Below are 118,066 nucleotides of genomic sequence, written 5' to 3'. Positions count from 1 at the left end.
TGAAACGGCTGATAAATATCAGTACTCAAAACAGTCCAGCCCTTGGGCCCCTCAACATCCTTGCACCTCTGTTCCCATCCACACTCTTCCAAAAATACTCCCTGTTGACCTGGTGCTGTTCCGCACGCAGCCAAAAATGTGCACACACCTACCTACAGCCTTGTATGGCTTGGCTCTGTTCTGGGTGTGACCAGAACTTCCTCAAGGAAGTTCACCTTTCTGAGCGTCAGATCCATCCTCCGTAAGACAGAGAGCATGTAACTTCCGTCCTCACGAAACCATGCTGGACATCAAACGAGCGGATGATCGTAAAGCGCTGTGCACCGTTTCTGGTACCCAGGAGAATCAATACAGAACCCGGAAAAATGGTGTTTTTATGTTAGGGGCCAATGGTTGTGAAATCTGTCTCCAGCTACACAGGCTTGACTCTTGGATTGGATTTGGTGTATTTCTCAGGGACTTTCCAGAGGACTTTCCAAGGACTGTTCAAAGTATTTCCGCTCTCTTTGGCAAACGATTCACTGAATACTGCTCCGCTTGCTACACCAGATTCAGAGAAATAATGAAAGCCATCATTGGTCTTACACATGCTGGTGTGGCCTATAAGGGGAAGCGCTGTAGAAATGGGTCTCTGCTACTGATTCGCTGGGTAGCTTTGCACAGATCCTTCCTCTTTGGGGACCACAATTTCCTCCGGGTAAAATGGAGGCTCTCACCGTTTCCTCATGAGGCTCTTGGGAGAATCCCAACGAGATAATGATTGAAAGAGCTGAGCTCGGTGCCCGGCATAGAGTAGGTCCTCAGCAAATGCCAGTTGTCCCTATGATTCTGAGATCCCCAGGACCGGGTGCCGGGACACCTCACCCGGAGACGGTCTCGCTTGGGGGAAGAGAGTTGCCTACTTCAGAATTCATTCATTTTCAATACATATTTGTCTGTTCCTTCCATAAGAATAGCAAACACTTGGCACACATTTGCACGCTTCGCCCCTTCCCTACCCATGGTAGACGTCATTAACTAATCATCGAACTTCCTGCAGAACTTAGAAGCAGCCTCGGAACGCCCCTCAACACAGAGCCCAAGCAGCCACTACCAATCAATATGAGTTGGCATTAAGACAATGCTTGTTTGTTATTTACGGTCCCTGATGTATAAGGAAGATTAACACTGCAAACAGCACAGGCTCTGGAGGCAGAAGGCTTGGGTTTGACTCCTGCGTGAAAATCCCCTGTAGACCGTTATTAGAGTGAGTAGGGACTGAGGCACCGTATCAGCCATGGAGTGTCCCACTTAGACATCCCTTCAAGAAGGATCCTCTAGCGGGAAGTTCCATGAGTCGTGGATTCTCCTAGGATACAGGCTTCTGGGGTAGCGTCCGGCTAAGCACAGGGTGCTCAAGGGGTCACCATGTCTGCCTGATGTGGGCTCTCTTACGAACAATCTTTGTGCCAGAGGTCCCCACCGGGCTGGCTGAGACTTTCTCAGCGCTGTCCCACAGTCTGAAATTCTTTCTCCGCCGTCCTTCTCTCGTCCCCTCTTCCTTTCGCAGATGCCAGGACTGTGGCACGGTCTGCAGGCTCTCCCGGGCTCTTCCTGCCCCCAGCTCCCCTTCATCCTCAGAGGCATCACCCCCAACAAATTGCTTGCCCTTCTAACTCTGTCTCTGACATCTGTTGCAGACGATGCGGTTCACACAGCGCTGAGCCGCCCGAGTCTGGGTTACGAGGGAGTGTGCTCCTCTCCGGGATGCTGGGACTAAGGGGAGGCACAGAGATTACTGTTAGGGCCGGAAGCAAAGACCCAGAACAGGGAAGCTGACGAGTAGAGAAACAACCTATGGCCCGCCCTCGGTGAAATTGGCCCTGCCCATATCTTGGTTGTAAATGACAGAAGTTCAACTCAGTCTAATTTTTAAAAAAAGGGAATTTAGGGTCTTCAGAGTGAGAATGGGTGCCAGATATTTGCCATCATTCTTCTGGTAGTTTCTCTCCTGTCCAATGGAAGATGGCCGATGGGAACTCCAGGCCTGCAGGATCTCAACTCAGCACCCCTGGCACCAGCCCCGCCCCCCGCCACATCTATATACTAATCCTAAAGAAGAGACCCTGATTGGCCTTGTCTGGGCCCCATGGCTATTCCTAAGCCAATCACCATGGTCAGGGGAGCGAGGATATTCTGCTTCATTGGAATAGATTCTATGCCCACCCCTGCGTGAGAGCACACGATGGTACCTCTGTTAGGACTGCACGGTGTGGGGAGACGTTCCTCAAAGAAATGAGAAGGAGGGGGATGGAAACACAGGTTAAGCCAACAAAAGCTTGGGGCATCATTGCCCAGTTCGTAAACAGTGGGAAGAGAAAAGACGGAAAAGACTTGGTGTTATCCCTCAAGGACCTTCTCTTCTTGGAGGTGAAAGTGTGATGTTTAAATGAGCTTCCTGATACCAGGTCTTAGACTGTTGCTAACATCGCTTCCTGGTAGGGGAGCCCATGATATATATCCAGGGCCCTGAGTTCAAGTCCCTGCCCGCCCACTAACTCACTCCCTGGGGGTTCATGGGGGGTTACTTAAATCATCCAAATCTCAGTTTTCTCAGCTGTGCACGGAGCCGAGAATCTCTGCTTTGCTTCCGTCCCCTGTCTGCTGTGAGGCGGTAGTCATGAGCACTGGCCGTGTCCTACAAGAGGCGGAGATGCATTTATTGATCACCCCCTGTATGCCAGGGACAGTGTGCTGAGTGCTGGGAGTAGCAGGGTGGACGTGGCAGAAGGGCCCTGCCTTTGTGTAGTTCACAGGGCAGTAGGGGATTGCGTCATAACGAAGCATCATACAGATTGTGGTATGGAAGGGCACATATCAAAGGGACCCAATAGATTCCAAGGGTCTTGGAGGGCTCCTCTGAAAACTTAAGCTGAGATCTGAAGACAGAAAAGAATGAACTAGTGAAAGAAGTCAGAGAAGAGCATTACGGTCAGAAGGAACAGCATGTGCAAAAGCCCTGGGGCAGGAGAACGGTTGGAGGCACAAAAGAGGCACAGTGGGAGGGACAGGAACACAAGAAGAGGTGGGGGAGGTTTTTCTCCTTAGGGCCCCCGAAAAGCCATGGGAGGGAACAAAGGAGAGAGTAATGTGATCAGGTTTTTTTCCCCAAAAGATTCCTCTAGCTGCTCAGGGGTGGGGGGTGGGGCAGAGGCTGCCAGGACACCCACCAGCAAGGGGTTGACACGAAGAGCTGGAGAAAGGCAGAGCTCTAAGGACGGTGGAAACCAAGAGCCAAGACCCCAGGGCAGGGACCACCGAGGGCCACCCCACTCCTCCAGCCCATCCTTTGGCCCCCACCCCTCTGGACTTGCACCCCAGCCCCCCAGGTCTCTCTTTGCCTCCCAGTCCAGCCCTTTTCTTATTATTGTAGGACAGACTCCATCCATGACTCATCCAGGACTTGGATTTCTTGTTCCAGCCCCCTCCCCCTCCCCAGCTACTTAGAGCTCCTTGAGCCCCTCACCATCTAGGAAGGCAGCCAAGAGCCCCTCCAGCTGGGGGGGGACGTCTGGGGAGGAAGGAGCTGGGGCTTTGCCAGCTCAGGCGCCACCCACGCTTTCCTGCCTCTGATTTTGTTCATCTTCCCTCCTGCGGGGGGATTCCCCGTCTGCATCTGCATCGCACCCCCCCCCAGGACCACCTCCTTTGGGAAGCTCTTCCTCACGCGCTACCCCTGATCGCGCCCCCTCTGCTCAACAACCCCGTCCCTCCACGAAGCCCTCAGGAGCCCTCTTCAAGGTGAGGGAGGCAGGGGAGTACAAAGATGGCACTGGGGACACAAATATGGTGACAGGCTTCAGGAGGAAACCAGCGACGCCCCCAGGAGAAGGGCCAGAGGAGGCTGGGAAGAAAGAGGAGAAGGCCTTCCGGGCCAAGGACACAGTTTGTGTTTGTGAGTCGTTTCTGTAATGTGCGAAAGGGGCCCCCATGCATTTTTTAATGAAGGAATGTCTTTTTTTTTTTTAATGTTTTTATTTATTTTTGAGACAGAGAGAGACAGAGCATGAGCAGGGCAGGGGCAGAGAGAAAGGGAGACACAGCATCCGAAGCAGGCTCCAGGCTCCGAGCGGTCGGCACAGAGCCCGACGCGGGGCTCGAACCCACGGACCGTGAGATCATGACCTGAGCCGAAGTCGGACGCTCAACCGACCGAGCCACCCAGGCGCCCCTTAATGAAGGAAGGTTTGAGGAGAACATGGAGAAGTTCAGGAGGGCCGCATCCGTTGGCAAAGGTGGCGATGTATGGGCCAAACCAGGCAAACACGGGGTTCAAAACAAAAACACCCAGAGCGGAACTAGTTGTCAACATCTAACAACAGGGAGGCTTTACCTAACCTGGGCAGCAGCCTCTCCCTTCGCGCACTTCAGGTGCCTGGTATCCTCCTGGCTCACTTCACTCACTGACACTTCCTCAGTCACTTTCTGGGCCCTGTAGACATTCGAGTTTGCGCCCCTGATCTGGACGAGATGCTTCCCAAGGCCCTGAACCACGCAAGCTGCTAACCGCACCAGGCACACAGCAGGTGATTGGTAAATGCTGGCCCGCTGGATGGAGAGGGTGATTCTCAACCGTGTCCACAAATATCTTAGCACTCCTGCCTTCCCCAGGTGGGGCCCCCTTCAGTGTGGGCTGGATTTAGACACCCACCTGGCAAGAATCAGAACCATGGAGGAAGTGATGGCACGGGACTGGCGGGAGTAGGTCGTAAGAGACAGGCGGCTTCCGTGTTGTTGGGATGCTCGAGTGACTCTGCAGAAACACCCACATGGCGGGGAACCGAAGCCTCCGGCCGGTGGTCGGTACCAACCTGCTGGCCGTGGGAACGGGCCACACGTGGACCCTCCAACCCAGGATGGGTCGGGGGGGGGGATAGATAGAATGAATGGATAAAGAGTGTGTGAGGTAGGGACAGAGAGTCTACTGGGAAAGCAAGAGGGGGGTCAGATCCTGGAAAGCCAAAAGAAATTTGTAATCTGGGACTGCCACAGTCATATCTAAGTTTTAGGTGGGCCATTCAAGCAGAAAGGTAGGGGACGATGGAATTGACGAGCCTTGGGGCTGAGAGCCAAGCAAGTGGCTGTGTCAGTCATTCCGGGGAGACGGGCTGCCTCGTGTCTCCAGACCCAGCTTCCCCCAGCAGCAGCCTGACTCTATCCTTTGCACCCCGTGTTTCTGGCCCTGCCATTCCCCAGCCCCGACTGGCCCTCTGGGCTGTGGAGGAGGTCAAGACTTGAGCACTTCTCGGAGAGCAAGTCACCCTCCTCACTGAGTCTTCTTTGTGTGGAGGAAGCACTTACCCCCTTGGCTCAATCTTCTGTGGGGACCCCGTTGGCCCCCGGCATGATGGGGAGCCACAGCCACCAGCCCCTCATGGGTTAGGTCAACGTTGAGATCCAGTCCATTGGGATTATTTGAAATAGCTCAGCATATGTCCCAGGGAAACATATCTACAAATGAGCCTGACACATAGGAAAAGCTTTAATACTCATCCACCCGCGCTGAAATGCCATTTCTTGTCTATCAAGTTGGCAAAGGCTCAAAAGCTTGACAACACATGCTGGCGGGGCTTTGAGCAAACAGGCACCTTCACACATCACTGGTAGGAACGCTCACTGGTAGAAGGGAATTTGATGATACCTCGCAGAATGACAAACGCTGTACCCTACGACCCAGGATTTTTATTTCCAGAACTTCTCCTGAAGATACAATCCCACAAATACCAAGTAACAACAACAACAAAAGACCTCATGCACAAATTTATTCACAGAGGCATTATCTGCAATAGCAAAATATTGGAATAGCCATATCCATGTATAGGAAACGGGGTGAATGAACTATGATACCAAGCAAGGAATATCACACAGTCATGTAAGCAGGCAGGAAGGTCTCTATGAACCTATATGGTGATTTACAGCACACATGGTTAAGCAAAAACAAAGACAAAAGCAAAGTATAAAAGACTGTATATGGTGTGTTATTTTCCATGTAAGAAAAAGTTTTTCAAAACCATGTATTTGTGCTATGTGTGTGCTTACTTAGTTAACTATGCAAAAATGTATCCAGGAAGGATAAATCAGAAACGTATTGAAAACCGTTACTCATGGGGCGCCTGGGTGGCTCAGTCGGTTAAGCATCCGACTTCAGCTCAGGTCACGATCTCGCGGTCCGTGAGTTCGAGCCCCGCGTCGGGCTCTGGGCTGATGGCTCAGAGCCTGAAGCCTGCTTCCGATTCTGTGTCTCCCTCTCTCTCTGCCCCTCCCCCGTTCATGCTCTGTCTCTCTCTGTCTCAAAAATAAATAAACATTAAAAAAAATTTTTAAATAAAAAAAAAACCGTTACTCATAAGGAGCTGGTGGTAACACCGTGGAGAAGAAAGAGGTGGCAGTAAGATTTTTCTGAATATATTTGTATAATACAATCTTGACGTTTTGACTATGTAAACACTTTACATTTTCAAAAATTAAATAAAGGTATGAAAACCCAAACTCTAAACTTGAAAACAAAGAGAAAACATGAGCTTCACCATATGTCGAGTAAATAGTATAGCCACACAAAGAAAAGAATTCATTCAAGTAACTTTTGGCCAAGTAACTGAGTCCTGACCCCTTAGTGGGATAGACTTTATGGATAAAGAGAACAACAAAGAAATCCGAAACTTTAGGGGCGCCTGGGTGGCTCAGTCTATTTAAACATCCAACTCTTGACCTTGGCTCAGATCATGATCTCATGGTTCATGAGTTAGAGACCTGCGTAGGGCTCTGCACGGTCAGCATGGAGCCTTCTTGGGATTCTGTCTCTCCTTCTCTCTGCCCTTCCCCAACCTCAAAATAAATGGATAAACTTAAAAAAAAAAGTAAAAAGAAATCCTGAACTTTAATATGTAGAAGTTGGCAGAGTATCAGTGTTATGATTCTGAAGCTACTGTGTGTGTTGAAGAAATGAGCAAATATGTTGACCTGGGAACCCAAGCCCTCATTATGGGAAAAGGAAATTAAAACTATGGAATGGAGGAAAGATCTGTGGCTCTGAGTTTTAACTGGAGACGTCAGTATGAGATCATGCTTTTTTTAACGTTTATTTATTTGTGTGAGAGAGAGAGAGAACGTGAGTAGGGGAGGGGCAGAGAGAGAGAGACAGAGACAGAGACAGAGACAGAATCCAAAGCAGGCTCCAGGTTCTGAGCTGTCAGCACAGAGCCCGATGCTGGTCTGAAACTCACAAGCTGCGAGATCATGACCTGAGCCAAAGTCAGACACTTAACCGACTGAGCCACCCAGGCGCCCCTATCTCATGGTTTAAAAGACACGCACAGGGATTAAGAATCTGACTCTTGGGGCGCCTGGGTGGCACAGTCGGTTAAGCGTCTGACTTCAGCCAGGTCACGATCTCACGGTCCGTGAGTTCGAGCCCCGCATCAGGCTCTGGGCTGATGGCTCAGAGCCTGGAGCCTGTTTCCGATTCTGTGTCTCCCTCTCTCTCTGCCCCTCCCCCGTTCATGCTCTGTCTCTCTCTGTCCCAAAAATAAATAAACGTTGAAAAAAAAATTAAAAAAAAAAAAAGAATCTGACTCTTGATTTCAGCTCGGGTCATGATCTCATGGTCGTGAGATAGAGCCCCACCTGAAGCTCTGTGCTGGGCATAGAATCTGCTTAAGATTCTCTCTTTCTCCCTCTACCATTTGTGCTCTCTCTCTCTCTCCCTCTCTCAAACAAACAAACAAACAAAAAACATACCATTAACCCCTCCCCCACACACACACACTCCCTAGTTCTGCCCACTGACAGGACTAGGGAATTGCAAATACCCTCATAGCAATTAGCACACCCAGTGCCCAGATCTTGGTTCCTAAATACCAATCCTCACTAAATAAAACCCACATCTTTAAAGAAGAGACCGATCCCAGGATAGAACAGGGAAAGTACAAGGTGAACCTGGGAGATCTCACATCGGAAAGCAAGGAAGCACTCAAGAATGGTGAGGCCAAGTGAAAGGGTCCAACTTAAAGGGCTTCCACTAACCAAAGTTCGGACCATTTGACCATCAAAAGAAGAATGATGTGGTTTCTCCCTGTTGGAGTGAGAGCTTACAGATAAGCAGGGATGGTGTGATCTTACAGACAAGCAGCTAGTAGGTTAGAGCCAGAGATGGTACGAACTCATGCTTAGTTTAATATAGATAAAGATGAAGGGAGATTGATAGATACGTATAGAAAATTACAGATATGTGTGTATACAGAACTCAGTATATACACATATATTTGCTTGCTCTATTAACTGAAGGAGCTCACAAGCTAATGATACCCCAGCAGCAACAAGCACACGTAACACCCACATCCTGGTTTCTAATATCATTCTCCAATAAAAGAAACCAGAGGGGGAAATCGCTGATTCTAGGACTGAGGTAGGAAATACACAGTGAGCCTGGAAAAAGTAAGGAAGTGCTAAAAAAAACAGACAAAACCCACAATGATGGAAGTATGGCACAAAGACCCAGGAACCCACTGGAAGGGCTCCTAATGACCAAAGCTGGGACGATCTGAGCAAGAAAAAAAACTAGAAGCATTACATGGATATCAATAAATGGGAGAGAATAGACAAATCTCCCATGCACAAGAATTCCAAAGAATTTATGCAGATACTTAGCCCTTGAGGAGATGGAGAAGAACTCCCCAGTCTTAAAGTGAACCATACTTGACTTCCTTCCAAAGAGCATGTATGGAAAGGAGGGAACAACAGCTTTACAGAGTATAAACCTGACCAGGGGATCAAGGTCAACATCAACACTGATGAGTCATGTTGATAGTTGATACTCCTGATATGCTGTAAGAACGGGGTAATTAAGTTACAGACTGTCTCAGACACCCTCCATTCTGACCCTACCTGCCTTGCAAAGAGGCCCAGAGACGGCAACAGTCTTCTCCAAGGCCACACAGCATGCCCATGGCAGCGTAAGGTTAAGAATATACCATTCTGACCCCTAGCCCAGGGATCTACCCCAAAATCTGAGTGTTGGGAATGGCAGGGACCAGACAGGCCACTTTAAAGCATCACCAGAGCTGGCACAGAGAAGGCAGGGGGGGCTCAGAGGGTTAGTGGACTGTCCCCACATCACCTTGGAGTGTCAGAGCTGCCAAAAAGGAGGAAGTGGGGCTCCCCAAGCCACAACTGCCTCCAAGGCCACACCTTAGCCTGATTTAACCCCATCCCTGGGAGTCCCAGCAGTGCTGTCTCCTCCCCCAAAGTGCTAGTTCCCTCTGAGTCCTTTCTCATGGCGGTGGCCCCTTCCCTCTGTGGCCCCACTCCAGGGATCTGGGGCCGCCCAAGGACGCCCTGGGCCTCTTCCTGGGGTGAAGGGGTCTGGACAGTGTGAAAAAACTGGGCAGATGGTGCTGTGGGGACGGCAACGGGGAGGGGGCAGGGTCATCCTGCCCGAGAACTTAGCTCGTCATGAAAGAGCTAAATTGTCTTGTGCAGCTGTGCTGGTCTTTCTCCCCCTTTCAGTCTCACAGGCCTGATAGGAGAGGGGACAGCCGCCTTCTTTGTGCCTGCACCCTCGTACCTCCACCCCCAGCCCTCCAGGGGCCATCAGGCGCCACCGTCCCCTTCTGGTTTCTTGTCAAAGCGGCATCTCAGGTCTGCAGGGCAAGACGGGGTCTGGAAAGCCATGGTGTCTAAGCTGTTGCCACATCAGAGTGGCCCTTGAGGGGCGCTTCACGCAGATATCCCCCCTTCACTAGGATCAGAACCCCCAGGGCTAGGACCAGAAACTGTATTTTTAATAAACACAGCTGGTTGGTGAGACATTTGGTTACACGGATGAGAAAAACTAGGGTCCAGACAGGGACACAGACTTGCTCAGGGTTACAGAGCAAGTTTTATGGCTAGATCCAGGCTCATTCATTCATTCATTCATTTACTGTATGCCAGACCCTATTCAGGCACTGAGTTTGGGCACACTGAACAAAACAGACAAAATGTTCACCCTCGCGGACCTTACTTCCCGGTACGAGAGGCAAACCCACAGGGCTGGAGTGGTTGCTATCGCTGGGGGCAGAGGAGGCCCAGGATGGCATCAGGTTCCTGGTGGGATGCCACTCGTGATGGAGGTGTACCCGGATGAGCCAGACTGACGAGAAGGTGCATTTGGATCAGAACTCTGGGCTCGAGCCTCGTGGGGGATGTCCCTGACCAGGAGGATGACGAACTGGGGCTCCCGGGAGATCTGAGCTGGAGAGGGGGTTGGGGAGCTGGCAGCACGACGAGGGGTGGGGGAGACCCTTGACCCCCTGGTGGTTTGAGTTGGCTCATGATTGTTGAGTGGGAAGGGAAGGGGGCCCAGGATGGAGCCTCAGGAAGCCCCGGGGCTTAAGGGGTGGAATAAAAGCCCCCAAGAAGCCAGATCAGGGGTTGTCTGGGCCCCCAGGAGAGTGAGGAGAGAGCTGGATGAAGGCACGGATGCTCCAGGCGGAGAGAGAGGCAGGCAGTGTTCAGGCTGCTCAAAGACCCATTCAATCGAGGGCTAAAATACGTGGTGGGAACTTGGCCGGGTGTTGAGCCGAACGATAGTGCTCTCGGTGCACTGACCGTGGAGCTGTCTCCAAGGTCATGTTCCTTATATGTTGCTGGGTAGCAAATGGTTCCTCAACTCGGCAGCTTAAAGCAACAAGGAACGTTGACTGTTGCCCAGTTTTCTGTGGATGAGGCACTCAGGAATGGCGTAGTCGCACTGTCGCGGCTCAGAGTCTCTCATGAGGCCGTTGGCCAGGGCTGCGGTCACCCGAAGGCTTGACTGGGGCTGGCAGACCCGCTTCCGAGGCCGCTGGTCCTCACGGCTGTTGGCTGGTGCTGGCTGTTGGCAGGAGGCCTCAGTTCCTCATCCCGCGGGCGCTGCCTGAGCGGCCTCACAACATGGCGGCTGGCTTTCCCCAGAGCCAGTGACCTGAGAGTGTGGAAACCACCGTGTCTTATGGCCTAACCTTGGAAGTCACACCTTGTTATTTCCTCCATGTCACAGTCCTATTCGGTGTGGGAGGGCACTCTACATGGAGGCAGGGGTCCCCGGGGGCCACCGTGGAGGCCAGCCTCCACAACGAAGACAGTAAGAACACCATATGTTTGGTGCACCGTGGTTTGTGGAAGTCTTTAGAAGGTCACCCATCTACCTAAGCACACGGTGCCTGTTTCAGTGAACACCTCTGAGAGGAGATGCTCTTTGTGTCTTGTCCCTTTGAATCTTACAGGTTCCTCCCCGTCTAAGAAATATATTAAAAAATAATAATAATTACCAGGTGACCAACAGGAGTGTCCATTGAGTTCAGAAAAAGGCCTTTCATTCCCTCCCACAACAAATATCTTTACTGAGTTCCCGCTGCGTGCCAGGCATTGTCATTGGCACCACAAACACTGGAGTGAGCAGAGCGAGGTCCCTGCTGTCACCATCTAGATCAGTCTGTAGGGCTGCCATAACCAAGTGCTATAGACCGGATAGTTTAAACGACAAAAACTTACTCTCTCCCCGTTCTGGAAGCTAAGAGTCTGAAATCAAGGTGGCGGCAGGGAGGAAACGAAATGGTTTGTTCTAGATCTCTCTCGTTGGCTTGTGATTGGCCACCTTCATGTTCACGCGACGTGTTCCTGTGAATACACGGGCTCAAATTTCCACTTTTATGAGGACACCAGTCATAGTGGATGAGGGCCCCCTGTAACGACCTCATTTTGACTTCATCCCCTCTGTAAAGACCATATCTCGAAAGAAGGACACATTCTGTGGTCCTGGAAGTCAGGACCACAGCATAGGAATCCAGCAGCAGGGCTGGGGGGGGGGGGGGAGGACACACAATTCAACAGGGTGAGGGAGACAGACAAGAAACACAACACCTCTGGGGGATGAGGGGTGTCACGGAAAGAGAGAAAGCAGGGCGCAGGGCTGAGTTGGCCAAGGGAAAGGTGTTGCTCTCATCTATGGGATGGGAGTTTCCAGCGGCTGAGTGGAGAGGGTGGCCTTCGGGCAAGAAGCAGAAGTCAGGCCCCCCGGAGACAAATGGGGCTTTGAGGAGGTTTGGCCAAGGAGAGGAGGAGGAAGGGGTGGCAAGAGGGAGGCATGGGATCAAAGAGAAGGTTTATCTGATTTTCTGATGGAGAATTTTGTGAGCTGAGAAGACAAAAAAATTCAGAAAAGGCAAGAGCCTCTTCTGGGAGCTGAGAAGAAGGGAGGGAGGCAGAGGGGGGAGAGGCAGGTGTGTGTGCCTGAGCATCGGAAGAGAGAGAAAGGAGGAGAAGGAGGCCACTTGTTGAGGGTGGAAGTACCAGAGGTGGGAGGCTGGGGGGAGCAGACAGCCCCAGGGTTTGACTGCAGGACACAGGAAGTTGGGGGTGGGGGGGCGTTGTATGCTCAGTTCCCAGGCTTCCCTCCCAACCCCACCAACCCCCGCAGCCTCTGGCTCCCCCCGCCCCCGTTTCCTCCCTGTGTCCCCCAGGACCCTGTGACGACCGGCTGTGGGACTCTCCCTCCCCACCCGATGTCCACTCTGATCAATGGATGCTGTGTTCTCCCTGGCTCGCCTCCACGCGTCCCCCCGTCACAGGGACTCACAGGGACCATGGTCAAGGCAGTCTCCATCTGGCCGAAGGGAAGTTCTGCCTCCACATCTCTGACAGTTTTTGAGACTCTTAAGAAGCTGTGTTTTGTCTTTTCACATCCATTGGACTCTGCCCCACCTTCTGGAAACCCTCCGTTGACCCCACGGCTCACAGAACAGAATCCAAGTTCTTCAGAGGAGTTAGTCTCCAAGTCTCTGCATGGCTTGACTTCTGCAGTACTTGAACAGGAATCTTTTTATTTTGAAATAATTTTAGGCTTGCAGAACAGTTGCAAAGACGGTATAAAGAATTCCGATTTATCCTTCACCTCAATTCTCCTAATGATAACGTCTTGCACAATCATAGCACGTTTGTCAAAACTAAGAAGTTAATGTTGGTACAACAATGTGTTGCTTTTACAGGAAATAAAAATGATTATGGATTTTTTTTCATTTTTATTGTGGAACGTACCACAGAAAGAAAGGCGTGTGTGTGCAGTTTGGAGAATAATGACAAAGGTTCCTTCTTTTATGAAATTTCTGTTCACGTTTTTTTGTTCATTTTCTATTGTGTTATTTATTAGTCTCTTTGATTCATAGATGTTGTTTATATATTATGGATGCTACTCTTTGTCTAGTAATGAAAGTTGCAAACATCTTACTACAGATCGTGAACTGGTCTTTTTATTCTTTTAATGGGGTTTTTGATGAATGGAAGTTTTCAACTTGAAGGTGGCCAAACTTACCAAATATTTCCTTTATGGTTTAAATTTTTGGGATAATATGTTTAAAAGCTTTCCTCAAGGACCTATCTGTAAAGAGGCTGTCCTATATTTCATTCTAAAGCTGTAAGTTTCACCGTTTACATTCAAATCCTTAATCCATCTGGTATAGATTTTTAGTGTATGGCGTGAGTTAGGGGATCACTTCCATTTTCTTCCATCTGAATAGCCAATTATTCCGACACTGTTTATTTGACAGGCCATCTTTTCTTCCCAGATTGGCAACGCAGGTTGGGCTGAATATCAGCTGCTCGTCTATGCAAGAGAAAGAAAAATATTAAAGAAAAAGTGAAATGAAATAAACTGGCCTGTGACTCTTAATGTCGGCAAGTCCACATCTAGGAATTTATCCTAAGGAAATAACTGCCAATGTGAAACAATACTTAGTTGTAGGATGTTGTTTGTAAGAACCGAAAAATAAAAACCATCTACTTGTCTGTCCAACAAGAGGGGATTGTTTAAATACATTTTTGTGTATCCATACAACGGTATGTTGTGCAGTAACCCAAAAAGGTGTGGTGGGTTTTAACGCGGTAACAGGGACGTACTGAAAACAGCAGGTGGTAGGACCACATATATAGTATAATCCTCTTTGTGTACTCCAGAAGATGTCTATACATGCATTACAAAGAAGAAAGGATTTACAGTAAGCTGTTAGTTGTTCCTCTGTATTATTTGAATTGTTATAACAATATGAAAAAAACACAAATAAAGGGCCCCTGGGTGGCTCAGTCGGTTAAGCGTCCGACTTTGGCTCAGGTCATGATCTCATGGTTCGTGGGTTTGAGCCCTGCATCGGGCTCTGTGCTGACAGCTCAGAGACTAAAGCCCGCCTCAGATTCTGTGTCTCCCTCTCTCTCTTACCCTCCCTTGCCTGTGCTCTGTCTCTCTTTCTCTGAAAAACAAACATTTTTAAAAATTTAAAAATTAAAAAAAAACACCACAAATAAATGCAATTCGTTTTTTTACATATTCCCCCCAAAAATGTGGTGTGTGTTTAGGCTCACACCATAGGATCTGGCAATCCCAACCTAAGGAATTTCCAAAAGAGAAAAAAAGCATAAGTTTACACCAAAGCCTGCGCATGAATGTGTACAGCAGTTCTAATCATAACCACCCAAAGCCGGAAACAACCCAGATTCCTTCACCTGGGGAATGGATAAACAAACTGTGGTATATCCATACAGTGGATTATTACTCAGCTCTAAAAAGAAACACTGCTGATAGATTGTAGCTCCATGGTTAACCTCAGTGCACTATGTGAAGGGACGGAAGCCAGACTCAAAGGCTGCATACTCTGTGATCCCTTTTACATGACTTTCCGGAACAGGCAAATTTCTGGGAAAAGAAAACACCAGGGGTTGCCGGGGGGGGGGCTGGGGAGTTGGGCGGGGCTGACTACACAGGGGTACAGGGAACTTGTCGGGGAGGAAGGCGATTGGTGTTGATTATGGTGGTGATCACACGGCCGTGAGTCGGCTCAAAACTGAGACCTAAACGCTAGAAAGGGTGGCTCTTCCTGTAGGCGAATGACGCCTCAATAACAAAATGCAAACTGTAAGACGTGCCGCATGTTGTAAATGAAATGAGCCAGCAATGTGAGAGCTAAAAAAACACCTGCTGTGCGAGAACAATTCAATGAGATGGAATTAACATCCACAGTATCGTCAGATGAATATCCATTCCGTGTGTGTGTGTGTGTGTGTGTGTGTGCACATATGCACACACTGGTAGAAAGTCAAACTGCCAGATAAGCATCGTAAACGGTGTCCAGGAGTCTCTCTGAGCGCAGGGGTTACAGCTCATCTTTATTTTCTTTTGCTCCTGTGTTTGCTCATTTTCCCACGATGAGCACACTTTGTCCTGGCTCTTTGGAGCCGCTGGAGTCCAGGGCTGGCTTGGGGACGCTGGGAGGAGACGGCCACTCTGCAGCTGGGAAAACAGCAGCCCCCGAATGAACCCTGAGTCTCGTCCTGTCAATGTTTATTTTTCCTCCCTGGGCAGACAAGGCCGGGGACTGGAAGGAGGGACAGAAATTCAGACTCAGAAGTCTCGTTCAGGGCAGCCTGCCCCTCAGAGCCAGCTCACCCCTCCCTCGCTCCCCAGGCTCTTGTAGATAACTGTTAAGGTCAAGAGGGTGGCCTCTGGCGCCCGCCAGATCAACTCCCACTTCGTTACTTAGCGCTGTGTGTCCCTGGGCCAGTTACCTAACTTCTCTGTGCCTCCATATCTTCCCCGGTAACACGGGGATAAAGATGGTGCAGACATCGTCAGGATGTTGTGTGTGCATATGTGCGGGTGTGCACGTACAAATAGCTTAGAAGGATACCTGGCTCATTTAAGTGTCAGTAATGTTTAGAAGGATTGTTGCATCGGGCGCCTGGGTGGCTCAGTCGGTCAAGCTTCCGACTTCGGCTCAGGTCATGATCTCACAGTTTGTGGGTTCGAGTCCCACGTCGGGCTCTGTGCTGACAGCTCAGAGCCTGGAGACTGCTTCAGATTCTGTGTCTTCCTCTCTCTCTCTGCCCCTCCCTCGCTCACACACTCTCTCTCTCTCTCTCTCTCTCTCTCTCTAAAATAAATAATAAACATTAAAAATTTTTTAAAATAAAGGGATTGTTGTGGGAAATCTAGCCGATAGATGTATGAGCCTACTGGCCCCATCCCAGGGCATGTGGCGGTCTCAGGGTCGCAGACCCGACACCCTCCGGATGAATTTAAAACGGGTCAAGTTCTTCACGGTGATTTAGAGCATACTGAAGGGAATACGCACAGTCTACAGAAACACTTTCTAATCTTTCCGTCTCTTCAGCCAGCCGCTTCCCTCGCCTCCATCTCTCCCACGTCTCTCGGGGTCCTCCTGCTCCAAACTCCCTTGGTTCAGCCAACAGGCATGTACTGAGCACCTACTGGGTGCCAGGAGCCATACTTAGGATAAATCAGGAAACAGGTAAGAATCTTCGCTGTTCACATGGAGATTCCAGATCTGTCCCCAGAGGGGACCCTAGAACCTAGAACCTTGGTCCTTCCCCACCCTCTTCATCCAGAACTCCAGAAAACCCTGCAGCCCCCTCCTCAGGTGGCAGGGGACAGAAGAAGCTGAGTCCGCAAAGCCAGACTCTTTTTAGCAGGCAGGGCTTGAGCAGAGACTGAGTATCTCCCCAGCCATCAACAACGGTGTCCCATTACGCGTGCAGAGCGCCAGCTCTGGCCCAGCAAGGGTGGCCCCAGTTTAGAGCAGTCACCTCATCCCCAGTTGGACTGGCAGCAACTTGCGGGCAGAGCCCCAAAGTTGTTCACCTTTTGAGGAATGCATACCACAGGACAAGGGACACAGTAGGCTCTTGATGGCCGGCAGGGCTCTCTAGGGCGCCCCCTGGACTGATCTCTCTTGGAGCCCGTGGACGGCCCACGTCAGAACCCACTGATGTGCTGGGAGACGTGTGGTGGCGGGGGAAGGGAGGCGCTCACTGGCCCAGCCAGGGTTTCCTCTGGGCGACGTCACAGAGCTCTGTCTCCGTCAACACCCGCCTAGCTACCTCTCCGGCCACTGAGCCCTCAGTGCGTCAACGTCATGGGGCAGGAAGAGGGCGCGGTGGGAGGAGGCCAGGATGTGGACTTCTCCTCAGCCCCACCCCCTAGTCGCTCTGAGACCTGCCAACCTTCCGGACACTCAGTGTCTTTATCTGTCCAACGTGAATGCTAACCCCTTCCTTGGTGGAGAGAGTTAAATGAGATGTGGCATATGGTGCCATTTTGTGAAGGCTCGTCTGCCTTTTCTCTCCAAAAAGAAACCACCTTCGGACTCTCAGGCACCTGGGAACCGACCCGAGGACACTGCCTGTGGCGGTGCTTGTCCCTGTGGCCGCCTCAGTTCCTTAGAGCCACACGTGTGTGCCCTTGTACACAGCACAGACGCGGGTGTTGTTCCTAACTGCAAGCAACAGAGAGCAACTGTGGCTAATCGGAGCAGAAAAGGAATTGCGCCAAGGATAAGAGTTTGACTTGTGGAATCACAGGAAGTTCTCCAGGCCTCTACCGCGAAGGCAGAGTGAACTTCTTTTTTTTTTTTAATTTTTTTTTTCAACGTTTATTTATTTTTGGGACAGAGAGAGACAGAGCATGAACGGGGGTGGGGCAGAGAGAGAGGGAGACACAGAATCAGAAACAGGCTCCAGGCTCTGAGCCACCAGCCCAGAGCCCGACGCGGGGCTCGAACTCACGGACCGCGAGATCGTGACCTGGCTAAAGTCGGACGCTTAACCGACTGCGCCACCCAGGCGCCCCAAATTTCTTAAAAATTAATTGAGCGGCTCAGGCGGCCACTGTGTGCGTTTGCGTCGAGTTCATGTCCCATAAATGTTACCCGATAACGAAAGCACATCTCTGTTCCAAGTCCTTCCATGGTCCCAACTGTCACCAAGGAAGCCTTGGCCTCTAGGCTGTGGGTGCTCGCAGTGGGCACGGGGATAGAGGCTCTGACTTCTTTCCAAGGGTCTGCAAACCCACGTGGCCATGAAGCATTGTCTGGGGGGCTGGCACACGTCCTCAAGTCAGGGGGAAGAAACACTCACCCCACCTGCCTCTCTGATCTCTGGCCCTTCCCCGACCCCTAGGAATTTGGAATTACTGCTCCGATCAGTCGGATTTAGGACGCCGCTAGGCCTTGGTGTCTTAGCTTCTGTGGCTGGAGGCCCAGGGTCCCTTTCTCTGTTCTTCAAACTGTGCGACTGGTTAGTAATTGAAAACTCTCTCCCTCTCTCCCCCACCAGCCAAGCCAGCCATCCTTGGGATTCCTCCCCCCACGCAGCACAGAGGCCAGCCCAAGGCCGGGACAAGAAGGGCTGGGCAGGGGGAAGAGGCCCGTCCCACTGCCTTCTGGCTCCTGCCCAGCCCAGCCACTGGCCACTGGCCCAGATGACAATGAATCAATACTTTGTTTCTGAACAGGACGGTCTCTGGGTTCAGCTCCCAGGTGTAGTGAGGGCCGGGCAGGGTGGGGGGGTGGAGGGGGCAGGGAACAGACAGGGCAACTTTTGGGCATTCAGAGGTCCCTTCGCCAAACCATCAAATATCATCAAAACACGCCCCCGGCTCCTCATGTCAAATGCCTGCAAAGGGGAGGCCAGAAAAATGCAAATTCATTTAAAAGAGTTGCTAAATTTGCGGTGGTTTTCGTCGGCCCACCAGCTGCAAATCCAGCTACGGGTCGTGGGCCGACGACCTTCGTACTTGAAAAACTTGGGTGGTCCCTGGTCCCCAAGAACAAGACCACGGCCTGGCCCCACGGCCCTCCCCCAGCACCTTCCCCCTTGCAGTCCACACTGCGGCCCCTGGGGATCTTCACCCCCCGTGCCTCGGCTCAAGCTGTTCCCTCCACCTGGTCTGCCACCCCACGACCTGGCAGGACGTCCTCTGTCCCCTCATTCAGAAGCCCTCGACATCCCTTTGCCACCTCTCAGCTGTGTGGCCCTGGGCAAGCTGGTTCACTGTTCTGAGCCTCAAGCTTCTCATCTGTGAAATGGAGCCAAGGAGACCTACTTTCAGGGATGGGGGAGGATTAAAAGGGAACGTTAGCCAAAGGCTTGGCTTCATTCCTGGCACGGTTTAAGCCCTCCAAAGATGGAGGCTGCTCTTATGGACGGGGACCCTGGAGTCCAGAGAGGCAGGGCCACGTAGAGGCAAAGCCAAAGCCAGGCCCTTGTCCGTCACTGGCTTCCTCTCATCCCCGCCTGTCTGTGTCCCCGGCCCCGTGCTCTTATCACCCTAGGTAGGGCCAGGCAGGGATCATTTGCTCTTTCCCAGTGACAGTTCTCCTTGGGACCACCACCCTCGGCCCCCCCGGGGCTGGCCGAGCCCAGGCGCCGATTTCCGCATGTGGCCGAGGGGACTTGGCCTTGGCTGTTGGAGGCCCTTGGCCATTTGGCAACCGCATGTTGCCTTACTTCCTGTGACCCTCCCTCGGGCTGGAAGAGGCCCAGCCTGCCAGAGCCCGTGTCGTAACAGAGGTGAAGCTGTTCGGAGAGAAAGAATTGAGAGCCACGCTCTGTCCCTGCCGTCCCCTGGGAGGGCGACTCTTGCTCTTTGCAGAAACTAACCTCTGTGCACGGCCAGCGCCTTCAGTCTCAGAGGCCGGCTTTCCGCCAGCACCACACTCGGGTGGGCTGGCACTCCCGGGCCAAGGTCGCCTCCTTCTGGAAGCCTTGGGGGATCGTCAGGTCAGGCTACGCTTGAGCTTCTCAGGCTCCAAACACGCATCGTCTGGAATTCACGCTCTGGGTTCTGACCCTCCTTTCGTTTGTTCACCATTAAATATATCTTGTGATCTACTCTGGGCTTTGCAGCAATTACAACCACAACAACAACAGCGGCAACAAGAATAATAATAATAGGGGCGCCTGGGTGGCGCAGTCGGTTAAGCGTCCGACTTCAGCCAGGTCACGATCTCGCGGTCCGGGAGTTCGAGCCCCGCATCAGGCTCTGGGCTGATGGCTCGGAGCCTGGAGCCTGTTCCCGATTCTGTGTCTCCCTCTCTCTCTGCCCCTCCCCCGTTCATGCTCTGTCTCTCTCTGTCCCCCCCCAAAAAAATAAATAAACGTTGAAAAAAAAAAAGAATAATAATAATAATACCATAAGGAAGATCTGCCCACACCTCCCCGACCAGGGAACCCCAAAGGGCCCGTTTATGAGACAGAGGCTCAGAAGGAGGCACTTCCTTAGTATAACAAGGTCGGGGAGACACCCTCTCAAGGGGTCATCCACACAGTGCAGCGTCTGATTGCCTTGTACATAGTGCACGTTGAGGTCAGACCTCCACGAAGGACTCTTGCTTGAGGATAAAGTGGGGACCACGGGGGAACGCGGGGTTCAACAAGGTTAGGCTACCAGCCGAAACTCACACAGCGGGCAGGCGGCGAGCTGGGATGTGGGCCCAGGTCTGTAAGGTTCCCAGCCCACACTCTCCACTGCTGTGTGGCACCCGGCCACTGCTCACAGCACCAGGCGGCTCCCAGAGGCGATGCGAGCCACGGACTCCTCTCTCTTGCACACGTCAAGCCCAGACCCAAGGCTCAGAGGACGGAGAGCTCAGTCTGTAGCGCCCCTGCCATGTTTTCCTGGCGGTTTCAGGACGCTCCAGCCAGCCAGTGACTGAACTAAGACTATGTACCGAGCACCTTCTCCGCGCAGACTGATTCACACATGAGCTCAGCCCTCAGAACACATCACACGACTGGCGCTGTCTCCCCATCTTTCAATAAGGAACCTGAATTTCGGAAGGGATTCTGTGATCAGGGTCGCACAGAGAGTGGGGTAGCCTGGTGGGCACGACGGACCCACCAGCTCTAAACCCGATGCGCTTGCCTCTGGGAAAAGTCAGCTTCCCAAGGACCACAGAGTAGAAAGATGGACAAAACCTGAATTAACTATCTGGGATCCACCCCACCTTGGAATTCCTGTAGGGATGCTGTATTTTCCTTATGCTTGCAGCAATGGGGAGTCGGGACAGGAGGAGAGAGTTTGAGAGAACGGTGGGCAAATTCTAATCCTTACATATAGCTACACGTGTATTAAAATTCACAGATCGGAAACAAACTATAGGAGGTAAGTATGGCATAATGTGAAGATTTTATAACCCTGGGTAGTCTATTCCTATCTACATGTTTGGAATATTTTACAATAATGATAAGACCCAACAAAGAGGAGGAAGAGGAGCAGAGGAAGAGGAGACACTGGAAGAAGCTTGCTTAGCTGCAATGGCTGGAGCCGCTGCAGCCATCTTGTAGCCATGAAAGAAGCCAGGGTGAAGGTAGATCTGAGACGCCAGAGCAGAGACGTGGAGAGATGGCAAATGTCTGCTAGCTGCTGAATCAGCGTAAACCTGCCCTGTCTCTTTGGAGTCCTCTGAGATAATGTGCCTATTGTGGAAGCCAATGTCAACTGGGGATTTCTGTGACTCGGTAGAGAGTCAGATGTGAAGCAGTGAGGCACCTCCATGGCCAGTGGCAGCACTGAAAAGGATTTGGCTGGGTGTGGAAGTGAAGGGGGGGGTGGCTTGTGCAGAAACTCGCCAGTTGGCTTTAAGATTTCGTTTTGGTGGCAATGTAAGTCACGGTCACATGAATTCCATCATAACGCTCCTTTCCTGTCTGACACCCTCACAGATGCAACATCTGCCTGGGCCCAGGGGACTCGGGAATTTGGGGGCAGTGAGAGCTGCAAGTGTTCAAATCTGTATGAGATCATTTTTTTTTCAAAATCGAAGTTTTTGACAAATCATCAGTCTAGGTGTCTCGGCTGCTGCTCAGCGCTCTCTTCCTTGTACAGACACAGGCATCTGACTCTGGGGGGCCAAGAAGGTAGAGCCAGGGTGAGGGCCCAGGGTGACGAGTCCTCCTGGCAATGGCTCCAAGTAAGCGGAAGAAGTCTTCTCTCCATGAAAGGCGGTGTGACCTTGCCAGGGACACGATCGCTCAGTTTCCTCATCTCCCAAATGGAGAATAATCACCCCTCCCTCTCATCCCTCCCTCGAGGGCTGTTTTTAGGCTTGGAGATAATATATGCAAAGCGTCTGGCACATAGTAGATGCCAGGGGTGGCCACCGTTTTTTATTCTTAAGCAAGCCAGAAGGATTCTTGTTGTGGATGGGGGCAGGAAGGGAGAGCCTTCTAGCACCAGGCAAAGAGAAGGAGAAACAAAACAAAACAAAAACAAAAAACCTCGGGTCTCACATCCTCCCGGCTCGGCGGGCGTCATTAGACTTTCATAAAATTAGAGGAGACGAGGAGGAGACGAGGAGACGGGGCACCAGGGGGCTGATGGGGACCCAGCAGGAGAGAAGCTGGCCTCCCCCTCAGCAGCCCCGCCCCTCCTCTCATCACCATGGAGACTGAACCGGCTGCCCGGTGGGGTTCCCGCCCACCCAGGGCCTGAGGCTGCGGCAAAGGGAGGGGCAGGGGCGAAGAAGAAGGAGACCTGTCTGGAAAGCTGGGGTGGGGGTGTGGGGAGTGGCTACACCTCCCCCACCTCCCCACCCCCCTGCAGGCGCTCAAGGACTCAGGCTGATGTGGGATGTGCCTGACAACCTGCATTTGAGTCCCAGCTCTGCCAGCAGCTAGCTGTGTGACTGGGGGAAGAACACTTCCCCTGTCCAAGCCTCAGGTTCCACATCTGTCAAAGGAAGGGGGAAAAAGGAGCAAAAAAAAGCTTGGTGCAGAACACCGTGGGGTGTGGAAGCAATGACATATGGTGGGCATAGAAGCATGTGGGGCGTGGAAGCAATGACATATGGTGCGCGCAGTGCTGGGGCGGGGCGGGGGGACATTCACTACGTACCGTTCATTGGAAAAAGGGAACTTTACAAAACTGACCAGTGTGGGCGCGCCTGGGTGGCTCAGTCGGTCGAGTGTCCGGCTTCGGCTCAGGTCATGATCTCGCGGTCTGTGGGTTCGAGCCCCACGTCGGGCTCTGTGCTGACAGCTCAGAGCCTGGAGCCTGCTTGGGATTCTGTCTCCCTCTCTCTCTGTGTCTCCCCCGCTCATGCTCTCTCTCTTTAAAAAATAAATAAGCATTAGAAAAAAATTTTTTAAAAAAACTGACCAGTGTCATCCCATTTTTCTTTGTTCAAAAAACACGGAAGGGGTACTCTAAAACTCACTTCTGCTTGGTGTCTCCAGAATTGGGGATTGCATGCGATTTTTCTTCTCCTAGTTCTTTCTCAAATTTTGGCCAATGAACATGGATTACTTTTAAAGTCAGAGAGACATTAATAGCTACCATTTCTGTGCTTATTATGCGGGGGCATTGTGCCCACTGCTTTGCATGATTTAAAGCCCTCTCTGTCTTCGCAACCATCCCAGAAGTGAGGGTACTCTGATTACCCCCACTTTACCGAAGAGGAAATTGAGTTTCAGAGGGGTTAAGGGGCTTGACCAAGGTCAAACCACCAGAGAGTGACAGGGCTCAGATTTAAAACCACAGCTAAGCTACTGGACTCCAAAGTTCGAGCATTTCATTATCCCCTGCTGCTTCTTAGGACAAGAAAATACCAAAGAGTCTGTTTTTGAAAACTGTTTTACTATGGGAAATATCAAGGATATCAAAAGTGGAAAGAAAAATGTAACTTCCAGTTATGACGTGAATAAATGCTGGGTAGCTAATGTACAACATGGTAAAGTACAGTTAAGAATACTATATTGGGTACTTGGAATTCGCTAGACCAAGAGATTTTAAGTGTCTCCCCTCACCGGCCCCACACACACACTATCAAGAAAGGATAGCTGTATAAGGTGATGCCTGTGTTAATCAGCTTGGCTGTGGGAGTTATTCTACAATGTATACATATATCAAATCATCACGCTGTATACTTTAAATGGATACAGTTTTAGGGGCCTGGGTGGCTCAGTCGGTTGTGCGTCCACCTGCAGCTCGGGTCATGATCTCACGGTTCACAGGTTCGAGCCCCGCCTCGGGCTCTGTGCCGACAGCTCGGAGCCTGGAGCCTGCTTGGGATTCTGTGTCTCCCTCTGTCTCTGCCCCTCCCCCGCTCATGCTGTCTCTCAAAAATAAGCATTAAAAAACAGGCATACAATTTTATGTGACCATTATGCCTCAAAAGGATGGGGGGGGGGGGAAGGAAAATATAATGAATCCTGATGTTCCTACCCCACAGCTTCAAGAAGGTTTGTAGGTGGAGGGATTTGGGTGGGGGCTCAGAGAAGGGGGTGAGGATACTTAGGGAGGGGATGACGCCCAGAGCCAAAAGTCTCATCCTGTTACACACAAGCGTGGGCACACACACACACACACAGACACACACACAGTGCCCCCCTCCCCCGCTCCCTCCCCCCCCCCAGCTCTCAGGCTCCACTTTGGCCACCTCTGGGGCTGTGGCTTCCCCCTCTCCCTCCCCTGCCTGGGTTCCTTCCTCCTTTCTACATTTTACTGGTTTGCATTCCCCACCCCACCCCCCCACCCCCCCGCCAGATTCTTTATAGATGCCTGGCTCCCCTCCAAGGCCTCGAGGCTTTGGCGGCTCTGGAGGACAGAACATGGCCAGGGAACCTGACAAGGCACTGACACGAGCGACCCTGGTGGTGCTGGCCACCCTGGGCACAGCTGTGATCGCGACCACGAACCCCGGCGTTGTGGCCAGGATCACCCAGAAAGGCCTGGACTACGGTAATCAGACGCCTTCCTTCCCTCCTCTCCTGCCCCTAAGGAGCACTTATCGAGCACCTCCTGTGTGCAGTCCTTTAACTCCAGTGCATGGCCTGCTCACAGCTCCTCAAAGGAGGCCCTCTGACCCCTGTCATGTATATGAAGAAACCGAGGCAAGGTGAGTGGCCCAAGGTCACAGAGCTGCAAGGTGGCAGGCAGGGTTGGGATTGGAGTGCCGATCTGGAGGACTCCACGTCCAGTGCTCAGGCCCCTGAGGGTCCTCATGGTCTCCTCCCTCTCTCTACCCAACTGCCAGCTCAGGCTTCTAGGCCCTTCTCTTCCCCCCAAAGCTGATTCTCGGTCTTGAGATTGAGTTTTGCCTTGAGATTCCTGGCTCCGTCTTCAGCGTGGGCAGAGCCCAGGCCCTGTGAGGAGGCTAAGTGACAGGGATGGGGGAGGAGGGCCCTTCTTCACGGTCTCCCGCCAGGGCAGGGGCTTGGCAGCCACACTGCGCACATTACCCATCTGGATGCACCAGAGAAGGTCCCCCCAGGCCACTCATCCGGGTCCAGACAGAGGAAAGAGTGGCATAAAACAGCCCCTGCCGCTCCACTCTGTGCCAGTCATTTCGTCTTTATTTCAACCCTGGGTAGGACATACCCGTCACCAGCAACATCCACAGATGAGCAAACCGAAGCTTGGAGGAGGCACTAGGGAAGTGCGCGCCTAGATCTCGCCTCCGGTCTTGGCTCATGCCCCCCACCTTCTCCGCGCGGGGCTGCTCGACGCTGCCCCCCAGTGGCGGAGAGATGAACTGTGGAACAGTGCGGGAGACCCAGGCGCGCAGAGGTCAGACCAAGGAGAAGGCAGACCCTCGTGGGCTGGCGTGCCGCTGAGGGAATGGGGACAGAACTCAGGGGGACCTGGCACCCCACCCCCGAATTCCTTCCCCAACCCAGGCAGGACATCTCTGAATCCCAGGTGCAGGCAGAAGGCTCCACGTGAGCTCAGAGACAAGAGTGTGGGTGGCCTTGAAGGCTTCCTGGGAGCAGAGGCCTGGGCTCAGCCTTTAAACCCAGAAGTCTTCGTGTTCTGTCACAGCAGACTCAGTTTCCCCATGTGGCAACCAGAGTGGGCGTCCTGAAATACGGCAAATCTGCTCGCGTCCCTGCCTTCAGAAGATGTCCTGATCCTTTAGCATGGCATTTGAGATCCTTTAAGACCTGGCCCAGTGCACGGGCTCCGGGACCGGAAGGGCCGGGATTCAAATCCTGACCCATCACTTGTCAGCTGTGTGGCCACTTTCCCAAATTTCCTCCTCCTCACCTGTGACTTGGGGGTGGTGACAGGACCTCCTCCCCGGGGGTTTTCAGATTCAATAGCTTAATACGTGTACAGAGCTCAGAACAGGGCCTGGCACAGAATAAGAGTAAATGTGGGAGGAGACATCATTTCCACTGGCTGCTGGAAAACACAAAGCCTGGGATCCCTCTTCTTACCACTTCCTCCTTCTCAAGTAACATGTCTGCCTTTCGACGGGTCCTTGGACGCCGTTAGCCACCTAACTGATGGCAGGATTCCTGACTTCGGGCGTTCGTTCATTTATTCACCCAATATTAAGTGCCTTCTCATAGTAAGTGCCGATCACTATGGTAAATGGAGGGGCCACATTCATCAACAAAATGGATGTGGCCGCCGCAAGCCTGGAAGGGTTCCTGTCTAGCAGTTGGGAGAGGTGGTAACCACAGCGTCACATGCATAGATGTACAATTACAAACAGTCATGCCCATGGCATCACGAGAATGATAACAAGGATTGCTTTCGTCTCCTGGGTCAGAGAAGGTTCCCGGAGGAAGTGAGGATCGAGCGGACCAGAAGTTAACCAGGTGAAGGTGGGAGGGAAGGGTTTCCTAGGCAGCAGAAATGGCACATGCAAAGGTCCTGTGGAGAGAGGCCAAAGGTTAGAGAGATGGAGTGTTTGCGAGGGCACAGCACAGAGCGAGGTGCAGCGTAGGTGTTCCGTGAATACTCATAGAATGCATGACTGGGTGTTTGGGGTGGTATTTTATTTTATTAAAAAATTTTTTTAACGTTTATTATTTTTGAGAGAGAGCGAATGACAGCACGTAAGCAGGGGAGAGGCAGAGAGAGAGGGAGACCGAATCCAAAGCAAGGCTCCAGGCTGTGAGCACAGAGCCCCACACCGGACTCGAACCCATGAACCATGAGATCACGACCTGACTGAGCCACCCCGGTGCCCCTTGGGGTGATATTTTAGACCAGGGATTGGCAAACGACAGTCCTCGGGCCAAATTTGGCTGGCCACATGTTTTTGCATGGCCCGTGAACAAACAATGGCTTTTACATTTTACATTTTTAAGTGATTGAAAAAAAGTCAAAGAATAATATGTGGAAGTTATCTGGAATTCAAATCTCAGTGTCCGTAAATGAAGTTTTAAAGTTTTATTGGAACACAGCCACACCCATTCGCTTACTTATCGTCTGTGGCTGCTTCCGTGCAATCGCAGCAGAGCTGAGTGGTTGTGACAGAGACCGCGTGAGCCACAAACCCAAAAATATTTACTATCTGACCTTTACAGGAAACCCTAGCTGACCCCTGATATGGACAGGGACAGGCTGTGCCTCTGACTGTCACCCCTTTTCTCGCCCCTCAGCCTGCCAGCAAGGAGTGGCCGTGCTGCAGAAGGAGTTGGAGAAGATCACCATCCCCACCTTCTCAGGAAGCTTCAAGATCAAGCATCTTGGGAAAGGGCATTATAGCTTCCACAGGTGAGGCCTGTCGAACTCAGCCCTCCGTGTACAGAACTTGTAGTGTCCCGGGGCCACCAAGACCTAGAATCACAGAGCCACAAACTCCTAAACTCAGAGAGGTTAAGACTCCCAGTCTAGCGTTGACCCCACCCCAAGGGGATATAGTCCCCCAAGCTGAGTGTAGAGGAGGCCACAGAAGGGGCTCACCATGACTCCCAAGGCAGGGGGAATGTGTCACGAACCCCAAAACTCTGTGCCAGGCCCATATAGCAAGCAGGATTTGGAGGAGGGGGTTCAAGAGCAGAAACCTTAATCTAAAATGGCTCAAACCAGAATTCACTGGCTCACGTGTCTGAGAAGTCTCTGGCGTAGTCTGGCCTCAGGTTCAGCTTGAGGTAGCCCCAAATGACATTGGCCCCTGTTTTCTCCTTGCCCCTTCTCAGCATCGCTTCTCTTGAGGAGGTCCAATTCTCAGGTGGGGTGTCCCCTCAGAGATGCAAGATGGCGACCGGCATCTCCTCAGCACTAAACGCTAAGATTCTCACTCTGATCGTACCACCTTAGGTTACGTACACGTCCCTGAACCAATCACCGTGGCCAGGGGATACCCTACACTAACTAGCTCACGCCCAAGTCAAAAGCTCCACCCCGTGAACATGGAAAGTCAACTTCCTTTGCAGTGACATGGAGTAGCTGTGTGGAGCCCCCAAAGGAAAAAGGAAGTTCTGTTACCACAAGAAGGGAGTGTGGGTGCCGGGCAGAAAACCCATAAATGCCCACTACAGAATTTTATACACCTATTCACTCAACAGATATTTTTGAGCACCTACTATGTGTCTGACACAACAGGCTTGGCTACAACAGTGAACCAAGAGAAACACATTCCACCCTTTCATAGAACTTGCAGTCAGGCGAGATTACATCTGTCATCCTCGTTGAAGGTCACACTTCCTGCAAGATGGAGGTTATTGTGCCCAGAAAACTGAGCCTCAGGATGATCAAGTGGCATACTCAGGGTCACACAACAGTACACTGAGGAACGGGATTCAAATGCAGATTTGTCTGATGTTAAAGCCTAGCCACTCTGCCCAATGCCCACAGAGTTTCCAAGGTGGCTCTCGTAGTTTCCGGGTTCTTCTGCAGTGGATGTGGTGAAGGGCTGGAGGTGGGATGAGTCTGCACTAACCATTAACTGAGTTCTTGTGTGGACCCCCAGGAGGCTAACTGAGCATTTCTTCTTCACAGCATGGCTATCCGTGGATTCCAGCTTCCCGTTTCCCAGATAAAACTAGCTCCCAGTGAGGGCCTCGATCTCTCCATCGCAAACGCCAATGTCAAGATCAGTGGAAAATGGAAGGCACGAAAGAATTTCATGTGCGTTTCCAACCTTGGTGTTGACTGAGTGTGTGGGTGAGCTTTAGGTGATACTTGGAAGGGGTGAGGGCCAGGACCTCAGGAACGCTCAATTTTTTCCTTACCTATCACCACTTGTGCCCACAGGGCTCCTGGGGGGGATTTTTCATGTGTGAAAATTCAACATAGCCCCTGGTTAATAGCTGAGCATTTGTCCGTGTCACAACGCAAGACATTGACAAGATTGAGTTTGGTACGTGAAGCGTAGGATGGAAGGCTAAGCGGGACCTATAATTTAACCCTTTATCAGTTAGCTATGGCTGTGTAACAAAACACCCCAACTCAGCTGCTGAAAACAATAGTCATATATTATCACTATGTATCTGTGTGTTAGCTGGGGTTCTGCTGATCTGGGTTGGGCTCAGCTGAGGCAGCCCTGCTCCACACGTATCTCTTCGTCCTCCTCCTTCGACCTGTGGGCTACTCAGAGCGTGTCCTCGGTGGTGGCAGACATGCGAAAAGGGCAACCAGAAACATTCTAAGGTCTAGAATTAGCCCGTGGTCACTTCTACTCACTTCTGCTCACTTACGCCATTGGCCAAAGTCACGTGGCCAAGCCCAAAGGCAAGAGCCTGGAAATGCATGCACCTCCCCCCCCAAGATAGGCAAAGGAATGGAAAATTGGGGCAAATCATCCAAACCACAACTCTGAATCGAAACACTGGGTTCTCACCACGGTGAGCCTGCCCTCTAGGGGTGGCGGCTCAGAACGACCAATCACTTCAGCGACTTTGTGGCGATTCCAGGGGGATCACGGAGGAGAAGACACTTTGGGGAGAGGGACGTGAGTCTGCCTTCCTGTCCCTTCCCCACAGTAAACATCGCTTAGTTCTTCGCGTGGGCTCTTTCGCATCTATCATTTCACTCGCTGATGGCACAAAAGGTAACCGTACTTCATTACGTTAAAGGAGAGTTGGCAAAACACACTCACGTCCACCTTCTTACCCCAAACTCGTTCCATCCCTGAAGGAGGAGCTATTGACCCCATTTCATGAATGAGGACATTAATTAGTGAAAGTCTCCAAACATGCAGATTCTTAGGGGCAAAGCCGGTGATCAACGGCCGGTCAAGGGTCTGGGCGAGGAAACTAGAAATCAGAGCAGTTGAGAAACATACCCAAAGCCACTCAGCAAGGGCAGAGGCAAGGGGAGAGAGCAGCGTTCTGCCGGGCAGACACGGATCCACGCGTCCCTCCGTGCTGTGTGACCTCGGGCAGGCGGCCTCCCCTCTCTGAATTCCATCTCAAGCAGCAAAACCTACCTTCCGGCCCAGGCTTGAAGTTTGAATGGCACTGGGGAAGAAACCGCTTGCTCTCACTCTTTGATCTGTGTTTCCCTTCAGCAAAACCAGCGGCAACTTTGACCTGAGCGTGGAGGGCGTCTCCATCTCGGCCGTTCTGAAGCTGGGCTTTGATCCCGCCTCCGGCCACTGCACCGTCTCCTGTTCCAGATGCAACAACCACATCAACAGTGTCCGTGTGCACATCTCAGGCAGCAGCCTGGGGTATGGTCTCCTAGGGCCGTGGGCGGGAGGAGAGACCTTAAGAAGCACTGCCCTGCATTCAGGGAACATCCCAAGTGCACCTCTTGCCGGGCCTTGTTCAGAGGCCTCCGTTGTAGGGGAGGGGCAGGGTCCGCAGAGACCGCCCCCGCCTCCAGGAGTCACTTGGTCACCCGACATTCATTCAACAGACTTTCCTGAGCCCTGACTATGCCCCGGGCTCTAGCTAACCCCTTGACGTGCATTGAACCGCACAAGCCTCACCACAGATCTGTAGGCGTTGATTCACCCATTCAACAAATGTCCACTGAGAATCTGCTGTGCACTAGGAGACAGCAGTGGCCGATAAAGACTTAGCAATAGCGAACATCAGCGGGACGTCAGCTAGCATTGCCGTGAGCCAAGCGTGCTTTTCAGCTTGTGAATTCTCAGTCGAGCCGCACGGTGAAGTTAGTCCGTTATGGCCCCCGTTTTCAGAAGGGAAAACCAAGGCAGAGAGGGGGTAGAAAAGAGCCTGAGTTTTCATACCTCGTGGGTGTTGAAGAGGGATTCAGCCCACGGCTATCCGGCCCCAGACTCCGAGCCACTCAGCCCCTGTTCCCTTGAAGCTTCCGACCCACTGGAGGAGATAGACATTAATCAAATCATTGCGTTAATGAATGATTCACAAAGGATCCCAAAAGAATGTAAGAATTAAGAAAAAGGGGTACAAAGTGCTATGAGCACATAGAACGGAAGGATCTGACCCAGTCTGGCTGCTTCTTCCTTGATGAAATGACATTTGAATTGAAATGAAAAGAATAAGTAGGAGTTAATTAGGCAGATGTGGGGGACAGGGGGTGTTTTCAGTAGCAGGAACAGCATGTGCAAAGGCCTTGTGGTGGGAGGCGGCATAGAACACAGGAGGATACTGCAGAGCAGTGTGGCTGGAGTGTCAAGGGGGAGAGCAGCAGCGACGAAAGAGGCTGAGACGGGGTGGGGCCCCAGCCGTGCACCAGCTGAGGAAACAAACTCATGAACAAGTCACTGCACCCCGAGGGCCAAGTATCTAATGGGGGTGTGCCCAGTTAAAGCCCGGGCACGAGGGTGCCTAGGTTACTTGAAGGAGGGAGGAAGGTGTCCCAGATGAGGCAGCCTCCAACGCAGCCCAGGGACACCTCGGAAGCCTCATGCCTGTCCCCACATGTCAATCTCCAGGTGGCTGATCAACCTCTTCCACGAAAAAATGGAATCTTCGCTCCGAAACAGGATGACCGGCGAGGTAAGACGGGCTCAGAGTGGGCGGGGCCCTCCGTGCAGGCGTCGCTGGATCCTTCTGCTCTGGGACCAGGGGACTGGAAGCCGTCCTCATAGCTCTTGGAGACCTCCGGCTCGGCTCTAAAAGCCAGTCGTGAGGAGTCCGGCAAAAGACTAAAGCGAGGGTCACAGCACACACCCACAGAGCGTGCACTCGCCCCACGCCCTGCCTGGACCTCCTCTGCTCTTCCCCCTGCCTTCCTCCCGCAGGCAAACGTCCTTCTCCCAGCTCTCTGGCCTCCTCCCCCATCCCTGCCATTCCCCAATCCCCCCTCTTGGTGCTCCCCACCCGGAAACCACACGATTGATGAAGCTGCTAGGCTAGCGTGCCAGCAAAGTATCCCCTGGGGCTGGAACAGAAAAGGGCCACTGGCTAGCGTTCCCCAACCCTCCCTCGCCCTAAACCCACCCAGGCCAGCTTCTTCGGCTGAGAAAAGGGGCCATTCATCGGGCTGATTTTTCCATGAATAAACCATTAGCTGCCAGGAATGCCCTGCGCCTGTCTCCCAGGCCAAGTGAGCCGAGGAAAGCGGGGAGCCATTGAAGATTTCAGGCAAGGGGGCGACCCGGCCAGATCTGTGCTTTGGAAGAGTTTCTGTGGCTGCCGTGAGAATGACTGGAGGAGCCAAAAGATGGGGCAGGGGACCTCAGGGAGCCCTGGGAAGCTGTACAGTCTTCTAGAGGGCCGCCACTGGGTTCTCGGTCAAAGGCACTGACAGTGGGGACAGGGAGACATCAGTCAGATCAGATCATTGGTCTGGCGGCATTCTGTCAAAGTTGTAAACCAGAACCAAACAAAAGCAGTGCGCGGTTGTCAAAATGCGTACCGCAGCGGATTATAAAATGGGTTTTAGCGGCAGAATCCGGCCCCCGGGTCTAACTCGCTTTGCAACTTCGAGCAAATTTCAGATCCTCGGTTGGACCATCTGTAAAATGGGGACCTCAGTACCTCCTTGCACCCAGCTGCTCAGGCAATGCAGGCGGTGCGCTCACCCACCAGCCTGACTAACCGGTGGTTCAACTGTCCTTGTAATTAAGTCCTAGCACAAGGGCAATGGCAGCATTTAACATTGGAACTATTAAAACAGAGTATTTCTTGGGGACACCTTCAGAGTGGCCCTCAGGAGCAGCCAAGTTAAAAAGTAATGATGCACCTGTTGTTGGACAACAAGGGTGAGGAGGAGGAGGGGGAGGAGGAGGAGGGGGAGGGGGAGGGGAGGGGAGGGGGAGGATGCCTGCATACACAGAGTGCTTGCAGTGAAATTGGCCCTATGTCTCGAGCTCTCTACAAGGATCCCAGCATTTAATCCGCACAAAATCCTTATGCTAGGGGGTGTCATGGTTTTCTCCATTTTACTGATGGGTAAACTGAGGCTCAGAGGGGGAAGTGATGGGACTGGGGTTCAAACCCAGGCTATCCCCCCCTTCCGAGGCGGAGCTCTTGATCATAGCAAGATACTCTTTAGAAGACAGTACTGGCTTGAATGGACAGACGGATGGATGGATGGATGGATGGATGGATGGATAAACGAGGTACCGGGGTGTCCATGATCGTTGCAAGGGCTGGAAATGACGAGGAGTGAGCTGGGCAGTTAACTCCCGGGAATACAGAGGGAAGGGTGGGCATCTGAGGGAAGGAAGAGCCCCCATCTACGCAAAGTGTGTGGGGGGCGGAGAGCAGGGGACGACACAAGCAGCCGCTGGAAGCTGGGCTCTAGGCTGTGATGCGATTTGCTGTGGTTTGGAGCCATCTGGTGGCCCTCGTCGGGGAGTGGCACCGGAGGGCAGCAGCCCAGGGGCAGGCAGCCCCAGCTCCCAGATGTGCCACCCCCCCACCCCCTTCCCCAGACCACTCGCGGCAGAGGTACCGGCCCCTCAGAGGACGATATTCTAGGCGCGTGCAGAGTCTTGCGTGTGTGATAGAAACACACTCAGGGCAACCAGTTTTCTCCCTCTGCCACTTTCCTCCCTCCTACCCTCCCCCCTTCCTTCGAAGAAACATTCAAAGAAAGCAAAACGTGCCCGGTTCCTCATTCCCGAAAGACACTTTCCGCCACGGGAAACCCTCACTGGCCACTTCTTTGGTTCTCTCCAGATCTGCAAGGTGGTGACCAGTTCCGTGTCCTCCAAGCTGCAACGGTATTTAGAGACGATGCCAGGTGAGCGCTGGGCGAGGTCAAGGAGACGGGGAGAGAAGGGGGAGGGGCACGGGAGAACAAGGAGAGTGTGATGGAGCCACCAGGTTTCCCAGACAGGCTTGGGTCTGGGTGGAAACGGGTAGAACGGACGACTTTCAACCGGCAGCTCGCATCGGACCCCAAATGGGCCAGGCCCTGGTGGCAGGTGCGAGAACCGCCCACGCCCATTCATTCCCCCACCGGTGCCGGGGCCAAATAACAAACAGTCCCAGCTCTCTGTGGTCGGGCCCTCATAGCTGCCCTGAGATCTGACGCCGGTCATTTCGCCTCTCTGGGCCCCGGTTTTCACATCTTTAAAATGGGGACAATTCTCCATACCTCCCAGTAACTGAAGAGCTGCAGGTTGGGGGGCAGGCTCCCACTGGCTGAGTGCTTCCCATGTCCACGCACCCAGAGGAACTGTCTCCTCTCAGCCTCCCAACGCCTCACGGAGGTCGGTGTAGTCTCCCAACTTTACCGCGAGGAAACTGAGGCTCAGAAAGGAACTGTGACTTGCCCGAGGTCGCAAAGCCAGAAAGAAGCAGAGAAGCAGGATCCTAATTGGGGTTTTCTTACTCCAGAGCCTGTACCCCAACCTGGTAGCCAGGCTCCCTCCCGGTGGAGCAGTCATGGCAGCCCATGGTGGGAGCCCATTCAAGATGCATTCCTTCCCCAGGCACGGCCCCAGACCCTCCAGGGATGGGCCCTACCTGGGCATGTTCAGTGCAATGACACTGTCCACGGTTTGGCCTCAGCAGGCAGGAAAATGACTTTGGTTTGAGTCCCAGGTCCATCCCTCTCCAGCTGTGCCATCTTGGAGGAGTGACATCTCCGAGCCCCGTGTCTTCCCCTCTGATGTGGGAAGGAAGGGCTTAAGGAGGGACCGGCATTTATTTAATTCTCATTCATGACTGCTGGGAACCACACACACTGTTCAGACCTGAACCAACCTGGGCTCAGCCTGGGATATTATCACTGCTAGTAATGGTCCCTTTGGCTTTTGAGCCCCTCCCATGTCCAGGGCATCTGTGGGGTCACCAGTACTGCCCCGTTCTACACGTGACAAAAAGTGGCTTAGAGTAATGAAAGCAACTTGTCCAAGGTCAGATAGAGTTCAATTCAAGCACAGGTCTCTCTGCTTCTTGACCCTGTGTTTTAGCTACATCTCGGGGCTATGGAAGCAGGGGAAGAGATAATGTCTGTTTGTGTAGGGTGGGGGTTCATTTTCCCTTAAAGGGAGCCCAGGGAGGGCTCCGTGGAGGAGGTGGGAATGGAACCCGCACTGCAGTTCTTTGCCGTTCAACTCTGGCAGATGCCAACACTGCATCTCAGGCCCTAAAGATGCTGCCAGGGGAGGCAGCTCATGGCTCATCTTCTTCCCGTCTAGTGACAACTCGAATAGATCATGTCGCTGGGATCAATTACTCACTGGTGGCACCTCCAACAGCCACGACTGACAGCCTGGATGGGCAGCTGAAGGTGAGACTTACACTGGGGAACTTATACCCTCATGCCTTTGCCACAGGCCCTCCTGGGGCTCCCCAACATCCCGATCTCAGCATCTTCTCCCTGCTCTGGTCACACTGGCTGGCCTCCTGCTATTCCTGAACCATTCTATGCTTGCTCGCTCCCCGGGGCCTTTACACCTGCTCCCTCTCTGCCCAGAATGCTCTCACCCAGATATTCACATAAACTCTCCCTTCTTTTTAAGTCTTTACTTAAATATCCCTCCCACTAAAGCCCACTCCCACTGAAATAGCTCCTTCTTCCCCCCCATATCCTGATTTATTTTTCTCAACATCACATATTATTAACAACCCCCCAACACACACACACACACACACACACACACACACACAGAGTCACATGTCTATCTCCCTCACTATGATGAAAGAGGAGGGGCTATAGCTGCTTTGTTCCTGACTGTAGGTGCACACCCAGAACCATGCTTGGTATCTATTAGCTGCTCAGTAAATATTCTGCTTGGACAGACAAATGGATGGATGGATGGATGGATGGATGGATGGATGGATGGTGGATAGATGGAGTATCATTTCATGCTACTTTCCCCCCACTCACCACCCTCCAACCAGGCACATGGGCTTTGCACTTTTTCAACACACCAAGCTAGTTCCCACCTCAGAGCCTTTGTCTTACCCATCCCCTCTGCCTGAACTGCCTTCCCTCGCATGCCCCCCTCTACCCACTGGCTTCTTCTACTCCAAGTGAGTGTGTGCTTAGATGTCACTCCCAGAGCAGCCTTCCCTGACCACCCCAGCTGGAGTGGGTCCCACCCTTGAATTCCCTCTGGATGTACTTCATTCAGTCCCTCCACAATTGGTGATTGGCTTGTTTACTGTTTACTTGTTTGTCCTAAAATACATTTGATATAAAAAAGAAAATTTAGAAACGACAGAGAAGCAGAGCAGAGAAATAAATAAATAGGAAGGAAAGGAGGAAGGAAGGGAGGAGAGGGAGAGAGATTACCCAAATATTACAACTCAGAGGCTAAAATTAACAACTCAGGAAACAACAGATGTTGGCGAGGATGGGGAGAAATGGGAACCCTCTTGCACTGTTGGTGGGAATGCAAACTGGTGCAGCCACTCTGGAAAACAGTGTGGAGGTTCCTCAAAAAATTATAAATAGACCTACCCTACAACCCAGCAATAGCACTCCTAGGAATTCTTCCAAAGGACACAGGAGTGCTGATCCGAAGGGGCACATGTACCCCAATATTTATAGCAGTGCTCTTAACAATAACCAAATTATGGAAAGAGCCCAAATGTCCACCAACTGATGAATGGATAAAGAAGATGTGGTTTATATATGCAATGGAATACTCCTTGGCAATGAGAAAGAATGAAATCCTGCCATTTGCAACAACATGGATGGAACTGGAGGGTATTATGCTGAGTGAAATAAGTCAGTCAGAGAAAGAGTTACAGAGAGGGAGGGAGGCAAACCATAAATAAGAGACTCTTAAATACAGACAATAAACTGAGGGTTGATGGGGGGAGGCAGGGAGAGAGGGGAAAACGGGTGATGGGCATTGAGGAGAAGGGCACTTGTTGGGATGAGCACTGGGTGTTGTATGTAAGTGATGAATCATGGGAATCTGCCCCCGAAACCAAGAGCACACTGTATACACTAACCAGAACTGCTGTGAACATCCTTGTATCTGGGTCTCTGCCCATCCTTGGCTGTCTCCTAGAAGTGGCATTGCTGGACCAAATAGTATACTTTAAAAAAACAATCTAAGTGGTACAATGGAATAAAGGTTGAGAATAACCTGTTTATTGACCCCCCCCAGGCTCCTGCCCAGAGGTCATGGCTGTGAGGCTCAGGGTGTGTTATATGTGAATCTCCGGGCTCCCTGGTTCTAAACATTCACATAAATGCAAGCCCATCCGGTTTTGCTGGTAATCTGTTTGCATGAATGGATACATATCATCTTTTCACTTGCTCTTCTCGCTTAAAAATCTTCATTAGAGTTGGCACATGGGTCCACTTATTTATTTATTTTGAGAAAGAGAGAAAGTGAGCGCATGCATGTGAGCAGGGGAGGGGCAGAGAGAGAGAGAGAGAGAGAGAAAGAATCCCAAGCAGGCTCAACACTGTCAGTGCAAAGCCTGATGTGGGGCTCAAACTCACAAACCGTGAGATCATGACCTGAGCCGAAATCAAGAGTCGGATGCTTAACCTACTGAGCTACCCAGGCGCCCCTCACTTATTTATTATTTTGAAGAGTTGCATGGTATTCTGTGAGATAGGTGAGAGGGTGGTTAATTTTTTATGATGAAATGATTCAAAGGTCCAGAGATTACACACTGACGTACCTACCACCGAGCTTTAAGAAATGTTACCATTAAGGGGCGCCTGGGTGGCTCAGTCGGTTGAGCGTCCGACTTCGGCTCAGGTCATGACCTCACAGTTCATGAGTTCAGGCCCCACGTCGGCCTCTGTGCTGACAGCTCGGAGCCTGGAGCCTGCTTCGGATTCCGTGTCTCCCTCTCCCTCTGCACGTCCTCTGTTCACACTCTGTCTCTCTCAAAAATGAATACACATTAAAAAAGAGAGAGAGAGAAAGAAAAAAGGAAAAAAAAAGAAATGTTACCATTTTGCTGTATTTGCCTCTGATTTTTTTCTTTGAAACACTCGAAAAATAAACGCTGAGGCTTCCTTCGGCACCTGTACCCCGCAGGGAACCCACACGGATAAGACGCCCGTGTGTATCCTTTTTACCTGTGGTGTTTACACTTTTACTGCTTATCTATGTGTCGATAATTCTTAAATAGTACATTTTATATGCCTTTAAATTTTACATAAATGGTTTTCTACCATATGTATCCATCTACAACTTACTCTTTTATAACTCAGCATTGGGTTTTTTTAGCTAAATAAATGATCTGCTTTGGCAACGTGTGGCCAAGTCGCTCTTCAGAAACTTATAAACATATATTCCCCCACAGCATCTGAACACTCTCCCCCAAACCTGGATGGTGTGAGCTTGAAATATGCATACACTTAAAACAGTTTACCTCTCCCTTTAACATTTTGCTAATTTGACAGATGAAAGCCAACAAACAGAACCTCGCTGTTCTTCTGATAGAATTTCTGTGCTTGTTGGCAAGGTTGAAGCTGGGCCGACGGAGTGGCCGGGAGGTTGGGAGTGTCGCCCGAGCGGCCTCAGGCAAGCCTCTTCGGCTCCCGGGGCCTCAGTGTGCTTTCCTGCAAAATGGGCATAATCACATCCCCCTCGCAGGACTGGCAGGAAGAGCCCCTAGAAACTAGCACCGAGGAGGCGTAGGACATTCTTGTTAGTTTCTGCCATGGCTTCCTCCTCTGTGAGTGCGTGACTGGCACCCCCAGCCCATTTTCTCCTGGAATGAAGACGTTGAATTATAATTCCTGAAGGAAGCCCGGGCTCACCCTGTCGCCTCCGCTCCCAGGGGGAGTTTTTCAGGTGGGGCCACCCCAGTCCCCCTCCCTTTGCCCCTCCGCCACTGGCCTTTCCCAGCGACCACGACCGCATGGTGTACCTGGGCATCTCCAACTACTTCTTCAACACAGCGGGATTCGTGTACCAACAGGCCGGGGTCCTGAACCTGACCGTCACGGACAACGTGGTAAGGCCAGGCTGGGGGTGGATGCGGGAAGAGCACGGGGCTCGGAGCACAGCAGGCCGTCTGGACTTGAACTTGTGTTTACACGGGGGAGATCACAGTCCAGCCTCTAGGGGCAGCCAGACCTGAGTTGGAATGTCAGCCCCCTCTTTTCTAGCTGGGTGATCTTAGAGCAGTAGGTCAACCTCTCAAAGCACTCAGCACGGGCTTAGCACGTAGGAAGTCCTGGACGAGGATAAAAGTTACAGCCAACACCGCCCTTGCCCTCGCCCTTGCCCTGATCCAGTCTTAGCCTCAAACCACCATTATCATCAACCTCGGTGTCTCTATCGATATATTCAAAGCTGAGTCCTGCTCTGGGCCTCAGTTCACTCATCTGTAAAATGAGGAAATAACCATCGTGTCCAGAGTCCAGGTGCAACCAGGTCACCAACCATGTGTCCCCTGGGAAGATAAACAAAGACCTCCCGAATGCGAACTCTTCCGGGTGAGAGAGTCAGCCACCAACACCCGCATTTAGCAGAGACTCAAACACACGCAGAGGAGGGGGAACTTGATGGCTTTATACCTTTACAAGTGTGCTCCTAAGAGAGTTTTGGCACGGGGAAGCTGGAGGTGAGCTAAGAGAGGCTGGGCATCCCGTGTGATTGGTTTGGAGAGCCTATCCGAGTTTTTCAGGGAAAAAAAAGGCGGGGGAAGCTGGCAGTCCTGGCTGTTCCAGGCTGATTGCTGAAGAAGTTGGGGGTCCCCATTCTATTGTCACGTGTAGACTGGCTGTTGTGCATTTGTGGATTCAGTCTTTCACCCCTCCTACGGACCCCCCCCCCCAATCTGTAACATAATCCCGCAAGATCTTTTTCCCTTCCTTTCTTGCTACAGATACCAAAGGAATCCAAATTCCGACTGACAACCGATGTTTTTGGAATCCTCATACCCCAGGTAAGAAAGAGTCTGTTCCCTTTTTGTCCACTCATGAGGCATCCTGGGGGTACCGGGGAGTACTAAGCTCTGCCGAATGGCCTGATGAGAGCCCCCCTCTCCAGATCTAGAGACAACCCAGCCTGGGAGTGGAAGTAGCCTTGTGTAGTCCGTCCTCAATGCAGAGAAAGGCTCCGAGCACCCAGGTGACCAGGCGCGAGGGTAGACACTGGGGGCTTTTCCATGCAACAAATATTTATTGGGGGCTCACCGTGTGCCCAGGGCCCTGTTCTTGGCGTCTAGCAAAGCAGACCATCTCCCTGCCCTCCTGGAGCTCCAGTCCAGTGAAGAGAGAAAATTCTTATTCAGGTACCCAAAACAAATAAGAAAATGCATGCCAAGATAAATGAAGCCAACAGATTGATGAGGTCACTTTAGACGAGGACCTCTGTCTCAGTCTGCTCAGGCTGCTATAACAAAGTGCCACGGACTGGTGGCTGACACAACAGAAATAAATTTCTCATGGTTCTGGAGGCCAAGAAGTCTAAGATCAAGGTACACACACATTTGGGTTTGGGGGAGAGCCTCTTTTGGGCTAATAGATGGCTGCCTTCTTGGGGCACCTGGGTGGCTCAGTCGGTTGAGCGTCCGACTTCAGCTCAGGTCATGATCTCACAGTTCGTGAGTTCGAGCCCCGCGTCGGGCTCGATGCCGACAGCTCAGAGCCTGGAGCCTGCTTCCGGTTCTGTGTCTCCCTCTCCCTCTGCCCCTCCCCTGCTTGAGCTCTGTCTCTCTCTAAAATAAATAGACATTAAAATTTTTTTTTAATAGATGGCTGCCTCCTTGCTGTGTCCTCACATGGCCTTTCCTCTGAGCAAGCAAGCTCTGGTGTCTCTTCTTACGAGGACACTAATCCTGTTGGATTAGGGCCCCACCCTTATGACCTCGTTGAATCTTAATTTCTTCCTTAGGGCTTCATCTCCAGCTACAGCCATACAGGGGGTTAGGGCTTCAATGCATGAGTTTCGGGGGACACAAACATTCCATCCATAACAGCCTCTCCAGTGGTGGCCCTTCCAGAAATTTCTATACAGGAGGTACTGGTGTGGGGAAGTGTGACTGGTAGGGGGACCAGGGGACTCTCCTTGAAGCTTTATGGCCTAACCGTGAATTGCCTGGGGGAGGGTTGGAAGCTAGGAGAGACGGGGGCAGTGTCACAAAGCCCTCCTCAGTTCCCCCAGGAAGCCACCACTGCTCTGTGACATTTGAGCTGACCCCTGAAGGAAGGGAAAGAGCCAAACTGGGAAGGAACGGGGGTGGGGGGGAATGAGCATTCAGCAGGGGAACTTGGACAGGAACAGAGTGGGTCATATATTTGAGGAACAGAAAGGAGTCCCATATGGCTGGAGCTGGGGAGCACGGAGTGGAGCCCGTGGGGTGAGGTCGTGGACACCAAGTGCAGAGAGTGCAATCTTTCCAACAGCAATGGGAAGGGGTACCTGAGGGGCTCAGTCGGCTGTGCATCCAACCCTTGATTTCGGCTCAGGTCATGATCTCATGAGTCGTGGGATCGAGACCCATGATGGGCCATGCACGGAGCGTGGAGCCTGTTTGGGATTCTCTCTCTCTCTCTCTCTCTCTCTCTCTCTCTCTCTCTCTCTCCTCTCTCTCTCAAAAATAAATAAATAAATGAACAAATAAATAAACTTTTTTTTATTAAAAACAATGAGAATACATTGGAGGCGTTTATGCAGGGCCAACACAAGATAGGATTTAGAAACAGTCTAATAAAATCGTCACTTTGTTGGTTGTCCCCACTGGGGACTGCAGGTGGCCAAGATGTTCCCCAACATGAAGGTGCAGCTCGTCTTCTGGGCCTCCTCCCCGCCACACCTCACCGTGCACCCCGAAGGCCTTGTCCTCACCCCTACCCTGGATGCCCAGGCCTTTGCTGTCCTCCCGAACTCCTCCTTGGCCCCCCTGTTCGTGCTTCGCCTGGTAAGCGGTTCGCAGGTGTGGGCAGACGAGGGCAGCGCCCTGGGAGTTGGGGGACCAGGGTGCACCTGCCCAGGTTCAGACGCTCCAGGGTCTGAGACCAGAGCCACGGTACTAACTGTTTCTGGCTTCTGCGGGCATTCATACATTCAACTCTTCATTCTGTCGCTGCCTTGAAATACGTGTACTGTTTCAGGTTCATTCGCTCATATCTTTGGTCATTCAGTTATGCGCTTGTGTATTTGCTCATTCATTCAAGTATTCATTAGATTGCTGACTTGAAATGCGCTAGACCTGTTCTGGTGCATACATGCATTAATCCGTTATTCATTTATTCATTTACTTAAACCTTTGTTCAATTAAACATTCATGTGTATATTTGTTCATCCATTCATCTTTTATTTGTTGACGCACCTCTCTGTCGATGCCTTCATCTGCGTGTGTAAGCCCTTGCTCATTCAAGTTTGGGTTCTATTGCTGGTGTGCGGGTTCATCCTCTCTCTGTCTCCCCATGAGCATTCGGTGGCACCCGCTGTGACCATGGAGGCGAAGGCCAGACCTTCTCCCCACCGGGGGGGTGCTCACAGGCCTCAGGCAGGTCTGCTGTCTCTCAAGTCGAGACCCATTTCCCTATTTTGCCAATCAAATGGGCTCCCGGGGCGGGGGTCGTCCCGGGTCTTCCAGACAGTGGGCAGGAAAGCTAAGGCGGGGAGCTCAGTTTTCTGGCTTCGTCCATATTTGTTGAATGAATGAATGAATGAATGAATGAATGAATGAATATCTTGACATTAGGGCTGGCTTGGACTCCAGCCCCAAGGTCTGTCTCACCTAGCCTGTGAGAACGGCCTGGGAGCTCTGGAATGCAATCCAAGAGCGGCGGGAGAAAGTGGTAAGTGGTTGACAACCCAGGACTCACCGACAGGCACGGAGCAAAAGGAAGAGCCCCTCCCCCTCGGGTTCTGCGTGGGCTCGGGGACCTCACTCTTCGGCTTGCTGCTTTGCAGAGCATGAACATTTCTGTGACGGTCGGAGCCACGCCTGACAGGCTTGTGGGACAGCTCAGTTTGAACAGGTAAGTGTGGGGACGACAGGAGTGGCTGCCCATCCGTTCTCGGGGCCCGTGGGCCAGCAGTGGCCCCACAACACCCCGAGCACGGTGTCGTTGCTTTCTTGTTCATCGGTGGAAATTAAGCCTCAAATGGTGCACAGCGGGCCCCATGGCCCCGTTTTACAGACAGTGAAACTGGTGTGCAGAGGGGAAGGGCCCCGCCCAAGGTCGTACACGTAGGTGACCGGTCATCTTGGTTTGCCCGCAGCCCCCCCGCCGTTAGCACTGAAAGTCCTGCACCCTGGACGGCCCCTCCGTCCTGGGCAGACGCGTGGCTGGGCGATGCCAGCTGGTGCCTCCAACCCGCGCTGAGCCACGGCAGCGCCCAGCCACCCGCATCCCTGATCCGCCTTAGCGCTCGGAAAACCCACAGCGATTTCCTCCTACCCCATCCTTGGGACTTTGTCAGCCGCCTCGTGTTGGAAGAACCCCAACAGAGGCGGCTGTGGCTCAGCGCGGGCTCTGGTGTTGAGGCCGCCCGCCCTCAAAGCGCAGCTCACCTTGCAAACACTGAACTCACCAAGGTCCTGTTGCCCTGGCTGCAGAAGAGGCCCAGTGATTTAGAAGAAACAAATAAGTAAGCCCAATAATTGTTCCTGGCCAGCGGCGCTGTAGGTGAGAATGAAATCAGGTATTCAAACGCGTCGAGGTATTGAGGACACAAGAAATCTAAGTGCTCAGTAAGCAAGACGGAGAGAGGCACACGCGGAAAAGAGAAAGACAGCGATGGGGAGAGACAGAGAAAGTCAGAAACAGAGACACATGGAGAGACTCTCAGAGATACACACAAAGTGGGGGGGGGGGAGAGACAGAGAGGGACAGACAGACAGATGATGGAGGGGCATGATAAGAGAGAGACCGAGAGAGAGAGAGAGACAGAAGGGGGGAGAGAGAGAGAAGGACACACACACACACAGCAGAGAGGGAGATCCTCAGAGAGCAGATGTGATGGCCCCAACCGCTAGACCTGCTGTCTGCCTCTTAATCACGCTCGCGCTGCTCGGATTGAGTCTTGACCTACATTCCTGCCCATTTCCGCCCTCTCTCCAGCACAGAGCTGTCCTTCTTAACCTTGAGACTGGCTCCTGAGGTTTACACGCGGCTTATTTCTCCGGGCGTCATTCTGACAGGTGTTACTGCCTCAGATACATGTGGATTTAATTTTCCTTGAACGCCCACGGGGCCTCCCAAGTAGGGGAGCCGGAGAGGATACAGCTGGGTGAGGGCTGAACAGACTCTCAAACACGCGGGGCTGGGGTGCGAGAGTCCACAGGGCGGGAGTCCCGGGGCTCCCACCTCTCGCCGAACGAGGGCGAGTTTGCAAGCTCCCCTTCTAGGGTATTCGAGACAAGAGCTCAGGCATCAGAGAGATTGGATTGAAATCCCACTTTGCTGATTGTTAGTTGTGAGACCTTGTAAGTTGCCTAGTGGCTCCGTCAGTTTCCTTATCTGTGACCTGCGAGTGTGATGGCCCTTGCCTCCTGGGGGCTCTATGATTTCCCATGGAGGATAGCACACAACATAGTGAGGGATGGAGGTTCAACAAGGAGCCACGTGGTCCCCCCCCCTCTTTGATCACTGTTAAAATGTCATAAAGACTGTAAAGAGGGGACAGTTTGTTGGTAATTGAGAAGTCTAAGGATTTCAGGCAAGGGTGGATCCCAGTGCTCACATGATATCCTGAGGATTCTGACTCTCTCCATTTCTTGGTTCTGCTCTCCCCTACGCGTGATCCATTTCACAGCAGGCTGTCACCAAGGGGCCACAAAAATGGCCACCGGGAGCGCTCCTTTCCCGGAGGAAAGAAAACACCTCCTCCCCAATATTTCCAGAAGTCCTAGGGCCAACTCTTGTTGCACCAGCATGGGTCACAGGTCCCTCCTTCCAACAATCACGATGGCAGGGAAGGTGGACTCTGCCCTTTCGCCAGACTACCCCAGAGCTCAGGGCTAACAACGTAGGATACCCTAAGTACCCTAAAGAAACAATCAGGGGGCTGTGACCGGAGGAAGGGGAATGAATACTGGGTGGGACAACCAGACGGCATCCACCAGAGAGGGCCCCTTCTCCCCAGCAACTGGGCTCTAACACAGCTCAGGCAAGTGGTGGTCTCAGTTTCTTCCTCCCCTTCTCACAGGCTGCTCCTAGAACTGAAGCATTCAGACATCGGCCCCTTCTCGGTGAGTCTGAGGCCCTTGGTGTCTCCTTCCGTCCCCCTGATTTGGAGAGAACTGTCCTCAGGGCCACTAAGGCTCATGAACTGTCCTCAGAGCCACCAGGGCTCATGGCATCCGGTGTGGAGGCCACCTGTCCGTTTGCATAGAATTTGCATGTGACGTCACGGCAGGTGGAGCTTTGTGGGCCCGCAGACCTAAGCTCCAATCACTGCTCCACACTTCCCCTCTCCGAACTTCCAACCTTCCCCCAAACCCAGGATAATCCTTCCTAATTGCGCGAAGAACAAAATGAGGGTGGGGTAGCAAGTCGCCGCGAGGGCTGAAGGCTAAACCATGTGATCAGGGAAAGCCTCTCTGAGGAGGTGATATCTGGGCTGAAAGACCCGGCCAGGTAAAGAGCTACTACAGGCAGAGGGAACAGCGGGAGCCAAGGCCCTGTGGTGAGAACAAGTTCCACATGTTTGGGGAATGGAGGGAAGCCTGCTAGGCTGGAGTGGAGCAAGTTGGGCATGGGGGTATAGGAGGAGATGCGGCTTGAGAGGCAGGTGGGGCTGGCTCATCCTGGGCCTTCTGGCCTGGAGTAGATTGTGTTCAAAGGGCAGTGAGAAGTCGGTGAACTGTTCCACACAGGGGGCGGCCTGCTCTGGTTTGTAGCTTTATAAAAGATGCCCCTGGCTGGGGTGGGGGAGGAATGGATTTGGGAGGACAAGAGCTAGCCCGGGTGGATCAGCAGGGTATCGGAGTGCATTTGCGGGTGAAGAAGGAGAAAAATGGTGGATTGGAGCCACGCTTTGGAAGTGGTGTTCGAGGCCGCGTGGTGAGAACTTTGATGTGGGTGGAGGGGGTGGTGAAGAATGAGTCCTAGTTTTTCGGCTTGAGCAGCTGGGTGAAGGGCGGAGTCATGTAGAGGTGGAGAAGGGCAGGTGGGAGGGGAGACAGTAGGTATCTCGCCAGCCTGCTAGATGATTCCACTACCTGCAATCACTGACCATCATTAAGCAGACTCACCCCTGCCCACCCCCCTCACTCCCTCTAGGGCACGGGAGTTGCCCAAGTAAATAGCAGCTTAGCACCCTTCACCAGCCACCTTGAATGAGCGTCACCCTTGTGACTTCCAGTTGCCCTTGTGACTTCCGTTGGAAGCCACGGCATGCTGATTCTGTCCTACACACGGCCCAATCTCCCAGGGGGCGTCCTGTTGAACCCCTGGAGAGCATTTTCTTGGATCCCTGAAATGCCCCCCAAGAGCCCCACCAAGTGGGTACCTTGGAAGCCACCTGGCTCTGACGTCAGACCATCCCAACATCCCTCCCCATTGGATGGAAATCCAGCCAGCCATTTCCACCCAAAAGGACTACAACGAACAGAAGGACCCAAAGTGTCCTCATTGTATTTTCGCAGACTTACTGGTGCCAGGGTTTTGTGGGCCTGCTTCTTCCCAATATTTCCAGAATATTGGGAATATTCCAGATATACGGTGGCTTGGCTCAGTCGGTAACCAACGTCTGCTTCTGCATGAGATCAAAATTTAAAGTGCTCAGATTCATGGGAAGAAGGGCACCACATTTCATGAGCCCAGGGATTTACAGCCTGGAGAAGGAAACTCAGTTGCTCCCCAAACAAAAATGTACATATTTACAAGCTGTAAATGTCACCGGGCAATCATCTTGAGGTGCTACATTGCCTTTGAATATTGTTTTACTATCGCAAAAGCAAAACATGTACGTTATAGAATAATCGGAACCTACAGGCGTGCAAACCAAAGAGAATAAAAGCCATTTCTATTCTTACCACTTAATCATTTGGAGTATATCCGACCTGACCTTTTGCTATGCATAGCCAACAACACAACAGAATTGTGTGGTTTCCATAGCCTGCTTTTCCTCACTCAAAAATATGACATGAATATCTCTGTGTGGACAATTAAATTTCTACGGTACTATTTTTAACAGTTGCATAGTATTTCCTAGAATCAAAGCCCCCCCGGACCCCCTAGGAAATTCCCTCATTTGTTAGACATTTCGAGCCCGATGCGGGGCTCGAACTCACGGACTGTGAGATCATGACCTGAGCCGACGTCGGATGCTCAACCGGCGGAGCCACCCGGGCGGGCACACACATTTTTAAGGCTTTTGCTGAACATTGCCAAACAGAGCCTCAGAAGGGTTGAACCAGTTTGCCCCGTAGCTGGCAGTGTCTGAGATGATGCATTTTCTTACACAACGGTTTTCATGGTTAAATACTCTCTGATGACCTTCCTTTCCTCGGCCTGGTACCTTCCATCTAGAACACGCTTCACATCTGGAACCTTTGGGTGCAAAAGAGATCACTTGGGTGACCTGATTGGGCTGCGGAATCTGCCCGGCATCACCTGGGTCCAGCTCGGAGGTTGCCCTGTCGGGGAGGGAGGCTGATGCCCGGGCGCCCTGACATGGCTTCCGTCCTTCTGATTTGCAGGTTGAAGTGCTGCAGGCTCTCATGAACTATGTTGTACCCATTGCTGTGATTCCCAAGGTTAACGGTAAGGCGCTTTGGAGTCATGGTTGACTTTCAGTCCTAGGGGAGGCGGAGGGAGTTAAGTCCTACAGCCGCCTAACACCTGGCCCCAGTTATGGAGGCTGGAGGGTGGTCACTCAAATGAACCTCACGTGGCATCTGACCCAGAAAAGGGGATGGAAAAAAAGGGGACCCCACGGGCTGAGCTCCTATCATGTGCTCATCCACCACTTCACCCAGTCTTTAAGACCGCCCCATGACATGCAGATTAGTAATCTCTCCAATTTTTGTGGGAAGAAATGGGAGATCCGAGAAGTCACAGGGGGCTGGTTGCAGGTCCCGGGGGAGGGTGAGAGATGAAGCTGGGATCTGATCCCAGCTCTGAAGCCAGAGCCCTCAGCCCCCGCCCACCTCTGGGAGAAGGGCCAGGGAAGAAGGGCTAACCTCGGCTAACGGCTTCCGCTCATCGCCCTGATAAAAGCCTAACCTTTGCAGAGCCAGGGACAAGAGAGCACATAACTCTCTTAGAGGACCACATACCACAGGACTAGAATAGTTAGAAATTGTCAATTAAGACAAAAGTTATGATATAGGCTACGACATCTCCCACCTTGGCAAATGTAGCTTCCTAATGATCTGGGAGGCCAGGTTTGAGTTTAGAAGTCTCCAGAGGCTCACATCAGAATACGGTGGTATGGGGGGGAGGGGTCCCGGGCTACCACCCGTCTCTAGTTTCATCCTAAACATCCAGGGGCTTCGTGTGCACCCGGGTAGATACCCCCAGTCGCATGCCATGGGCTGTCTACCTCTCCCCCCTCCCACCCCCAGCAAGCAGCCGCCCCTGACCTTGTACACCAGCATTGCCATCAGCCTCGGGAGGGGGGTCTTGGGGAAGAGGTCTGCACACATCCTGAATGTGGGCTGGGGGCTGACGGGGCGAGAAGGCAAGGCTCCGGGTCCCTGCGCGTGGTGAAGAGCGTCTCTGGGGCAGCCTACTTGTCCAGCCTACAAGTAGTGCCAGTCCCTACCCAGAGCCGGGCACGCTGGTTCAGGGAGGCCGCCCCCTCCCCTCCCCCCTGCTGACCTCCTCCTCCACGGCAGAGCGGCTGCAAGAAGGCTTCCCTCTCCCGATGCCCAACAACGTCCAGCTCTTCAATCTGGTGCTTCAGTCTCACCAGGTAGGTCCGAAGGGCTCCTTCCGCCAAATGTCCCTCAACACCAGCAACCTGTTGCCACAAAGCTTCCCGCAGGCCAGCCCTGCAGCAAGCACCCTCTGCCCTTACAACGCCCCGCGAGGTGGGGGACTGTTCACCCGCAGGGAAGAGGAAGGCTCAGAAAAGCCACGTGGCTGTTCAATGGAGTCCAAATTCAAAGCCAGGTCCCCCCTCCCCGCCCCCGCTTTGAACCACTGGCTTGGACGCATTCCCACACTGTGTTCGGTAAAAACGGAGCTCACTTGGTGGCCACAGGGCCTCTTTTATAAGTGGATGTATTTAAATACTTGGCAAGTGGGTATCGCATGACTCCCTCGGCGGCCTGGCAACATTCTAGGCCTGGGGGAGAGGAGGGGGGGGGGGTGGGGTGGTAAAAAGTGAGGTACCAAGAGGGGACTTAGTCCCAGAATGGAGACCTCCTTTTGTCTGTCCCCCAGCCAGACCCACGACAGCATCTGAGACTACTTGGGGATGCTTTCTTCTCCTCAAAGGCTCCCTCTCCCAATTTCCCAGCTGCCTCTCACGGGGTCAGTGCCGGCTTCTTTCTTGGCTCCTTCTTCCCTTTCCTTCCCCTTCCTTCCTCCCTCCCCCTCCCTCCCCTTCTTCCCTTCACCTTCCCTCCCCCTCCCTCTTCCCCTCCTCCGCCCCCTGCCCTCACCCTACCAGCAGGAGTTCTCCAGAGTTCCCGCCCAGGCCTCTGCCCTCCCCCACTCTTGGCTTTCCCTGCCCACTTGCCCCAAGCCAGCAGCCGCCTTTGTGCCACCCAGTGACCCAGCTGCACTTCTAGATTCTTCCATGCTCCCAACTTGTGCATTCGCTGGTGTGCCTGGAGTCTCGGCCCTGGGGCCCCTTAACCCAGCATGTCCACTGGGTAATGACACCGCCACCCCACTATAGCGTTCCTTAACTTGCTCAGTGGCTTTTCCTGTTAACCTCGTGGCCTTCGTGGGGCCTGGCCACGTCGCCCAGATTCCCCGCCCTCCCTCACCCCCAGTCCCCAGGTCTTCAGGCAGGCTACCAATGGGGCTGAGACGACAGAACAGTAGCCAAGAAAGCAGAGGCCGCACATCCCCCCATGTTCCCCACGTTTTACCAAGTTCATCCTTAAAAAAAAAAAACCGACTCCATGGTACCATGTAATTTCTTCATTTCTGAAAATGCTGAGCGAAGGGCAGGAAGGAGCAAAGAAAAGTGGTTTTGCAGCCTTGATGGGAAGGAGGCTCCCTTGAGCTGCCATGAGGCAGGGATGACAAATGAAGGCCTCCGCCGCAGCCCGCGGTCCCCCACCCGTGTCTGGGAGGGGACAGCTGCCAGGGCGGCTGCTGATAGGATCACGGCGCTGACATGCAGACCCCGGCGGCGACATCCCGAGTGCCCGCCCCCCCCACCCCACTCCTGCCTTTCTGTCAGCAGACAGGCCCCGCTCTGCCCTCCTTCGCGTCGGGCAGGCTGCTCCCAAGGTTTCCTTCAGAAACCCCAGCAGCCCCGCGCTCACCAACCAGGGCGCACGTCCCGCTGATGGCAGCGTTCTCCTCTCTCCCTAGAATTTCCTGCTCTTCGGTGCAGATGTTCGCTACGGCTGAAGTGGCCGTGGGCGCCAGGAGGGGAGAGGTTGTCCGCACCACCTCCTGACGTGCCCGTGGGGCAGAGGCTGCCTTTCTCCAACCCTTGCACCAGAGGCCCTTGCAAATTTCTCGGAACTCAGATTCGGAAATGACCTCCATACAGGAACTGTGCTCCTTGAGAAAGCGTGGGATGTGTATTTCAGGGATTATGAGCGTCCTGCGAGGTCTGAGTCCCCCCCCTCCCCGCCCCCCCAAAAGCACTGCTTTCTCTGTGGAATTCTGTGTGATGGTGTTGTTTCTTGTTTCATGTCCGTTCTTTTGTTCACCGTCTGTACCCAGGATGCTCTGCGGTGCTGACAGCACAGCCCCCACACGCCCTTCTCAGTAGGAAGTCTCCTCCCTTTTTGGGGACACCCCTCATGCCACACTTCCCACGAGTACTTAGAGTTTACTCAGTCCAAAGGGAGCGCATCTTGCCTCCTAAGTAAGGTCAGGCCGAGTGGATCCACCTGCTGGGCTGTTGTTTCCGCCACTGCCACACGGTGCCGCTGTTGAACAGCTATCCTGTGCAGCCTGTCGTCTTGACTACAACCTCCGGAGCCTGTTGCTCCTGTCACCACCACACGGTGTCGCTGTTGAACGGCTATCCTGCACAGCCTGTTTCCCTTCCCCACCCTTTGGCTCTGATGTGGCTCTCTTTTCCCAAGCTCTCCTGCTCAGCCGTTGACCCCAAAGCAGAACACGGGGCCAGGGCACAGATGCCATTAGAGGTGTTAGTCACATCCTTAGCTGCAATAGCTCTCCCCCATGACGTTCAGGGCTGGCACAGGCACCAGACCCCTAGCCCAGACTACCCTCGGGCCCTTGGTGAGTTTCCTTGGGGGCTCTGGGCCATTTCCCCTCGTGGCATACCAGCGGTGGCCATCTCCGGTCATTAGCCGGGTCCTGCTAGCATTGACCGAGCAGTCCTGGAGGGCTCTTGCACTGTTGACATCTGGTCTGAGACCAGAAAGATGAGTTCGAAGCAGGCGGTGGGGTATGGGATGACATAAGCAGATTTAGTTTTAAAAATGTTTGCTTGTGACTCCTGAAAACATTTGGAGGGGCAAGAGTGGAAGGAGGTGGGCACAAATTAGGAGTCAGACTTCATCCAGACTGTTTTGTAAAAATGGAGAGGAGCATTTGTAGTGAGGAGAAGCGGACAGAAGACTTTAAACATTTTCTGTTTTTAAAGAAAAATGCATATGCTCTGCTAACATCATTGATTTGCTGTTAAATGGAGGTGGGGATTCTGGGGCCGCACAGGGGCAGGGAGGGACACTGATCAAGCACAGCACACCAATGATTTCATTTAATCCTCAAGGCACTTTCCATCCGCCAAGGTGGGAATCACTCAATCCTTTTAGACTGAGTCACCCTCCCTGAATCACACAGCCGGCAAGTGGCAGAGCTGGGATTCCCCACCATCTGCCCTCGGAGCCCACACTCTGTCAAAATCTTGTCTGTTGGGGGCTTGGCGTATTTAAAGCAGGACTGCTGTGTTCAGTCGCATACGTTGCGTACTATAAAAAGGCACCAGGCTGAGAGAACAAAATCCTGCCTCTAATTTGTCCACCAAGAGGGTCCACATTTTTTTCTCTTTCCCATGGAGGCAGACTACAAACAGAAAAGCAGCCTGTGAGGCTGGAAGAAAGACCATGAGTGGGAGTAGCAGCAGGACAAAACTGGTGGCCTTCAGACTACTAGGGACTCTGGCTTGCCTTCCAAGAAAGTAAGGGGGGGTGGTCATTGGAGAGTTTGAGCAGGAAAGCAACAGAATCCAATTCACATTTGCAGAAGAGCCACCTGGCTTTGGTGGGGGGACAGTGCTGTTGAAGATGGGGAGCCCTGCCTCCCCCACCCTCACATCCTCCCCCACCACCTCTCTGAGGATAGTTGCCCCCCCCCACACACACACACACTGACCCTCTACTTTCTGACCTTCGGGCAGCCCCTGCCCCACTCTCTACAGAAAAAAAAAAAAAAAGGCTGGAAAAAAAAAAAAAGAGGTTAGGGTGGAAGAGAGCCAAAGCCTAAGAGACTCTTAAAAACTGAGAACAAACTGAGGGTTGATGGGGGGTGAGAGGGAGGGGAGGGTGGGTGACGGGTGTTGAGGAGGGCACCTGTTGGGATGAGCACTGGGTGTTGTATGGAAACCAATTTGACAATAAACTTCATATATTAAAAAAAAAAAAGCCATTATTTCTTGGACCTAAAGATCGGTGAATGGAACACACCGAGCCCCACGGATGGCTCTCGAATGGGGGAAACAGCCAGTTGTCTGAGGCGTGATTTGAAGGGTATTCCCCACCAAGCTCCAAATGATCTGCCGCGCTGTCCCCAAAACCACTGTTTGATCAACGTCTCCCTGCAGGCTCAGCATTGCCCGCTCCCAATGATTGCTAAAGTGTAGGGTTTCTTTGGGGGGTGTTGGAAACATTCTAAAGTTAGCTAGCGGTGCGGGTTGCACAACTGTTTGAACACGCTACAAGCCGCTGAACCGTCCCCTTGAATGGTGAATGTCACGGTGAAATATGTGTCAATAAAGCCGCCAAAAAAAAAAAAAAAATCGCCACTCCAGACTGCCTGAAAGCTCACCATTCAAGCAGCTTCCCTTCTGGGTTAAGCATTGCCTTTGGGGGTTCCTTTTGGAAATGGTGAGTTGTTAAATATGAAGGGAGGGTACCCTACCAGGGGAGAGAATGGGAAGCGGTCCCAGGGAGATGAACCACTATGTTCACCATTTGCCACATCCCATTGGTGGCCACGGGTGGCCCTGCCTTGAGCCAATGTCCTCAAACTTTAATCCTCATGGCCACATCCAAAGGTAGACGGCCGGGTGCAGGACGGAGGGCGTGCGAGGTTTAGACAGTCTACGTGGCCCTCTCGAGGTCACTGAGCTCAGAGCCTGGTTTCAAACATCAACCCAGCCCCTCGTGGGTTTCACAGCTTTCCAAATGTTACTTAACCTCTCTGATCCTTCTCTGAAAAGTAACAATGAAACGTTGCCCTCCTCTTTGGCGGGAGACGGTTGGGAGAAATCGGTGATACAATTAGTAAGTTCACGGCATGGAGGTTTACAGCATGAGCTATGATCCCGGACATGGTGGTTTCAAGTCCCAGTTCCGCCACTTCCCGCTGTGTGACCTCGGGCAATTAGCTGGCTATGAGGACACAGGAGTCCCTACCTCACCGAGTTGTTATGAGAATCAAACATAAGTGTGGCACGGGACCTGAGGAATAGAAACCAAAGCAAACTGAGGGGAGCCAGAGTGGCTCAGGCAGTTAAGTATCCGACTTCAGTTCGGGTCATGATCTCGCGGTCTGTGAGTTCGAGCCCCACGTCGGGCTCCGTGCTGACAGCTCAGAACCTGGAGCCTGCTTCCGATTCTGTGTCCCCCTTTCTCTCTGCCCCTCCCCTGCTCTCTCTCTCTCCCAAAAATAAACATTAAAAACATTTTTTTTAAGAAATCGAAATAAGCTGTAAAGATTAATAAACCCGGGAATTCTCCCTGTACTGTAAGGACTGTATCTGACGTGCCACAGTTGAATTCCTAATGCCTGCCCGACAGTTGGTGCTCAAGACTTATTACTAATTTTTTTTTCATGATCTAGGATTTGAATCCAGCTCCTTGTGACTCAAAGCCACCGTGTTATGATTTTCAAAGTATGATCTGGGCCTGCCTGCCTCGACAGACTTAACCCCAAGCATCAGAACCATCAGCTGGCCAGAAATCTGGGGGGCAGTGACGAACTCACGGTATGGCCAGTCCTTCTCCCTCTCTAGGCCTCAGTTTCCCCATCTGTAAAAGCCAGGGCCCTCTGGAAGTCCAGGAAAGGAATCCACTAAGGTGGGTTCTGGCAAATACTAAAGAACCTTTCCCTGCTGAGAAATTTTCATTTTAACAGAAGCTCCTTAGGGTCCCCAAATCTATCAAGACCCAGTGAAACGAGGCTACGGCTGGGATTTTTAGATGCCGCCACGGTTGCAGAGGCAAAGGGAGGGCGGAGGGAGAGATGGGAGGGTCCTCAGGCCCCTTAGAGTCCCCCTGGGGTGAGGGGCTACGAATCCACACGCTGCTGCTCCAGAGGGCCTCCCGGCAGCGCGAGTAGGCGACACAATTTTCAAATCACACTGGCTCATCACCGACCGTACTATTCTCTTCTATAAATCTGAACGCCCAGATCTGCAGATGATGGGGCTGGGGAGGAGGCCGCCATAAATAGCAAACTCTCCACTCCAAAGTACCCCGCAGAGATCCAGAACCACGGGCCTTTATAACATCGGTCTCTTCCAGCTAGAGCTGACGTTCTCAGGAGTGTGGGCCCTGTCACAGACAGCTCTGCATGAAATAGGAACGAACAGAGTTATGGAATCGCCGAGCCCGGAGGGAAATTGGAGCTGGTTTTAGTCCCTTGTTCTCAAAGCACAGTCTAAGGTGGGACCACCAGGGAGCTTGTTAGAAATGCGGAGTCTCAGGGGTGCCCGGCCGCCTCAGTCTATAGAGCATGCAGCTCTTGATCTGGGAGGTCGCGAGTTCGAGCCCCACGTTGCATGTAGAGATTACTTAAAAAAAAATTTTTAAATGAATAAAAAATAAAGACAGAAGAAGAAATGCAGAGTCTCAGGCCCTAGAGGAAACTGAGGAAGCAGAATTGCATTTTACGAGATCCCTGGTATATATATATATATATATACAACTTTTTAATCCATTCATCTGTTGGAGGATTAGATCGTTTCTGTGTCATGGCCGTTGTAAATAATGCTGCAGTGAACATGAGGGCGTAGACATCTCTTTGAGATCCTATTTTCATCTCCTTTGAATATACACCCCAAAGTGGGATCGCTGTACATAGGGTAGTTCTATTTTTAATTTTTTGATTTCCCACAGTTGGAAAAAGTTACCTGTCGCAATTTGCATTCTTACCAACAGTGCACAGGGGTTCCTTTATCTCCACATCCAAAAGTTGTACACACACATACACACACACACACACACACACACACACACACACCCCACAATGGAATATTATTCATCCATGAGAGAGAAGGAGGTCCTGCCATTCGCAACAACATGATGGAACTAGATGGCATTGTGCTAGGTGTAATTGGACAGAGAAAGACAAATACTATATGATGTTACTGATATGTGGAATCTAAAAAAGTCAAACTCAGGTCATGATCTCACAGTCTGTGGGTTCGAGCCCTGCATTGCACTCTGGGCTGACAGCTCAGAGCCTGGAGCCTGCTTCCGATTCTGGGTCTCCCTCTCTCTGTGCCCCTCCCCCACTTGCTCTCTGTCTTTCTCTCTCTCCCTCTCCCTCTGCCTCTCCCCACACACTCTCTCTCAAAATAAATAAATGAACATTAAAAAAAAATAAAAATAAAAAAGCCAAACTCCTCAAAGCAGAGAGCAGAGAGGCTGGGGGTGGAGGAATTGGGGAGATGTCAATTAAGGAGACACATTTGGAACTACTAGATAAGTCCTCTTAAAGGACTTCACAAACTTCAAAGTTGCTAAAAGACAAGATCTTAATTGTTCCCATCGCAAAAAAGAAATGATAATTACGTCACCTTGTAGAGGTGGCGCTTAACTCTACGGGGGTCATCATGTTGCAAAATATAAACGTATCAGATGGACACATGGCACACCTTAGATTCATATAAAGATAAATTTAAAATTAAATAAACAAGATTCCTGGGTGATTTGAGAAATGCTGTCCTGGTCCAACACCCTCCTCTGCATTGGCTGCGGAGGAAAGCGAGGATCAGAGAGGGGCACGGTTTGTCCCAGGTCACACAGCCTGTCGGGAGCAGAGCCTAGACGAGGACCCAGGCTTCCTCGCTGCTAGTCCTTCCCATGTTCCTATGGCTCTATGTCTCCAGCACATGCTGCTCCCTCCTCCTGGACTGCCCTCTGCTCTCTCCTCTGCAAAACCTCAGTGTGACCGGCAGGACGCGGCAGGATGCTACCTTTCTAAGAAGCCTTCCTCGGTGGCCCGCAGAGACTCCCTTGGGGGCAGAGCACGGGTCACTGTGTATTTTTAGTGCGGTCTTTTGCAGCCGAGTCTCCCCACAAAAGGCCCGTACAGACTTTGGAAAAGAATTCAAAGCTTTCCACAAGAGAAAGGCATTTGCTACAGATCAATAAATGCGGGAGAAATGCTCAGGGTGGTAATGGTGCCCATCGGGGCCCAGGCAGGAAAAAAGAGTCCGACTCAGATGGTTCTCGGGATTTGAATTAAGGGGCTATTTATAGAGGTAAGGGACAGGCTTAAGGACACCGGCAAAAGATGCTGAGGCCCCCAGGAACTAGCATCCCTGGATCCTGGCTTAAAGCAGCAAAGAAAGGGGTCCGGTGTCCAAGCCCAGGGAGGGCTAGAGCCACTTTCAGGTGGAAGGGACACAGCCACTGTCAGACTGAGATCCAAAGCAAAGAGCGAGCGGACAAGTGCCCTGTTCCCTCTCTCTTCCAGACCTCTGACTTCCTGCCATACCGCCCTTTGGCTGAGCCCAGCTACAAATGAGGAAACTGAGTCACAGAGTGCCCAAGGTCACGCAGGGGGCAAGTCAGGATTCAACCCAGGCCATCTGGAGCCAGAGTCCACACCCCTAACCATTATGCTGCTTCCTGCTTCCTGTTCGTTCCCTCTTTCAACAATGACCCGCTATGTGCGGCACTGCGGTTTCCAAATGCTGGGTTTTCCAAACTCTTTCAACCTGTCCTTACGAGAAGGGAGGGTGCTCTCACTGCTGTGGGACTTAGCAGTGGCAGGAGCTCAGTGGCACCCATCACGGTCACGGAAGCGGATGGACAGCCTGGTAGAAGAAAGGCCCGGGGCATCTGAGCAGTGTTGGAATCACGCTGGCCGCAGGAGCCTCTGATGGGTTCTGGGTCACCAGCAGGGACCTTGAGCGGGGGGTGGGAACCCATGGGGGTGGAGGCCTGGCCCGGGACCGTGGGGCATGTGGCTGGCTGGGCAGGTCTAAGGTCCAAGGGTCACTGCTGTGGGAATTCCCACTTTTGCAGACGGCCCCCAGCCCGGGACATCCTCAGACTCCTGCCATAGAAGGAGTGACACCTATGTCCCCAGGAGGTCCCCACTCTCCAGACTGTCCCCCCCTACTCCACATGGGAGTCACCCGTTCTGTCCCCGTCCTTTTATAGAGGCAAACTGATGCACCAGGAGGACACGGACTTCAGGCTTGCCGTGGGTCACGCCAGGCAGGAGCTGAGCCACGTCAGAACCCGGGTTCCCAGCTCCCGGCCCAGGACCCCTCCCCACCACCACAGGCTGAGTCCCGGAAGCAGGGCCCCCTGGCACGTCGGGGAGCCCTTGCTGGCAGGCTGCTTGCTTCTTGGCTCTCTGCTCAGCCTGAACTGGCTCTTCCGGAGCCTGGCCCTCTCTCATCCTTGGGGGCTCGGCTCAACGCGTCACCTCAGAGAAGCCTTCCTTGACCATCGTATTGGAATGGCGCCCACAGATCTGGGTTCGAACCCCCGGCGGCTGACTGTGGCCAAAATCACCTCACCTCTCTGAGACTCGGATCTTTCCACTGAAGTAAGACTGAGACACCCGCGTTAGAGGGCCGACAGGTGCACACGACCCGCGCAGTGTCCCGCACAAGGCACACTGCCCCGCCCTGCCCCAGGCTGCAGGGCTCAGGGATTCGGAAGCCTCGGCCCTGCCCTCAGGAGCACCCAGGCTGGGGCACAGGGGACAGAGGAGCCGAGAGGCCTGGGCTGGGGGCTTCCCCTGTGCTCATGGCGGGAAATTCTGATCCGAACCCCGATGCCAGTGCCGTTTATGACCCATTAGGAAGAAACTGTTCCTCCCACCACGTTCGATCTGTTGAGGCGGTCGCAGAGACCCGCCCAGGGTCAAGGGGAGGATATAGAGACTCCACGTTTTGATGGCGTGTATAAAAGAATTTGTGGACATATTTTTAAAGGACCACAATTACCAAGAAGCAGAGAGTGGTTAATGCTATGAGGGAGGAGGTGCAGATATTCTGGGACCTCAGAGGAGGACCTCTCTCTAATCCAGGGAAACGTGGGGGTGATCAGGGAAGGCTTCCTGGAAGTGGAAGCAGAACAAAACTCACAAATATAGGATCCGTGGGGTGGGGGCCGGGGGAGGATCCTTACGTATCAAGCACAATCCCTACTATAAATTTTGTTCTCCAAAATGAAATGTTACGATCTTTACTTACTGCGGATGCAATGTATCCCCAAGACAATAAAAATTTTGAATACCCACAAACAAAAAGATTTTCAAAAGACGCAAAACCCTGCCCACCCAAACAGAGACAATGCCTCAAAAGTCCTTGCTAAACATTTTCCAGACCGGCAAACGTGGGAACAGAACCTCACTCTGTCGTGTCATTGGAAACTGTCCCTCCTGAGCATCTTTCTGCATCAAGAAATAAATATACGGAACCAAGAAATACATTTATGACACATTCAAGGGAGGCATTACTTTCAATGTATGATAACTAGTTTGGCCAACCCCCTTTTGTTGGACACTCCGGATTGGGTCCACTGCTCCCTTGTCTGTCTCATGCCGCACAGCAATGAGCATTTTGTTGCAGTGACGTATTTCACGCTGGCTTTGATTATGTACTTACGTTCCGGAGGTGGCACTGCGGGTTACCGGGAATGCGAGTGTTTAGAGACTTGCCAAGTTGCCTTCCAGAAAATTTTACCGCCAGCAAGGTTTGAGAAAGCCCATTTTTCCATGGGGGCGTGGGGGAAAGATTTCTTCATACTCAACCCTGTTTGTTTAAAACGAGAGGAAAGAATTTGGGTGGTGCCCCACCTGGCTCGGACTCCCAGCTCCGCTACCTGTCAGGTGTGTGACCTTGAGGGACGGACGTGGCCTCTCTGAGCCTCGGTTTCCTAGTCTGTAACATCGGGCCTTCCTAGCAATGCATGTGGGGTCTTTCTGTGGGAAGGGTGGACGGAGATTGTCACCCAGGGTCAGGCCAACCCAACCTCTGACCCGGGACAGCAGCAACCACCTTCTAAGCATGACCCATGACCCCAGCAATGTTGCAAGCCAGTTCCAGTCTCTGTACCTCCCATTCCCGTTGCCCCGAACCGGATCCCAGGAACCCGCCCCCACTCGGGAGCCACCCCTGCCCCAGCCCTCCTGCTATATGGGAGCCGGACCCAGCCTGGGCCACTCCACTGGGAATCCAGGATGAGGGCCTTGGCCGGGGCCCTGCCCTCTCTACTGCTGAGGCTGCTGCTTACATCCTCCCCTGAGGCCCTGGGTGCCAACCCCGGCCTGGTCGCCAGGATCACTGACAAGGGACTAGAGTACGGTAAGAAGCTGTGGCTGTTGGCTGGACTGGGGACCCGCTGGGCACCAGGCTGCTCTGGGAACGGTGGAGGACACCAACGGGGTGCTCTCCCTCGGGGCAGCGAGCCGAGGTCAGGCCTTGTCACCCACCTGCTGTGCCACTCGGGCACGTTATTTGTCTGAGCCAGGGGTCTCCCCACTAGCTAACAGGGATAAGGATTTAGAGCAAGCGGTTGATTTGGGGGAGGATGCCAGGAAACAGCACAGGAGAGTGGGAACATGGGATGAGAAAGGGAAGGTAGCCAGGGGACAGGAGAGGTGACTGGGACAAGTCCCCTGGAAAGTTCTTGGTAGAGCTTGGAAACCTCTGTCTTAAATCCAGAAGTCAGAATGGCGGTTGCCTCCAGAGAAAGACAGTGATCCGGAGGGGACGGGAGGGAGCCCGCCGGGTGCTGGGAATGTGCTCTGGGTGGTGGTTACACGCGTGTACGAACATTTAAGAATTACCCGGCAATGCCTTGTATCAATGTCATAGCTCACTCTTAAAAGAATGAGAAGGGGCGCCTGGGTGGCACAGTCGGTTAAGCGTCCGACTTCAGCCAGGTCACGATCTCGCGGTCCCTGAGTTCGAGCCCCGCGTCGGGCTCTGGGCTGATGGCTCAGAGCCTGGAGCCTGTTTCTGATTCTGTGTCTCCCTCTCTCTCTGCCCCTCCCCCGTTCATGCTCTGTCTCTCTCTGTCCCAAAAATAAATAAAAACATTGAAAAAAAAATTAAAAAAAAAAAAAAAAAAGAATGAGAAGTAGGACTGCTTTGCTGAAGCCAAGCGTCAAAACTAACCCATCCAAGGGCCAGGGTGCTGAGGTATTTATACACCAGTCCCCACAGTCACCGCACGGCTGTCCTCACATCCATGGAGCCTCAATTGCCTTTTCTGTTAAATGGGGTGATAATGTTCCCTCAGGCAGGGCTGTTGGGAGACGAGAAAAGGAAATCAGGGAAGGCTTCTTGGAGGAGGTTGGGGGGGGCACAAAAGGTGAGTGGGAATTAACCAGGGACGAGGGGGAGCGTTCTGGCAGAAGGCCTGGCACACGTACTCACTAGAGACAGGACTGCAGCTGGGAAAAGGGAAGACCACTGGTCCTCTGTGCACACATGCCGTCCTTGAGGACAGAACCCTGAGTCCCTCGTGTACCCGAACAAAGGGGCCTGGTAAATGCTGTGTGTTTTGAAACCCTAAGTCAGGCAAAATTTGCCTTTGGTTCCTTTCCGCTGTGTGAATGTATCGTGTTTACTTAAGCCAATCGTCTAGAGTTGGACATTTTGGTCCTTTCCATATTTTTAGAACATAAACCCTGCTTTGCTGCTCCGGGGCCTTTCCTGAGCACCTGCTATGTGCACCACGCCCCAAGCTAGGAGTGCTTGTTATCTGCCCCCGGCCCCTCTTTGCTCTGCAAGGATCTCCTGTAATCCTCAGGCCAGCTCCGCGAAGAGAGTTCTGTTACCATTGCCGTGGAGAAAGTGAAGGCTGAAGGCTTGCTCAAGGTCAGCCAGCTAGAAAGACGTCAATGCCGGGATTCCGTCCCTAAGTCTTTACATCTAGCACAGGCTAGATGCCGGGAAGGACGGGACAGAGGACCACCCACCCACACCCACAGCACTCCTCCCCTGGTGGGGTTGCTGACAAAGACAGTTTCCTCACCCATCAGCTGGGCACCCACATAACAGCACCACATGAAACGGGTGATGCTCCTGTTTCCTGAAGTCACGTGGTACGCAACAGGGGCTCAAGATTCCGTAACTGTCATTAATACTTACAAGGAAGTCGGCCTGTCTCCCTAGAGCAGGTGGGAGCCACTGAAGGGATTAGAGGGGAGGCAGGCAGGCAGGCCAGGCTGATCTCATAGCTTTTTCCTGTCCACAGTGGCCCACGAGGGATTGGTGACCCTGCGGGAGGAACTGCTCAGAATCACGCTGCCTGACTTCACCGGGGACTTCAAGATCAAGCCCTTCGGCCGTGGGCACTACGAGTTCCATAGGTGGGACCTTCCTTCTGCAGGGGCCCTGAGAGGGTGGGGGGGGGGGGTCAGCAGGGGAAGGAGAACCCCAGGACCTCCCTGGGGCAGCAGTGGGAGAGTTCACTGCAGCATTCAGAGGGAGGTCCTGGGGAGGAGTTGGGTTCCCCCATTCATTCATTCATCCAATAAATATCAAAGAAGACCCACCAGCTGTGTGACCTGAGCCTCAGTTCCCTTATCTGTAAAATGGAGATGACACTGTGATAATCTAGGCTCCAGTCTGGCCCCTGGATGTAGTCTGGAAGGGAAGATAGACCTTAAACTTTAAAGACATTAGCCCAGCTCTTAGAGCTGAGGGTTGTACCTCCGGGGGAGTCAAGGAAGGCTTCCCAGAGGAGCCGGCATTGGAGCTGAGCCTTCAGATGATCGTTAGACATGAGCAGCTGATGCCAAAAAAGGGCATGAAATGCTTGCTGAGGCACAGCCAATGGAGGGGGGCAATCCAGTCACAGCTCATCACCCCCTCCCTGCCCGCTACCACTGATGGCTTCATTCTTTTTCTTTTATTCAGTCCATCAGCAAACATTTATTGAGCACCTACTATGTGCCAGGCAAATAAAATGAAACGACCATTGTTTTCCCACTGACGGTCCCACGATATGTGTCGTCTTGGTTTGCTTCTCCCAGCACTCTGTGTCTTTTCTTGAGGCTGGCCCCAGGCTTCCCTGGATCTGATCCCTCAACCCGGATCTGTCAAGGGAGCTGCAAAACGCCAAGGGGTGTGCCTGTAGGCCCAATTCCAGATCCTACCCAGGACCACGAGATTCATGGGCTCTGATCCCAGCTGCGTGACTTTGGGCAAGTGCGGCCCTTTCAAGAGGTTCTATTTCCCCCTCTGTAACAAGGGAACAAGGACAGTGCTGTCCCCTTTGAGAGGCCTAAGTGACATAATGGATGGAACGCGCTTAGCATGGCCGCACAGTCAGGGGGAGCCACACGCCTGCCCGAAGCAGGCTCTGCCCGCCAAGTCCCCGTGGGGTGGGGGTAGGAGGTGGTGGAGATAGGAGCAAGAGCCCTGCTGAGGAGGGACCCAAGCTGGGGCTGACATGGCACTCCGTGCCTCTCTCTCCTCAGCCTGCAGATCCACAGCTGTGAGCTGCCTGGCTCCACTCTGACACCCCTTCCCGGCCAGGGCCTGAGTTTCACCATCTCTGACTCCTTCATCAGAGTCCAGAGCGAATGGAAGGTGCGCAAATCTTTCGTGTAAGTAGACTCTGCTCCCAGGCTCTTGGGACCTTGGCCTTGGTCTTTCTCCCATCCTTCTTGGGCCCAAGGTATTCCCGGCTCATCAGAAAGGCCACTGGGTAGATGAAAGGAGTCCACAGGGACCTGAGCCCTGGCTCTTGGTTAAGACTTAAGCTTTCCTGGTGGGATGATGGGCGAGCTGAATGAGAGAATGCTATTTCTTTTCGGTTTGCTTTCCCCAGGAGCAGACCCCAAGGCAAGAATTCAAGTGCAAGTACTTTACCTGGGAAATGACCGAAGGAAGCGGTCCGGTCCGTGGGGGTGGAGAAGGGAGGCAGGGAGGGAAGGAAGTCAGCCTGGCAGCTGATGGAGTTCAGCCCTCCTGGGGACTTCTGGAAGCCATGCAGGCAGAGCAAACCTCTGAGTTACCCCAACTCAGCCATTACGACCCCTTCTTCCTTATTTGCTGTTGGTCAAGGGCAGCTCCCAGGGGCACAAATCTCTGGCTCTTTGAACTGTTCTCCGACCTCCAAGGTCCTTGGATGGAAGGTAGATGAGTCTACTTGGGCTGCTGTAATGAAATAGCACAGACTAGGTGCTTAAACAACCCTTCCGGAGGCCGGAAGTCCAAGATCAAGGTGTCAGCAGGCCTACTTTCTCCCGGGGCCTCTCTCCTTAGCTTGCAGACGGTGACCCTCTGGCTGTGTCCTCACATGGTGGTCCCTCTGTGTGCAGGCACCCCGGGTGTCCCTCTGTGTCCTCTTTTCAGTGTGTGCTTTTCCTATGAGCGCACCAGTCACATCGGATTCGGGCCCACCCTAATGGCCTCATTTTTTTTTTTAAGTTTATTTTTTTAAGTAATCTCTACACCCAACATGGGGCTGGAACTCACAACCCTTAGATCAAGAGCTGCACGCTCCACGGACTGAATCAGTCAAGCATCCCCCTAATGGCTTCATTTTAATATCATCACCTCTTCAAAGGCTCTGTCTCAAATGTAGTCACATTCCGAGGTCCTGGGATTCAAGCCTTCAACATTTGAATTTGGGGTGGGGACACACAATTCAGCCCATAACAGGAAGGTTGACCAGTCTCTTCCGGATGACCTGACTGTATTGATACTTTAGACCTGCGCTGTCCGATATGGTAGCTTCTAGCCGCGTGTCTTTCCAGAGTACCTGAAAAACAGCCAAGGGCACCTGGGTAGTTCTGTCGGTTGGGCGTCTGACTCTTGGTTTTGGCTCAGGTCATGATCTCACAGTTTCGTGAGTTCGAGCCCCGCACCGGGCTCTGCGCTGGCCAGGAGGCTGCTGGGGATTCTCTGTCTCCCTCTCTCTCCGCCCCACCCCCACTCGCACTGTCTCTGTCTCTCAAAATAAATAAGTAAACTTTTAAAAAAGAAGAAGAAGAAAAGAAAAGCGACTGGTACCAATTGAGATCTGCTGTAAGTGTGAAACACCAGATTTGAGGATTCGGTACAAGAAAGAACGTAAGAAATCCCATGAATGATTCTTATGTTGTTATATGTTGAAATGGTAATATATGCTGTTAAAATTAATTTTACCTCTTTCATTTTGCCTTTTTAAATGTGGCTACTAGAGGGGCGCCTGGGTGGCACAGTCGGTTAAGCGTCCGACTTCAGCCAGGTCACGATCTCGCGGTCCGTGAGTTCGAGCCCCGCGTCAGGCTGTGGGCTGATGGCTCGGAGCCTGGAGCCTGTTTCCGATTCTGTGTCTCCCTCTCTCTCTGCCCCTCCCCCGTTCACGCTCTGTCTCTCTCTGTCCCAAAAATAAATAAACGTTGAAATAAATGTGGCTACTAGAAATGTTTTAATTACCTACGGGACTCACATTATATTTCTACTGGACAGCGGGGCTTTAGAAAGATGCTCAGTAGACAAGTCACATTTATTCACTTCCATGAAAGGAACCGAGCCGTGCTCTTCTGTCCTGGCTTTGTTCAGTTAAAGATCTCAAAGATCTTTCTGTATGAGCATATGAAAATCTACCTCATTCTTTTTTTTTTTTTTTACCTTTTTTAATGTAATATTTTTTGAGGTGAAATTCACATAGCGTACAAGTAACCATTTTAAAGTGAACAATCCAGTGACATTTGATACATTCCCAATGTTGTGCCACCACCACCTCCATCTAGTTCCAGAACGTTTTCATCCCCCCAGGAGATGAACTCCAGACCCATTAAGCAGTCACGGCCCATTGCCTCCTCCCCCGGCCCCAGGCAACCACCAATCTGCACTAGATCTCTATGGTTTGCCTACTGGGGACATTTCATACAATTGGAATGATATCAACATGGGACATTTTGTATCTGGCATATATTATCATCATGTTTTTGAGGTTTGTCCATAACATAGCATGCGTCAGTGCTTTATTCCTTTTTTAAAATGTTTTTAATGTTTTTTTTACTTTTGAGAGAGAGATAGCACACGAGGTGGAGGGGCAGAGAGAGAGGGAGACACAGAACCCGAAGCAGGCTCCAGGCTCCGAGCTGTCAGCACAGAGCCCGACACGGGGCTCCAACCCACGGACCGCGAGATCATGATCTGAGCCGAAGTTGGACGCTCAACCGACTGAGCCCCCCAGGCATCCCAGTGCTTTCTTCCTTTTTATTGATGAGTACTATTTCATTGTATAGAGAGACCACATTAGCCCTCATTCTTTTTAAAGGCCGCATGGCATAGATGCCCACATCTTGTTGAACCTGTGCCCCACCAGTTGACATTTAGATTGTTCATCACCTCCTGCTATTACCCATGATGCTTCTGTGAGCTGCCCCACGCATATAACTTGGCAGGAAGAGCCACAGAGTAAAGTTCTAGAAACAAAATCTCTAGGCCAAAGATTGCATGTGTTAGGATGGATCCCACCAGTCTCCCAACCAGATATGCTCTCCCAACCACGGTGTCTGGGACTTCTGTTTACCCGTTAACTTCACAAGCTTCAAAAACGTTCACCAGGGGCGCCTGGGTGGCGCAGTCGGTTAAGCATCCGACTTCAACCAGGTCACGATCTCACGGTCCGTGAGTTCGAGCCCCGCGTCGGGCTCTGGGCTGACGGCTCAGAGCCTGGAGCCTGTTTCCGATTCTGTGTCTCCCTCTCTCTCTGCCCCTCCCCCATTCATGCTCTGTCTCTCTCTGTCCCAAAAATAAATAAACGTTGAAAAAAAAATTAAAAAAAAAAAAAACGTTCACCAATCTGATAGGTAAAAACTGGCATCATTTTATTTTCATTTTTAATAACTTTTCATATGCTTATTCGCAATTGAACTTCCTGTTTGATATCTTTGATCCCTTTTTTCTTCTCTTGGGTTGTTTTGTCCTTTCCTTATTAATTTGTACAAGCCTGTTCTTTGCGTATTAAGGAAATTAGCTCACATGTTACGGAAATTAGCTCTTCGGCTGGCTCACCATGCGATTTTTTTTTTTTTTTTTTTACTTTGAATACGGAAGGTTTTTTTGTTCACTGAAGTTTTAATTTTCTATGCTGGCCAGTTTATTAGCCATCTCCTTTATGGCTTTTGAGACTTGGATCCTACCTAGAAAGGCTTTTGCCCACTCCTTCCCATAAATAACTAGACCCAGTCTTTCTTCCTGATCATTTGTGGTCTTATTTGTAATAAATCTTTACTTTGTAAAAATTTTTGTAATTAAAGTTTTGATCCAGCTCCGTTTATTTTGGGGTAAAAATTGTGCTTCCTATTTTCCCCCCAGATGGTGGCTGATCTTAGTCTAGGAATCAATGACTGCTTCTCTCACTTCCTCCAGGAAACTACACGGCTCCCTTGATGTGGAGGTCAAGGGCATTACCATTTCAGTCAACCTTCTCTTGGGCAGAGAGCTCTCTGGGAGGCCCACTGTCAGTGCCACCAGCTGCAGCAGCCACATTCAACATGTGGAGGTGGACGTGTCGGGAGACTTGGGGTAGGTCACCATCGGGACCCTGGCCAACTTGATCCCTGGGTGCAGCCCGAGATCCACCCAGCCCGAAGCCTGGCTTCTGATAAGCATAAGTGTCCAGGCGTCATGCACAGGCACATCACAGGCACTTAGAAGTCATTCCTTGGAGGACCCTGCTGAGATGAACAGAGGTAGTTTCAAGCCAGGAATGCTGGTGGGGACCACCATCAAGGGAGTGAAATCTGATTACTGGAAGAACACAAGGGCCTTTGGCCAAAGGAGAGGGTGCGGACAATAAACAAGTGCTTGAGTACATCTCTTTGAGTCTCAGTTTCCTTGTTTAGAAATATATGGATTCTCAAGCCTCTCCTCCAAATCTACTGAACTTGATCGGGGTGCAGCAGGGGGCTGGGAGACCAGATGCGCTGAATCAGTGAACGTACTGGGAGCTGGGGACTCTGGATTTCCATCCTGTCCAGAATTCTGTCACACAGCAGGGCACCAAGACGGGTTGAGAGGGCTCCGTTGGAGACTGGCCTGGTCCCTCTGCTGCCTCACTGCCCCTGCATTCGGCAGAACACAGCTGACCATCCTTTGTGCTCCTCTCCCCAGGTGGCTGTTGAATCTCTTCGACAACCAGATTGAGTCCAAGTTACGCAAAGCGTTGGAAAACAAGGTAGGAATGTCCACGCGGCTGGTATCCCGCCGTGCCATGCAAGGGTGAGGTGTAATTCCTCACCGACTTCTGGTCCTAGATGGTCAGGAGGGCTGGCCCAGACATACTTAGGCCCAAGGCCCAGAAAGGACAAATCACTTGGAGCCAGTGTGCAGTCAGGCTGGGGCAAAATGTGGGTCTCTGGACTCCAAGTGGGTGTGGTCAGGCAGAGAATGGTAAGAAGTTCAGCCAATGGTAAAACAGCAGGGACCGAACAGAGACTCCTCCCCTTCTCTCTGCTTGACCTTGCTCAGGGCGTGCTCCCCCCACCCTCACTGCCCTGCACTCCATAAGGCCAAAAAGGAAATTAACACTTAGGTGCCTGCAGACAGCAGGCAGGAAACTTGGGGAACGTGAGAACCGGGTGTTCATGAGCCCCTGCCTTGGACGGGAAGGCAGCCACAGAGTGTCGGTTTTTCCCATTAAAAAAAAAAAAAAAAATTACGTGAAATCTCCAAATTTTGAAACCTCTGGCTAAAACAAAGAGGTTTCACGTTAAACACTCATTTCATCCCCAAAATTCCTGAGGTATTATGAATGTGGAGCTGTGTCTGTAGCAACGATTGTGCTTGAGAAGGGAGAAAGTAATGAAGGAGGAAAGAGGAAAACACAGACACACACACACACACACACACACACACACACTCACACTCCACCTGGTCCAACGTCTGGTCTTGTTTCATAAGTTTATTTATTTATTTTGAAAGAAGGAGAGCACAGGAGGGGCAGAGAGAGAGAGGGACAGAGAGAATCCTAGGCAGGTTCTGCATTGTCAGTGCGGAGCCCGATGCGACGCTCGAACCCACGAACTATGAGATCATGCCCTGAGCCGAAATCCAGAGTTGGCCACTTAACCAACTGAGCCATCCCGGTGCCCCTGGTCTTGTTTTGAGTGCCCCCTGGTGGTTGAAGCGGGAATAGCAGACAGACCCCACAGATGGGAATGGCAAACTGGATTCTGTTCCTTTCCTTTTTCTGGAGTCCTGGGGTGTAGGTGAGCTGGGGACATACGCTAACCTCCTTGTGCACCCCATTTCCAGCATGCCATGGCTTTCTGAATAGGACACAGTATTCTTCCGCAGTGTGGGTGCAAATAATGACTAGTAATATTATATAATATAGTGATACATTACGAGTAGCGTTGATATAATAATTGTCATGGTAATTTATTAATTATTGTTTTGATCAGTTAATATAATGTGAACCGAATATATCACTGTATAATTATTCTTTTTTTAAATTTTTTTAAACATTTATTCATTTTTGAGAGAGGGAAAGACAGAGACAGAGCATGAGTGGGGGAGGGGCAGAGACAGAGGGAGACACAGAATCCGAAGCAGGCTCCAGGCTCCAAGCTGTCAGCACAGAGCCCGACGCGGGGCTCGAACTCACAAACTGTGAGATCGTGACCTGAGCTGAAGACGCTTAACTGACTGAGCCACACAGGCGCCCCTAATTATTCTTATTTATAGCAATGGCAGCTATTTATTGAGCCTGTGGTTTGGCCAGAAGTAGTGTGCTAAGCACTGAACCATTGATATGCCATTGAGTCCCAACCACAACCTTTGAAGAAGGTGCTGTTTTCTACATTTGATCGAAGAGGCTCTGAGAGGTAGAATAACTTGCCCGATGGTCACCTTGCTAGTGAGGAGCTAGGTGGGGTTTCGAACTTCCTAGAACATGGAGCATCTTGTACCAAAGGCCTCACAGGGGCTGGGTGTCTCGTGAAAGATGGAGATCTCACCTGACCCCTGACCTTTATGGGTCTTCAGAAATCTCCTTCTTCCAAGGAAAACTAAGAGCCTGATACAGGACCTTTCAAATTCCTCACTCAGGAAGGGATATGGTATCTGACCAACAGGGTTAAGAATAAGCACTTACTGGGGCGCCTGCGTGGCTCAGTCGGTTAAGCGGCCGACTTCGGCTCAGGTCATGATCTCGAGGTCCGTGAGTTCGAGCCCCGCGTCGGGCTCTGTGCTGACAGCTCAGAGCCTGGAGCCTGTTTCAGATTCTGTGTCTCCCTCTCTCTGACCCTCCCCCATTCATGCTCTGTCTCTCTCTGTCTCAAAATTAAATAAATGCTAAAAAAAAATTTAACAACAACAACAAAAAAGAATAAGCACTTTCTACATGTTTGCTCTCTGAGCCGTATATATGCACTGTCTCATTCCCTGGTCCCCCCAAAATCCCTGGGAAACAGGGATTGGCCTTGTCACTGGATCCTGTGTGTGAGGACTCGAAAGCAGGGAAAGATTCTTCAAAGGTCACACAGCCAGCGGGGGGACCGAACAGGATTTGAACCCAGGTTTGCTCAGCTCACGTACTACACCCTTACCCCGCCTCCCTGGGAGGCCCTACTACAGGTCTGGGCGTGAGGGCCCAAGGGCCTTCGCTCCCCCCATCGTGCAGGTCCCCTCCAGGGGGTGGGGCATCCGGGGGGCCTTTAGGAAGGTCCGATGGGCCTTTGGAGGAAAAACAAGAAGGGGACAGGCTCCAGTGAGGCCAGCAGCGTTTCCTTGTTCCCGTGAAATCAACCATGACTATTGTTCACCACACCTTTCTTTGCTTTTTGGCAGCAACCTGATGCCAAGCTCCTCTCCCCAAACTGAGCCAGCTACAAAAAAGGAGGCTACGATCTCACCTCTTGCCTGCCCTGCCCCCAGCATAGTTCCTTCCCCACAACCTTGTGCCTGATTTATGTCTGCTCACCCTTTAGCCTGCCCTTAAAATGTCACCCCTTGAAAGAAGGCACCTGCAACCCGCACACAAGGCCAGGGCCCCACCCCATGCTCTCGGAGCCCACCCCGCCATGTTCCTCTCCTTCCTCTATGCGTGGATCCTTCTTTTTTTTTTTTTTAATTTTTTTTAACGTTTATTTATCTTTGAGACAGAGAGAGACAGAGCATGAACGGGGGGAGGGTCAGAGAGAGGGAGACACAGAATCCGAAACAGGCTCCGGGCTCCGAGCTGTCGGCACAGAGCTCGCTTCGGATCCTCTGTCCTCCTCTCTCTCTGCCTCTCCCCCGCTCACGTTTTCTCCCTCTCAAAACACTGAGTAAAACATTAAAACAAACAAACAAAACGAAAATAGTCTCTTGACTGATTGACAATGGACTTCGTCTTTCTTGCATAAAACATTGATCTGCCCCAAGTTCCGGCTCAGATTTCTCTAACCACAATGAGAATTGGAAGACCTTTGCAAAGCAATCCCAGTGCAGAATCCTTCTAGATTTTTATGACTTTTTTTTCCTCCTAAGCTTTTTCCTGTTCACACCAAGAACGTCTCTTGGTTCTCTCAGCATTTTCTTTTTTTTTTTTTTTTTTAACATTTTTTTTTTTAATGTTTATTTATTTTTGAGACAGAGAGAGACAAAGCATGAACGGGGGAGGGGCAGAGAGAGAGGGAGACACAGAATGGGAAACAGGCTCCAGGCTCCGAGCCATCAGCCCAGAGCCTGACGCGGGGCTTGAACTCACGGACCGCGAGATCGTGACCTGGCTGAAGTCGGACGCTTAACCGACTGCGCCACCCAGGCGCCCCACTCTCAGCATTTTCTTTAAGCAGCTCACCTTTCCCAGGCATTTCTCTTTGGGTTTCTCAGCCACATTTCGTGGGTTTACATAATAAATAATTTGAGCGATTACAAGAGCACGTATGGCAAACTGGTTTGGGAACATACATTCCCGACGGTCTAGTTCTGCTATTCAATTCTAAATTCTGGGAGGCCAACACCTCCCAAAGGAAAGTATCTTTCGCGGTAGTATTTCAGGAAGTGCCTCCGGCCGCCGTCCCCTCACCAGGCTGGGTCACGGACCACCCAGCTCAGATGTCCAACCCCGGGAACAACTTTGAAAGATCCAGTTGGGCCCTATTGAGGTCCACATGGGACCTACATGTTTTTGATCGTTTCTGTTTTCTGACGCACGGCACGTGGTAAGCACTGATACGTTTTTGTAGAATCGTTGGTCAATGAGCAAATACGTGAAAGGCCGTGACTAAAGCGATTAACACGATGGCAGACCAAAGCCGGGGGACCCGCTCAGGCCTCTCCTCTCGTGTTTTTCAGATTTGCGAAAGGATCCAGAAATCGGTGGCCTCTGACCTACAGCCGTATCTCCAAACTCTGCCAGGTAGGGCCATCCCACCCGTCCCTGGGATACTCGCGCATATACATACCTCATAAAACATTAAAGGGGACAGAAACGTGGAAAGTAATCATTCTAAGTCCCCTTTTCTCCCCCAGTTTTCTCCCAAGAGGTAACCTCTGTTTAGGTTTTGTATATGCAAATTTTCTTTTGTATATGCAAATATAAATATACACATGCAGGGGCGCCTGGGTGGCTCCGTTGGTTGAGTGTCTGACTCTTGATTTCGGCTTAGGTCATGATCTCAGGGCCATGGGATTGAGCTCCGCATCCGGCTCTGTGCTGAGGGCGGAGCCTGCTTGGGATTCTCTCCTTCTGCCCCTCCCCCCGTGCGCGCGCGCTCGGGCGTGTGTGTGTGTGTGTGTGTGTGTGTGTGTGTGTGTAACCCTGGAACCCATTCGGGCCCCAGGCTGAGCATACTACCCTCTTCATGGCTAATCCACCAGTGGGACAATAGAACCATGTCATCTCCTTCTTGGAAAAGCAGCTCTTTGCTGTGGGGCTGGGCTGGGTAGAAGGTCTGGGGGCAGAGGGGCAGGGAGCCATGAAGAAAGTTACAAGGATGTGGGTCAATCAGATCCCCCCTCACCTGGCTCCTGATTCCGCCCCTCTCCTGGTTCACAGTCACAACAGAGATCGACAGTTTCGCTGGCATTGATTACAGTTTAACGGAAGCCCCTCGGGCAACAGCCCAAATGCTGGAGGTGATGTTTAAGGTGAGAGGCCCAGAGGAGGGGCTGGGGTGGGCTGCGCCCCAGGGTGGCATGCCCTCAGGGCCGGCCCTCACGCGGGGCCTCCTGTCTCTCCGGCTTCAGATCTGGCCCCATCTCCCCAGCGGTGCCCACTGTGTTGAGGGCAGGGCGATATGGAGTGATGGGGAGGGTTTCAAGAGCCAGAGTTCCAACAGGCATCTTACAACCCTTAGACCTTGAAACCCACGCTCTTCCCTTCCTTCATCTTGACCACCACGCAGGTGAGGTCAATCAGAACCCGGCTAGGTGGTGTAGACGGTGGTGTAGAGGGTACTATGGGTTAATATGCCAAAGCTGGGGAGCTTGTCATTAAGGGATTCTGGACCCTTAGGAAAACGCCTTTCGTGGTAGAGTTTCAGGCAGTGACTCTCGCCAGTGCCCCCGCATCAGTCTATGCGAGCGATTGCCTAGCTCAGCTGTCCAGCTCTGAGATGGACTTTGAAAAGTTCAAATGCATCCTATTTCTCTTTCCAGGGTGAAATTTTTAACCGCGATCACTATTCCCCAGTCACCTTCCTTGCTCCTGTCATGAGTCTTCCTGAGGAGCACAACCGAATGGTCTACTTTGCCATCTCTGATTATGTCTTCAACACAGCCAGTCGGGTTTATCACGAGGCAGGGCACCTGAACTTCTCCATCACAGATGACATGGTGAGAGTGGTGGCAGAATAGCACTCACGAGTGACAGTGTAACCTGTCCTTCTTCCTTCTTTCCTTTCTACCCCATTTACATCAGTGAAATGGGAAGCTGTCGTGAAAAAAGATTAAGACAAGGAAATATACAAATTGGCACAATTTCCCTTTTCTCTTTGGCCGCCAGAAAGCTCAAGTCAAAATTCTCTCTCCCTTAGAACTGTGAAAGACTGTGGCTTCCTTGTCTGTGTTTTACTTTTGCCCAGTCTAGACCTGTTGTTCTAATTCATATTTTCTCTCATGCTTGGTTGAGGAGGTTTAAAAAAAAAACTGAAAAAAATTTAGTAAATGAGGCAGGATAATAAATACCCCGATAAATGCATATAATTACATGGAATAGGAAATTAAGACCAAGTTACAAGTAAAGTACAATTAAAGAAAACACTGTGCCCCTAAGTTGATTTTTTTTTAATAAAAAATCTCTCTGGGAGCTTCCTTGTAGCCAAAGTGAAAAAGGTCCGTGATCTAGTGATTCATGGTAGAAAGAAAGGCAAAGTCTTCCTAGAACTTACCTCTAAAACACTTGTCTTAAATGGGACTTTTTGTCAGGAATCTCAAATTTTACCATGGATGACATCTTTAATAATTCTCAAGTTTCTTTAGTATTTCTGGGTCTCAGAAAATTATTTCTTTTTGTAAAGCTGAGGCCTCATGAACAGCGTCGGGATGATGAGGGAAGCACAGAGTGCGGCCGGCTTGGAAGGTCCAGCCGGCTCTGATGGTAGATGGGGGCCATGTGGCAGGTGGAGGGAGTGGCTTTTTGTCTTTTCATTGATTTCTCACACATGCACACAGGTCTTTTACTTCTGTTATCACATTTGAGTAACCCACCCTGCCTGTGGTGCAGTCCCTTTTTTTTAGTGGATCGGATCAGAATAGCTGTGTTTTTTTTTTTTTCAACGTTTATTTATTTTTGGGACAGAGAGAGACAGAGCATGAACGGGGGAGGGGCAGAGAGAGAGGGAGACACAGAACCGGAAACAGGCTCCAGGCTCTGAGCCATCAGCCCAGAGCCCGACGCGGGGCTCGAACTCACGGACCGCGAGATTGCGAGATTGTGACCTGAGCTGAAGTCGGACACTTAACCGACTGCGCCACCCAGGTGCCCCAGAATAGCTGTGTTTTATAATAGTTATGCTGGGCCTTGGGCTAGGTGCGTTGTTCACACTGTCCCATTTAGCCCTCACGATGACCTGATAAGCAGGGACTACTATTATCCCCATGCTACAGATGAGGAAGTTGAGGCTCAGAGAGGTGAAGGGAATGGCCTGAGACCACACAGTAGCAAAGCCGGGAACCATACCTATTACATCTTTGTGACTGCAGATCGCACCCTCACTCAGGACACCGCATGTCGCCTGTGTCCCAAGGAGAGCGGCCGGGACCCCGGCGACTGTTGCCATAGTAACACAGGCAGTCAAGAAACTACCGTCTTGAACATCTCCCCCCTCCGCCACACCTCCTTATTCTGACACCTTCAGCTCCAGCGGGAGGACCCTAAAACCGTGTCTCTTTGCTGCAGGTTCCTTCTGGCTCTACTATCCGGCTGACCACCAAGTCCTTCCGCCCCTTCGCGCCCCGGGTAAGCCTTCTCTCAGCCCTGGGCAGGTGCAGGCCAGGCTCACTAGCCTCCGGGGGTTTCTCTTTAAAACCTCGGTGCTACTCTCAGCTGACCAAGGCCAGCAGTGAAGCCCCCAGCGGGGGCGGTGCTTCGTTCTGGAGGCTTGGGGGCTTCTCTCCAAAGCCCAAACGACAGACGCCGGAGCCCCATGTCTCGTGGGGCCACAGGTGGCCCGGTCTTTTACCGATGGTATCTGAGAATCCCAAAGAATGCCAACACGTCCTGCCAAATGCACCCTGATTAATAACATCATTAATAATAACATCATTATTAATGACATTAATAATTACAGCGGGCACGTGAGGGACCAGGCACCCTAACAGTAAATAAGAAATTTGTTTATAACCACACTAAATTCTCATAGCTCCACATTCAAAACACATAAAAGGTTCTAGAGTGGAAAATTTTCCCATCTGCTCCTGGCCCCGAACCCCCCCGTGCCCACCCCCAGTATATATCTTTCTGGGGATGTTCCGTGTGGATCCAAACAAACGCCGTGAGTCTTTTCCATTTTTGTACACAAACAGAAACGTACCACACACGTGATTTTGTACCTTCCTTTTTCGCCTTACTGGCCTGGGAGATCATTCCGTCGAGGTAGATAAGGAGCTTCCTCACTCCTGTTTCCACTGGGTATCCAGCCTGCCATCCGGTGGACTTCTGTAGCTTAGCCCGTCTCCCCTGAGGGACCCGGGGGTTGTTTGCACTCATGGTTACATCAGTGCTGCAGGGACTCTCCTCGCAACTCTGTCATCATGGGGCTAAACCTCACTGTGCGCGGCGTCTCATCTAACCCGACAGCAATCCACCTGTCCTCTCCCCCACCTTCCCAGCCCCCCGCAAGACACAGCTCAGACAGTCAGGAGTGTTGAACAGGCCTTGGAGAAGCCTTGCAGGTGGCTGAGGGGGTTATAATGGGAAAGTTTTTAAACTTAAGGTCCTGCAGTGCCTGGGTCTCATCCTTCCCTAAGGTGCCCCCCATAGGCTCCTTCTCTCTCTTGAGCTCCAGAACCACTTATCCGGCTACCAAGTTGTCAGATTTGGAGAGCCCTCGGTGGCTCCAACATCCTTTTAGCCCTGGAAAGAGTAGCAAACTCTTCCCCTCCCACTTCCTGCTTACATCAGCCTCGACGTGGCAGATGCAACTCAGCCCAGCTTCTCAGTAAAGCCTTTTACCTCCCCAACCTTCTAAATATCTCCCTTTTACTGTAGGATGCAGGTTTTATATTTGCATAACAAAAAAGGCTCACAGGGACTGTTGTTCTTTCCCCTAAAAAGGAACAAGTCTTGCCCCCCAATTAAATTCCAGTTAAACAGAAAACCGTGAGCACTGGTGAAACTGTGCCATCTAGTCTGGTCATATTTCAAAAACGGAGGGCGGGGGGTGGGGGGGTTCTGGTCTCCGCGTGCACAGTTTCCCCGAGTGCAGGGAGGGCCCGAGACGCAATAGGTCTCTCACCTCATGCCCCAGGAGGGATGGGGCATGAGAAAATTGGCCCGACCTTTCTGGAGGACAGTTTGACAATACCTGTCAAGAGCTTGAAAAATATCCCTGCCCTTTGACTCAGCAATTCCACTTCTAGGAGCGTCTTCCACCCACCTCCCCAAAATAGCCAAAGGTACACACAGGGGTGATCCTTATCATGGCGAAACCTTGGAAACCATGCTTTTCACTGTGGTTAGATCAGTTACAGACCCACGCACAATGGACCCAGTGCAGCCACAAGATACATGATGCAGACTCCAGATGTCTGATGACAGGAAAGATCTCCAGGTGACCCATTAAGAGAAAGAAGAACAGAGCATTATTTTGTGAAAATAAAATCAATCAAAAAGCATTCTCAGCTTTATCTGACTCCCTTTGGGGCGCCCTTGGCAAACTTGCATATTTCCTTCTCTTGGCATAATCTCCTCATTCTGTCCCCCCAGTTAGCCAGAATGTACCCCAACATGAACTTGGAGCTCCAGGGAACAATGGCCTCAGCCCCATTCCTGAACCTCAGCCCTGGGAATCTGTCCTTGACCCCCCAGATGGAGATTGAAGGCTTTGTGCTCCTGCCCAGCTCCGTCAGGGAGCCTGTGTTCAGGCTTGGTGTGGTAAGGTTCAAAGCCTTTGCAAATGCTGTTCCCTTTTTCTGCATGCTCTTCCCCCTACTCACCACCTGGTTAATTCCTTCAGATCTCAAATATCGCTTCCTCAGAGAGACCTTTCTTGATTACCCCTTACCCTTGACCCACCTTAGGCCCCCTCTCATTTTCTTTCCTTAAAGCACCCTATTATTATAATTGCATAGCAATTATAAAGATACTTATATAGTTGTTGGCAGGTTTATTTGTTTAATGTATGTGTCTCCCACTAAGTGAGACTGGGCTATCGTTAGAAGGAAGGTGGAGGGGGTCTTTGACCTGTTTACTCTGCATCTATATCTGACCCCTGAAGATGACATTTCCCAGGCGCCCTTGAACCCTGGTTTCAGGCGAGGTCAACCAATGGAATGTACCATCAAGAGGCTACACGTGGGAGGAAGGAAGAAGCCAGAATATTTCTTCCTCTTTCGATTCTGGACAGAGACTCGGGCATTGACTATTTCTCCTCGGTGGTGGCTTTCATAACCCCAATTCCTCCTTCGGTTCTTCTAGTCCTGGGGTAGAAGTAGCTTTCTGCCTTTGCTAGTCTCTGAGTCACCCCTCTAACTTTTTTTTTTTTTTGGCTTCTTGTCAATTGCATCACTTGCATAACCAATTCCCTATATTAAAGTCCCTCTGAGTTAAATATTGAAGAGTGGTCTCTCCTTTCTCCTGTCCAAGAGAGAAGGGATTCTGAATCCTTTTGGGTTCCTGCCCACCGGACAGAGAACTTTGCTCTCTTGTTTTAGATCTGAAACTCAACCACACAGATTTCTGGAAGGGTAATTGCTTCTAGATGCTGTATCTGCAGTTTGATGTTATTGTTACAATTATCAAATTTGTTGTTTCATGGATTGTACATTTAATATGTTGTACATATTGTAAACTAAAACAAAATTTTATCATTATTATTTTTTATTATTGTCACCACTAGGGCTGATTCTTAGCCCTGAGATAGCTAAAAGCGATCCCTTTAGAGATATCCAGGGACAGGCACCCTACACCTTCTCGCGGTAGTCTGTTCACAGTTTAAACGCGTTCATAGTCAGCAATTTCAAGTAAAAAATGTTCAAGTCCAAGTTCAAACATTTATCGAGTACCTGGGATGAGCCTTCTAGGAGCCTACAGTCTAGTGGACAAGTTCCCGCTTTAACTTGCTCAGCTGTTTGTTTAAAGGAAACAGTTGGTACTAATAGTGTCCTTCCCGTAGGGGACAACCTTTCTCATATAAAAACCTGTTTTCTTCTACTGGAATTCCCAGACTACCAATGTGTCTGCCATGTTGACCTTCAACACCAGCAAGATCACTGGGGCCCTGAAGCCAGGAAAGTAAGTCAGCTTCCTGCCCACATGGGGACACTCAACTAGGCTTCGTCCATCTGGACCCTCTAGCTGATTCTCTGTAGCTGGGGATGGGGCTGTGAGCAGAGCCTCCGCTCAACGTTGGGGCCCATGACTGGGGAAGGAAACTTAAATTTTACATGAGCTGTTGCCCCACGGGTCCTGCCTCCATAAACTTCCTTCCCACCTAATCCCCATTACTTCCACATTTCTAAAGAATTTTTGAAAAAAATTTTTTTAAAAAATGGGGCGCCTGGGTGGCTCAGTCGGTTGAGCGCCCAGCTTCGACTCAGGTCATGATCTGTGGTTTGTGCGTTTGAGCCCCACATCCGACTCTGTGCTGACAGCTCAGAGCCGGGAGCCTGCTTCAGATTCTGTGTGTATCTCTCTCCGCCCCTCCCCTGCTCACACTCCATCTCTCTCTCTCTCTCTCAAAACTGAATAAACGTTAAAAAAGTAATAGTAAATAAAGAATTAACTAATACTGCTTTTGTTTAGCCTGTGAATTTTAAACATCAGCTCTGTTGACTTTCTAATATCAGATAAAGATTGAGTTCCTCTACACGACCCATCTCCCCTCTGCAAGCCTTCACAATAAGGGGTTATCACAATAAGGGGGTTTTGTTATTTAATCGTCTTTTTCAGTCCCATCCTTACCCCATCCTTGGCTCTGTGTCTTCTCAAGCCAGTGCCTCCTTTCTGGGGACCCCCACATCACTTGAGTGGAAATTCCCACGGGCATAATGACCACGTCTCTGAGTCTTCTCGGATTTGTTACAGGGTGCAAGTGGAACTGAAAGAATCTAAAGTCGGAGTATTCAATGTAAGTTCTTACTGTTTTTATTGATGAAATGTTTAAGGTATTAGTTAATTTCATGCATTTACTAAGCAATGCTATGGCACCCATCAGTAGAAAATAGAAGAATTAGGGGCGCCTGGGTGGCTCAGTCAGTTGAGCGTCCGACTTCGGGTCAGGTCACGATCTCACGGTCCATGAGTTCGAGCCCCGCATCGGGCTCTGTGCTGACCGCTCAGAGCCTGGAGCCTGTTTCCGATTCTGTGTCTCCCTCTCTCTCTGCCCCTCCCCCGTTCATGCTCTGTCTCTCTCTGTCTCAAAAATAAATAAATAAATAAATAAATAAATAAATAAATAAATAAATTTTTTAAATATAAAAAAAATAAAATAGAAACATTAGAAGAGCTGCTTTCTGCCCTAGAAAAGGGTAGAAGTTCTCGAAGACTTGAAACATAGGGCCAAGGAGCAGTTACATCCCAATACAAGATATCGGGTGCTAGCTCTCATTGGATTAATCTGAATCACGTGGCCGTTCTTTAGACACTCACTGTGGTGAAAAACTGGACAAGGCCGATTGACCAAACATGGGTTTCATCTGGACTCCTGGGGCCAGGATGTGGGGTCTCAAACCGTACGGACTGAGCCTGGAAAGGAGGGGTCCCCGGGGGGGAATAGGAGCTCCGTTATTAAAACCAGAGGAATGGATTGTGGGGCAGGCTAACCCAAGAGGTGATTCCACAAGGAGGAACAAACAGTGAAATGGATGGCCCCATATTGGAGGAAGAAAGACCGTGGGAACATCAGTATGGGAAGAAGTAATTAGGGAAAAGTCTCTGACAAGAGGGAAGACAGGATGACTGCAGTTCCTCCTCAGGCCAAGCAGGAGATGGATAGACTTTAACTTGCAAACACCATCCCGCCTTCACTGGCCCCTCTGGCCAGCCACCCCCTGCCTTCTGCTGCCCAGACCTTCCCTTCCGAACTTACCAAGTAGAAACAAGCACATAAACCCTGGGGAGAGATGCTATCCCCAAGGACCCCAAACGATGACCTCTTTCCGTAACAAAGGAGGAAGGGACACGCTAATATTGCTTCTGTGCGTGGCATGAAAAAGTGTTCCATGAGGTGGGGCGCCTGGGTGATTCAGTCGGTGAAGCGACCAACTCTGGCTCAGGTCATGATCTCGCGGTTCGTGGGTTGGAGCCCCGCGTCGGGCTCTGTGCTGACAGCTCAGAGCCCGGAGCCTGCTTCTCGTTCTGTCTCCCTCGCTCTCTGCCTCTCCCCCGCTCATGCTCTGTTTCTCTCTCTCCCTCTCCCTCTCTCTCAAAAATAAATAAACATTAAAAAAATTAAAAATGTTCCATGAGGCGAACCGTCAAATGTAAAGATTCACAAAAAGTCATCTGGCCAGAACAGAGGATGTAGAAAGCAAGAATGGTAGAATCAGATAAATTCAGGTTCAAATGTGGCCCCTGCCGCTCAGTTTCTGAAAGTCACTTTCATTCTGTGGGTCTCGGTTTTCCTGTCTGTGAAATGGGGGCAGTAATATCAACTCCAAAGGGTTATTGTGAAGATTGAATCAGATGTATACGTCCTGCTCTGAGCCCTATACCGGGCGCATGGTGAATGTTAAAAGTTGGGTTTCATAACTTTCGTCTTGAAATTTTTTCCAAAAAAAAAAAATTCATTCAGGAAACCATTCTGTGAAGGAAAAATTAAATTGTAAAAAAAAAAAGAAAAGAAAAGAAACAGAAAGAAAATTAATACTAAAGATAAGGCTAAGCCAAACCCTGATATTCTTTCTCAGGAAGGACAGTTGGGTGTGTAATCTTTCAAATGTTTCTATCCCTCTGCACGCACGTAAATGTGCATCTCAAGATAGTTTTATCTCATAAAATAGTAGCATGATGTAGCCATCTATCTGAAATTTGCTTTTTTTCCGTCTTTTTTGCCATGGCAGCACGTAGAGAATTAGCTGAGCCCAGGCAAAATGGCGCGTGTGGTCACGGTTGTCTCTCTCCTGTTCTCCACCAGGTGGAGCTGTTGGAGGCGCTGCTTAACTACCACATTCTCCACACCCTCTACCCTCAGGTCAACGGTAAGAATCACTATGGATTTTTCCAAATCAAGGACAATACTCTTTGGGGGGAAAGGAGCTGGACTTGGAGATGGGGAACAGGGCTCTCCTGCAGGTTGAGTGACCTTGGACTAGTCATTTCTCCTCTGAGCTTCAGCGGCCCGTCTGTGAGATGGGCATACTAGAGGTGGCCTCATCTCCCTCCAAGGCTCTAGCGAAATTTGGACACTGAGGCAGCTCTTTGGAGCACAGGAAACCTCCTCCTGAGAGAGAAGGAGGGGCCCACAGAAGTGCCCCCTACACCCCGAAATGGCAGGCAAAAGACAGAGGACCAAGTTAATACAGAGGGCACGAGGCGGCCCATCTCTGAATTTCCCAGTCAATTGCCAACTCCCTAATCAGAAAATAAAGCATAAAGCCCTAAACACTGTTTCCACAAGGACCTGCTTCATTTGGCTGCCACAGAGGGCAGGACAGGGGCGGAGGGCAGAGAGCAGGTGCCCGCTAGCTTCTTCGCATGAGCGTGTGCTGCCCCATCCCGGCCACTCCTCCCATACGGCACCGTGGCTGGTATTTCAGGCTCCTATAGCAGCCTGCCTGGGTTGACATTCCAGCTCTGCCAGTTTCTGACCTCGCACAGGTTCCTTGGCCACTCTGCGCCTCAATTTCCTTATCGGTGAAATGGAAATAATAGTCTTATCTACCTCATAATCTTTGGTGATAATTAAATGGGAATATACCGTGTATAGAGTCGGCAGAGAGGAACTTACCTTACAATTGTTGTTTATTAACAAATCTCTCTCAATGTTATGCCTCAACCTCCAGAGAAGTTGGCAGAAGGCTTCCCCCTCCCTCTGCTGAAGCGCATTCAGCTCTATGACCCTGTTCTCGAGATCCACAAGGTCAGTGGGCTCAGGTGGGCTTTTGAGGTTTTGGGGCAGGGGGGTGATTAGTTTTCCAAGTTCAGGGGCCATAGCTCAGTGGGTCGGAGCCAGCCCAGACTTCCAGCTCAGAAGGCCTGGATTGGGGAGGGATGCCCCGGCATGGCTAGATGCCGTGCAGTGATTGACGTGTCCTTCAGAGGTGGTACCCCTACCGGGGCAAGAGGCATTTGACACGGTCTGTTGCCCCCACTGCCTCCCACCCCCTCCCACCATGGGGGAACTTCAAGACCGGCTCATTTTGAAAACACTGCCATGGCAACAGCCCAGGTTATGAAAGCCATTTGTAAGCTTTGAACATTTCTTCTAAATTCTTAAGCGGAGGAACGTTATTATTAATATAGGTTTGATGTGCTCCCCCTCATAGACCATCACCCCATACCCCCCCCCACAGTTACTCGCGGACCGCGAGATCATGACCTGAGCCGAAGTCGGCCGCTTAACCGACTGAGCCACCCAGGCACCCCTCTAGGTATTTCAAAAATGCGTTCATTTGTTTGTTTGGGACAGTTGCACTCCTGGTGCCCAGACCCTTTTTCTTTCTTTGCTGTTTCTCTTTTTTGTTGTTGTTGTTGCAAACTAGTCCTCGGCGCTCCCATGTTAAATACCGTTCTATCCATCAGAGACCATAACCTACTGAACGATTTCGATACCAAGGAACACGTCTTGATTGTTCACTCTCCTCTTCACTATGCTGTCCAAGCATGTTCTGGTCTGTCTGTGCCCACGGTTCAGGCTATCTTTCTAGAATAGCATCTGCAAGGTGGGACGACTGGGTCGGCAGCCCTGTGAGCAGCAAAGGAGATGCCAGATCGCATCTGGTCCATCGTCAATATCCAGCACATAACAGTCACTGAAGAGAGTGAAGGGCAGCAGAGTGGTCAGGGACACTGAGACACTGACCAACTGCTATATTTGGGAAAACCAATATCCAAAGTCCTTTTGGGCCCAGAGATGCTCAACATTCAACTCCTGCTGAGTGATTACAAGGAGTCAGACAGCTCGTTATTTAAGTCAAAACTGACAATTCACACAGCTGGCCTCAGGATGGCACATGGGAAATCATCAGAAGATTTATTCTACACTATCATGCTCATTAGAATTTTGAGGTCATTTGTTTGACCTCCAAAGGCACGGGATGGGTCACTGTGGGAGAGAATTGGACTTCGCCTGGAGTTCAGAGTTCCCGCCCCTTCGGGTGATGGAAAGTTACCAGGAGGTAGGAGAGTAAATCCCAGCCGCGCACAATTTTGTGTTATTCGCGAAGGAGGGAAAATTTAGATGACACAAAGGACATTTATGAGGCCTGCCAGGAAGCAGCAGCTTGGGAAATGACAGATAAATTGCCACCTTAGAGAAGGTGGCTGGCAAAAGCTGTGCTTTATGGAGACCTTGGGGATGGAGGTACGTTCGCGATTTATGCACTGACCTGTTTCTGCCAGAGCTTGTGTTTCCCCAGACGTGGGCCTCCCTTTAAGCGGAGATACATCTTTCCGGAGTAGAGGAGGCTTTTACCATCTTTTCCTGTCTTGTCTCTCCCAGGACTTCCTGTTCCTAGGTGCCAATGTCCAGTACATGAGAGTTTGAGGGCAAGGAGAGAGACGGGGGCTTGGAGGCCACAGCTAAATCGGCAAGTTGCTTTTCCAGATGTGCAGCATATTCCCGGAGATTCTGAGAAGACGAAGATTTTTCCGTTCTCAGATCTGGGGGAGAGGTCTGCCTGGCCCCGGCCCCCACACCGCTCCTCTTCAGCAGGTGCACCCACACCTTCTCTGACTCTGGACTTCACTTTCCCCCCAAGATTGGACCATCTTCCCCCACTGGCCTATACTATCTTTAAGGGCAGACACCATCAGGTCCCTGTGCCTGGCATGTAGTAGGTCCTCAATAAATATTTATTGAATGGTTCAATGAAGGAACCACTTGGTACTCTCGCTGAACCTCCCTACCACCCACCATCTTTTGACTGAGGGGTCTTGGGATGGTCAGCCCCATCCATGTTCTCCAAGGCTCAACGCTGACCGCATTCCCCTTTCTCACTGGCTGCTACTATGGGAAGTTCAATGAGGAAAAAGGGGCCACTCAGCCCTGGACCTGGTAGTGACGCCCGGTCTGTAAGGCATTTTGTCCATCACCGTGCTTGGGCAGCTCATGGGCGCACCTCAATATGTGCTCCCGTCCTCACTCCCTGCCTGCTGCAGCCGAGGGAGCCGCTGGGTCTCCCAGAGCAAACCCTCAGCCTCCCGCTGTTCTCCCCACTGAAATGGGTGTAAATTAGGAAGAAATGGATCCCTCTAGGTTTTCGGTCCGACCCCAATAAAAAGCTCATCCAACTGTTGTTTACGAGCCCCCAGCCTGGAGGAAGAGGCCATGATTTCTAATCACTGAACAACCAGCCCTTGATCAGACTTACTAAAGAGTCATTTCCAAGTTATGTAGTTGGGCCCCCGGGGACTGGGAATCAGAAGGCTCGTTTGATATTTTTTTTTTTATTGGGTTAATGAGCAGATGGATGGAGCTGCCGGCTAAGAGATAATTCACGGGGAATAGACCCATTTACCCTGTGTGTGACAGAGCTGCCTTCCGAGATGGGACAACGCTCTGTCACCCAGCTGCTGACAGGGTGGGCCATGGTCTCACGCGCCCCCTCCTCTTTCCTTTGGTTCACTTGTCTGCCTGCATCACCCATCCCTATGCTGCACAGGTGACAGACCTGGGCTTCGTCTATTCCTAGCCACGTGGCCTCGGTCAGGTCCCTTCCCCCTGCCTCGGGATCCTCATCTATAAAATAAGGATTGGGGCGCCTGGGTGGCTCAGTCGGCTGAGCGTCCGACTTCAGCTCAGGTCCGGATCTCGCAGTCCGTGAGTTCGAGCCCCACGCCGGGCTCTGTGCTGACAGCTCGGAGCCTGGAGCCTGTTTCAGATTCTGCGTCTCCCTCTCTCTCTGCCCCTTCCCCGCTCATGCTCTGTCTCTCTCGAGAAAGTCTCTGAAAAATGAATAAATGTTAAAAAATTTTTTTAATAATAAATAAATCAATAAATCAAATAAGGATAATAATAACAGTAGCCACTTCCTGGGGCGGTTATAATGGTCATATTAGGTAACCCACGTAAAAGGATTTATTTAGCTGTAGTGGGGATTCGACGTTTCTTGGCTGGAAACGTGATTACCGATCATCTCCTCCTCACAGGCTCAACTGACCCAGTTCCAGTCCCCACTTGCAAGAGTGTTGCCCCGGGTTCTGTGGAAGCCTGACTTGCTTTGGGCCCCCGGGCAAAGCCTGTCTGACTCCGTTTCCCCACCCATTGACTGCGTCTGGGAATCCCTCCTTGCCGGGTGATGAGGGACTCCATGAGTTCACGTCAAGCCCTGGGGGGTGTGGGGGTCATACTAGGTCCTGGTAAATGGCCAGTGTGACTATCCGCCATCTTGCTTTGGGCTCCTCAGAAGCAGACCCTGACACAAGCACGTGAGTATGAGTAGTTTCTTTGGAAGAAGTTCCAGGAGGAGAGAAAATGGGATGGGGAAGGGAAAGCAGCCTAGAAAGGGTATGTGATCAAACCAACGGTGACCACAGCGTAATCCCACCGGGGAAACTCTGGAAGCCAGCACAGAACACTCCTCAGAGTATACACCCAAGGGCCAAGGGAGCGTGAATATTTATACACCATCTCCCGTCACTCGCTGGTTGAGGGGAGCTCCTGGTGGACATTAGTCCCCTAGTTCTTCTAGTCTTGGCAGAGAAGGTTCTGGCAGCCGTAGGAACCTCTCAGGCAAAGAAATACAAGTGCCGGCAAGCAGAAAGGGGGTCGGTGTCCACGGCTGTGGGAAGATGGGTTGGGGCACTGATATGGTCCTACAATGGGGTAGGAGCTCACCAGCTTTAAAATCCTGGACATGCTAGAAAACGGTTTGCTACCATGCCTGGAAAAGTTGTGGGTTGTTCTCCTATGCACGTGTTTAAGACACTCAGCCTAGTTTGCAAGCAAGCCTGCATTCTGAACATTCTAGAACATTCCAGCACATCCCAGGGGACGGCTCCAAGAAAAGACTCAGGGAAACCCAGGCAAGTCCTTGATGAATGTGGGGCAACCGTTTTGCTCTGAGACAGGGGAAGAACACTTACTTGTAAAAGAACAAGATATTTGTGATTCCCAAAACAGGGAAAGGCTGTTCTTGCCCAGTGAGACTGAACACATTCATTTTGTAACAGGGTGTCATCGCACCTTGCTGGGATAGGTGCAGGGCAAACCACAGCTGGCCCGTAGTGGGTTCCAACACCCTGAAATCTGACTGTGGACATATAACTGTTCAACTCAGACCTGCATAGACGAGCTGGCTTCGGGACAGGACATTCTGCTATTAACGATCAAAACTCTGAGCTGTCAAAGAACCATCCCGAGACCACAGTCTCATTGCACCATGGACCTCATCCGCACACCTAAGATGCACCCTGGAGACTCTCCTCTTGGCTACGAGCTCTTGCTTCTCCTCTGCTCTCCCCTGACTTCCCCACCACCCCTCCTTACAGCTACGCAGAGTTCCGTGCTTGTGAATGTACAAGACAACTTCCTCTTTCTTTTCTATTTTTAAGTTTATGTCTTTATTGTGAGAGAGACAGAGACAGCACAAGGGAGGGAGGAGCACAGAGAGAGGGAGAGAGAGATCCCAAGCAGGCTCCGTGCCACCGGCGGGGGAGCCTGACGTGGGGCTCGAACCCATGAACCGCGAGATCACGACCCGAGCTGAAATCAAGAATCGGCCGTTTAACCAACGGAGACACTCAGGTGCTCCACGACTTCCTCTTTCTGAAAGACGCATAGGATTTCCTGGCGGGGATCTACCACAACGTCTTTAACCAATCCCCTACTGATGGGTTCTTAGTTTGTTTTGAATACTTCGCTTTTATCAGTAAGGAGTCCGTCCACCTCCTCATTGTAACCAAATTCTGGCATTTTTGCCAAAAACGTGCATGTGCTTTCTGAGGCCGGACCATGGGCAATTAGAAAGCCTTTCCCTGACAGGCCTCAGGGAGGAAGGCTGGCCTCCCCGCACCAGACCTGGTGAACAGCCCACGTGTGGCAGCCCGTCCCGCTCTCAACATAACCTGCGTTCCTACCCCAGCCGCCTGCGGTCCTAAGTGTCTTCATCTAAGACCTTCATCAGAGGGCTTCCCTAGATGTCCTTCTTCTTCCTTTGCACCCCTGCCACACAGGGAGAGAAGGGGGATGCCTGGCAGACAAGATTCCCCCCACCCCCGAGGCCACTAAAAACTCAGTACTCAGGACTCAGGACTTTCTACCTCCAGCCCATCCCCCTGGCCCTCTCTCCCCTGGCCCAGGGTCCATAAAACTGGCAGAGGCTTCAGTGTGGGTCTTCCTCTCCAGCGAGACAGTCCCCACGTCTACACTGACCCCTCTGCATTCCAACCCACGGTGGAAAGGGAACAGGGGGGTGGCGGTGCTTTCTCTGGTGTGAGCCTCTTGCTTCGACGATCAGAGTGAACGACTGAAGACTTCACCGTCACTTTCATGTGGGCTCGTTGTCGCTTTAATCCACTACCCAGGCACACGGCAGGCCAGCTCCCTCTCCAGCTCCGCCGAGCTCTTGACAATAAATAGGGCTTCGGTGAAGAGCTCGGGCCATCCATCACTTCTCTTCACACATCCACTCATGTATATGTGCAGGTACATCGGTGAAATCAATATCCAGAAATGGGATCCGATAATTGGAAGAGACTCTTCCATGATTCGGCGATTGAGTATTTGCTCGTGGTCTCTCCTCTCACACACTCTCCCCTTCTCCTGAGGTGGGGCCTGAGCGCCCACGGAATCATGGCAGTGGAAGGGGGGGGGGCGTTGGTAGTAAATGATTCAACCTTGCTCAGAGGGAGGTCTGATATTCGCCCTCAGGCCAAGAGGTAACCTCTAAGCCCTTCGCAAGTCTTGCTCCATCTGGGGGCATTGGGCGTGTCTTCCAGTGTGATCTATGCTGGGGGCTTTGGGTCCCGTGGCATCATCTGGAGCCCCCAAGGGGCTGGAGACTACAGTCATTGACATGGGACGGGGGGGCGGGGTGGTCAACCAGTGCCCACAGATGAAACCCTGGACAACAGGGCTCTGGACAACAGTGCTTGGGTGAGCTTCCTGGTTGGCAACACTCTGTGCACATTGTTATACATTGACGGGGGTTGGGGGGGGGGGAGGGCGGGGAGAGGGAGTAAGGCCTTCACAAATCCGCAAGGAGAGGTCGACCGGAAGCTCTGTGTTTGGAACTTTCCTGGGCTCTGCCCTCCAAACCTCTTGCCTTGGCTGATTGTAATTGGTATCTTTTGTTTTCAACAAACTTTACCTTGAGATGCACAGCTTCCTGCGAGTTCTATGAGTTCTTCTAGCAAATCATGGAACTTACGGGTGGTCTTGGGGACCCTCAAACTTGCGATGGGTGTCAGAAATGCGGGTGGTCTTGGAGACTGTAGCCTACCTCTAACTTCACAGGGGATCTTCTGTTCTCTGGCTCCTTTGGCCACGAGACACATTGCTGGCCTCAGACCCTTGATATCTGTTTTCTCTGGCTTGGCGGGGTCTGGGGGACCCCCACTCCTGCTGCCAGCTGACTCATCCTGAGCTCTGCTCTTGTGGCCACTGCAAACTCTGTATTCGTCAGACTTCCCGACTACAAACTCCAGAATCCACTCTGGTTAGTATAGGCAGGAAGGGGGTTTCAGCCTCCAGAGCCTGGAAGATCATCTGTCGCAACGACCCTTCTGTATATGTCTCGAGTCCAGACCTCTCCTGAGACTCTGGCCTATCCCCTAACTACAGACTTGACATCCCCCTTGAGCTAACTGGATTGGGGTGTGTGTGGGGCGGGGGGGGGGGGAAGGAGGGGCGGTGCCCATGGCCCGTGTGACAAAGGGATCTGTAAAGGCATCCTGAGGATTTCCACTGGAGTCTGGTGCATAAATCCCACCCCCCCTCGCCCCGGCACATCCGCCTGGGCCTGCTTCTCCCAGCCCGCACGGGAACATTGGTAGTAAAACACAGCAGAACAGACAACTGTTTTATGGGCCAGAAAAAGATGATTTCCCACCCGGGGCCACTAAAGAATCTAGGGCTCCGTTCTCCGCTTCCCTTAGAGAAGGCTTTCCTCCCGCCTCAAGTGATCTCGTGGGGCCCTAAGAGCAGACCTATCAGCAAAAATCCCAGGGACAGGCAGGCTGTGTTTCAAAGGATGCTCTTGACATTACTATGTCATGTTGGGGTACAGGGGTAGGCCCATCACCTCAGCCCCCAGACCCGATCAAGCCCGGGTCTCCTCCAGCCCCACCCCTCCACTGCTAGCTAGCTTTCTAGAACCCCGTCGCGCCATCAAGAATGGTCCTCCAAGGGGCGCCTGGGTGGCTCAGTCGGTTAAGCGTCAGACTTCGGCTCAGGTCGTGATCTCCTGGTTCGCGAGTTCAAGCCCCACACCCGGCTCTCTAATGTCAGCACAGAGCCTGCTTCAGATCCTCTGTCTCCATCTCTCTCTGCCCCTCCTGCTCTCTCCCTCTCTCTTAAAAATAAAAAAATAAAAAAAAATTAGGAAAAAAAAAAAAAAAGGAGCGACTCTCCAAGAAATGCCCCTGCAGAGAATCATTTCAAGAGAAATATGAAAGGGGCGCCTGGGTGGCTCGATTGATTAAGCATCCAACTCTTGGGGCGCCTGGGTGGCGCAGTCGGTTAAGCGTCCGACTTCAGCCAGGTCACGATCTCGCGGTCTGTGAGTTGGAGCCCCGCGTCAGGCTCTGGGCTGATGGCTCAGAGCCTGGAGCCTGTTTCCGATTCTGCGTCTCCCTCTCTCTCTGCCCCTCCCCCGTTCATGCTCTGTCTCTCTCTGTCCCCCCAAAAAAAAACAAAAAAAAAAAAACGTTGAAAAAAAAAAGCATCCAACTCTTGACCTTGACTCAGGGTCCACGACCCGAGTTCAAGCCCTGCATCAGACTCTGCCCTGGTAGCACGGAGCCTGCTTGGATTCTCTCTCCTTCTCTCTGCCCCCCCCCCACTTGTGATTTGTGTGTGTTGAGGGATCCTTGCATCCCACGGATACATCCCATTTGGTCAGGGGGTCTGGTCATTTTAGGATGAGACTGAATTTTGTTTGCTACTATTTTGTTGAGGATTGTTGCATCTATAGTCGTCAGAGTGGTCATCCTCTGGAGCGAGTCGTCCCGTGGTCCTGCAGCTTTCTTTTCTCGTGCTGTCTTTGTCTGGCTTTGGCATCAGGGTAACACTGGCCTTAGAAGCTGAGTTTAGAAGTGTTCCCTCCTCTTCAATATTTTGGAAGAATTTGATAAGGATTGGTATTAATTCTTCTTTAAATGTGTGGTAGAATTCTCAGTGAAGCTGTCTGATCCTGGGCTTTCTCTGTTGGGAGATCTTTGATTACAGATCTAATCTCCTTACTAGTTATGGGTCTGCTCAGACTTTCTGTTTCTTCCTAATTCAATCTTGGTCGGTTGTATGTTTCTAGGAATGTATCCTTTTCTTATAGCTTACCCAAGGTATTGGCATATAAATGTTTATGGTGGTCACTTATCATCCTTTTTATTTCTGTCATCGGTTGTAATGCCTCCTCTCTCATTTCTGTTTCTATTTGAGTCTTCTTTTTTTTCTTAGTCTAACTAAAGGCTTACCCATTTTTCTGATCACTGTTAAAAAAACATCTCTTAAGTTTCATCGGTTGTCCCTGCTCAGTGAACCCCTCCTTTCCCCCCCAGCAAGAAAATATGCACTAGCTAGATCATGAACAAACCAATGATAGCTCCTTGTTCAGAATTCTGAAAGCTTGTCATCAGATCCACAGTTCATTTGGCACCTGATCTTGTAGTATTGTGGATTACTATTTAAATATTTGGTTACGTAACTTCTCCCGAGTTTTACGTCTAACCTCCCTAAGTAAATTATAATTTCCTTGAAGGCAGGAAACAGATATTATGTGTCTTTGTGTCACCCGTGGCTCACTGCGATACTGAGTTGGGCACTTAATATGTACCTGGTGATTTGATTTGAAGTCTCTTATCACTTAACCTAATACTCCAACCTTTTCCCCAGTTATGGGCTGCCTTAGGCCCTTACCACATAGCTCTTCCAACTTACAGTCAGTTGTTAATTATCTCCACAAGCCTCCGCTAGTGCGGCACATGCGCAGTTGCCCCTGCCTTTCACTTCCATGGCACTGCTGTTCATTCAGATCACAGAGCTCCTCAAAGAATTTCCTCACCGTCTTCTCACTCTTTCAGATGATCCTAAGCTCTCTGTTGGGGTTCCGGGAGTACTTGGGCGGTGGGGGGGATGAGCCATGAAATGTTAAGTTAAGAAGATGGAAACCCGGGGCGTCAGAAAACAAGAGAGGACCCAGAGGACCTACATGTTGGGGATTGATCAAAGGCTGCAGGGATGGGAGACCTGGTAGGTAGATTGAAATGACCTTTGCCATAGTTAATGTTTTGGTGAATTTCCTTCACAACTTTCCATTTTAGGGGACCCTACTCATGGTTAAAGTCGTGTAGAGGGAGTACAGAGTGGGGTGGCTCCAACAGAAAAAGTCCCTCTTAGCTCTAACCTTCCCTGATTTGAAGTCCCTTACTGCTATGGGTTGAATCGTGTCCTCCAAAAAAGATGTGCTGAAGCTTTAGCCCCAGAACCTCAAAATGTGACCTTATGACCCTATGAGGAAGTAGGGTCTTGATAGACGTAATCAATAATGGGGTCATTAGGATGGGCCCTAATCCAATATGACTGGTGTCCTTAAAAAAAAGGGGGGGAAATTTGGACACAGACACAGACACACACAGAGGCGAGATGATGTGAAGACGGCGATCTGATGACAGAGACAGAGCTTGGCCTGATGTAGTAGCAAGCTAAAAAAAGTGCTTGAGGCTCCCAGATGCTAGGAAGAGGTAAGGAAGGATTCTCTCTAAAGTCTCAGAGGGAGCACGGCCCTGTGGATACCTTGATTTCAGATTTCTGTCCTCCAGCACTGAAAGGCAATAAATGTCTGTTCTGTGAGCCACCCAATTTGTGGTCCTTTTTCACAGCAGCCCTCCCAAACGAATATACTTACCTTCTCCATGCTTCCTTTCCCTTATCCATAAAATGGGCTCCTAATGTCAACCTCACAAGAGTGGGAAGGTTTCAACTGAGATAAACATACCAATGGGCTTTAAATTCGCCACACAAAAGTCTTCGCGCTGAAATAACCACAGGTGTCCCAGGGATCCTCTTGAGAGGAAAATCTTCCAGAGCGTTCCCTGGGAGAGGGGTTCCCAGGTGGCCATGTTCTTTTCTCAGGGCCGTGTCCCAGTCTGCTCAGCTCGCTCAAGACCATCGCTGCCTGCCCAAGTGAGTTGCACATGTGCTGAGGCAGAGCAGCAGATGATGGTGGCTGTTTGGTGCTCGGTTATTTGGGGAAAAAGTTTTGGTTTCCGCGAGAACATTCAGTTTACCCAATCTACGTGCCAATGGGGGAAGAGAGAAAGTTTACTCATTCTACAAATATTTGTTAAGTCTGCATTATGCTCCAGGTGTTGTTATGATACTTGGCATATATCAGTAAACAAAACAGACCCCCAAATCCCCACCTCTGTAAAGCTTATATTCTAGTGGGGAGAGAGAGAGGCAATAAACAAAAACATAATATGTTAATTATGTGGTTAATTAAGAGATGATAATGGCTATGGGAGAAAACAGAGCAGGGTTATAATCCAGTCTTTATTTCGTTGCTCAAATAGTCCGTGCTTTAAGCCATTAGGAGCAATTCACTTCTGTCTTTTCACTATGGCCCCAGCTTTTTCTGTGTACTTCCTTTCTCTCTAGCACCATAATATGTTTCAGGCTCATCTTTATGCAAGCTCTGGAATTAACCATATCTTCAAAGAACTTTGGTTTTTTTTAATAGGAAAATGGTACGTAGAAGCCACTACCTGGGCACTAAGTATCTCTCACTAATTATCACTAAATACGGTTCTGAGAGTCAAGGCTATACCGAAGGGTGTAGTCGCCAGCCCTTGGTATTGTCAGTATTTCTAATTTTAGCCATCCTAAGAAGTATGTAATGGCATCTCACTGTGGCTTGAATTTGCATTTTCCTAATAGCTACGTGAATACCTTTTCATGTGCTCATTGGCCATCTTTACATCTTCTTTGGTGAAATATCAGTTCAAGTCTTTAACATACTTTCTAGTTTGATTATTATCTTAAAGTTGAGTCTAGAGAGTTCTTTCCATATTCTGGATACAAATCTTTTGTCAGATATGTGATTTGTACCTATTTTCTCCCAAATTGTGGCTTGTCTCTGCACTTTTTTAGTAGGATCTTCCACACATCAAATGGTTTTCATTTTGATGAAGTCCCAGTTATCAATTATTTTTCTTCTATGGCTTGTGCTTTGGTCTAACGTCTAAGAACTCGAGTTCACCAGGGGCGCCTGGGTGGCTCAGTCGGTTAAGCGTCCGACTTCAGCTCAGGTCATGATCTTGCAGTCCGTGAGTTCGAGCCCCGCCTCAGGCTCTGGGCTGATGGCTCAGAGCCTGGAGCCTGCTTCCGATTCTGTGTCTCCCTCTCTCTCTGCCCCTCCCCCACTCATGCTCTGTCTCTCTCTGTCTCAAAAATAAATAAAACGTTAAAAAAAAAAAATAAAAAAAAGAACTCGAGTTCACCAAGCCCCAGGTCATGAAGATCTTCTCCCATAATTTCTTCTAAAGGTTTGGTAGTTTTGCATTTTATGCTTAGATTTATAATTCATTCTGAGTTAATTTTTGCATACAGTGTATAGTTTAGGTCAAGGCTCATTATGTTTCCCTTTGTAAGTAAGTCCATTCGTGCCAACGCTATTTTTTGGAAGGACTGTCCTTTCTCCATTGAGTTGCTTTCACACCTTTGTCAAGAATCTGTTGGTCATACTTGTGTGGGTCTGTTTCTGGACTCTATTTTTTTTCCCCTTGGTTTACGTGTCTTTCCCTACACTAACACCACTTGCTTGATAACTGTACCTCCACAACAAGTAGTAAAGTCAGGGAGGGTGATTCCCCCAACTTCCTTCTTCATTTTAAGTGTTTTAACTCTTTTGGTTCTTTTGCCTCTGCATGCATTTTGAAATTGGCTTGTCTGTATTTACAAAAACTTTTTTTTTAATGTTTATTTAAAGAGAGACAGAGCGTGAGCAGGGGAGGGGCAGAGAGAGAGAGGGAGACACAGAATCCAAAGCAGGCTCCAGGCTCGGAGCTGTCAGCACAGAGCCTGACGCGGGGCTCAAACTCACGAACCGTGAGATCATGACCTGAGTTGAAGTTGGCACTTAACCGACTGAGCCACCCAGGCGCCCCTGTATTTACAAAAAGTCTTACTAGAAATTTGATAGAGATTGTGTTAAGCCTACAAATAATCTGGGGAGAAATATCATTTTCATTATGCTGAATCATCCAATCCGTGAACACAGTCTATCTCTCCATTTATTGAGGTCTTTTATTACTAGATTTTACTTCTTAATCCTTCATAGAAATATTCTGCTTCAATATCCACAGATGAAATTAGTCTGTGAATTTCTGTTTGCTGCTTTGTCTTAGTCAGCTCAGGCTGTGTAACAAAATACCATAGACTGGGTGACTTACATCGCAGATATTTATGTTTCACAGTTCTGGAGGCTGAGAAGTCTGAAATCAAGGTGCTGCTCAATTCAGTTCCCAGCTAGGGTCCAAATCCTGCCTTACAGCTGGCCATTTTCTTGCTGTGTCTTCATATGGCAGAGAGAAAGAGAGATCTCTCATGACATCGTCCACACGGAACCACCTCCTGAAGGTCCCGCCTCCCAATACATCACACTGGGAGTCAGGGCTTCAACATAAGACCGTGGGGGGAGGGCACAACCCACAGCAATGTCGGTACCCTTCATAAAAAATAACGGGGCAGTGTCCCTTATTTCTTTATGCTCTGGAAGAGTTTGATGAGCTCTGGAATCACCTGTCACTTGCAGATTTGGGAGGAACTATGCAGTTCACTTGGATAACTTTCTCAGCTACTGGCACAGTTACGAGTCTGTTTAGCCGTTCTGTTTCTTCTTAAATCAGTTTCGGTCATTTGTTTTGCGTTTGTTTTTTTTTTTTTTAACTCCTGTTGGTTTGAGATCATCCTAATCTTCAAGCAGATTACCACTACGTTCTGCTAAACGCAACAATTAAAGAGAATAAAGTAGATCTCTATAGGTTGACAAGGAAAAATCGAGAAGATGTAAAAATACAGAATCCAGTTTTTAAAACAATGTTTTATTTTGAAACGAGACTCTAGTGCCAAAATAAAAGTTCGTTGTAACAGTATTATATTACTCTGAGACCTGAGCGAGAGGTACCTTTTGCCTTGGGCGTCCACTTTTGAGGCACCTGCTCAAGTTCCCTCCAGATGCATCACACCCCACAGGGGACACACCCTTCTAGAGCCTGAGACTTCCTTCTAGACCAGGCTTCCTAGTCCTGGGCACTTCAAATTCATTCCAGGGTCCATGAGGGCCTCCCCTCCTGAGGATGATATGACCCCTGCCAGGCCCAACCAGTATTGAGGTGGGGGCGGAGCTCGGATGTACAGGTCGGAGTCCCCATACACACAGGCGTGCACAGGCCCTCGTGGTGCAGACAGAGTCATGTGTGGAAGGTCAGGGTGGCCTCACTGCCACGTTCTGGCAAGGAGCTGGGGAGAGTCCAGAGATTCTAAATCTGAGCCCGGTTTTCCAGGTCTATATGAAGGTATATTTGTTTAGAGGTAGGAGGATAGGACATTTTTATTTAAGGGTTTATTCGCTGGATTTACCAAAAAATATGTAGACATTTGCTATGTGAGCCTTGGCTGAACCTTTGTCCTGGGCTCCACCAATGTCCTGTGAGGGCCTAGTCATGTTACTTCTGGGGAAAGAGGTAGGACTTGTGGGGAAGAAGGTGAATGAGGGTGTTATGGGCTAAATTCTGTCCCCCGTCAAATTCATTTTAAAACCCTAACCCCCCAGCACCTCAGAAGGTAACTGTGTTTGGAGATAAGGCCTTTAAGGAAGGGATGAAGTGAAAGCGAGGCTGTTAGGGTGGGCCCTCATCCAAGCTGGCTGGTGACCTTATATATATATATTTTTTAAGTTTATTTATTTATTTTTAAAGACAGAGAGAGCAAGTGGGGGAGGGGCAGAGAGAGGAGAGAGAGAGAGTCCCAAGCAGGCCCCGCACTGTCAGCGCAGGGGCCGATGCGAGACTCCAACTCATGAACCATGAGATCATGACCTGAGCGGAAACCAAGAGTCGGACGCTCACCTGACTGAGCAACCCAGGTGCCCTGGTCGGTGACCTTACAAAGAAGAGGACATTAGGACACACAGAGGGACACCAGGGGCACGTGCACAGCCAGACAACCACGTGAAGAGACAGTGAGAGGGCCACCACCCGTACCCCAGGAAGAGAGGACTCAAAGGAAACCAACCGTGCAGGCACTTTGATCTTGGACTTCCAGCCTCCACGATGATAAGCAAGTCCTTTTCTGTCGTTTAAGCCCCCCGGTCCGGAGTATTTTGTCAGGCAGCCCTGGCGGGCTAAGACAGGGCTTTAGCTGTTGACTCGAGATTTTCTTCTTGTTTGACTCTTGTTTCTAAAGCACACGTATCCATGCATTATTTATGCAATTAAAAGATACATATTAAAATGTCCTCTTATCATGCTTATCTGTCATTTCTCATTCCTTTTTTTTTTTTTTTAATTTTTTTTTATTTATTTTTTTTGGGACAGAGAGAGACAGAGCATGAACGGGCGAGGGGCAGAGAGAGAGGGAGACACAGAATCGGAAACAGGCTCCAGGCTCCGAGCCATCAGCCCAGAGCCCGACGCGGGGCTCGAACTCACGGACCGCGAGATCGTGACCTGGCTGAAGTCGGATGCTTAACCGACTGCGCCACCCAGGCGCCCCTGTCATTTCTCATTCCTAATTGTGCCTTCTCTGTCTTCCCCTTTGATTAGGCTAGCTGGCGGCTTATCTGTTTTCCTGTGTGGGGCTCTTTTCCGCGACAAACCAGCTCCTCAACTTACCGAGTCTACCTTTGTTGTGTTTTCCGACTCAGTAATTTCTTCTTGTCTCCATTCTGTCCTTCTTCCCTTGGGTCGATTTTCTTGCTCATTTTATATCTTCCTGGGTTGAATGCCGGATTCAGTTTTCCTTGCTCTTGGTAAGGTTACTGGGGTCTCCCTACAGCTTGGGTTCCCACCACCCTGGGGCTTGAAGACAGGCCCAAGGTGTGACCTTCCCTAACTCAGTCCACCTGTACCCAGAGTCATCATCTTTCCAAGTAAGGATGTTGGCCTGACCTTTCCAGGTCCTCTCACTTACTTTTGGGAAACTGGCACCTCCTTAATATCTGGGACATAGGCAGGGGCTCTCGAGATCGCCCTTAAAGGTGTGGCCGATATCCCTGTGTCTGGAAGACGTTCTTGCCAATTTGCTCACATCTGCCAAATTCACCGTAGACAGCATGTTCTTCCGTGACTCCCTCCTCCGTTTTGTCTCTGCTGCTGCTGCTGGAGAGGGTCACCAGGGGGCTTTCACTCAGCACTCTTTTCCTCCTCACACCCATCCAAGTGCATTGCTTCTGTCTATTGCCACATTCTACGAAAGCCAGTAGCTGGATCCTCACGGAATTGAGAGACTATGTGTTGAAGTGTCTGACTCAAAATAAAAGCTATTAACTTTGTGGATCCCTGGGGACACCTCAAAGGTCACTCTGAAGCTGGAATTCAGTGGGAAGTCCTTGTGCCCGCCGATGAGGACAGACGAGGCATGTTAAGATGCTGTTGGGAGAGAACGCAGTGGCCTCAAATCATGTGTCTTGGACAGGGAGATGCCCTGAATTGTGTCTCACGCAGGCCACTCCACGTGGTCTTTAGGTAAAGCGGCCACCAGGCTTTACTGGTTTAATAATATTCCTTTTATCTTCCTGGGCGACATCAGGGAGTTCGTTGAGTGGTATAGAAACTCGGTACTCTCAAACTTTCTTTGTTTTTCCTTTAACATTTTACCTTTCTCTTTCTCCTTTCCATTTTGTTCTTTTCATTCCTTCTCCTGATCCTGTAACAAATTTTTAAGCACCTGTATTTCTGATGCCCAGGAGGTGTTTTTATGACTCTTTCCCTTTTCCTTTGAATAAGAGCTTATCAGCTCTTCCTTTAACCATAATTCTTACCTTTTCATAGTCTTTTTTTTCAACTTTTTTTTTTTTTTTTTTTGGGACAGAGAGAGACAGAGCATGAACGGGGGAGGGGCAGAGAGAGAGGGAGACGCAGAATCGGAAACAGGCTCCAGGCTCCGAGCCATCACCCCAGAGCCTGACGTGGGGCTCGAACTCACGGACCGCGAGATCGTGACCTGGCTGAAGTCGGACGCTTAACCGACTGCGCCACCCAGGCGCCCCTCCTTTTCATAGTCTTTTAAGAAACAGAGTAATCTTTGATTTACCCGAACTGGCAATTATTATGTAAAACATTCTTTATGTGTCTCGGTCAGTTTTTGCCAGGTTGTGCTGCGGAACAAACAATCCCCAGATCTTCGTGGCTCATCCCCACCCTGGTTTATCTCTCACTCACATCACGTGTCAGCTGAAGTCCTGTTCAAGTTCTCCTCCTTCTAGATCCGGTCTACAGGAAGAAAGAGAAAAATCAAAGTGCAAAAGGGATGAGCCAGCCAGATCTAATCCCTTTTAAAGGCTTTTGCCAGGAGCCCACCCCTTCCTCGTTCGTGTGTGCTCATTCTGCAGCCTCCTACGGCATGAGCAGCTCTTCCAGTACCCAGTTCTGCAGTGTGTGACAGCCAGCAGCACTGAGGGGCCGGCAGCTTCTCCCAGCATCCCCACCTAGGGCGATTTTATATCCCAGTGTCTCCACTGGGATACCTTCTGTGAATAGCTTTCCGCAGCACCACAGAAGGCAATTTTCTGGCAAGTTCCACTAACACAGACCGCAGTGACTTGTCTACCACCCGGTGACCCACAACCGTGCCCTACTAACAAAGTCTAGATCTCACCTCTGGGGGGAGAAAATGGGGGAGGTGGGAGCTCTAGCTCAGCTCTGAGAGTAGCGGCTGCTCCTTATCCTGTGTTCTCTTCACTTCCCACTAGCCCCTCCCTCAGGACTGCAATCCCCGTGATAGTTTGTCATTCTTTATATTAAACTTTCCCTGTCCCAATTACCGTGTGGTTTTTCTCTCCTGATCGAATTCAGATTAATGCACCCACCCAGCATTACTGGCTCCCATCTCATTGGCCAAGACTAGCTCAGGGCTCTTTAGCTGGACAGGCAGACAGGCAACCGCTTCAGCCAACCCAAGATTCTGCTAATCAGGAAGAGGGGACCTGAGGTCTTAAGTAAGCAATTGGCAGTGTTTGCTTCCATAGCAATATATTGATAAGGATATTGCCCAGAGCTCCAATTACTCTTTCTTTCTTCCTTTCTTTTATTTTTTGAGAGAGAGAGAGATAGAGTGCATGCACGTGAGCAGGGGAGGGGCAGAGATAGAGGGGGACAGAGGATCTGAAGCGGGCTCTGTGCTGACAGCAGAGAGCCTGACGTAGGGCTCAAAACTCAGGTACCACGAGGTCATAACCTGAGCCCAAGTTGGCCACCCCGGTGCCCCTCCAGACTTCTCTGTTCTCTAGGACACTTCTCTTGACCACACCCATAGGTAAAAACTCCCCCCGACCCCATATCCAGGCTCATGCTCCCAGGCACTATGGATCCCCTCAATGTCGTCTATTAGAAAAGGATTAAGTAAATAGAAGCAAATGTAACAAGTACGATTTGCACTGTTACGGGTATCACTCAGACCAAATGTCTCACAATGTCCCTCCAGCCTTTGAAAGCCCCCAGCCCTTCCAGCCTTTCAGAGTCCGCGAGCCACAGCAGTCCCGTCGGCCCTTCGTGTGCTGTGACCTGTGTTGTTCTGCCTCCCTGACCCTTTGAGCCCCTTTCACAGGGGGGCTGACACAGTGTCTGTCCAAGGCAGCTCCTGGCCCAGTCACACTGGCCCCCGCAGGCAGGGATGAGTATCATCTCCTTTCTCAGAACACTCCCGGGGCTCTAGGGCACGTCCCTGCGGCGCAGACACTGTTCCAGCCGCTCCTCTGACTCGAGTACAAGTTCCAGCTGACATGGAAACTGGAGGCGGTGACAGCGACTTCCTGCGTGACTCAGGCAGGTTATTTCCTCTGTCCTTACTCAGGGCTTGCTGTGAGCGTACAGGAGACAGTGAATGAGTCACGTGCCCGTCACCGTGCCCAGCACAGAGTAAGCTCTCAGTAAATGCTAGTCGGAGGCATTATTCCTTCTATTTTTTAAGAGTTCCTGGTTACCTTATCAGAAAGAGGGGTCTCTCCCCCCAAGAGCGGGTCGTCTCTGGCTGAGGAGCCTCCAGGTGAGTTCTGGCTGCTTTGAGGTCTTGCGCATCAAGAGAGGCCCCTCTGAAGGGACAAAAAGGGAAAGCAGGAGGCAGGCAGCTTAAGGAACCAAGCTCTTCGGATGGATGTTAGCCTGAATTCGCAGGAAACCTGGTACTGTGAGATCTTTCCAGAAGCCCAAGAACAGCATTCAAAGTGCGGACTACACCGCCACCTGCTGGCCATGTCTTGGAGAGGTAGGCTTGAAGGAATGTAGACAACTGGTCACCTAGGATGCTGGTTAACCAGGCAGGTTTCTGACCCCCACGCTCGGGGTGCTGGGGTGTCTGCATGTTATACTGAGTCCTTCGGGCAGTCCAGTGCTCCCCTCCTCTTCCTACAAGGGGACCCCACCGTTAAGTTGAGAACAAAAGTGTTCAAAATGATGTGATGAACTGAGATGGACTTCTGCCCCCAAACACCTAACCTGAAACTAACTGGGAGGAAATAATCAGACAAACCTAAATAAAGAGAGTGGCCTGTACTCTTCAAAAATGTCAAGCTCGTGAAATACAAAGAAAACGAGTGAACTGTTTCCAACTCAAGCCGACTAAAGAGACAGGACAACTGAATTGCAAGATATGATCTAAGATTTTTTTCTTTTGCTGTATAGGATGTCATGGGCAATTGACAAAATCTGACGGCTCTTCTGACAATACTGTATCAATGTCAATTTCACGATTTTGATCATTGTACCGTGACTTTGCAAGAGAACATCCTTGCCTTTCGGGAACACACACAGAGGTCGTTAGGGGTAAAGGGTCACCAGGTCTGCATCCAGTTTGCCGACAGTTCAGAAGGAAAATATATGCACACGTGTAGTCTTAGTGAAGGGTGTTCAGGAATTCTTTGCACCGTTGCTGCAACTTTTCTAACAGTCTGAAATTGTACTGAAATCTGTTTAAATTTTTTTTCACAGCCCTCCTGAGAAAATACAGAGTGACGTAATGCCAGCATACATTCAGTTACGCATTCATTACACCAGGAACCCCTCACAGATGGTAGCTACTCTTATGGTGAGCGTTGTACCCCATATAGGCTCGCACGATCACCACGTTGTGCACCTGCAACCAATATGACGTTGTGGGTCAGCTATACTTTTGGAAAAAAAAATAATAATGAATCAGGGGCGCCTGGGTGGCTCAGTCGGTCAAGCGTCCCACTCGTGATTTCGGCTCAGGTCATGACCTTGCAGTTTGTGAGATCGAGCGCTGCGTTGGGCCCCGTGCTGACAGTGCAGCGCCGGCTTGACAGTCTCTCTCCCTCTCTGTGCCGCTCCCCCCACCTCTCAAAATAAATAAATAAACATTTTGAAAATAAATTAATTAAATAAAATAAGTAAAACACCGTACAGTGGAAAAACAAGCAAATAAATAAAACAAGAACACCCCACCTTTTTGCGAAGCCCTCGGCAGGGGCCGGGTGTGTCCTAAGTACTTTTCGAGATGTATCTTGTTTGTCCTCACAGCAATCCTATGGGAGAGATGCTCTTATTCCCCCTCAGTTGTCAGACGAGGAAACCTTCACTTCGGACAGCTGCGTGCCAAGGCCACCCAGCTAGTAAGTGATGAAACTGGGATTCGGAGTCATCAAAACCCACCCAGTAGCAGGTAGGGTCCACAACACGGGACGACTACAGTCCACCTCGGTACTGAAAGGACCGGGGCCCGCTCCTGTGGCTGCCACATTGGACCCCACAGTCTCGGCCCAACTCACCTGGGCCTTGGCTCTGTCTCTGCTCTTGTCGCTGCCCCTGGCCGCCCTTCTCACCACCTCCAGTAGCCCCCCCCCTCTTCTGCGCTGAGCCACCTATGTTCCTTCCATGCCCCCTCCCTGGGAGGACGCTGTACCTCTTCTGTTCTCCTCGGATCCTCTAGCTGCCCTCCCTCCGAGACTCTCCGACTCTCCCATCTCCCACCATCATTCCTTTGGCGGAGGCGGAAGAGTGTATTGCTCGCTCCGGACACGGACTCAGGCCTGGATTCCAAACCGACCCTGCCACTTACTGGCTGTGTGATCTTGAACAAGTCACTGCACCTCTCTGAGCACCTTATAAGTCAAGCAGAGCTATTATGACCCAACTCATTATGAAGAGAAAGTGAGCCGAGCCATACCTACAGCCCCTTTCATGTGACGTCTGGCAAGCAGTGAGTGCTTAATAGACGCCAGCTCCTATTCCTGTGTCCTGTCTCCACCGTGACGGCTTTACATTTTTTCGGTTAAATTCGTGATAGGCACGCGTCGAAGTTTTATTTCAATCTTGCCACACAGCCACGTCACAGTTCCCTTTTGTTAAGGACGTTTTGCAGGAAAAGGGAGTGGCTGGATCATCACCATTACACTGGATACAAGACAAAGGATGTCTAATAATCAGCTGGATGTGTGGGTAGCTGATTTCCCCAAAGAGGTTTTAATCGTGTTAAAGCTTATCAGAAAATTGCTTAAGCATTTATCAGGAATGCTAATTTCCTCCCACAGGGACGGTGTATTGCATCAAGCAAGAGAATTCTACACCAGACCGTGATTGGGGCACCTTCTTCTTAATCACACCCGCAATAATCAAGGCTGACATTTCCTGAGGCCTTACTATGTGCCCAGCCTGGAGCTGCGTCCCAGGCCCAGCGGGTGCTGTTAGCAGATCCTGGATGCATTCCATCATTGCCCCCCATGCCCATGGAGTATGCTCCCACCCAGTTCAGGGCCGGACGGTTCAGGCGGCTACTAAACGCCAGTGGAATGGGTGAATGGGGGTAGCGGCCATCATGCCCCGGGCCTTCGTGCAATGTGGCACGCACACCCTCTGCTGCCCTCCATGCCACCAAGATAGAAATAAACGGGATTCTGCAAGTAGAAACTACCCACCGCTCCTCCGATTTAATGGGGGTGTTAAGTAGGTGCTGTTCAGGAAAGCCGGACGGGGTTAGGCTTTCTGGTCCACCACCGTCGGGTGAGGCCTTTACCAGCCAGCTGACAAGGTGCTTTATTCTGGCCACAGAGCTACCGAGGGCTCGTTAGTTACCAAGCCTGGATGCCTTTCCTCTGACAGACAATAAAGAGTTGGATCCAAGTTGCTCATTAGCTTCTTTGGGGATTTGTTGGACATCTTGCTGCCGTACGAACGAACAAATGGACTTGGCTCCTGGCTGCGAGGATGTTTTGGAAGGAGCGGATCCACCTATCCATTGTAAAGAGCAAAGCACTCTATCTGACTGGGGTGCGGAGTCTCCAAGTTAGTCTGGGATGAAGTCGGTGGTCCTCAAAGTGTGGTCCCCTGACCAGGACCTTGTTAGAAGGGAGAATTCTTGGTTCCCCACCCCAAACCTACCGAATCAAACACTCTGGGGGTGGGGCCCAGATATCTGTCTTAACAAGCTGGGCTGCGTGTCCCCGTTGGAGTGGAGTCCAGCTACGACGACTTCTCTTCTTTCCATCTTTACTCGCTTCCCACCCCCCACGCCTCTTTCCTGTCTTCACCCACCTGTCCTCCCCTCTAAACCAACACCTTCTCAGAAGCCCCTGGGGTCGATCGAAGCACTCCATCTGGGCGGTGAGACCCCACGGATCACGAGGAAGACGGAAGGTTACCAAGCTCCAGAAAACTCTCACGTTCTCCCAGCTGAATGTTGGAGAACAAACCTGCCCGGGTGAACTAGAAAACGCTGTGATGGCCACCCGAGGCCACGGCTCCATGCGCTTCTGGGGCAGAAACAAGACCAGGCCAGGGTCTGGAGTCTGTGCTGTCCTGGTGTCAGCTTTAGCATCACAAGGATGTTTGGAGCAAAATGGCTTGGGCAAAGAACAGCACAGAAGAAGTTAAGAAAAAGCCGTGGGTGACCACAGAGAAGCCTGGAGCACTGGACCCATTCAGGGAAAAACCTAACACACAGCTATAGGATAAACCTAGTGAAACATACCAGCATTTTCTAAAGACTCAAATGGATTTCCTGCAGAGCTGGGGGATGGTATCCAGTGGATTGTTCGAGGAAAGAGTGACTCCTGAAGGCTGGGGAGCTGGAGACCGTCACGCACGCAAAAAGACCTTCCAACGGATTCTTTCAATAAACATTTGCCCAGTGCCAACAATTCACCGTGTCACAGGCAGGATTTTATGCAGAGGGCAGATCTGGTCCCTTCTGGCAAGCCCTGCAGCCAGCTCCTCCTATGGTTGGGTCTGCTCAGACCCCTCAAGATCTCAGGGTATCTCAGGGAAACTAAATTCCAAGGCCCCCTGCTGTGGACTTAACTGTGACCCTTCAAAATTCGTATGCCGAAACCTAACCCCTAATGTGACTGTATTTGGAGGAAGGAAGTAAGGAAGGTAAAAATGAGGTCATCAGGGTGGAGCCCTGATCCAGTAGGATTAGAGTCCTTATAACAAGAGACCCCAGGGGCGCCTGGGTGGCTCAGTCGGTTGAACGCCTGGCTTCGGCTCAGGTCATGATCTCACGGTTTGTGCGATCGAGCCCCGCGTCGGGGTTTGCTCTGACAGCATGGAGCCTGCTTGGGATTTTCTCTCTCCAGCCCTCCCTGTCTCTCATGTGTGCTTTCTCTCTCGCTCTCTCTCTCTCTCAAAATAAATAAACTTTAAAAAGAAAAGAAAGGAAACTCTATTGTTTCAGCCACCCAGTCTATGGTATATTATTACAACAGCCCAAGCAGACTCAGACCCCCCTCTGCCCAGCCACATGAAGCTGTCCGGTTGTCCAGGCTGTGCTACAGGTTAGCGCCGGGAACGCCTCGGGAACATTCCGGGGGACGCCTCCTGCAGACTGCTGAACTGCAAGAGGGGCCAATGACCCCCTCCTTGTCTTCTGTGTTCTCTCTAATCCACCACCAACATCCTGCCACCACCACCACCGCCCCCCCCCCCCGCCCCCGGCTTCAAACCTGAGTCCCAGGCAGGGAAACTGGGACACCAGCTTAGCCTTTCATCTCTGCTCCTCTGTTCGTCTCCTTCCTCAACCTCCCAAGCTCAAGAAGACGACAGGCTTTTCCTCTGCGGCTCCTAATTTTATCTTCTGTCTTCCTGCACCAGCTAAGCCTTCATGGTGGACCGCAGTGCCTCTCCACATCCCTGAAAATTCTACTGGGACAGATTCTCCGAGTTGGCTTATCGATACAAGAATTTGGAGAAGTCGATTTGCAAGGCGTTTGTCCTGTTGTCCAATCAGTGTGTGAATGGCAAAGACTGACGGCTGCGGTCTTTCTTGGCCTTCTCTCTGCAACAGATTCGAATTTCCCCCTGGCCACACAGATATCTGAGGTGTAATGGAGAAAAGATTATGGCTGGGAAGGGCAAGAGAGAAAAGCACATCAAAATGAAAAGATTACTACCCCATTCTGAGTATATAATCTTTAACAAAAAAATGGTATCATGTTTTACCTACTTCTCTGCTCCTGACTTCATTCACCTGGAAGGACATCCTTACCTTTCCAATTGGCATGGAAAGATCTCTCTCAGGGGCGCCTGGGTGGCGCAGTCGGTTAAGCGTCCGACTTCAGCCAGGTCACGATCTCACAGTCCGTGAGTTCGAGCCCCGCGTCAGGCTCTGGGCTGATGGCTCGGAGCCTGGAGCCTGTTCCCGATTCTGTGTCTCCCTCTCTCTCTGCCCCTCCCCCGTTCATGCTCTGTCTCTCTCTGTCCCAAAAATAAATAAACGTTGAAAAAAAAAATTTTTTTTAAAAAAAGAAAGATCTCTCTCATTCTCTATCTGTACCGCCCCAGTCTCAGCCACCAACATGCTTCACCTAGATCACTGCCTCAGTCTCCTACCTGGCCACCCTGCTTCCCACTCCTGTCCTGCCTCGGTCTGTTTTCCAAACGGAAAAGAAGATCTTTAAAAAATAAAGACGTCAGGGGCACCTGGTGGCTCAGTCAGTTGAGCGACCAACCCTTGGTTTCGGCTCAGGTCATGATCTCATGGTTTCGTGAGTTCGAGCCTCTCCTCGGGCTTCACCCTCACGGTGCGAATCCTGCTTGGGATTCTCTGTGTCCCTCTCTTTCTACCTCTCCCCCACTAGCACTGTCTCTGTCTCTCTCAAAATAAATAAATAAACTTAAAATAATAAAGACAGCAATAAGACAAATCTCCTGCTGAGAACAATTGGAAAAAGTAGATAAAATATAAGAAGCATGTTTTTAAAAAAATTTTTTTTTCAACGTTTATTTATTTTTGGGACAGAGAGAGAGAGACAGAGCATCAACGGGGGAGGGGCAGAGAGAGAGGGAGACACAGAATCGGAAGCAGGCTCCAGGCTCTGAGCCATCAGCCCAGAGCCCGACGCGGGGCTCGAACTCCCGGACCGCGAGATCGTGACCTGAGCTGAAGTCGGACGCTCAACCGACTGCGCCACCCAGGCGCCCCAGAAGCATGTTTTTAAAGACATCGGAGAGCTTTGGAGTCCAACAGCACTCGAGAGATTCAGTTGTGGTGATGGGGAGAGCCTCAGTCCCTTCTGGGGAGCTTGGCTGAGCGTGCGCCCCCTCTTTCTCTCTGGGACACTGCTAAACTCATGGGGGGCTGGAGGCTGTGGATCCGGGTTTGACTCCTGGTAGAAATCCAGAAAATTTTAAATTACACCTGTGGCTCATGTTACATCTCTACTGCACAGTACTGACCTAAACTAGGGTCACGAGGTTTAAGGAGCAAGGACGGCGTGAGGCTGCACATGTCAGCACGTGCCCATTGTGGGAGGGGCTCTAGGCATATTGGTTTATAACAGCTTTATTGAGATGTAATTCACACACTATAAAATTTGCTCCTTTAAAGTGTGTAATTCAGTGGGGTTTTTTTTGTTTTTTTTTTTTAGTATTTAGTACACACATCACCATTATCTAATTCCAGAACATGTTCATCACCCCCAAGAGAAATACCCATAACTGTGAATAACCTAAAACAGCTTGGAGCCTTTTAACAAGTTTGGACCTTTTCCATTTGGAGGTGCCCGGACTGTTTTAAAAAATGAAGAAATTCTAAATAGGTTTTCAGGTTTGATTTACAAAATGTATAAAATTTAGATACTTATGGAGCATCTGGGTGGCTCAGTCAGTTGAGCGTCCGACTGTTGGTTTCGACTCGGGTCATGATCTCACGGTTCATGAGTTTGAGCCCCAAGTCAGATTCCATGCTGACAGTGCGGAGCCTGCTTGGGATTCTGTCTCTCCCTCTCTCTCTGCCCCTCCCCTGCTTCCTCTTTCTCCCTCTCAAAATAAATAAATAAACATTTAGGGGCACCTGGGTGGCTCAGTCGGTTAAGCGTCCAACTTCGGCTCAGATCACAATCTCATGTTTCGTAGGTTCAAGCCCCACGTCAGGGTCTATGCTGACAGCTCAGAGCCTGGAGCCTGCTTCTAGTTCTGTGTCTCCCTCTCTCTCTACCTCTTCCCTGCATGCGCTCGGTCTCTCAAAAATGAATGAACATTAAAAATTTTTTAAATAAATAAATAAACATTTACAAAATTTATTTACTTACATTTAACATATAAATGCTATTAAACTATCACACAAAAAATGCCATGAAAAATAAGTGTGCTTGGGCAAGTGTAGGATCCTTTTTTTTTTTTTTTTTGAGAGGGAGAGTGCAAGCAGAGGAGGGGTACAGAGGAGGACAGAGTAGCTGAAGTGGGCTCCGTGCAGCAAGCCTGATGTGGGGCTTGAATTCACAAACTGGGAGATCACCACCCAAGATGAAGTCGGATCCTAGACTGAGAGAGCCACCCAGGTGCCCTGGATCTGTTTTTTAGACATTACTTTGTAGTGCACCAGAGACGATATTGGTCCAGTGAAGAGACACAAATTTAACTTTGAGGATTAGTTTCCTGACAGTCCAAATCCAGAGGCCCTTTGGGAAAAGAGACCCAATCATATGTGGCGTTTTTCCCACCGCTGCACACCCATAGCATCCCAGGCTTTGGTTATTTGGGGATTATGAAATGCTTTGCTAGGTATTATAAATACAGACAAAAATATACCAGGAAGGACTGATTTTTATTAAAAATTGGGGGGGGGGGCGCCTGGGTGGCTCAGTCGGTTAAGCGGCCGACTTCCGCTCAGGTCATGATCTCGCGGTCCGTGAGTTCGAGCCCCGCATCAGGCTCTGTGCTGACAGCTCAGAGCCTGGAGCCTGTTTCAGATTCTGTGTCTCCCTCTCTCTGACCCTCCCCCATTCATGCTCTGTCTCTCTCTGTCTCAAAAATAAATAAACGTTAAAAAAAAATTAGGGGGGAAGCCTAATTTTTCTATTCCAGAGAGTACGTGATGAGTTTTGCCCACCCCTCCTTAGAGCAATGCCAATTTTCTCAATCCCACCTGTCCAGCGGCCCCTTCCCCACAAGCTCCAACGTTCCTTTACCGAGAAGATACAAGGAATAAAGAAATTGGGGCGTCTCTTGGCTGATGGACTGCAGTAACCAGTCCCTACGTGAGGCCAACCTTTCTCCCTGGGTCAGTGTAAGGATTTGTGGGGCTTAGGTTTTGTCCTAAGAGATATGGGGAGTCATCAAAGTGTTCTAAACAAGAAAGTGACATAATCACGTTAACTTATTTTAAAGGATGGTCCTGGCTGCTACACGGCAAATGGGCTACAAGGAGCAAGAAAGGCATCGGGGAGACTAGATAAGAAGCTATTTGTCATAGTCCAGGTAGAGATATTGGGGCAGCTTGGATGAGCAGCGATTAATGGCAAGGAGTGGTCAGATCTGGACGCTAGCACTGGCAGAACTTGCTAATGAATTGGAGTGAAGTCCAACGGGAAGACGATTCATAAGTGCTTGGCTTAATTACTGAATGGATGGGTGAAGGAGCCCTTTGGGATGCCTACCAGACATCCACGTGGAGATGCTGGGCGGAGATTTAGTGCTACGAGTCTGGATCCCAAGAGAGAGGAAGGAGCTGGAAATAGAACATGAGCCTTATACGTATAGAAGACACGTAGAGCCAAGAGACTAGATGAGGTCACCTAGGAAGTGAGAGAAGAGAGGAAGGCGAAGGCTGGAGCCCAGAACACTCCAACATTTAGAGGTTGAGAAGAGGAGCAGGTGTGAGCAAAGGATCCTGAGAAGAAATGGTTAAGTGAGGTAAGAGAAAATGCCAGAGAAGGTATTGTCCCCAAAGGCAGGTCCGCTTGAAACTAGAAAATTTAAATATGAATTGCAAGGAAGGGAACGGAGATTCTTCTTCAACAAGTGTTGGCCGGGTAGCTCCGACCTGACCACCCTCTCTTATAGAACAACTTTAAACGCTGGACAAGGGGCGCCTGGGTGGCGCAGTCGGTTAAGCGTCCGACTTCAGCCAGGTCACGATCTCGCGGTCAGTGAGTTCGAGCCCCGCGTCAGGCTCTGGGCTGATGGCTCAGAGCCTGGAGCCTGTTTCCGATTCTGTGTCTCCCCCTCTCTCTGCCCCTCCCCCGTTCATTCTCTGTCTCTCTCTGTCCCAAAAATAAATAAACGTTGAAAAAAAAAATTTTTTTTTAAATAAAATAAAATAAAAAAATAAACGCTGGACAAAATGTACAGAACAGCTCTCTGAAGGCACCGGGCAGCAATCCAAAGCTGGAAGATACCAGAGAGGAGTTAAAACCTGAAATAAGGGGGGCGCCTGGGTGGCTCAGTTGGTTAAGCGTCCGACTTCGGCTCAGGTCATAATCTCACAGTTTGTGAGTTCGAGCCCCACACTGGAGCTCTGTGCTGACAGCTCAGAGCCTGGAGCCTGCTTCAGACTCTGTGTCTCCCTCTCGCTCTGCCCCATTCCCACTCATGCTCTGCCTCTCTCTGTCTTGAAAATAAATTTTAAAAAAACATTAAAAATAATTTTTTAAAAAACCTGAAATAAGGGATCAACACTGGGTGAGTTTCCCACTTTTTTTATAGCTTTTAATTTGAGGGACGGGGACAGTCTTGCTGGTTTAAAGAACCAGAAGACAGAGTTTGGGGCAACCATAGTGGCTGAAAATAAAGAAAGAATCCTCTCAGAAAGGGAGGGGCCTCAGGGTGGAGCCACTGGGTGGCTCAGTCAGTTAAGCGTCCGACTCTTGATTTCAGCTCAGGTCATGAGCTCACAGTTCATGAGTTTGAGCCCCGCACCGGGCTCCACGCTGGCATGAGATTCTCTGTCTCCCTCTCTCTCTGTCCCTTCCCTGTTCACTCTCTATTTCTCTCTCTCAAAATAAGCAAATAAACATTAAAAAAAAAAAAAAAAAGAAAAGAAAAAGAGGAGCCCCAAATTCTGTGTATAAAGTCTGCCTAACTCTCTGGCTGACTCCCGAACTAGGACACATGCACAGTGCAAACTCTAAACAGCCCGAAGGTGGATGAAAGAACTGAACTGAGATTTCAGCTGCTTCCCAGCACAGAGAAGACCAAGTTTTCCATTTAAGATCAACCAAAGTAACTGCCCGCTTTAAATATATATTTTTATATATATGTATATATATATTTGTATATATAAATATATAAATAATATATAAATATAAAATATTTACTTTTTAATTTAAATTAATTTAATTTAATTTGTTTAATTAATTTCATTTTAACTTTAATTTAAAATATATAAAGTATATGTATAATATAATATATAAATATATTTATATATAAATAAATAATATATATTTATGTAAATAAATAATATATATTTATATATAAATAATATATATAAATTTATATATTTTTTAAATTTATATGTAAATATTTTTTAATATATATATTCTTCAGAGGAACATAACAAAATCTAAAGCTTTCAGATCATTCACAATGTCTAGAATACATCCTAAATTACTCAGTGTGCGAAAAACAGAAAAACATGAGCTCCACTCAAAAGCAAAGACAAATCAAAAGAGACCAACACTTAAAGGATCAAAGTGTTAGAATTAGCAGACAAGGATTTTATTTTATTTTTTAAATTTTTTTTTAACGTTTATTTATCTTTGAGACAGAGAGAGACAGAGCATGAATGGGGGAGGGTCAGAGAGAGAGGGAGACACAGAATCTGAAACAGGCTCCAGGCTCTGAGCGGTCAGCACAGAGCCCGACGCGGGGCTCGAACTCACAAACTGTGAGATCATGACCTGAGCCGAAGTCGGACGCTTAACCGACTGAGCCACCCAGGCGCCCCTAGGATTTTATTTTTTTAATGTTTATTTATTTATTTTTGAGAGAGAGAGAGAGAGAGAGAGAGAACATGTGAGAGAGAGCATGCATGCCCAGGAGAGGGGCCGAGAGAGAGGGAGACAAAGAATCCCAAGCAGGTTCCACCTTGTCAACGCAGAGCCTAATGCAGGGCTCAGTCCCTGAGATTCATGAAGATCCATGAGATCATGACCTGAGCCAAAATCAAGGGTCTGATGCTTAAGTGACTGAGCCACCCAGGCGCCCCGACAAGGATTTTAAAGTACCTCCTGTAACTGTGCTCAGGGACATAAGGAAAATACACTCATGGTGTAAGAACAAATAGGACATCTCAGTAGAAACTTTTAAGAAGAACCAAATGGAAATCCAAGAGCTGAAAACTTACAGTATCAGAAATCTTAATGCTCACTGGATGGATTCAACAGCAGATTGAAAATGGTAGGGAAAAACAGGAGTGAGCAACCTCAGGAAAAAGCATCCAATCTAAAGAACAGAGAGAGCAAAGATTGGGGGGGTGGGGAACAATGAACTGAGCCTCAGGAACTAATATAACGATGTCAAAAGATCCAATGTGCATGTAATTGTAGGTCTAGAAAGAGAAAAGAGAGTGAATGAGGCCAAAAAAAGTTTTTTTAAATAATGACCATAATTCAGAAGTGTCACAAATTTGGTGAAAAATATAAAATTGCAGGTTTAAGAAGTTCAACTAATCCTGGCAGGATAATACAAAGAAAACCACACCCAGGGGCACCTGGGTGGCTCACTCGGTTGAGCATCCAACTTCTGCTCGGGTCATGATCTCATCGTTCATGAGTTCGAGCCCCACGTCAGGCCCTGTGCTGACAGCTCAGAGCCTGGAGCCTGCTTTGGATTCTGTGTCTCCCTCTCTTTCAGTCCCTCCCCTGCTCACACTCTGTTGGTCTCTCCCTCTCAAAAATAAATAAACAAAAAAAAATTTAAAAAAAAATACACCCAGTCACATCATAATACAACTGTTAAAAAACGAAGATTAGGAGAAAGTTTTGACAGAAGTCACACACAGACACAAAGTCACAACAGGGGCACAGTGATTTGAAGGATCCATGAATCCGTGACTCATCAGCAACGATGGAGGCCAAAGACAGGCTCCATCTAACATCTCCATCTAACATCCTTAGAGGGTTGGAAAGAACAATTGGGTTCTATACCTAGCAAAAATGTCCTTCGAGAATGACAGTGCAACAAATTAAGGAATGAAGAGTTCACTGATGCACAGATAGAGCATGTCGGTGGTGGCGCAGGGGTGGGGCCCCTGGAGGTGGGGTCACCCAGGAGAGCCTCACTGAGAGGGGAACACTGCCAGCGGGAACCCGACAGCTGAGTCGCAGCCAGCCTTGGGACAAGGCTCCCATGACACCTTTGCTCTAGCGCGTGCCTGGCAGGTGCACCATGAATTTGTATGGGATGAGCAAAGGGAATGGTATATGGATGAAACGTACATGAAAGGCATCAGACTTTGTCTTGACAGTTCTAGAGTCAACTAGAGTCCCGGGGCCAAAGTGTAGAATTTGCAGGCAAGCAGGAAAGAGTTCTCAGTTAGAATTCTGTTAGTAGAAGAGTGTGATGGCTGAAAATTCAATTCTAGGGTGTAGCAAACTGGTTACAGAAGCGACAGAGACTCTAGTAGAAGGTAGGGGAGGCAGCGCTGGCATAAAACCTCACCCACCCATCCTCAGCCTGTCAGTCTAGCCTTGGCTGGTTCCCCTCAATATCCCAAGGTGGCTGCCACAGTTCCAGGTATCACGTACTTCCATGACAACCTCCAACAGCCGCGGGCTATGTCTCCCCACACAGCTTATGTATTGTCAGTTAGGAAACCTTCCTCAAAAACTTCTACACCTGTCGGTGGCCAGGATTGGATCGCGTGCCTTTTCTAAGTTAATCACTGGCAAAGGAACGATATTGCCTGCCTTCGACAAGTCAGAATTTACTAGAATCACAGGGAGGAGGAGTGGACATAATAAAAACCCAGATTTAGGCAACCACTTGGTGTTCCTGCATAATGTTTCTTCGTTTTGTTCACTTGAGTGTGAGAGATGAAAAGTCAAGGTCTTAAGTTTACCAGTCTTCATTCGTTCATTCATTCATTTATCAAATATTTATTGAGTGCCTATTCCGGGTCCAATGGTGTGTTGGAAGGAAGGTATACAGTTGTAAATAAAATATGGAAGACCGTCTTTATACCCGGTATATGTATTTTAGCATGTGGTTTTGACGGTACAGAACCAAATACTTTTCAGATGGGGGAAAAAGTGACTTTTTGAAAAAAGAAAGGTGGTCCATGTGGACAGGAAGCAGATCTGAGATACGCCACAAATGAGCAGTGGGCTCTGGTTCCTGGCCCAAGTTTCGGAGGCAAAGCCCCCAACCTTTCCCTAGATGAAACAAGCTGATGTGAATGAGTTCAACTTGATAGAAGGAAACATAGCAACAACTTGGCAAAACCTGTAAATGCAAATATCCCACCAGCCAGCGTATGTGCTTCCAAGAAGAATCCCCACAGACATGCGCACAAATACATCGGCACGACGATATTGCTCGCAGTGAAGTTTGCCCCGGCAAGAATCGAACTAATCCAGATGTCCATCAAGAGGAGACAGGTCAAACGAACTGAATTTCCCTATCATGGGATACTCTGCCATCATTAAACTAGATGGGCCAGATCGGCATGTGCTGTTCTGAAGCCATTTCCAAGATCTATCAAGTACAGGAAGTCAGACGTAGAGAATTTGTGTTACCATGCGTGCGTCTCTGGTCATCAAGTACGTCTGCAAGGATGAGAAAGACACTGCCTCTGGGGCAGAAAGCCGAAAGACTGGGGACAGGTAGAAGGAAGAGTTATTGTCGCCCTTTGATAGCATTTGTTGCATTTTTATCGTGTATAGATACCGCGTATAAAGATATTTTGCCATCAGGTGAACTAGGGCGTCGGCCCAGTCCTGGCAGAAGCTCGGGATGGAATTGAGCCCAAAGGATCAGTGACAGACACAGTGCCCCTGCTGCAGGTCAAGGTCTATGCAGGCCTGGGATGGACCTAAGAGAGCGGTCAAGCGGTTCCACTGGGGAGAGAAGGAAAATGCCGTGGCTAGGCCTCCCCGTGGGTGTTTGTAGGTAGGTGTGCACCCCCTATCCTTGGAAGAAGAGGGTCTTGGGTGGGAGGCAGTGAGGAGACCAATCCCAGGATGAGGTGGCGGAAAGAACACTGAGACAGGTGCAGGAGGCCCTGGGGGGCCCGATGAAGAGGGCAGTGCCTGTAAAAACGTCTCGAAGGCATGTTTTCAGCACAGAGCTTTTGCAGGGCTTTAACCCTGGAGCTCTGACACATGAACTTCCAATCTCCTGGCCATGACCTCAAGTTTCAGCCCAAGGAGAAGTGAAAGCCACAGTTAGGAGTTTTCCTCTGCTGCTGGCTTCACATCTCTGGCAAGACGAGATGTCTCAGGAGATCGGCTCAAGGAGGGGTCCCCAGGGCACACGACCTCACTGCCTAGGCTCAGCAGGTACCAGACATTCAGGCCATTCCCAAATGTGCTCCTGTTTAATCCCCACACAACTCCTACAAGGTCAGTAGCGTTAGGCCCATTTGGGGGATGGGATACAGGCTTACGGAGAAATAGTCATGCGGGACCTTGACTCAGATTTCAGCACTGCCACGACTTTAACTGTCATCCTCACTCCTTGCAGATGATGGGACACTCTTACGAGTTGGAGTGTGCCCCCTGCCAAAATCCCATGCTGAAACCCTAGCCCCCCCAGTACCTCAACATGTGATGTTGTTTGCAAATAGGGCCATTGCAGAGGTAACGAGTTACGATGGGTCAGTCGGGTGGGCATCTAAGCCGGTATGACTGGTGTCCTTATGAAAGAGAAATTTGGAGACAGACGTGCACAGGGAACATGCCAGGCCACGATGACAGCAGAATTCGGGGTGATGTGTTTACAAGCCACAGAACGCCGAAGACTGGCCGAGAGCCGCAGGAAGTGAGGGAAGGGGACTGGAGCAGATTCTCCCTCGCAGCCCCGAGAAGGACCCCGCGCCACCCATACCCCAACCTCAGACGTCGCAGCCCCGGAACTGTGAAAAAACACACTTCTGTTATTTAATCCCCCCGGTTGTTCACGCAGTCACAGGGGCCCTAACCAACTCCTACGGGCAGTATGATCTGGCCCCCGAATCCTTCCGGAGGCCAACCACATGGGCACCCTTAACTGAGATCTTCTCCATCCTCCCACTGCTGCTGGACCTCAGGGCAGAACCCAAACCCCACCTGGCCAGGCTCCTGGTTAAACTGTTTCCAGGAAGTTGTAAACAAAGCCCCCCTCCTATCCCTTCTCCCTATCATCTGATGGGAGAGAGGGAAAGACTCTTGGCTGTCCCCCTAAACAAAGCCGAGACAAAAGGGCCCCCAGGAGAACCACCCCTAGAAATGTCGGCTCAATAACAAGCAGACAAAGAAGAGGCAAGGACTACCTCCCTGATGTCCCATCTTCCAAAGGGGAAGGAAACCGGACTCAACCCTGGCCACAGGCCTCGGGTTGTGGACGTGAAATTGGGGGCCGCAAATAGAGGACAATTCTCCCAAGGGTTGAGTGTTGCCTGGGGCAGCTGCTTGGAATTGAGTCTGTCACTAACAGGACCTATGGGGGCCTCCGTTTACCCACTCGGAGCCGAGAGATACCAGGTTTGGTGGGTGCTGATGAGTCTCAGCAAGGGTCACCTCACTGCCACGGAGATAAACACAGAGGACTTCCAGTTCCCCCGGGTAGCCCCTCCCTCCCTCCTTACAGGTCAGAGCAGGGAAGAGGGAGGGGTGCGGGAAAGAGAAAACCGCCCTGCATGCACACGCATACAAGCACACCCATGCAAGCTCACACACACACACACGCATGCACACACACGCACACATGCACACACACACGCTCATGTACAACCACACACGTGTGGACATGCATGCACACACGCGCGCGCATACGTGCTTGCTCGCTCCGGGCCACGAGAGCCTCCGGAAGTCTGCACGAGGCAGAGGGAGAACATTACATAGTAGAATATGAGATGCGGGTTCACCTGGACAGGACCAAGTCTTCAACCGACCGTGATGGAAGGGTTTGAATCAGGACTGAGATGTCATGGAAGGACCCCCCCCCCCCGCGTGCAGGGCAAAAGGGGGATTTAACACAACATAGGGATTGTCAATTACAGGGAAATGAAAACTCTTCCGTGTTCATACTTGACCAAGGCACTTCCAGAGGAGATTCTGCCCGTGTGTGCTCCTCGTTCTCCGTCACTCTCCCCCCCCACACACCCCTAACCCTTTGCTTTCCCACAGTTCCTTGTGCTTTCTGGAATGCACAGTGCTGCCTCAGGCTTCCATACTCCGGCTGGTGCTGTTCCCTCTGTCCAGGATACCTTTCCACCCTGTGGCTGTCTGCCAGACTCCTGCGGGTATTACTTCAAAACCCAAACCAAGCACTGTCTCCTGTCTTGATTGCTCCCTCTCTGGGCTCCCACGGGCCCTGGAATAGAAGCCGTCGAAGCACCTTCGGTGTCTCCTAGCACTTCCCACGGTGGAATTTTATGTTGATTCGACTGGAAGGAGACAGGAGCCGGGAAGATGCGAAAGAGGGTCGAGAGCCAGGCTGCTCGCTGTACATCTTGTTGCATTGATTGACTGTTGAGCCATGTGAAGGTACTTCTTGTTTGAAGAAAATTAAACATACAAGACAAGGCAATAAACGGACTGATCGTGCTGCTGTGTAGAGCACTACTCTACAAGCAAAAGGAGGGAAGTATTGACACATAAAATAACACGGATTAATCTCAGAAACGGAATGCTGTATGGCAGAAGCCGGTCAGCACAGTCAGTATGCACACTGCATGGTTCCACTCACACGAAGTTCTAGAACAGACAAAATGAATGGATGGTTACGGGAAGCAGGCCAGTGGTTTTCTGGGAAAAGAGGTGGGATCAGCAATTGGCTGCTAAGAAACACGAGGGTAATTCCCGGGGTGATGCAAGTGTTTTTATCCTGACCGTGATGTGATCACACCGGTAAATACCTGCGTCAAAACTCATTGAACTCTACACTTAAAATGTCCGTGTTGGGGCGCCTGGGTGGCTCAGTCGGTTGGGCGTCCGACTTCGGCTCAGGTCACGATCTCGCGGTCCGCGAGTTCGAGCCCCACGTCAGGCTCTGGGCTGATGGCTCAGAGCCTGGAGCCTGCTTCCGATTCTGTGTCTCCCTCTCCCTGCCCCTCCCCTGCTTGTGTTGTCTCCCCCTCTCTCTCTCCCTCTCTCTTTCTCAAAATAAATAAAGATATAAATATATGTTAAAATTAAAAAAAAAAAAAAACAAAGCAAGAGAATATTTACAA

The 118,066-nt window shown here is 50.7% G+C and overlaps 2 protein-coding genes and 1 long non-coding RNA gene across 4 annotated transcripts; 2 read left to right on the top strand and 1 right to left on the bottom strand.

The window, feature by feature from the left end:
* Nucleotides 1–24,414: 24,414 nt before the first annotated feature.
* BPI (bactericidal permeability increasing protein) lies at nucleotides 24,415–50,594 on the top strand. 2 transcript variants are annotated; one of them, XM_019826524.2, is made up of 15 exons: nucleotides 24,415–24,580; nucleotides 27,235–27,349; nucleotides 28,577–28,705; nucleotides 30,087–30,248; nucleotides 31,443–31,506; nucleotides 33,637–33,700; nucleotides 35,106–35,197; nucleotides 38,671–38,847; nucleotides 39,724–39,783; nucleotides 41,593–41,760; nucleotides 42,762–42,829; nucleotides 45,003–45,045; nucleotides 47,500–47,563; nucleotides 48,640–48,716; nucleotides 49,190–49,826. In XM_019826524.2, the coding sequence occupies exons 1-15, from the start codon at nucleotides 24,451–24,453 to the stop codon at nucleotides 49,520–49,522; spliced, it is 1,746 nt and encodes a 581-aa protein (XP_019682083.2). In that variant the 5' UTR covers nucleotides 24,415–24,450; the 3' UTR covers nucleotides 49,523–49,826. The 2 variants fall into 2 exon arrangements, with proteins under 2 accessions (XP_019682083.2, XP_003983591.1); XM_003983542.5 differs by lacking the exon at nucleotides 49,190–49,826 and adding an exon at nucleotides 50,297–50,594 and having other exon boundaries at nucleotides 24,416–24,580.
* Nucleotides 50,595–59,505: 8,911 nt separating this feature from the next.
* LOC101097963 (lipopolysaccharide-binding protein) lies at nucleotides 59,506–83,963 on the top strand. The gene is made up of 15 exons (XM_003983473.4): nucleotides 59,506–59,684; nucleotides 61,585–61,699; nucleotides 62,813–62,941; nucleotides 66,708–66,863; nucleotides 67,452–67,515; nucleotides 71,622–71,685; nucleotides 72,325–72,416; nucleotides 72,927–73,103; nucleotides 74,668–74,727; nucleotides 76,696–76,863; nucleotides 78,155–78,222; nucleotides 79,015–79,057; nucleotides 81,065–81,128; nucleotides 81,933–82,009; nucleotides 83,591–83,963. Exons 1-15 carry the CDS (start codon nucleotides 59,561–59,563, stop codon nucleotides 83,633–83,635), a joined length of 1,446 nt encoding a protein of 481 aa, XP_003983522.3. The 5' UTR covers nucleotides 59,506–59,560; the 3' UTR covers nucleotides 83,636–83,963.
* A 14,562-nt stretch (nucleotides 83,964–98,525) lies between these two features.
* Nucleotides 98,526–102,537, bottom strand: LOC109498560. The gene is made up of 3 exons (XR_002155383.3): nucleotides 102,383–102,537; nucleotides 101,926–102,005; nucleotides 98,526–98,739 (listed from the first exon to the last, which is right to left on the bottom strand). It is a non-coding gene; the product is annotated as an uncharacterized LOC109498560 (long non-coding RNA).
* Between the last annotated feature and the right edge of the window lie 15,529 nt (nucleotides 102,538–118,066).

This window comes from Felis catus, chromosome A3, assembly GCF_018350175.1.
Source record: "Felis catus isolate Fca126 chromosome A3, F.catus_Fca126_mat1.0, whole genome shotgun sequence".
In the NCBI taxonomy this organism is placed as follows: domain Eukaryota; kingdom Metazoa; phylum Chordata; class Mammalia; order Carnivora; family Felidae; genus Felis; species Felis catus.
Note: the sequence above shows the minus strand (reverse complement) of the source record. Positions and strands in the feature narration are given on the sequence as shown.

Bases quoted from the DNA above. Each gene is read 5' to 3' on its own strand.
- LOC101097963 (XM_003983473.4), top strand. From the start codon at position 59,561: ATGAGGGCCTTGGCCGGGGCCCTGCCCTCTCTACTGCTGAGGCTGCTG. The intron at 76,864-78,154 runs GTAAGGTTCAAA...TGGAATTCCCAG, and splicing joins CTGTGTTCAGGCTTGGTGTG to ACTACCAATGTGTCTGCCAT. The intron at 78,223-79,014 runs GTAAGTCAGCTT...GATTTGTTACAG, and splicing joins GGGGCCCTGAAGCCAGGAAA to GGTGCAAGTGGAACTGAAAG.
- BPI (XM_019826524.2), top strand. From the start codon at position 24,451: ATGGCCAGGGAACCTGACAAGGCACTGACACGAGCGACCCTGGTGGTG. The intron at 35,198-38,670 runs GTGAGACTTACA...CTCCGCTCCCAG, and splicing joins GCCTGGATGGGCAGCTGAAG to GGGGAGTTTTTCAGGTGGGG. The intron at 47,564-48,639 runs GTAAGGCGCTTT...CCTCCACGGCAG, and splicing joins TGTGATTCCCAAGGTTAACG to AGCGGCTGCAAGAAGGCTTC.